The 109,075-nt window shown below is 47.3% G+C and overlaps 4 protein-coding genes across 6 annotated transcripts; 2 read left to right on the top strand and 2 right to left on the bottom strand.

Annotated features, from left to right (window-relative positions):
• Nucleotides 1–10,007: 10,007 nt before the first annotated feature.
• On the bottom strand, nt 10,008–43,180 carry TXNDC16 (thioredoxin domain containing 16; the record flags this gene model as incomplete). The annotated part of the gene is made up of 19 exons (XM_080618884.1): nt 10,008–10,291; nt 11,704–11,894; nt 13,456–13,616; nt 14,229–14,367; nt 18,445–18,529; nt 24,491–24,627; nt 25,074–25,242; nt 31,085–31,144; nt 31,608–31,754; nt 32,559–32,697; nt 34,051–34,111; nt 35,293–35,459; nt 37,119–37,275; nt 39,068–39,158; nt 39,648–39,769; nt 40,100–40,174; nt 40,820–40,893; nt 41,994–42,076; nt 43,012–43,180. 19 exons carry the CDS (start codon nt 43,178–43,180, stop codon nt 10,008–10,010), a joined length of 2,511 nt encoding a protein of 836 aa, XP_080475010.1.
• Nucleotides 43,181–50,697: 7,517 nt separating this feature from the next.
• GPR137C (G protein-coupled receptor 137C) lies at nt 50,698–64,428 on the top strand (the record flags this gene model as incomplete). The annotated part of the gene is made up of 7 exons (XM_080618259.1): nt 50,698–51,066; nt 58,499–58,542; nt 59,259–59,487; nt 62,450–62,599; nt 63,162–63,284; nt 63,405–63,520; nt 64,257–64,428. 7 exons carry the CDS (start codon nt 50,698–50,700, stop codon nt 64,426–64,428), a joined length of 1,203 nt encoding a protein of 400 aa, XP_080474385.1.
• A 4,183-nt stretch (nt 64,429–68,611) lies between these two features.
• ERO1A (endoplasmic reticulum oxidoreductase 1 alpha) lies at nt 68,612–92,543 on the bottom strand. 2 transcript variants are annotated; one of them, XM_080618452.1, is made up of 16 exons: nt 92,305–92,543; nt 84,284–84,403; nt 82,689–82,772; nt 79,937–79,975; nt 79,468–79,544; nt 79,303–79,376; nt 78,891–79,011; nt 78,098–78,135; nt 76,538–76,549; nt 75,572–75,598; nt 75,308–75,400; nt 73,155–73,401; nt 71,776–71,845; nt 71,305–71,391; nt 70,639–70,772; nt 68,612–69,050 (listed from the first exon to the last, which is right to left on the bottom strand). In XM_080618452.1, exons 1-16 carry the CDS (start codon nt 92,413–92,415, stop codon nt 68,990–68,992), a joined length of 1,395 nt encoding a protein of 464 aa, XP_080474578.1. In that variant the 5' UTR covers nt 92,416–92,543; the 3' UTR covers nt 68,612–68,989. The 2 variants fall into 2 exon arrangements, with proteins under 2 accessions (XP_080474578.1, XP_080474579.1); XM_080618453.1 differs by lacking the exon at nt 76,538–76,549.
• Nucleotides 92,544–94,410: 1,867 nt separating this feature from the next.
• Nucleotides 94,411–107,604, top strand: PSMC6 (proteasome 26S subunit, ATPase 6). Of its 2 annotated transcripts, none has more exons than XM_080617140.1 (14): nt 94,411–94,546; nt 95,262–95,341; nt 95,689–95,728; nt 96,166–96,218; nt 99,858–99,925; nt 100,290–100,404; nt 101,324–101,411; nt 101,593–101,654; nt 101,744–101,867; nt 102,642–102,703; nt 103,754–103,874; nt 103,965–104,045; nt 105,943–106,014; nt 106,398–107,604. In XM_080617140.1, the coding sequence occupies exons 1-14, from the start codon at nt 94,420–94,422 to the stop codon at nt 106,403–106,405; spliced, it is 1,101 nt and encodes a 366-aa protein (XP_080473266.1). In that variant the 5' UTR covers nt 94,411–94,419; the 3' UTR covers nt 106,406–107,604. The 2 variants fall into 2 exon arrangements, with proteins under 2 accessions (XP_080473266.1, XP_080473265.1); XM_080617139.1 differs by having other exon boundaries at nt 107,122–107,604.
• Nucleotides 107,605–109,075: the final 1,471 nt, after the last annotated feature.

Raw genomic sequence — 109,075 nt, forward strand, 5'->3', positions numbered from 1 at the left:
GCACTGACCCCTAGTGACAAGCTCTTGCCCGGCGCTGCACAGAAGGGCTGCAATGGAAAAAGGATGTAGGGACAAGAAGAGTCAGGATGTGGGAACGCTCCTTGCGCAAACCCTGCTGAAGAAAGGGATCCTTCTGCTGCAGGGATCAGCTGGATGGGGGAGTGTTCCCATAAGGATGCATACACCCCAGCCCATCACACCAGCCCCTCCAGTCACCACCCTGTGCCCAAAACAGATGGAAGTGGATTGCACTTGAGATGGAGTTCATTGAAGACATCAGTAACAAGCCCAAACATCGCACTTCACCTGCACCAAGTGGGAGAGCAATGCTGTAACAGCAGCACCTGGATAGGATGGGAAATGACTGACATACAGCTCATAGAGCTCAGCAGCAGAACAACCTCATACAGCAGAGCAGTGACAGGAACTCACAGAGGATCTGTTCACACCCTGACCTAGTCCTTCCCTTGGAAATACTCAGCTGCATGGCAAGCTCCAATCTGTGTGCTAAAGTTTATTATTTTAAATACATACATTTTGGCTCTAAGCCTGTGATTAGATCCAAAAATGGTCTGTTTCAATTAAGGGCTTCAAGGAGTGCGCAGGACTAATGCTCTATTTCTGGGCATTTCAAAATACTCCCAGACATGAGGCCTTCAAGGAAACTCTGCAAGGAAAGGAAGAACCTCGTGCAGTGGACCTCTGCCAAGAGCGGCAGCATTCTTTTCTTGATGGTTTCAAGATAGCAGCCGTTGACGACTACAGCAGCAACAAAGATGACTTTCCCCCTGCTTTCTCCTCTCACTGGCTGTGGCCAGAATGGCATTTCACATGGCCAGACTCTGGCTGTGCAGGGACCAAGCGAGAGGCACCACTGATGTGCCCCCATGTGTTCACTGGGGTCTGGACAGAGAATCTACGCATGCTGGACCCTCCCCGGGGAGCTGGTGCCCCAGAACTGAGCATGCTGGGCACAGAGAACACGCTGCTCTATCGGCAGTGGGAATTCCTGCCTCGCCTTTCCTCCACAGCAAGAGCACGCTCTGCGGAGTGGGACCCAGGTGCAGCTGAAGAGCCCACTGGAAAGGAGCCTGGCAACAGAGACTCCTGTTACTACCTGGACAGTGAGCACCCTTCCTCTTTGAGAGGGTCCATTCCCTCTGGGAGCTTGCTCTTGTGCAAAGATGCCAATAAATCTCTCATGTTACACCCAAAGACACACAGCTTCTGTGAAACTGTGAGCTATGGAAAGGGCTCTGCTTGATGGTTGGGCTGATGGGGGTTGTGCTTGATGGTCAGCTCCACAGAATCATAGATTCATAGAACAGTAACAGTTGGGAAGGACCTTAACATAATTTAGTTCCAAGCCCTTCGCCATGGGCAGGAACGCCTCAGGCCAGACCATGTCGCCCAGAGCTCTGTCCAACCAGGCCTTGAACACTGCCAGGGATGGAGCATTTACCACTTCTTTGAGCAACCTGTTCCAGTGCCTCACCACTCCCAAAGCAAAGAACTTATATCTAACCTGAACTTCCCCTGTTTCAGTTTGAGCGCATTACCCCTTGTCCTATCACTACAGTCCTTGATGAGGTGTCACTCTCCAGCATCCCTGTATGCCCCCCTCAGATACCGGAAGAGTGCTGTGAGGTCTCCACGCAGCCTTCTCTTCTCCAGGCTGAACAGCCTCAACTGTCTCTGACTGTCTTCATACTGGAGGTGCTCCGTCTTTTCCTCACTTCATCTAGTTGCTTTGAGAAGTAAGCTACAGCCCTTTTATAGGGTCCTATATCTTGAGCTAGGACCCCTAGGGTTATGCGTTGTCTCTCATGTGAAAATAATCGAAAGGGTTTGGTGACGTCTGGCAGTCCAAAGGCTGAGGCCCTCATTAATTCCTTCTTTAATTCATTAAATGCTTGTTCTGCTTCCCCAATCCACTGCAATTTCCTCATTTCTGTTTGCAGCAACTGCTATAGGGGTTTGACTAATATACCATAATTATAGATCCAGAGCCGACACCAACCTCTCATCCCAACTAATGTCCCAAGTTCCTTGGGTGTCCCGGGGTGGAGGGGTTTAGCAGATCATTTCTTTGCGTTCTTGTCCTAATTTCCGCTGCTCCCCTGAGACCTCATACCCCCGGTAGGTGACTTCTTGCTTCATTGTTTGTGCCTTTTGCTGAGATACCTTATGTCCTTCAAGTCCATGAGAATTTAACAGGCTTACCGTCCATTCCCCACAGCTGTTTAAGGTTTCGGTGGCTATCAACAGGTCATCCACGCACTGGAGCAAAACTGCTTCCCCAGGGGGTGCTGTCCAGTCCTCAAGGTCTTTTGCCAGTTGGTTTCCAAACAATGCTGGGCTATTTTGTGAAGCCTTGGGGTAACGCGGTCCAGGTGAGTTGGGATTTCTGAACTGACTCTGGATTTTTCCATTCAAAAACAAACAATTTTTGGGTCTCTGGCTCCAAGGGCAGGCAGAAGAAGGCGTCTTACAAGTCTGAAACAGTAAACCACACAAGATTCTCTCTGAATTTTGTTAATCAAGTATAAGGGTTGGCCACTACAGGATAAAGTTCTAAATTAATAAAGCTCTATTTTATTGATAGCTCTTACGTCTTGTATTAATCGATCACTTTTCTCAGCCTCTTTCCGGATTGGCAAAATGGGGGTGTTATGTTTTCTTACCGGTTGCACCCTGCGCTTCAGTCTTCCTTGGAGTGGTTTGGCACGCTTTGCCTTACCCGGTATTCTGCTGGCCCACACTCCTGAATAGACTTGATCCAAGATGTCCAAGGGGACCTGCCTTGTTACCTATGGCTGGATGAGAGCTGAACTTAATATTTCTATTAATTCATTGTCTCTGACTTTAATTTGTATTTCACCATTTTTAAACTTGATCTCTGCTTCCGAATTTTCTAATAGATCCCTTCCTAAGAATGATTTTGGGGTATTTGGCATATATAAAAATTTATGCATTCCTATCATTTTACCCATTTTGTATCGGAGAGGTTGCATGCATGGTACCTTCTGTTGCCAACCTGTCACCCCAATCACATTTAAAGATTCATTATCGATCAAAGCTAACTGTTGATTTAACTCAGCAAACGTAGCTCCGGTGTCTACTGGAATTTCTACATTTGTGTCTTCCTTCCCCAGCTTCATTATAACCGGGCGATTGGCCGAGGTTCAACCCTCCGGTCCCCCCTATTCCATTTCTAATTCAGCAAGGCATGGGAGGTGTGTCCCTCCTCCCTTTTCAGTCTGGGACACTGCCTTTTTCAGTGCTCTGCCTGTTTACAAAAAGCATAATGATTAGCCCCTATTCTATTATCAGGGGCCCTCAATTTACAACCCTGAAAGCAATCTTTTCACGTACCTTGAGTTTTTCCATTGGAAACTATCAGGAAACTATTCCTGATAGTTTCCTTTCCCTAAGGCTGAAATGGTCGTATGAGTAATTGTTTGACTTAATTTTTTCCTTTCATTACTGTCTCGGTTTTGGTACACCCTCCATGTTTCCTCAAAAAGCTTTTCAATATCTCTTTGCCAGTGGCTTGAATACCAAAGGGGTCTTGGGGGGAAAAAAAGAAACATCATGCTCAGATCTCATATTTAAAATATAGCATACCTTTTGTCTCATATATATATATACACACATATATATATACACACACAGACACACATACACAGAGATATATCATTCCTTAGTGCATGAACCAATCCCTATAAAGCTGCTGAGCTCATCCAGTCCATGATGTTGGGCTCCATCTCTTGTAACAGCCTTTCAGAGCAGGGGAGACGGTGTGCAGTGTTGGATTGTGGCCTGCTGAAGACACTGCGGAACTCATCTGGTCCCTGCTGAGCTGGTCTGGTTTTGTCAAAGTTCATTCTTTGTTGGAATGATGGTCGGAGGGAAGTCAGGGCCAGTTGCTGGTGACCTGAAGACATCTAGTTGGTGGGCTATAAAAGCGCTACATAGCAGGCAGCAGCATACAATTGAGTTCATTGGCTGTTTTCTCCCAAAATCAAATCCCCTTGAGGTATACGTCGGACTTCCCCATCTTCCCGCATTACCCACCAAGTATATCCGGGTCCTTGAGCAAAAGCAATCCCACGAGTGGGTTTGCCTTTGCCTGAAGCAGGAATAACCCAGACTGTCTTCCCCAGCAAATTCTTCATGTGCACCACAGGAACTTTATCTCCTTCTACAATATGTAAAAGTTCTGACTGGGCTGCGCCAGCCCTGTTGGCAGATCCTCTGGTGTTGACCAACCAGGTGGCCTTTGGCAAACATTTATCCCAATGTTTGAACGTCCCACCACTTATTGCTCTCAGTGTAGTTTTTAACAGCCCATTGTACCGTTCGATTTTCCCAGAGGCTGGTGCATGGTAGGGGATGTGATATACCCACTCAATGCCATGCTCTTTGGCCCAAGTGTCTATAAGGTTATTCCGGAAATGAGTCCCATTGTCTGACTCAGTTCTCTCTGGGGTGCCGTGTCGCCACAAAATCTGGTTCTCAAGGCCCAGGATAGTGTTCCGGGCAGTGGCGTGGGGCACAGTGTATGTTTCCAGCCATCCGGTGGTTGCTTCCACCATGGTAAGCACATGGCGCTTGCCTTGGCGGGTTGGTGGGAGTGTGATATAATCAATCTGCCAGGCCTCCCCATATTTATACTTCAGCCATCGTCCTCCATACCAAAGAGGCTTTAACCGTTTGGCTTGTTTAATTGCAGCACATGTTTCACACTCATGAATAACCTGGGCAATAGTGTCCATTGTTAAGTCCACCCTTCGATCACGGGCCCATCTGTATGTTGCATCTCTGCCCTGATGGCCTGAAGCATCATGGGCCCACTGGGCCAAAAATAATTCACCTTTATGTTGCCAATCTAAGTCCATCTGAGCCACTTCAATCTCAGCAGCCTTATCCACTTGTTGGTTGTTCTGGTGTTCCTCAGTGGCCCGACTCTTGGGTACATGGGCATCTACATGGCATACCTTCACCACCAGGTTCTGCACCCGGGCAGCGATATCTTGCCACAGTGCAGCAGCCCAGATGGGTTTACCTCTGCGTTGCCAGTTGCTCTGCTTCCATTGCTGCAACCACCCCCACAGGGCATTTGCCACCATCCATGCATCAGTACAGAGATAGAGTAATGGCAGGAAGATGCAGAAATGAGGCCTACAGTACTCTTACCAGTTTTCCATCTATTACAGATTCTCCTCCAGTGAAAAAATCTCAAAGATTTTTGCACTTGTTGCCCCCCAACACACATACACACACACGACTTTTTCCACACCAGGAACACCACAGCTGGCCCAACAGGACCAGAAACCCTTCACACGCAGGGTTTTATACCTTGTCTCAGGCAATGACTCATTCAGATTGGTGCTGCAGCAGGTGCAAAGCATTCGTGGTGGGCAGGGACAGGTGAGAAGAGACTAAAAATGAGGAAATAGTTGGGGTGGAGAGATTTGGGGAGGGGGTTGCTAGGATGGGATAGAGGAATGGGAGAGGAGAGTCAAAACCTTGATTTTGCCATGAGTGTGCTTTGCTACACAAGGTAAATCAGTGAATCCTTCTGTGCTTCCAGTTATAACAGCAATCTATAAAATGAAGCTCCCTTTTTTATTTTACCCAGACAAAGTGAGGATTAACCTGCAGGTGGATGTCAAACACCCTGTTCTACTCTGCATAACCTGCCCAAATCAAGGGCTTCTACGTTATCAACACAAAGACATCTGCAGACTGAAAGAAGGAGGCATCAGAGACTGATGAGAGAGGCAGAAATCAAAAATCAGCAGAGAGCATTGTTTTGTTATTCATTTCTATAATTTATTATTTGGAAATACTATTTTTTAACTCAGTCAGTATGCCACAGAGCACATACACAACCAAGCAAAACCAGCCCCACTTCCACAGCAAGTTAAGGAACAGCCATCCCTTTCCCTTTTTACCAATGCTCTGTTTCAAAATGGTTCAGTGCAATCCTCAGTTGGTGTCATCCTTCAGAGATTTCTCACCCCTCAGATGAAATTCAGAGAGTAAATTCAGGTGTAAACCGGTTTATTCTTCCATGCTGGTAGCATAGCTGGTAAAGAGCATGAGATTCATGTCCCGTTCCCAGATCTGACTTGTTAAATGACTTTCAAAACCAAACTTCACCTCTCTCTGCCTTCATTTCCCCTTCTGTAAAATGGCAATAACAATAGCTAATTGTTGAAAGAGTCCCTTATAAGATCTGTGTGTTACTGTAACAGCAAAATGTTGAATAAACTAATAATGTAATACAGTGTATTTCTTTAAAAGGTGATATTCCTTTTGCAGCCTTATTGCACAAACCAAAAAGTACAAATAATAGGTCCTAATTAAGACTGGGTGTCATGGTTTAAGCCCAGGCCGTACACCAGAACCACGCAGTCCACTTCCCCCCCCACGTTCCTTCCACCCGCTCCTGGAGGGATGGGGAGGAGAATCGAAAGAATGAAACTCCCACGGCCTGAGATAAGAACAGTTTAATAACTAAGGTATAACACAAATCACTACTGCTACCACTAATAGTAATAATGATAAAGGAAATAACAAGGGAAGAGAATATAACACCTCACCGACCAATACCTCACCCCCACCCCGCCGTGATCCAGCCCTTCCGGGTACTTTCAGTTACATCCTGGGCATGACGTGCTGTGGTATGGAATACCTCTTTGGCTAGTTTGGGTCAGGTGTCCTGTCCCTGCTTCCTCCCGGCTTCCCCTCCTCCCTGGCAGAGCATGAGGCTCACAAAGTCCTTGGTCAGGGTAAACATTCTGACCCACAACTGAAAACATCGGCTTTATCAGTACTGTCCCAGGCCAAAAGTCAAAAAGACAGCGCTGCACCAGCTACTAAGAAGGAGTAAAAATGCTGCTGCTGAACCAGGACACTGGGTTACTTAATAATTTACATGAAGACACATTTTGGACATATAAAATCACCTAAAATAGTCACAGAGCGCTGCTCTGTGACCACAATGCATCTGCATGCGATTCAAAGAAATTTTTTGCTGCCAGTGGCTTGAATACCAAATGGGCCTTGCAGGGGGGGAAAGGAAAACTTGATCTCTGCTTCCGAGTTTTCTAATAGATCCCTTCCTAATAATGATTTTGAGGTATTTGGCATATATAAAAATTTATGCATTCCTATCATTTTACCCATTTTGTATTGGAGAAGCTGCATGTATGGTACCTTCTGTTGCCAACCTGTCTCCCCAATCACATTTAAAGATTATTATCGATCAAAGCTAACTGTTGATTTAACTCAGCAAACGTAGCCCCAGTGTCTACCAGAAATTCTACATTTGTGCCTTCCTTCCCCAGCTTCATTAGAACTGGGGGATTGGCCGGGGTTCAACCCTCCGGTCCCCCCTGTTCCATTCCTAATTCAGCAAGGCATGGGAGGTGTGTCCCAGCAGAGGTACCACCACTGCCAAGAGTTGCAGGGACTGGCTGCATTCAGGGAATAATTTTGATTGTGTTATGGAGATCCTGCTTTCCACTCCCCTCCAAATTCTGCTTACTAGCTGGCCCGCGGTTGGGCGGGTGGGACTGTGATGAGCCCCAGCGCCTGTGACAGTGGACGAGTCACAGTGGGGGATGGATATGAGGGTGCCAGCAGGCAGCACTGCCCCAGTACGGCCTGGGGCAGCAGTGAGTGCGCACGCAGGGGGGAGGCTGGGCTGGACAAGGGCCGGGGCAGAAACGTGGGTCCCCGGGGGTGGATGCTCAGCCTGCATCGAAACCCTGGCTGCGAGCTCCTTGGGCAGGGCACGCTGCTGCTGCCACCGGGCCTGGGTGCAGGCCTTGCTGCCTCACAGCTGCCTCGTTTCCTCTCCTGCCTATCCCCAGCTCTCTGCGGTTCCCATCCCGGCTTCCCCCGCCAATTGCTCCCTTCCTCCTTCCCTCCCTCCCAGCCCCACTGAACTCCTTCTTTCTCCTTCAGGCCATGGCTCTCACAAAGCTCTTACTCTGGGTTCTGCAAGGCGTATTCTCGAATGTGCTCATGGTCCATGATGAGCTGGATGAAGCCACACGTGACTGCATGCAGCAGCGTTCAGAGATGCTTATCAAGGAGATGGCTCGGATGGTGCAGGAGCTGCAGCAGCAGCAGTTCGAGGAGCTGAAGAGAACAGAGCAAAATTGTGTCACCTGGAGTGGCCTGCTCTCTGCTGCTTTGTGGAACCGGAAATTCTGGGCGACCGCTGGCTTCCTGCTCCCCCTGACTGTCGGGCTCTGCTGCTGCTTTAGCAAAAGAAGCCCTGAGGTGGACGGCAGCATCAGCAGTGAAGAGGAGGAAGACAGTGAAGAAGACAGTGAAGAAGATGCTGCTGCTGCGGCAGATTTGGACACGCACATTGCAATGCGCAACGAGTGGTCAGCGAATGAACTGTGGAACCAGAGCGAGTGGGTGGATGAGGTGGTGGAAAACCTCCTCGTTGGTTGCCAATGGTCCAATTTCTTGTCAAAGGGTTTCTTCCCAGAGCTGGAACCAGCCATCGGGGTGGGCAGCGCCTTTGATTGCTGGAGTCCCCAGGAAGACGAGCCTGTCTACCGTATGCTCGTGCAATGTGGGCTGCTTGCAGGATGAGAAATACAGATGTTACAGTGGTCTCAGAAGTTCCTTATAATGAATTTTCCCCCTCCCCAGTAACTTCAGAACCATAAGGAGGAGAAGGAGGATCTGACCCTCCTGGCACATCTCAGTAGTGCTGTGGAAGGGAGCCGATGTTTATTGAAGGAGGTGGGAAGACTGTCATGACATGGGTGGGATCAGACAAAGCTTCCCCCAAAACATGTCTCCCCAGCCCACATCCAATGCTGGCCTGCACGCTCAGGTACTCCAGCAAGGAATGACAGAACTTTTGCTGTCCCCAGGAGATGGGCAGAAGCTGGAAAGCCACTCTCCACCTAGATATGGACATGAAGCAGCTCCATCCCACCTCGGAAGGGTCTGTTCCCAGCACTGCCAGCCCGGCCCTTCATCTCCCTCCTTGTTTCCAAAGTGTTGGGCTTTCTGCAGACCTCACTCCCTGCACGTCTCCAGCTCAGTAGGCACCAACCTTGCTGCTGTTACCAAGAGCAAAGAAAAATCAAGGCTGCAAATAACCCCCTGGGCTTGTAACCAAGAAAATGCCAGCATTGAGCAAAGCCATCTTCCAACCTTCCTGCCCTTGGGATTTGCTGGCGGATTTTTGTCCCAGCTATTCACGGCTGTTGTGATGATCTGAGCCCCGGCCTTCGTAATAACACTGCTTTAATCAGGTACTTCTCTAACCCCTGAGGATGAACATGCTCACAAATGTGGCTCGCAAGTCAGGTGTAAACACAAATGGGTGCCAGTTTAAGCAGCCCTGCAGAGCAGTGGGCATGCTTTCCCTCTCAGCTGCACATTGCTATTTGAGAGCAGGACTTGCCAACACAGCAGTAGAGCTGCTGCTGCAACTGGAAGGACAGAAATGTGCTTTTTATCCTGGAATCACTCACCCTTCCTGCGTGGGGGCAACCAAAGCACCTATGTGTGAGACAGAAACTGCAGAGCAGAGCTCCACTGATTCGACTTTTCCAGTGTAGTTTGCTATGCAGAAGAGCCTCCAGCATGCGGTCAGCTCACCCCATCTCTCCCCCAGCTACAGGGAGGGCCAAGCTTCCTCACAGCAACCTTCCTTGCAGATCTGCTCCCACTGCTTGCTGTGAAATGCAATTCCAATAGCAGGCCGAGGAGGGCCAGAGTGTGGGGTGTATGGACACATTCCTGACATCAGAAATCACAGACACTGCACAGTGATCAGCACACTGCAGCTGGGAGCTCACACTGAGACTTAGGGGCTGTTTTATCCCTTCACCATTAATTTACAGCTAAAAGCACTTCTCTCCTTGATGTAAAGGCTCATACAGGGCTGGGAAAGTGAGAGGGTTTTCTGGGCATCATCCCACATCTTTCACTGCGCCGGGTAGAGTTATGCCCAGCTCTCAGAGCTCGCTGTGTCTCTTGCCCTGCTTCTCCCTTGCTGCCAGCCTCGGGGCTGTCCCACGCAGGTGCCTCCCAGGGGACCCCACTTTCTCTGCCTTGGTCTCCTGGGATGGCTTGTCCCGGGTGACTGTGTCCCCCCCTGGGCTTTCAGGAGGGTGCTGTTTCAGTGTGTCCCTGTGGTGGTGGGACATGTGGAGTGGGAGCTCAGGCATGGCGGTCTCCATCATCTGAAGGAAGTTGTAAGCAGGAAGAGGTGGTTTCCAGTCTTCCTCAGACAAGGTACCTGAAAGCAAATACAGTCCCATATTAGTAAGTTAAGAGCTAAGCAGCTCCATTCCACAGATATTTCCCTTTCAAAGGAATTACAGCTTTTTTTTTTCCCTTCAAGTGAATGCAAAATTAAAGATTGTTTCTCAAAGATCACCCTCTTTCCTCCAAAACTCATATCACCACCCAAATTAAACCAGCCTGAGGTGCATTAATATTTACTGGAGCTGGTCAAGGCTCTGTTCCCGAAGGCTGTGGGGGTCTCTATGTCCCCAGACACCCCCACTGCAAAGGTCACACTGGGTGTCTGTTCACCAGTGGTGGATGTTTCATTCAGGCCCCAGATAGTGTTTCAGTGACTGTGCATTACTGGGACATCATCAGGAGTGAGGGGACTGCTGTCTACACGAGGAGGAAGTGGTCCCATTACGTGAGGATACTCTTTAATTTGTGCTTTTAAGATTGATCACACAGTTCATAGCACTTAAAAGCCTGAGGAAGGAGGCTGTGATGGCTGGAAGTGCCCTTGGCCATGCAGTAAGCTGCTCAGCCATTAGCTCACCCCACTGATGCTCTCCAAAATTAAGGTCCCTACCTACAGACCTACATGACAGCCAGGTGCTTTCAGCAGTGGCAATGGGGAGGATGGCTGGCTCGTGGGGTTCTCCCAGCAACTACTGGGTCAGAAATGGCACTTTCATCTCCAGTAAGAGCCTATACACATTCTACACCCACCAGGTTGATGCCAGCTTTTGGAAACACTTGCTTTGAAAGGCTTGTTTTAAAATCCACAAAAATCAAATGGAGTCACCCCATTGCCTTTCCAGAGCCTGGAGCAGGCTGGCAGCTGGCAATTCCCAAGATCCCTGTAGCATCCCATGGCTACACACTACACAAGGAAGGCATATCTGTGCTGCCTTCCTCCAAAGCTTCAGCAGGCTGATCAAAGCAGGAGCGTTGCAGGAAAATGCTACACGGTACAAGCCAACCCTTCATGTCCCAATGAACATAGCAAAGCACCAGCTTCCTTATCCTTTCCCATCCAAAAAAAATGTTGAAAAGGGCCTGAAGAGCAGCTATCTTTTACACTGACAACTGGGAGCTGAGAGACTTTTTATTAGCAAGCAGTATTTCGGGTCTGTTCACAGCAACTGGAGAGCATAGCCAGGTTTGGGGATTATCACAGAGATGTCAATTCAGAACTATTCACGCTTGGCTCTGAACATTAAACAGTCCCCAAGCAAACTTGTGAGTGTGGGTATCCTCTTCTGGCCGGACTATTTGTACTTCTCCAGCTCAAACTAGCACAGCTAGTTTTTCCATCATTAAATTCCAGGGAAGACAATTTATTGCACGTAGCGTCTTCTCATAAACAGACCGGAGCTAACAGTGCATGCTTAGGAACATTACAAACGCGTGCCTACTTACTGCTGGGAATCTCCAGTCCTGCTTTTAGCTTCTCCAGCCAAGACAAGATGTTCATTTCAGCAATGGACTGCTCTGATGGGAACTTGAATACCTGACCCCCCACATGAAGGTTCACCCAGATGAGAACAGGCAGTGAAGGCATGGTGGCAAAGTATGCCTTAAGGACACCGCGTCCCACTGGAGTCTTTTTCCTGTTGAGAAGAGGAGATTCAACTTGCTCACCAGTGGTTTGGCAGCACAACAGGACTGAGAGCCAAGCAAGCACCAAAGCCCTGGGGCCACATCCAGCAAAGCACACAATTTTGCCTGTGGGATAGCTCTAGAAGCTCACCACACTATTTATAATCACAATGCCTCAAGCAAGCTATTAGGGTCCAATGGAGAGGGAGCGGACAGCAGATTGGGAGTTTAAAGAAAACCTCAAGCAGCAGGAGCTGGGGCAAACTCTGTAAGAGGGTGTGAAATATTCTCCACCTTCAGTTTTAAAGAACAGGTGAGGCAGGAGTGGGACAGGTCCTGCAGCCCACCATGGTTAGCCCCTGTTTGCAGGCAGAGCTACCAGCTTCCTCCAGCCCAGCTGTGCCACTGCAGTGAGACTGCAGGAGGTGGAAAAGCAGGAGCTGATGCAGAGGGCTGTGCTCAGGTGGTCAGCCCTTGGGCAGCTGATGGGTGCTTCCCCAAACACAAGGAGCTGGGACAGCAGCTTCCCCAGGTGACACAGAGAGCCAAAGAGGATATTGAGATGGAGGGACAGCAAGCCCACAGAGGCACTGAGTCCTTCTGGAGTTATTTTCAGGCTGACAGTGATGCTTGAGGTCTGAGCTGGCTCTCACCATAGGAACATGGCCCTCTGTCTAGGACCATTCTGTTCTTCCCAAGCCAATGGCCATATTCTGCCCTCTTTTGTGGCAATGGCCCTTTGCTCTGACAGAGAACAGCTCTTTCTTTCTCAGGAAGGGAGATAAAAGGCAGATGTGTAGGTGGGGAAGTTCCAGAGGCTCTCGTTTCTTGTGCATTACTGGCAAACAAATTGTCTTCTCTTTGAAAACATGTGGATTCCCCGTTAGCTAAACTTCAGCCCACGCTGCGAGGCGCTTCCCAGACTTCAAAGCACGGTATGATTAAGACAGTGAGGTGTCTCTGGGCTTGGGCAAAACAAACAGAGGCTAAAAATTGGAAACACAACTAGGGAGTGGAGGATTAAAAAAAATCTCCTCTCCTACAACTTTCTATTTCTTAGCTCCTGGATTCATTTTGTTTCTTGAATATTTTAAAGTTTGCTTTATGGAGCTTCTTCTGGTTGTCCCTTCTTCTGAAAACTTCCTTTCCCCCAGTAAACAATCACTACTTGCCCTGTTGTGCTTCCTTCTATTTGCCAGTGGAAAATCACCATAACACACTCCAGGAAGGCAAATTTACTTTTTTCTCCAACATGCAACAAGAATATAAACAAGACCAGAGCTAGGGTCAAGCTACTATGTGATATCTTAGAGATCATTTTACTCTATTGAAAATGACTTCTGCAATCAATTAAACATTTATTAATTTTACTTTGTCATGCAATTTTGCAGCTGCCCAGAACACATATTGAATTGCTGCTAAATGATTTGACCTCCCAACTCGTGATGATTTCAGACCAAATAATCACATTACCAGCTAGTGCTTTCAGTAATTGCAGACTCATTTTTTTCTTGCCCTGAAAGGCTGAAAGTGAGCTAATGGAAAGAGGAAAAGAGAGTTTTAAACACTCACAAGTTCAACCAGCAAGCCACAAACGCTTGCTGAGGTCTTCCTTTTGTCAGCTTCAGCATTTCCTCACTTTCCATTTGACCGATGTCACCATCACTGAACAAAATGAGGAAGGGCTTTCTGAGTTGCAAGTAGTGGGGCAGATTTTGCACGGTGATTTCTGGCTGCAAGACATCAAAACAAGAAGTTGGGGTTTATGGGGACGATAGTACAGGTCAAAATCAGACTTTCTGTCCTTACGCGAGGGGTGCAGGGGTAAGCAAGGATGCAGTGCTCATGTTGACCGTAAGTAGCTTAAAGTCAAATGTGAGTGCTGGGATATTGGTGCATGCTGGAGATGACTACCCCCAACCATGCCCGTTGCAAGTGAAGTCTGTATGAGCAAGCTGTGCACTCCAAGATGAAGGGGTGTGAGCAGAGAAGGCAGCAAGGCCAGCTCAGCCCAGCTCCATGTCTTATGGCTATAACTAGCCTCTGAAAGGCATGTGTAAGAGGCAGGGAGCAGACCCTGCGAGAGGCCAACCCATCACAGCAACGGGTATGTGACTATGAGCACAAGCCAGTCAACTGACTCCCAGGGTCTCCTCACATGAGACCACACAGCAAACAGATTTCTGTCCAGACTGTCTGATCCTAGCCATAAAACTTAAAACCAAATGTAACTCAGCACGACAGAAATAAGCAACCATATTTATTTTGCCCAGCTCCACGCTATAATCAGTTCTACTGCAAATGACCGCAACAGAAAAAGGAGACTTTCTTTTTATTTTACTTACAAAAATGTCCAGCAATTCATATCTGATCATCTGCACCATGTCCTGTGCGCTCTGTTTGGACAAAGTGATGCTTTCCACGCTCTGACCTCCACCCCTGGCAAGGAGGAGGGCTGGGGGAGACACTCCATATTTACGGGATCTGAAAAAGAGGAACAGGGAGAGATAAGGCCAGTGTGCTCCCTTGTCCCCTTCTGAAACAAGCAGTTACCCTAAGACACTAAATATACACACACACACAACCAGGATTTTCTTCTGCAAAAAGACATCAGCAGCTAAATAATTGGGAACATCCAAAACATCGCCAACAAAACTATTCCTTGGTGCTTCTCTTTTGTTTTCACACCTGAAGTTAGGTGGTCTAAATACCCATCCAGTGCTTTACCTCCCAAGCCAAAGCAAACAGCAGGTCTTTGACTCCATCCAAGGGGCACCAACCTACTTAAAATAAGCTCCAGAAGATCTGATTCTTGGCTTGGGGAACACGGGTAATTTTGCTGAAGTCCAGCCCTGCATTAGAGCAACACGCATATACTCTTGGAGAACTCAACTCATCCTTTGTTCCCCAATGTTCTTCTGGTACAAGGGTTCAAGGGTATTTAAAGAAAAGCTGAGAAGGTGGAAAGAGCAAAAAAAGGAGAAGTCTGAGCAATGAAAGGGCAGGGGGTACACCAAGACGGGAGAGCGATTTTCTGGAAGTCTGAGGAACTTCAGTCCTGAAGACTCCAGATGTCAGTGCCCAGAGGAAGGGCACAATGGAGGAAATCAGCTGCCTCAACGTTTTCTTGGGGGGCATCTGCAGTTTGTTTGTCAAAGGCCGCTGGTAACTTTTCAAAAGCTGTGGTACCAGAATTGCTGAGGAAGTGAGTGAGAGGAAAGGACATTTTAGGTTGGGGAGGTGGGGAGGTGGAAAGCTTTTGATTTCCTGTTCAAAAGTAATCCACTTCATCTCTCTTCTTTTTTCTCCATACATGAAAAATGCAATGCAGACTCAGCCTACTGCAAAGGCAGCTCTTAGAAAAGTCACATTACAACCAATTGCTCTTCCCACCACGGTTTGCCCAGGCAAATTCATTTCAGACACTTATTTTAGCAGTTCTGAATGGGATGGAGATTCCTTCAAATATGCTTTAAAAACCTCAGTGTGGCTTAGGTCATCAATGCCAAAGCAAGTGAAGGGAACTGCAGATGGTCCATTTTTCAGCTCATACACAGGCTTTTCAGTTCCTCCATCACAGCATTTATCTGTCTGGAGATAAGAACACTTACTAGAATTTCTAAGGGGCACCTCAGATCTGCACTGATGCCTTGGAAAAGAGCAGTAATGAATGAATGACCATGAACTTTCCTGAGGCCTTCAAATGTTGTGAATCCATTGCTGAACTGTTCTTGGATTTATCTGAGCCATTTCAGCTTTTTGAGCTTATCTTTGTAAATTCAGCCCTGAGCTAAGCTTTCCCCTTTCTGTTTGGACTCCCAGGTTCTGCTGCTCAAAGAAGTTGTCTCATAACTCTTGTCATGTGTGGGGATCCTCTGAGCTATTAGGAAGATCCTTAATTTCCCTCTCTGTTGTTTTTCTAATTAAACTGTATTTGCCATTGATAAAGAATGGTAAAACCCTTGGAAAAAAACCCAACAAACCACAAAAAAACAACAGGGATTTTGAATTTCTCAAACTTCCACATGCTTCAAAGAGACTCTTTGGCTTGACCATGTCTCAGAGGAGGTAACGACTCTCGCTCCCTATGTCTAATACATCAGCTTGTTCAGCAGCCTTGGACAAGGAAGTTTTTTATATACCACCAGAAAAACAACAAATTCTCTACCTCATAGCTAGAGTCTACCCTGAAATCACTTCTCGTCTTACTGGTACCGGTTGCTTGTATTGTTGCTTATGATAGCTTTCTATTTATATAGCAGAGGCATTTGATGGGTAATACGAGACTCGCATTTAAATCAAAAACATCTGCAAACAAATACTTGGCAGGAATCTATGGCATCTGAGTATGTGAGAAATAAATAATGACTTCATTCAAACCATTTCTTCCTTAACACTTCTTTTTCCACTGGTTACCAACCAAGCAGGTGTTTGCTGAGCAAACAGTTTTGCTAACAACATGCTTTGTATATTTTGTATACCTTTTTCTCTGGGAAGAGAGGACTCAGCTCTCCATGACCAGGGAGCCACAAATATTTCCTCCTTGAGCGTTTAGCAGAAGAATAGTTTTTCTTTGCTTAAGAAGGGAAGTGAGCCTGGCTCTTGCATAAGTAATTCCTGTAAGTGTTTACTTTCTACTTACAGTTGAGAAGATGACCAGCAACAGTAGCTTCACCTACAAATCACAGCCAAAATCCAAACTTGGCAGAATGAGTATCAATAGAAACTGTATTAAATATTCCAGCTAAACAGAAGCATGCTGCAGACTGTGGCTGGAGCATGAGGATGGAGGTATATTCTTGCATCTGTCGTTGCTGAGAGCACACCCTGCCCTCCTTTGCTTGTTTAACTTCTATCTGCTGGGCTGAGATCCTTAAGGGACAAAAGTCTTTTAGCTTGAAGGGGGTCATGTTTTTCACCCTGATGCTGCTGGTTGTGACTTCTTGACCTGACGTTGCCCAGTGGTCTCCCACCCCAACACTGAACAAGCTTTCTGAGACCCAGCCATTGGTGCTTCGAGCACTGTTTGGTTGATAGAGTGTACTACCAAGATATTTGCATTTTTATTCCCTGGGCATACCACAAAATGCCCATATCTCATCAGATATGCAGGAGATGTATCACATCTGTAAGAAACTAATGAAAACAATTCACTCTTGCATTCCTGGCTGCTAAACCCACACCTGGAAAACAGGCCAAGAACCTTTTGGGGTTTTTAATTCTGCTTTGATATCTAATTCCTGATGGAAATGAGATGCCAGAACAAGCTGAAGATTCCCCCTAGATCTAACTGATAAATAGGCACTGAAGCATCTCTCATAGTCTGCTCCAAAGCATTTTGCCCCTTCTGGTGTGAGTCTGAATGACACAGTTAAGTGCACAGACTGATACCTGTTTAGATCCTATTAGCTCAAATTTTGCTTAAAGTTAGGGTTGCAATTGATGCTCTTGTTCTATCAGGAGCTGACCAAGAAAGTCTTGACTTTTCTGTTACCATACGTACAGGAGGAAGAATGCTGTATTTATCCAGCACTCTTCCTCCAGAAAGCGGATGCACCTCTCCAAAGCTCTGTCTGGAAATGGTGGTAACGTCTTGCTCTTGTCAAGGGAAAGGAAATTGTTGGGCACATGTTTCAAGGAAAAAAGTTCCATGGTAAAATTAACTATTGAAATGATAGAGGTCTGTCCCCATCTTTGGCAGCTGCAAACATCTCACAGCCAGATTTGAGTGCCCACTGGGAAGCTGGATAAGACTGAAGGGGTTTAACGCCTTTCACAGTGCTGCAGAAAGGCTGCCTGCTCCACACCAAGGCAACTCCATGGGAAGACAGCTTTTATTGCAGGGCTTCCAAACCATTTTCCAGCACTCAGGCACAACATCCACCCCACTGCTAGCCAAGAAAGCCTGCAAGTAGTCACCAGCCTCTCTTTTGGCTGCTTTTAGCAACTTCAGGCAGCCATCAGAACAAGGCTCACATTTACACCTCTGGCTTTGGCAGCAATCCCCTTACACTCCTCTTCCCCATCCCCACCTCAGCAGGCACTTTTGCAGCATCAGGACAAGGAAGAGGAGACAAGAAGGTGATGGGACTGAAGAGGAAAACCAGCAATAACTTATCACTTCTTCCTGATGGAAAGAGAAAGGCAGAACTGTTTTTTCTTCATCACACACTAATCCTAGCTAGTCTTATCATATTTTCAGCCTGTTTTTAACTCCATAAAAGTTTGGTCCTGTTTGTATGAGGAACCTGAGATGCATGGGAGCTGGCAGGTTTGGAGGACTGAAAATACCCAGAGGGAACTGAACAGCAGAAAGGGAGATGACCATTCATTTCAACAGGGCTAAATGAACTGATCATGGACAGGCTGCAATCAGTGGCAGCACTGGGGTTACATCTCCCTTTGGCTGACTCTTGACCAGTCTTCTTATAGGACTAAGTCAATCGTGGCTATTTGGGGCTGCTGTTAATTCAGCATGACCAGTGACACTTGCTTAGGCATTGGCTTTCACTAAATGAAGACAGGTTTGGTTTGAATTCTCCCCAAAGAAAAACAACTTACAGAGCCAAGGCATCATCTTCAAAATACATTCCCATCGTTACATGGCCACTTAAGATGTTTCCTGCCTCTTCGAAAGCTTCCCTGGCTGTAAAACAGACAAAGATATAAAAACACATAATAGAAAGACAAGTGTCAGCTTTCTCCTGGAAACCAAATTGCTGTCTGCATACGTTAACACCCTCCCACAGGAAACCAGCAGTTGGGAACACAACTATGACTAGAGGTTCATGAGAAATGGATGCATATCATGGCCACAGGCTATGGGAGGAGTTGGCAGAGGCCAAAAGGATCATAAGGAAAGTTCCTATTATGAGAACAGTATCTGCTCTTTAGCCACCAGCACTGAACTTCCAGGATCTGCACGACAGGGGCACTGTTGGAAAATGAAATGCCTTTAAGGACTTGAAGTCCCTAAGTGTTCTTAGGAACAGGACATCAATTATATGTCTAATCTTATAAATCCCAGTGACCTTTTGGAAATGACTGGTGATGACTTAACTGGAGTAGTCCTAAAAGCCCAGCAGATAAACCAGCTTCCCCACAAGTATCTTTTGGTTTTATTCAGTTCCTTAGAGCAGGCAGTGTCTGTTACAGGCATCCCCATAGGCCAGAAGGATCAAAAAGCTAAATGCCTTGCACACACAGTCTGCTCCACTGCTTTGTGCTGCTACTGCAGCAGGTATGAGGGTCCACCACTCACATTACGGAGATAGCGAGGTCAAACAGAGGATGGGGAGGAAAGAATCGGGTTGAGGCTGTCTTGGTCTATCACAGCTGACTCTATCTGTGCTGAGAGACTGAGCACAAAGCCCCAGCCCAGTCCTTTCCTCTCCATCCTCTACTTGACTGACTCCTGGGGCTGAGTTCAGGGGTCCTGAGGGAAATGGCCAATGAAGTGGCTAAGCCACATATTTGAGAGGCTGTAGCAGTCCAGTGAAGTTCCTACTGACTGGAAAAGGGGAAAAATAACTTCATTTTTAAAAAGGAAAAAAAGAAGACCTAGGGAACTACAGGCCAGTAAGTCTCACCTCTGTGCCCAACATCATGGAGCAGATCCTCCTGGAAACTACGCTAAGGCACATGGAAAATGTGGTGACTGATGACAGCCAACATGCCTTCACTAAGGGAAAATCGTGCCTGACAAATTTGGTGGCCTTCAACAATAGGGTTACAGCACTGGTGGATAAAGGAAGAGTGACAGATGTTATCGACCTGGACTTGTGCAAAGCGTTTGAAGCCATCCTGCACAACATCCTAGCCTCTAAACTGGAGGGACATGGATTTGACAGATGGACCACTCAGATAAGGAATTTGCTGGATGGTCACACTCAGAGTTGCGGTCAATGGCTCGATGTTGAAGTGGAGATAGGTGACAACTGGTGCTCCTCAGGGGTCAGTGTTGGGACCAGCACTGTTCAACGTCTTGTTGGCAACATGGACAGTCAGATCGAGTGCTCCCTCAGCAAGTTTGCCTATGACACCAAGCTGTGTGGTGCAGTTGACACGCTGGACAGAAGGGATGGCATCCAGAGGGACCTGGACAAGCTGGAGAGGTGAGACAGTGCCAACCTCATGAAATTCAACAAGGCCAAGTACAAGGTCCTGCACCTGGGTTGGAACAATCCCCAGCACAAATACAGGCTGAGCAGAGACTGGATTGAGAGCAGCCCTGAGGAGAAGGACTTGGAGTGTTGGTTGATGAGAAGCGTAACATGAGCCAGCAGTGTGTGCTCAAAGCCCAGAAAGACAACCGTATCCTGGGCTGCATCGAATGGAGCATGGCCAGCAGATTGAGGGAGGTGATTTTCACCCTCTGCTCTGGTGTCACCCCACTTGGAGTACTATGTTTAGCTTTTGGGGCCGCCAACATAAGCAGGACATGGACCTGTTGGAACAAGTCCAGAGGAGGCCACAAAAATGCTCTGAGGGCTGGAGCTCCTCTGCTTTGGAGACAGGCTGAGAGAGCTGGGCTTGTTCAGCCTGGAGCAGAGAAGGCTCTGGGGAGACCTTAGAGCAGCTTCCATGCCTAAAGGGGTCAACAAGAAACTTGGAGAGGGGCTTTTGACAAAGTGTGTAGGGATAGAACAAGGGGGAATGGCTTTAAACTGACAGAGGGGAGATTTAGATTAGATATTAGGAAATTCTTTGCTGTAAGGCTGGTGAGGCACTGGCACAGGGTGCCCAGAGAAGCTGTGGCTGCCCCATCCCTGGCAGTGTTCAAGGCCAGGTTGGATGGGGCTTTGAGCAATCTGGTCTACTGGAAGGTGTCCCTGCCCATGGCTGGGAGTTGGAACTGGATGATCCTTAAGGTCCCTTCCAACCCAAACCATTCCATGATTCTATGACTCCAGATCTGGTTTATGCCCTTGTAAAACAGCCTCAGTTTTCAGCAGCTGGAACTAAGGGAGGGACAAGCTTTGTGAGAACATGCAAGCCATAGTGTGTGAGCTTGTAAAATACAGTTACAGATCAGAGATCAAAACTGGTGATGCCAAAGGTGCAGTAAAAACAGGGTGGATTTCAGCACCACCACCCTTCCTCCTTCATATTGAGCAACTGAAAACAATAAAAAAGGCTCTTTGGGCTTAAGGATAGTGAGAAACCACACTCTTTGAAGAAGTCAGATGTAACCCAAGAATTAAGGTTAGATCTCAGATACAGCCATGATGTATGTTGCTTTATAACTTAAGTAAGATGTCATTCAGATACTATTTTGTGTTTCCCGTAATGTTTACTGTCGTATCACAATTGTCCAGCCCAAGCTCTTGGGACCGGTGACTCAGACCTCAGTAGACTGAGGCTGGCTCACAACTGGTCACTTTTTGGTTCTTTGCCTTCTGCTTCCAGCTACACTCAAAGCCATATTTTCCATTGCGTATCCCTTCCCAAATGGAAGCTTATTCCATAGAGGGTTCAGACACTGTAGAAAACAACACACATATGACACAGCTTGGCTGGTTCATCTTGATATGGAGGAACCACTGTTGGGTAGGTCTGATGCTGGTTTCGAGCTCTCTGGGTTTTGGATATTTGACTTTTCAGTGCTGAAAGAAAAGCAACCCGAAGGACTGGCTGCTAAGGTTCACCAAGAACTTCATCAACAAACCCCCAACTACTGGTGAAAGGGCCATGGGAGACCATCAGCCCACCCTGTGCCACAAGGCACTGAAGGACACCGAAAGAGCAGGCTCACATCCAAACTTCCTGAGAAGAGCCCGTCTCCAGGTATTTAACTTAAACCCTCATTTGAGGCACAACCTTGCATTGAAGTGATGCCCTGGAACAGCACTGGCACCAGGAATTCTCCCCTAAATCAAGACAACCTTCAGCAGACTCCAGACATATTACTTTCATTGGGGTCATTCCTGATGAGATCTTCCCCCAGTCACACTTCCAGTTTTTTCTGTATTCTGGGGACTGTGCCAGACCCGGAGCCACGTACCGGCCTTCATTTCTCAACAGCTCACAGCAATGCAGGAAACACCCCCCTCAATGCACACAGCTCCACTTAGAGACACAAAGCAGTTCTAAAGAAGCTATTTAAATATTTCTTAGAAAATCAGTCCTCTGAGACCACTCTTAATTTCCCACGGGACTTGATCACATGCTGCACCACACGCCGCGAGCTGGAATCCCAGCTGCCTTCCATGACATTGAATTGCACAAGCCCAGCCTCACTGCAGGATTTGGGAACAAGAATGAATAAAACTGCCAGATGTCGAAGGGTCTACAGCTTCTACACAGTTTCTGGAGACAGGATCTGAGCATCACCCCTTATCCCTCTAGCAGAACGCACCTCATGATCCCATGCTCTCCAGCAGTACCTGTAGCATCTTTGCATGCCTTCTTCACTTGGTTTACACCGATGCTGGAAAGCCCTACAATGGTACCAGAGTTTTGCAGACCACAGGTGTATTTTTAAGCATTTGCTGCATGGTTTAGGACAGTCTTATTTCCGAGTACGCTTCCACATTTTGCATAGCAAACAACTTGATCTCCTATAAATTCTTCAAGTTTCCAGTAAAGCGCGCGTTCGTTGCCCTGATAATACCATCCACCTCTGTCATAAATTTTCATTATGATTTTTCCAACAAGCCTCTTTTAGCTCAGACCTACTGAAGGGCTTCCCAACATAGTTAGCTGATACTAAGCGTTGGAAAAAACCCAGGGCTTTATTTAACTGGACATCTTATTGCTCTGTTTCAGTTAACTAGAAATGGCAATGACATGGCTGGTTGCTGGTTCAGGTTAGAGCAGGAATTCTTGCTGTGACAAAATCACTGGAAATTCCAGATAAGTCTGCAGGCTGATAAGAGCAGCAATGTGGTTTCCCAGACTCTGGCCTGTGTTTGTTGCCAGAACAGCTGGCTCCAGTTTTCTGCTCCCTCAGGTTGCTCTACATGATGCTTGAACACCCCAAGGGTTACAGGCAGGGAAAGCATCACAGATTTCATCTCCCTTGGCATCTGCGGCTGTTACCTCAGACTGCGGATGCCATTCCAGATTGTAGACTGAGTGCACCCTGAGGGAAGAGGCAATCTTGTGGGCTCCACACAGAGGCGTCTGGAAACCTCCAAGATTCTGGTTTGCATGGAAGGAAATGAACAACCTATATAGAAGAAAGAGCCTCAACTCACACATCCAGCCAGATCCAGACAGGTTGCTTCCATGAACCCATTTCACCATCCAAGGTTCTACCATGGAGCTAATCCAGGCTCCACTCCTGCAGAGTGGAATATGTGGAATAGAGGGAAGATTTTGGAGCTCAGCTGATGAAACCCAGGGAGAAATGGACTAAAGATTTTTCTGAGATCAGTATGATTTTCTGCTATATTTAACAGATTTAGACCCTCCAGAAGCAGGCAGGCGTATCAGTTGTCAGCTGGTTCTGTGAACACAGCTCCAGTGTTTTCTGGTTGGTTCTAGACATTTTATTTTGTGCATTTAACCAAAGCTTACAGACACAGTAGAAATTCAAATGAAAAATAGTCTGAAATTTTGATCTTGAGAAAGATTGGGAAATTCTCCTTTTTTTAATGCAGCAATTGCCAGGGGTAGCTGGTAACTGAGAGACCACGGGGTTGGAAGCTCCTAGCTCTCCACTGTGGATTTCACTGAAGCATGACATGATGTTCCCTTTCCTCTTCCTTGTTAAGATATACAATTGTCACATGAAAAATCACCGTAGCCCTTGGGTCTATTTCCTCGATTTTCAGAAAGGTTATGGAGATCCACCAGATGCTGGACCACAGCTATGGCATGCAACAAATGACAGTGGAACAGCATCTGAGTGACTAGCGGCACCCTGTGTAGCAGGCAGGCCTGGGAGAGCATGACTGCTCCAAGTTTCAGCCACTAGGCAGGACAGTACTGACTGAGACTACAAAGTGAGACAAATTCAAACACGTTCAGAACACTCCTTCCAGCAACTTTGCTTATCATTTCTAGCTGATGTCCACCACTCTGGGGGCTGTGCCCACCTCTTTCAAAGTCCACAAGTGTATTGCATTGAGTTATTCACATTACATTCTTTCTGATGCAAGAAATTTGCATTTTAACTTATTGCTCCTTAGTTTGGTTGGGGTTCTTTTAAGAAAGAGTTTTGGATTGTGTGTTGGTTGCAAGGACTGGGACTACCACATTTGCAGAAGGAGGAGTCAGCCAGATAACTATCAATCCTATACTGAAAAGGGCTTTCTTTAAGAAGGAATATGCTGTGACATGTTGCACATGGATGGCAAGAAGAAGCTGATGGATATGGGCCTGTTCAGTCAGAGGCTGAAAGGAGGTTTAATGGCAGCCTACAACTACTTTCAAGGGGGCTCATAACGAGGACTGATCCAAAATCCTAACAGTAAGGCGCAGGAGATACAACAGGAACAACAAATACAAATTGTGGCTTGGTTAAGTTCAGATGGGACATCTGTAAATACTCTTTCAGAGAAAGGTCAGAAAATGAAACCCAGAGGAACTTCCAAGGACCTGGAACCACCCCTCTCCCATCAGGAATGAAGCTGAGTGCTTAATCCACAAATACCACACTAACCTTCACTCGTGGCTTTCCTAAATACTCCTAGAAGTGAAGTGTGGCGATAGGATGACAGCTCAGATGGAAACTCGCCTCTTAAATATCCTTCTGCTTCATTAATCGTCACAAGCTTCAGAGGGCAGGAAACTCGGCTCCTGCAGAAAGGCAGAGAAACAACATGGGCTGCTGCCTTCTTCCTTTTTGGGATGAAGAGACAAAAGGGCAATCTCAATCCAACAATGTCCCAACGCAACATGATTACTGTTATGCCTCATTAGAGACAAAAATCAGTCGCCTGAGAAGGAAATCAATGCTTAGTCGCAGAAAGGCACTGGAGCTTGTTATGGGGAAGAGAGAAAGAGCCCTGCATCAAACTGGTTGCCCTCAGATCTTTGGGATTCCCATTCTGTCCAAGAACAGCTATTCCCTGACACTGAAAAGCACAAAAAGTTATGAAGCTCATTTCCAAAGCAGGTCTACAATCAGATCTGACATCATTTTTCCAAAAAAGATTTCCATTACACAGGCTGTGAAGTATGCAGAACATCATCTAGCAGATGTGCCAGTCTTACTATGTTGAGACTCATTAACAGACACTTACAGCATGATGAAACTGGTCAGTTCTTTGGTTCCCCACATGCCATCGTATATCACTGATCTCTCGCCCTTCTCATAAATCTTAATAGTAGGAAATTGAGTGACATTCTCTTCTGTGCAAATGCCAGGCCAGTCCCAGCAGTTTACCCGAGAAAGCAAAACCTCCTGAGCTCCTAGAATGGAAAACAAGTAAGTTTAAATAATATTAAAAAAATAATAATTTAAAAAAGGAAAAGAAAAAGAAATGGTTGAAAAAAATGCTTTTTGTTAGCTTCTTTGAATATTATCACATATATTTGTATTAACACTGCTAGAACTCCTATTTGCTTTGGCATGCATCCTGCCGAGCTGGATCCTAGCACACAGAGCGAGTGCAGGTGGGCTATCATTGAGAATTTGCTGCACCATTCCTGGAGTCAAACACTGCTTTGTGTGGGCAGAATGTCAAAAATCCAGCCCAGAATACACAACCTCTTTGAGTACAGGCTTTCTACCTCTTGAAACCACTCATGGATATGCCTTACACTTTTGAGCATAAAAGTAGCTATTTCCAGCCTGTGAATGTATTTAATACCCCAGTTTGGTTGATTCAAACAACAGATCAGGGAAAGAATAAACTCAGGGAAATGGCAGGTTGCACTTTTCAGAAACAAATTTCCAGAGACATTCCCATCTGGCTGGTTATTCAAACGAATACTGTGAAACCCTAAGGCAATTGTCCAGGAGCGTAAAAGGCAGGAAGAAAAGGCACTGGAAATATTTAGGAATAAGGCCAAGACAAAGAAACCATGCAGGCACTCACTTACAGGAAAAAGGGAAGATAAAGCTGGCATGGAGGAGGCTGATGCATTCAAGGCTTTTCACTTATTAAGGTGCCCAGTATTGAAAAGCATCTGTTCTACTTAAAGCATAAAGTGAAATACACAAGGAACCATTAAAGGTGATGTAAGCAAGCTAGATGTAGTACAGGCTGGCAGTCTGATGGCATTCACCCTATCCTACCCACGCCAGCTCCTCATCTCCAAAACACTAACATGCACCTTTAAGACCATAAGGGGCCTCACAAGTAAGGGAAAGGAAGAGCACTTGGGAATTAATAGAGCAGCCAGTCCAACTTTAGTTCCTGGGAAAAGTACAAAATAAGCTTTTTATGGGTCTCATCAAAGTGACTATCTCAATGGATTTGCAAGCAGTGAAACAAATGAAGGGTGATTCTCAGCGTGCTCTCCATGAGCCCAAGACACACCAGCACGTCCTTATCAGCCTTTCTTTTATCTGCAGGCTGGACAAAGACCAGCACACACTGCTGCTGCTCCATGGCTGAGCCTGTGCTAAGCTGACAGGTGAACCATCACCGGCTTCACCAGCTACCTTGGTGGCCGCCCTCGCCTAACCTGCCTCCTACCTATTTGCTTGACCAAGGACAGCAGGGCTGCGTACAGTCCTCAGGCCATATCATCCATACCCACTGCAGGAATGCTGTATCTCAGAAATCTTCACGCCTTCCCTAAATTTGTTTGAACAGGATTCAACAGTTACATGGGAAAGATGGGATGAAACCTAGAGACAAGTACATACATGGAGGTAGACCATTGCGGAGTGTCCTTCAGAAACAAGGTAAGGGCAGGTGATGAAGATTTCTCAAGAGTACAGCAGAACAAAACAGCCAAGCTTTGTTCTCTGTCTGTTTTAGGTTTGATTCTGATCACTATTTTCATTACAGGCCTGGCTGATGGAATAAAACACACACACTGCAAACGATCCCAAGCCCAGAGGGGCAGAAAGTAATTTCAAGGGCAAAATGTAACAGCAGTGTTCTGTAATGAGAAGCAGGATGCACAGATATCATCAGTGCTGCAGAAGAGGGCAAAGCTCATTCTGGGATGAACTCTCAAGAACATCTACAAGACATGGGAGGAAGACAATGCTCTTCTGTGCCAGTGAGACCTCTGTAGAGCCCAGCAAGTCAGGCTGGGAAACATGTTTTTAGAAAGGCTTAAGCAGATGTGAGAGACCCTGAAGAAGTTTGGAAGACCTGCCTCCTGAGGAAAAACCCAAAGAACTGTGCTTCTTTTGATTGGAAAGAAAGAAACAATAAAATCTATCAATATGTAAAGTCTGCTCTGGAAGTGACACTGAGATGACTCACTGTTGCCAGCTGGGCAAGGACAAGCAACAATCCATTCCCAGGCAGGGAGTTTTGCCCTGATACTGAAACAAGCTTCTGAGAACTAAGCACAGCTGAGGCTTTTTGGCAGAGAAGCTGTGGGTTTAAATCACAGGTTAGAAATATGCCTGCCAGGGATGGGCAAAGCATCTCCACAGACAAGAATGAAGGCAGAGATGACCTTAGCATGTGTTCCTATCCCCTATCCCTATGTCCTTGTCATCCCACTGGGCCATTTTCTGCAACCCTCATTTTAGGGTCTGCTTTGCAGCTCACGTGAGGAGTTTGCTGCTGTTCTGCCTTGTGTCAAACTCGTGTACAGACAAAGCAAGCAGCAGCACGGAGTTAAGGGTCTGCAATTCCACTCAGTCAGGAGCTGTCAAAACACTCCATAAGAGCAGAAACGGTTTGTGTCATTCCCTAGGCTCTGAAATAACATCTCAAATTAAAAGCCCCTGGATTTATTTCACACCTCTGATCCAGTACAGCTGGTTCTCCTCATTTCTTAACACATAACCTTGTGTGCTGCCCAACTCTGACAAATAATGACATGGAAATAGGGCTTTGATGTCTACTTAAAACTGAGTTGGAAGACTGCTTTAAGGTCCCTCAAATATGAGTTTTAGTATTTGTATACAACCTCAGGGGATTATGTACCAAAAGTGCTCCAAAGGAGCCCCATCTGGCCTGAGCAACAACTTTGTACAAGATGATTGCTCTCCATCCCAATCTGCACCATATTATTAATTACTGAATGAGCAGCAGTTTCAGCAGTTGAGTTACTCAGCAACAGACTGTTCAGCCCTGGGGTCATTACTGGATGGAAAGAAAGGTGAAAGAAGAACACAAGATCCTACTGTTCTGTGCATTCAGGTGCTACCAAAACCAACAACAGTGAGCACCTCTGTCCTAGGGGTCTTATAAAACCAGAACAAGACAAATCATCAGTGCTATAGGGAGCAAGAAAAGACAAGAATCCCTTAAACTTCTAATCCTTTTGAGGGCAGGGCCAACATTAAAAACAGCTCTCTTGCAGAGCTGGTCCAAAGGCTACAGCATTAAAGAGAGATAAGTTATGTATGAAATACTGCACTTCAAGAGGAGGAATCCAATATGGAATGGGAAACACCTACTCAGAGAGCATCATACAATGGACTCCTAAATCCTTACTTCAGATTTAGCTTCCATGAATACGCATTGCTAAATCACACATTTTCATGCCTTTGAACTACAACTTCAGACCCCTGTCTTTGGAAGCCATTGGTCAGAAAGACTCCACAAGCACAGGAGAGGGAAGCAGAACTGGTTTTCATCACTATTGCTTTTCTCAGATACTGGTTTCCTCTCTTCTTTGCAATAAAAAAATGCTAAGAAATGCCAGCACTGTCTCACCTTCACATCCTGTTTTCTTGTCGCAGGGTTGCTGCTTCCAAAAATTCACATCTTGTAAGAGAAAACAATAGCTGCAGCAGTTAGCCCCAGCAGCAGTGAGGATGGCATGCTCTCACAGCAAGAGCAGAAAACATGCTCAGTTCAGCAAGACAGAGATGTTTTTTCTCTTGCTACATTGGATCTCTCAACAAAAGGAAAACACTTGGGCTATAAACTTGATTTTGTGATGATCCGTTGAACATCTGTTCCTGGATGAGTCATGGGGTCATTCCAGTCTTCAACCTCGTCTGTTCTATTGCGCTTGATCTCGTATGGCCTATCCTCAGTGCCATTTTGCATACAGAATTGGCATCAAAAGTGGCACCTGGTTCTGCAACTCAAAACGTGCCTCTAGAATGGGTGATTCATGCCTCAGACAGCTGGTCTTGGGATCTCAGCCCTTAGGAAGAATGCTCCACCCCAGAGAGCAGACAGGAATACAAGCACTGCTAGGGGAGTTGAGATTCCAAAGCCAGACCCCATGTTTTATTCTCAGTCCTGCATAGCTCAAGATCTTCCTTCTGGACCTTGCAGTGCCATATCTTCCCTCATCCTGACCATAACTGAGAGCCCAGGGACCCCCAGCCTTTTAGTTCTTCTAGTTTCCCTGGTAACCGGCCTGTGATTCAGGCTCCCTCAGCAGCAGAGACTAACCCACTAACGCAGCCGTTCTCCATCCTGTCCAAGGCCACAGTCCAGAAAGCAGACTGGAGTCATTCTACAGGTCACATCTGGCCTGGGATTCTTTCATGGGTACTGATCACAGAGGGAAAGCCCTGACCTCAATCAGTTCATAATCGCTGTTGAGAATCTGCCCGTGGCTGCTTCCATGCACCAAGACTGTTATCAAATGATTAAAAAAACACACGGTGAAAGACTGGCTGTGCAGAATTAGCCAAGGTTTGACCACTGGCTCAGGAAGAAACGGTTTCATTCGCTAACTTTCCCAGGTTGCTCCTCTAGCTGGTCTGATTGCTGGAGAGTCTAAAAGAAACCTCAAACTATCAACAACTGTTAACATCTCTAACGACAATAACCCTCCCCAAGCTTTCCTGTTTATTCCTTGGATTTCAGTCCAGATCAAAGCTGCTGGTGACCTTCCCTTCATGCAAACTATGAATGCAGAACCACTTTCATCCAAACCACAGCATTGTCTGCATGTTTCCAGGATGGATTCTTGCAAGCAACTCCTATTGCATCTGCTTCCCAGAAAGCTATCTGGGTCCTCTGCAGGCTCTATACATGTCCCCACTGCCGAGAGCTCAGCCCCAGTCCTGCTTGCACCCTGCAGAACGTAGTGCCAGGTTCCCAGGGAGTGCCATCACTAGGAGAAATGAGCCCTAATGAAGATAAACAAATAGAAGGCATCAGTCACCTACAGGGGTGCCAAAACAGCTCTCACCCAGATCCATATGACTTCCCCACTGTGCTGCAATGAGTTTGGGATGAAGCCACCTCAATGTCCCCTGCAGCCAGGGGAAAAAAGAGGCACCTCTGGAAGAGATTTTAGCCCATGTAAGGATGATGAATGTGCAGAAGAACCTACCTCTTCCCATTAACCATAGAGAGGGATGGGGCTGAAGACTTGAATGAAGCTGAACTGAGGCTTACACTGCTCAGAAACTGCTCAGAGGCTCCTGAAGGATCACTCCCTCCTGGCTTTACTACCAGGCTACTTGACATGTGATGTCTTTAAGTGTTGCTGATTCTTGCCGTTACATGTTATTTATGGAGTTCTGTGGCTGCCTATGAGAATTCCCATGTAAATAAGGCAGTCTGCATGACCTGAAGGCACCATCATTGTAAATTCTTCCTCTGACACCATCCTGCCCCAACGGATCTGGGCCTGCGCACACCAGTCTGTCACACTTTCCACCAAAACTGGGGCCGGTTACTGCTCCTTTTCAGATCAAGTACTTCTAAGGACAGAAGATCTGATCTGTCACCCAGCACACTGATTTGCTGTGCACCATGTAGTCCCTTCCCTTTTACAGGCCACAGGTGCTCTGCCCTGGTCCTCCCCATGCTCGGGCATTCGTCACACAGGTGACACACCAGCATTACCATCATCCATCACACTGTCACTGTGCCCACCAAGATCACCATCTCAGCTGCAAGGCAGTTGGGCAGCTAGTGTGTACCAGTTCACACCAACAATATAAGGTGACTGCAGAAGGCCGCATTCCCAGTCTCATGACTTTATAGAGGCAGAACGAACCACAGAGATTCCTAAATAAGAAACAAAGGACTCTTCCTAAGAAACCTGATGTGGATATGCCTTGTTCAAGAGTCTGAGAGGAAAAAATTAGTATATTCTGGGTGAGGGAGGGAGGTATCATCAACATCCTTCCAGTCTTCTGGTTCCTACTACTAGGGCAGTAGGCTGTAAAGCACTCAGACCTGTGGCACCACCTTACCTTCCAGATGATCAGCCACCTCTGTGTAAGACCTCAGCACTGCCAGAGACACTGCCTCCCCTGAAACACAGGAGAGACACAGCTCTGAAGGACATACAGGTGACAGACCAGCTCTCTGACAATATCACATTACAATTCTCTGCATCCTAAGGTGCTTCAAACTCTGAAAGACTTCAAAGAAATAAGGAAAATTGGATTTTATGCTTCTTCACAGCACACAGCAAGCAGGTTATTTAGGCTATCCCATGATACCGCAATATCCCCTGTTGTCCTACATTTGGTCCCTGTAAAAGGAAGGTTAAAAACCTATGAATATTGGTAACTTCTATACTGAGGGATACTGTCTTCACACATTATCAGTCAGTGAGAAGAACTGATTTAATCTGATTGCTCAGTGGGGAGGCCTATGGGGCTGGATGCAGCACTTATCATTTGAACTTGCCTACAGGATTACCATAGTATGGAAAGCACAGTGAGCAGTGCAAGCTCAGAGAAAGGACACCAGACCACACCTCATACTCACAGCTGGCATAAAACAGCACCACTGTCCGGGCAGTCTCCAAGAGAGCAGAGCGGAAGGTCTCCTCTGTCAGAACACGGATCTGCTCCAGGGGCAGCTCTCGCTTCTTGTCCCTGGAAACTGCTTCCACCACCTCATCATCCTGAATGTCTGCAAGGGACCCACAGCTGTGTCTGAACACAGGTACACGTGCAGGGCAGAGGGAACTGCAGCCCCCCGTGCCACCCAAGCCCTGTGTTTTCCTAAGCCAGCCCTTTTCAGCAGGGACATGGTGACTGTCAGCAGGGGGTAAGCAACTGTCTCATACGGGGGAGTGGAGGCACAACGCAAGTACAAACTCATCAAAAGGCACTCATGCCATCTCACACCAGTTGTGCCCTGTGATTTTAACACTATTCTTCCAGCATGTTGGCTCCTCCAGCATCCTGTGCCACTTTTTTTTCTAAAACAAAACTATTTTTCTATGGAAAACAATGCATTTTCAAGGATGTTCTGCGGGAGCCAGTGTTTTCTCCCTGGGGAAGGCAAGCCTGGAACAGCTTACAAACAAACATGTCCCAAACCTTTCTAAAGGGACTGATAATTCTGAGGCTCTTCTGATGCTTGAAAAGAAGACAGTGCTGGGTACACTTTAAACCCCTCACGCCTCTAAAGCTGAATGCATTCAAGTAGAAGCACCCCTGTCCCTCATGCAGCACTTCTGCAACTGTTCCTCTAACAACTGCTGATTTTCCTCCCTGGTGTTTCCTCAAAAATTATGCCTGTCTGTCATGAAACTCCAGTGAGCTGCAGAGAATGAAAGAGCCACTTGTACAACCATGATGTGACTGTGATGGTTTGTCTTGGATTTGCAAGAGTGTTCTCTATGCTTTAACGTATGCCCGCATGTCTCTAGCAGATGCTGATGAATGTCCTATCTGATGACAATCAGCTTTTCATTGTTTAGGTGCACACCTTGATTGTTATTCTCTTTTTCATCCTCATCTTCCTCTTCCTCCTCATCCTCCTGGATTTGTTTGACCTTGTTCTTATCTTTCACCAGGGTTATAACTTCATCAGTGTCTTCCAAGAGCAAGTATTTGATTGGCACTCCCTAAGGAAAACAGAATAAATCAGTGGGAACAAAACATCACCCTCTGCCTATTTTGTCCACATACCAAACTCAAGGCTGATGGGCACCATCAACCAACTCCTTTTTTGGGGCTATTTACATATTCCTAAAGCTGACAAACAGGGGAGGACCTGGAGTGTGATTCTTTTGCCCAATTTCACCTGTGCATGAGTTTTTCTCACTCCAGACTGATGTTTCCTTGCAAGGAAGTGCTTGTGGCTATGTAGGATCCTGTGCCTGGAGAGGTGAAAGTAAACATCCACTCCACCTCCAATCTTAGATCCACTTCTGCAAGATAAAGCCCAGTGGCCAAACAGTGAAGGAGAGCAGGGAGGTACAGGGTGCACTCAGCTGTCCCCATCCTAGAGGAGTCAGGCTGGGTCAGAGCAGCCCATCACATCCTGGGAAACTGACACAAAAAATCCTTTATCTGATGGAGCTCAACAAAGAAGAGTGCTCCCAAGTGTACAGGGGCTGACAACCCATGGAAAGAAAACAGCAAAATGTATGTTTCAGAAATGAGACCTTGTCAGCTTAAAATAAGTTCTGGCACTGTCTCAGCAAAAGGCACTTCAGATAAAATGAATTTTGTACTGAACTGAGAGAAATGACAAACTGCTGGCACCTCCCATTGGCTCTAAGAGGAGAAACACAACATGCACATCTCTCACCAGGGCATGGGAAGCCCTCAGGGGATGCTCAGGTTCAGGTCTGATCCTGTATCTTTGCAAGCACAAGTGTGACAGTTCAGGTAATCTGGGGCAACGTGTGCTCCCTGGCATTTGTCAGCACCAAATTCCATCTCGCCTCACAAGCTGGGTCAGATCTCTCCAGAGTTTAGCTCGTCTTGATCAACCTCATTTAGCTTACACCCTGCCCTTTTCCCAGATCACTGCCAGAGGCATTCAGTTACATCAGTTCAGCACAGACCTTTGGTTGTTTGCACTCAGTTTCATGCATTTCCTCTCCATTTTTTGAATGCCTTTGCTAAAGGGGCAAGATCCTTTAGAAGTCTAAAGGAATTTGCACTTAGACTACTATATTAGATAGTCCACAAACTTGTGTTGCCTTAAGGTGTAATGGAGATGTCACCCTATGTTTTGAGACCAAAGTAAACTCAGTATTTTATCCTAACCAGCAGGCACAATTGCTCTGCAGTACCAAACTCAGGCTGTTCCAAGTACATGTGTGCATCTAGGGAAAGACACTTCCCCTTGAGCTTCTGGGAAGGCTGTCAAGTAACAACAGAGCTGAGCAACACCCCAACACCTCCCAGGAGCACCATGCCCAGATAGGGAAATAGGAGCTGCACAATAAAGAAATCCAGCATCTGACCTCATATGGCGTCTTGAGCGCAATGTTTGACCGGCGCAGAACATTCAAACCTACAAGGTCCCTTCCAAAGTACAAAGTGAGTATTAGATGGTGTGACATGCAAGGTCATCCCTCCGCTCAGCCTACCTGGCTGGCAAGCCCACCTTCCTCAGCAGCACCACATCCTCACAGAGTCATGCTTTCAGGCTGCTCCAAGAACTTGCAGGAACCCAGAATTAATGTCAGTGGTGAAGAAACAGGCTCCAAGTGACCTGGTGGGACTGTGCTGTGTAACGTGCCTATTTCACAAGGAGCTTGGATTCCCTTTCTGTGATTTGGGTCTTTGCTCACACACTGGTGACCACATTCCAGTGCAGCTGCTCTGCTGGTGGACATCAGCTCACGCATAAATGCAGCCAAGAAATGCCTCCATACAGGGAGGGTACCACTGTGGCAGAAAGCTGCAATAAGAGAACCCACACCCATCCTTCCTCCATCTCTTCCCATTTGCACAGCTGCCAGGAGACAGATCCAAAGGCTGTGCAACCATGCCTTCAGGGACTGCACACTTCCTTTGGCAAGACACCATGGAAGCATTTGCAAACAAGCCAGTCTCGTGTGTGCAGGCTGCTCCTGAGCCCATGGAGCAGACATAAGTAACTGATGACGAACCACAGAGGAACCCAGCCCCGCACAGCACTGCTGCCCCAAGGCTAGCCACAGCCTTGCTCCCCAGGAGGACAGGAGATACGTGTGCTGGTCCAACTCTGAGAGCCCTCATTGACTGAGGAGGCATCGCTGAGTGGAGACACCCATTGCATCCCAGCACCCAGCACTCACAGTCCACCTTCTTTAGTAGATCTCCTTCTGCCCTTAATCTGAGGGCAAGATACAAGCCTTCCACCAGTGCTGTTTCGTTTCCAAAATCTCTCTTAATCTGCTTGTTCTCCACTTCTAAATCAGCAAGAGACTCAAACGTTTTTACACTTCCAGCCAGTCTGAAACCAAATTAATCTGACCCTGGACCACTCGTTAAACGTGACATCTTCTTGCAGGATATAGCCTAGTGTGGTGGGCTGACCTTGCCAGGAGGCCAGATGCCCACCAAGCCACTCTACCACAAATCATGCAAACTCAGTACACCTAGTTTTACTGCCTCTCATCCCAACGTGAATAACTGATTATCACCCTGGTGGTGGGGTAACCGAGCTCTGAAACACCACAATAAGCAAGGAGATCCCCAAAACACCTGAGAGCAAATACCTGGACAAAAGGGCAACTCCTGCTTTCCCCAGGAGCTGCCAGGCCACAAGCTCTGCTGTCCTCCTGTCAGCCTCGTAGGTCTCTTTCTGGCTGAGAATGAACACAAGTGGTAGGCCAAGCTGTAAGTGAACGGTAGAAACCTTCTCTGGATCCTCAGCAACCTCCATCTGGAGAAGAGACATGGTTTCACTGCAGCACATCTCCACACCAATGAATCATAGAATAGTTAGGGTTGGAAAGGACCTTAAGATCATCTAGTTCCAACCCCCCTGCCATGGGCAGGGACACCTCACACTAAACCATGTCACCCAAGGCCTCATCCAACCTGGCCTTGAACACCGCCAAGGATGGAGCATTCACAACCTCCCTGGGCAACCCATTCCAGTGCCTCTCCACCCTCTCAGTAAAGAATTTCTTCCTTATATCCAATCTAAACTTCCCCTGTTTAAGTTTGAACCCGTTACCCCTTGTCCTGTCACTACAGTCCCTGATGAATAGTCCCTCCCCAGCATCCTTGTAGGCCCCCTTCAGATACTTAGTTCTTCTTCTGCACAGCCCAAGCCACCATATGTTCCCCAACCACAGAAATGAGACTCTTGAGAAAACACCTTCAACCCTGATTCTAGAATATCCATCGCAGCAGAACCCACACGATCCTGGTTAAACTGTTCCAACTTGTCATGATCCTCCCTGTTAAAAACCTGGGGTTTATTACGTATGTTCTTTGTGACTTAGCAATTCCAGATGTCAAATCTCCATTATTTTTTATTTACCTGGCATCCATTTCCTGGGGCAGTCTGAAAACCCCAGTCGCAACATGCAAGAGTTGGCATCCTCTCCCTTCCTGCCTTGGACATGCTGCTTCATGAAGTGCCTTCTCTCCTTGGGCCTAGCCAGGAGGCTGCCTGAAAAAGGCACTTCCCAGCTCACCAACCCTTCCTTTTGGATGGGCAAAGATGTCACAGGGGTAACTGGAGGCCTGCTGAAGTTCACTGCCCAATGGAAACAGGAGATAGGAGGGAGCCTCCTGTCCCTTGTGCTGAGCAAGTCATGAGTGACTGATATAGAACTCCCCAGGGTGCTGAGCATCTTGTAGGGAGCCTAGAGGAGTGGCTAAGGACTTTGGGTTTGTCTAGTTTGGAGAGATGAGGCTGAGGGGTGACCTCATTGCTCTCTACAGCTTCCCGAGAAGGAGATGTGGAGAGGGAGGTGCTGATCTTTCTCGTATCCAGAGATAGAACATGTGGGAATTGTTCAAAGCTGCACCCAGGGTGGTTTAGAGTGCACATTAGAAAGCATTTCTTTACCAAGAGGGTGGTCAAAAACTGGAACAAGCTTCCTAGAGAGGTGGTCGATGCACCAAGCCTGTCAGTGTTTAAGAGGCATCTGCACAATGCCCTAAATAACATGGTTTGGCCAGCCCTGAAGTGGTGAGGCAGTGGTACTAGATCATCATTTTAGGTCCCTTCCAACTGAAATAATCTATTCTATTTTATTCTGTTCTGTTCCATTCAATTCCAGCAAAGTCCAAGGCACCTCCACCCCATTCCTATTCATGGTGCTTACAGACAACTAGAGGAGCATACATTGGTGCCAGGGCTCTCTGGAAAGATCCAAGCAAGCTGAGCAGTATAATGGAGTGTTGGCCCTATCCAGCCCCATGCTCCTTGCTTCGACACAACCTGGGAGCTTTGCAATTAACTTCATTGGAAATGGGCAGATTCTCATGCTCAGCCTTGTTCTCTGCTCACACCTTCCTCATCCCCATGTCCATCCCAGCTTCCCTCATGCCCACAGCCCAAGTGGCTCCTCTTTCCCAGTCATACCACCAGAGGAGCCCCCATGAGCTTGAGGTGCCTGTGGATGTTGAGCATTGTCAGAGCTTGCTCCATGGCTGTCCTTCTGCAGGGCCGTGCCAGGTCTGTTGCCCGCTGGCAGTGGCAGAACACCAGCCAGGCCGATGACACATCAGGCTCATCAGTGCTGTGAGAGAGAAAGCAAAATCCATGCTGAGCTAGGCATCCACCACAGGGTTTTAAAATGCTCTGACAGAATGACCATGTTTGCTGGCATGTTTTATAGGGCAGATGATCCTCAAGTTCAGGGTTTGGCAGGCTTGTAGGACCTCTTCAAGAGCCCTACTACTGACAGGTACAACTGTGCCCAGGTGCTTTTCATAACTGTGATGAACATCTACTAAGACCCTGGCTCACCAGGTATAAATGATCCCAAGCCCAGAACAGTTGGCCCAGCTTGAGATGGACACAAATCAAGCCTTGCTCATGCCACTGCAATGGAGACCCTGGCAGGAGGAGAAGAGCTGAAGTCTACATATTTTTCTCATGTCCTTTTCCTCACATAGGGAATATTCTGGTGTTGGTCTGTGGGTTAACTTTAGGAAGTCACGTTCCTTTTCCTACGGCACACATTCCCCACCACTAAAACTAGGATCAACTTCTTCGTAAAGGGATTTTTCGTCTTCCTATGGAAGAGTAGACTGCAGTATTAAGACCTCAAAGCCTGCTGCCCCGGTTGTCTGAAAGCTATTCACACTGGTGAAGCTACCACCACTTCATCAGCTAAGGAGATAGCCTGCTGGTGTCCTCTTGCTTCAAGAATGAAGTCAACTGCTGTCCAAATGACAAGCGTGCCATCTAGTGGCAGCCACAACACGCTGTCCCTGACGGTCCTGCAAGGACAGGATGGCAGCGCGGGGGAGGACCACTTCGGTGCCTGCCTTGGTGTCACCTATGAGAGCAGGCAAACTGCTATATAAATGCTTTGCTGAAGATATCACATGCTACGTGATATTTCCACCTTCCCCCCTCTCAGTTTTCTGACTGCAGTATGTCACATCAGAAGCACACTGCGTTGAAGGATCTGCCCTTTTAATGCAGGTCCCACACGGGAAGTGGATGGCCTGAGCTGGCTAGATCCAGTGAAGACATCAGGTGGGAATTCCCGAATACATGAGCAGTGTCTCATGCAGCTGCAGAACTCTCTGCTGCCAAAAGTTGCTGAGATAAAAAGTAAAAATGTGTTTAAGAAACTCTGTTGGCTGTTAACACCGTAATATAGGTTCAGCTCCCATCTCTGAGAGTCCTGAAACCTCAGACTGCCAGAAGATGGGAGGCTGTAGGCGACACTCATCCATTTCATCCACAATGAAAGAGGGTAGATTTAGATTAGATATTAGTAAGAAACTCAGGTTGCTCAGAGAAACTGTGGCTGCTCCATCCCTGGCAATGTTCAAGGCCAGGTTGGACGGGGCTTTGAGCAACCTGGTGTAGTGGAAGGTGTCCCTGCCTGTGGCAGTGGGGTTGGAACTGGATGGTCTTTAAGGACACTTCCAACACAATCCATTTATTGATTCTGTGGTTTACTTATACCCCTTGGAAAGCACTCATGGCCACCGCAGAGGCAAAGTATGGAACTAGGGGGGCTTTGCTCCAACCCACTGCATCAGTTTTTACCCTTCTCACCTGGCTAGACTTGATCATCAAAACAGAAGGCTGCATGTATCAGCCCTCCTGAAAAACGTGAGGTTTGACCATGGAAAGGAGAGAGTTGGTTCTTCTATAAAATCCCATTCAATGGACAGTCACAAATGGCATGGCTAGTCCAAATCCAGGAACACAGGCAGCAGCTGGTTTTGGAAAAGCAAACCAGATCTGACTGCACACCCCTGGCATAACATCCCACTACCAGATTTGACATGGGAATCTGAGAAATCAAGAGTAGAGCAGCTCTACCTGAAGGGTGTGTCTGGACATACCTACTGTCTTTCAACAGCGTTGCCTCAGTTGTCAAAACAAACTGGTGGACAGTCCCATAGACAAAAGCCGCCTCCATCACGGCTCTGTGCTCTGGAAAGAGAAAGGCAAGATGATCTCATCTCAGCTCCCTCCAGATCTCCATCTTCATCCTTCCCACTTGTAAGTACCAATGCCCAGGCTTTCAGAAACTCCATAAAAAGCCATTGCTGTCTGAAGACACATTATACAGGTAACTGAGTAACTGGAGCTGGACCCAGTTGCTGATCCCCAGCAAACACAGATGGTGTATGTGAATCTGCCTATGGGTTTATTTATCTTTCAAGACAGCAACCGCTGGCTTCCTTTGCCTCTCAAGCCCATATCTGAAAGTTTATGCTCCCAGCAAAACTTTTCTGGTGCAACTGATCCCTTTGGAAACACAGCAAGACATACAGAGGTGGAGAACCTGTGTCTGGGTGGCCCTTTCAGGTTTCCTTGATGCTCCATTTTCAGGATTTTGGTTCAGAAACCCAGCTTCCTTACACCTTAGTAAAAAATGCTCTGTAAGGAGAGCAAAGGCAAAACAATCAGTGTTAATACCTGCTGTCCCAGTAGCTGGTACATAGGCAAAGACCATGTTCGCCTTCCCTTTCAAGGCATTTTCAATGTTCTGAAGATCTGCCAGCGTTTCAACATATTTAACTTCATTAAAGAGCAGGGCACTGAGGAATCAGAAAAAACTCATTAGCAACTATTTTAAGAGCAAACTTGCAGCCACGTAACTGTGATGGGGAAAACAAGGTAAAATTCCAGTTTCTTGCTGGCAGATTGAAGATTCACAGCCAAATATAGTTGCCCAGATGTGTGCTGGTGAGTCATCTCAAGGGCAAAGTTTTAACAAGGTCAAACCATACCAAAGGGACAAGCAGCTTTCTGCTTGGCTGAGAGCCACCTCTGGAATACGTGGGGCTTGTATTTATGCAAAACTTCGTATCAACAAGTGAAAATGGAAAGTAAAAGATTTCACAGGGATGCATCTGGTTGGTACTTACAACAAAACGTTAGCAACAATGGAGTCCACGTCAAACAAGGCATCTGTGGGGAACTCTCTGATCAGCATGTTACCTCTATGGAGAGGAAAAAAAAGAGTATCACGAAAGCACCTATGAACGATTAGGTACATGTACTAATATGATTTTCACTCTGCTGAATGCTTGCAGGTGTTTGCTGGCAGGTGTGGCTGGAAAGAAAACGTCAGGGTTGAATTTGAGGATTTGGTAGGATTAGGCTGTTTTAGCTGTCACCTCTGTCACTGCTGTTTCACTCAGCTTCTGGGGCCTCTTGATGAGAAGCACAGACTGACAGAAGGTCTCTATATACCAAGCACCACCCCGTAGACCCTCACCAGGAGAGGAAAAGTCCCTGTGGGTCATGCACAACAGTCAATGAGAACTGAGCTGATACGTGGAGAAGAGTCCAGCTGACAACCCATGGAGACCAAGAGCTAACCCTTCACATCGAGGGCAGACGAGCTAACTATACAGACAGAAAGAGCAACAAGGAGTGTTTCTTTCTAAGACTAGACCCAAAACCTAGTGGTTTGAGTGTAACTCTGGAGGACCTGGTGGTTGGAGGCCGACAGAAAGTTGATGTCACTGCTGTCTTCATGGCTCCTCTCCTCCTCTACAGACATCTCTGATAATCAACAGCATTTCCTTCAAACACTTGCACCGGAAAGCAGTCACAGTGTGGTGCCCAGAAAGCCCCCTCACCTGAACAGGTAGGCTTTCCTTAATGCATTTTCTTTTCCACAGTATCTTGAGATATCCTCTTTGGGACAATTAACCTAGACATTGAAAGCATGTAATTAGACATTCAGCTCCACAAATAACTACAAACACACAGCACTACAGTTTTTTTTCCACTCAGGAGTGTAAATACAGCCTTTCCAAACCTACTAGGAGAGAAAATACAATAAAATGGAGTCCAGAGACAGGTATTGGAGTTTGCATTTCAGTTCTCCAGCTCAGCCTGCCTTGATTTGGGTCACACAGGATCAGGAGATATTATGATCGGCCCAACACATTCGAAGTGACAGACTGCTGACAAATATATAAGCACTTATAATCTAATTAAACTTGCCTGAATTTGTAATTCCCTCACCTAAATCTGCACAAAGCTTCAGCTAAAAACCCCTTTATATGAAATATATTGCACTGAATTGAAAAGAAGTGAACTGCCCCCATCCATAGAATCATAGAATAGTTAGGGTTGGAAAAGACCTTAAGATCATCTAGTTCCAACCCCCCTGCCATGCAGTTTGAGCTGGCAGGAGAGAGCTTTGGAAGGAGTTGGGCAAGTCCCACCAGAGTAAGACAAGCAGGCTGATGCCCTCCTGTGCAGCACACTGGGGATCATACTCTTCCTTGTGCCATGCCCATGGGTACACAGCAATGACCAGGAAACTCCATGTGCCCCATGCAGCTGCTGGGAGGCTAGATTAGTCCAGCCAGCTAAGCCTGTTATGTGGGGTGCCCATGAAAAACACCAATCTGCAGGAAAAAGGGCCCCTAAAGCCGGGAATGCAATTCAAAGTGCACAGGTTCATCTACTGAGACTGAATTGGGAGGCCGGGAGCAGCTCAGGGCTGCCCCTGCCTAACTTACAGCACTGCCAGTCCTCTGCTTTGCGGGGTTTAGAGACACAGGCACAACATCAAGCCTCTCTGGAACACAGGAGCCTGCCTCTGGCCCACAGGCAGAAGGTGCGATGCAACTCACAAGCAGCTAACGTAAGACCAAGGCAAGGGATGAAAAGGGATGCCCTGGTCTGCTTTCTTGTGGAGTCTGCCCCGAGGGTGGCTCTGTTCACCCTGTTCTTCTTCACAGGAAGCCCTGCAGAAATCATCTGCAGAAATAGCCTGTCCTGCCCCTCATCTCCGTTTACCTTCACCACTGAAATGCCATAGTCCTGGAGAGCCTCAGCTGAGTTCTCAATCTGCTCCAAGAAGGGCTGGGCACCAGGTGAAACTGAAACACAAAAAACCTCTGTTTTCGATTTCCTCTCCTTACAGGTGAGACAGATGAGAGTACCTTCAGGGCAAGCACTGTCTGTGCTCTGTCATGGTAACAGTATGCCAAGGTCCCCATGCAAAAATCCCTGGGACATCAGAGCAGACCTGAGCAGACCAAACAGGGAGCTGTGGCACACTGCCAGCAGAGATGTCTGCAGGGATATGGCTGGGAGAGACAGAGGGACTGGGAATGGCTCTGTCAGATGAGTGTTGCTGTGCTGGGCTTCAAGTCCTCAGAGTCAAGAGCATCCTCCTGCCATGCACTGAGACACTGTTGACACAATATGGTCCTGCTCTTACTCCAAGAGTAAGGTATTTATTGAAACAAAACTAATTACAGACAACAACATGAATGCCTGCAGTCTCCCCTCCTTCCTTTACAATGCACCCAGCCTCTCAGTGCTGACATAGGAGCTGTGTCAGTGTTTCAGCCCACAATGATGTCTCTGGGAAACCATATCTGGAGGTCATAAAGGAGCAGGAAAAGAAAGGCAAAGCCAAGGATCTTCTAATTCTTGACAGCACTTAGTTTCCCTGCATGCGAGGAATCCTCCTTTCCCTGGGAGGTACCATGGAAGAGAAACCTGGCTCCTTTCAGGGGACAACTCCTTAGAAGGCTGGGTTTCTCTTCCACGGTACCCTAGAAAAGTCATGAAGGGGTTTGAAGGAGTGTGCCTGGGGACATAGCCAGGAAAGATCCCACCCCAAGAGGTCTCTGCCTGTCAGGAGCACTTGGAGCCGTGCAAACACAGGTTTGCCAGCTGAGCTTGACGAGCTCTTTAAAATCACTTCAGGTTTAAAAATCTCAAGAATTGCCTCTTCGCTGTTCCACTTACACACCCTCACACAGTAAACCCAGGCTGATATAAATGCATACTGTTAAATACATACCATTATGGCTGAAATAAGCTAGGGATGCTCTGCCGGCTTGCAAGGCACTGAAATACCGCTGTGGGCTCAGTTCCTGCAGCACCCTCGCACTTCCATGCGTTGGGATGGAGGAAGCACAAAAGAGCAGGAAAGAGAAGGAAGAAACCCATCTGTCCTTTTGGGCTGACATGGCTGTTATCAGCTACAGGCACGGGAGAGTGACAACTGAGAAAAAGAAAGAAAGAAACAAACAAATATCATGTATATACACACACAAAACCATATCTATTATACATATGGACACAAACATACATATGAGCATCTGTCTGTCAAGTGCAGCGTGACTGGAATTTCTAGATGTGACACAATCGTCTCAAGGACATCATGAATTAGTGACTAGAACAGTAGGTGATCCAAACAACTGTAAAGATGACAGCAAAGGCCATTCTCTTTCCTCTGAGTGCTATCTGTAAGTGCACAGACCCTCAGTGATTTCAGTTTAGGGCTGGTTTTCTTCCCTCTTTTTTTCTTCTTTTGAATCAAACAGAAATTACAGGTACAGGCAGAAAACAGTGAGCGCATCATATGAAAGAAAACCCACCCAAACAGTCTCAATTCTTGCTAAAAAGCTTTGAGGATGCCACTAGCATTCTAAATGCCACTGAAAGAGGTGTTCACAAAAGGACAGGCCACGCTGCTCACTTCAGATGATGCCAAATGACATGGGGAGATGCAAGAGCCCTCCCCCAGTGCCTGCCCCAGCTCTCTGCCGCTTGAGGTTTCAGCTACATCAAATGGGAGAGGGATTTGTGCAAACCCCTTCGGCTTGTGTGAAATAATGTGAGAAATTAGAGACCATCCCTCCACCCACAGATCCTCAAAGTTATGTTACAATATTAAGGCAATTTTAGGGTAAAATGCAGCTGCTATTTCCAAGATGGAATGCAGTCGATATGCACAGAATCTACCCGGTGATAGTTGCCCAGGCAACCCTGCGACCTTGGCATATACTGAGATAAACTTAACGGAGAGTGGAGCAGAGGGAAGGCCCTGTGGCCAGGCTCTGCTATACTCCCTTGCAGGTGTGGGAACTGAAGACACCATGTACACCATGATAAACCACCTTGCAGCTGACCAACAAGGAAGCTATACTTCTATTGTAAAGCAAGAGAATTTCATAGCAGTCATTAACAAAGTATGTATAACTAGAGCCACTCCAGCTCCATAGACACATACTCAAACTCCATAGTGATGTAAGGTTAAAACGCCATAGCCATATTTAGTTAAAGCTCCATAGATATACAGTTGAGAAATTGAAACTTGTATTACTATGAAAAAGCCTGGACAGATAAAAGGGTCTCTTAAAGGGTCAGGAGACCTGAGAAATAAGAATAGTTTATGATGAGAACTGATAGCCAGGGAAGCTTTGGCCTTGTGTAGGTGGGCTAAGAAAAACAGAACTGAGGATAACAGGACTGAGAAAAACAAGACTAACAAACCTCTAATCAGGAAAGACTGTCATTGAAGCCTGCTACATTCTGGACAATTGTCAAAATGCGGTTTCAAGGGTTAGCAAAACATGATTAGGGTGTCCTTTTGAGGAACTATCCTCATTATACTCTCATTATAATACTAAAAATCACACCCACAGGTCAAAAGATCCTTGACACTTCCCTGAGCGTGTACAGTGAGGCAATTAGTTATGTAGCCTTATACAAACTAGCTCATCAATTGGTAAATGGTGGAAGGATTACAGGAAGTTACTAATTTGAATTAAATCATACAAATATACAAAATGAAGAGGGCAAAAATTAAGGAATTGTAACTGGTGGGATCGGTCAGTGGGCTGAACCTGTCTTCTCCCCCCACAGGGTCACCTACTGGGTAAGAGCTATACTTGTGCATTTAATGACTGCTTTTTAACTGGCTTTATATACATTATTTTCATGCTCATTCTCACAGTTAGTATGTTATATTGTGAATGCAATCTTCAAACCTTAAGCCCTCATAAAATTATAACAAAAATTCTCATCTATTTTCTGTGCATTTCCAGAAACTTAAAAATGGTCTTAAAAATTGACTTAAAAGTTTTAACTCAGTGGGTGAATCTGTTCCTGTAAATCCCCACTAGGAGAGCTGAATTACCCTCCAATGTAGTGTGCTGCCCAGTGGAGCACCTGCAGAGGGCTCTAACGGGTTAACCCAGCGCCAGGCTCTCATCTTTTCTGGGACAGTAACAAACCTGCCGAACGTACAGATGAGGGTGTGAAATTCTCCCCCTTACTGGAGTAAAGATCTCCTTAACATGACAGCTTGTCACACCTTGCTCTGTCCAGCCTTGTGTTATTCTGACATCAGTGGCATGGGAGTGAACCCCATAACCCACACAGGGCTGCAGGGCAATCCCTTCCATACTGGGTTTCCACCTGGAGCTGGCTAGGAAAGAAGCCAAGGAAATTTGTGAGCCAAGGAAAGACCAAGTGTGTAAGTCTGCTGCTGGGGTTCACCAGCAGCCCTCCCTGCCATGACTGTTTAACTCTTCTTGCTCAGATTAAGGAACACAGGAGAGCTTCATGTGGACAACCACTACGGGATGCGTAGTGCATCTTCTTCCCACTTCATTTCCCTTGTTTCTTTGCAGCCTGCTCTTCAGCTATTGGTCTTTGCTGCTGGGTGTGCTGCGGCATGGCTGGTCCCTGGTCAACAAAGGCACAAAGGCGGAATTGAAGCCATGTAGGAGTGGTTTGCTTTGCATCATGAGCTGCAGCTCTTTTCGTTAACAAACATCCCTGTGTCCATGGACTGTCATTCCCTCCAACACCCTGTCAGATGCTGTCAGCTTACTACTGCTGCTCTGTGATGAGCCCAAACTCAAATGCTCAAAAACAAGCAGGCAAAGTCCCTCTTGCCTTGCTGCGAGAATGAGTTAATGACAACCAGGCATGCTCAGCCTTCACAGGCTCCCCCTCATGTAGGTGAGGTGTTTGGATCAGGCCTGAACAGCACAAAGGAGCAAAGACAGAGCTGAGAAAGCCATGATTTATTTTTTTCTTTTCATCTTCTCTTCATTCTCTCCTTTCCAGCTTTGGGAAATGCCAGGCATTTCTGGTCCTTTGCCCTCCCATCTTTTCCTCTGGCTTACAGTGGGCACAGAGACTGGGGTTTGGGGGTGCTGTTTATTAAATGACTAATAAATGACTAATAATTTATTAAACTTGGCTAAAGCAGGATAGAAAAATAAATTCAATGCTGGTATGTGGGAACCAGCCCAAGTCAAATGGGAAAGCTTACTGTCAAGGAAACAAGAGGAGTAGCCTCCAATGCCTCAAAGACTTCATGGAATTATACCTGGAATTTTACCTGATCTGGGTGGGGAGAGGCTGGAGAAGCAGAAGCCCCACTTTCTGCTGTCTCCACATGCTGTGACATTGCTACTCCTCTCCTTTCACCTCTCCCAAAGTCAGCCCTGTCTGCCCCACCATGACTTCTCACTCTGCTCCACCACCCTCAGGCCCACTCCTCCCCATGCTTTGTTCACCCTTCACACAAAAATGTCTGCTCATCCCTTCCCTGCTCATGTTCTCTCACCTCTTATTACTTCATCCTGCCCAGCAGCTTCCTGCTGTGCCCCAAAAATCCATGCTCAAATTTTCAGCTTTTAGGTCACTTCCTCTGTCACCTCATTTCCATAAAGGGAAAATTAACACCATAGGACTGGAAACAGCCAGAATCCTTTACTGCAGCCACTTGCAGGATTACCAGAGATATGTGAAAATACCAAAGAAGTGTGAACCAGTCCTGTGTCACTGCTGGGAAACCCTAAATCCATGGATCATGGGGCAACCCAGCACAGCACAGATGGTATGTAAGACCTGGTTCATGTTTTCACTGTCATACCTCCAAAACAGCCAGGCAAGGTGGTTGAAGCTAGTGCAGATGATCTAAAACGAAACCAAATACATCAGAGACACCCAGCACGAAATCTTGTGTTGTCATAAATTCCTTATGCCACATCAGTTCTTCTGTATCGGTAACCAAGGGCTGGGATCCTTCCATCACCACTGTGATCCCAGCTGCTTTCCCTGACACCTTGACTCAAAAGCCCCCAGATGCCAATATTTATCACCAAGGAAGCTGCAGCCACATTTCATTCAATGGAGGGTGATGTGGGGTGGGTTTTAAGTCTCTCAAGGCAAGGAAGAACCACTGTCCCACTGGAATCACAGACTGCACAGCCAGTCAGGTGCCATCTCCATCATCCATGGGCCTCCCTGAACTCAGCAGAAACACCTGGAAACCAACCTGGACTTGGCATTTGCCAGTGACATAAAATTCCATACACCCCTCAGAAGGGTATTTTGCTCCCAGTGACCTATTACCTTCTTGTGAAAAACTGTCACTTTATCAGCAAATACATTACCCAGCTGCTTCCCCTTCATTTTATCTCATTATATCAGTATCTCCCAGCCTGCCAAGCCCTGAGTTGTCAAGTTTTAACTCCCTAGGTAGATGCTCCTAAAGCATTTAGAATGTTCCTAGATGGAGTCACTTCTACCTCTCCTGTGATGACTGACACAGATCAGGCCTTTTGTTGCAGCAGGACAGTTTTCTGTCAACGTGCTCATGTGTTTTTCATGCCCTTCCAGCAGCAGTTAATCAGTGTGCTGCCCTCCCAGACTTGCTGGCACAGAGGAAACATAACAGACCCCAAATCAACTTGGGGCTGATGCAAGCGCTTAGCTACAGCAGGCTACACTGGCTGATGCACTCTTCTCAGCATGGCTGCATGCCCCAGCACAAATATCCTTCCTGTTGCTGCTGAAAAATGCAAAAAAACCAGAACACTGACAGAACTTCTTGCACTTTGGATCCTGCACACAGGTTTCCTTTAGGGGATCCAGATAAACTCGCTGAAAAGCTCTGTGTTCCAGCCCTCTACTCTCAGATCCACATGAAATCTCACCAACTCCTTGTCACAGTCTGACCAGCAAATCTTTCCCAAACACACCCAACTTGCTTGCAGCCAGCTCGTCCGAAGATGGAAGCTGTCCCAACAGCTGTATTGTCTGCAGATCTCTTTTCTCCTGAACTAGATGATAAATTGGCTCTTCAGGGACAAAGAAAGCATCCTTGGGATTCCACTGAAGCATATGTGGATGACAGCGACTCTCCAGTGTAAACCCACTACATGAAACTGTCACCTGTGGCCATTTGACTGCCTGAGGTTTATCCTGCAGGTTTTTAATTCATCAGAAGATCAGCCCCATGTCCCATGCCTAACAATTGTTGACATATTCTGCTGACAACTGTTGAAATATTGCTTAAGTCAAGCAATATTTAAGTCTTTTTTTTTTTTCCCCTGTGTGAGCGTATGTGTTAGTTTCAGGGAATACTATGGCTGCCCAGGAATAGCCTCACTTCCTTACCACATACTGCATTAGTTTGTGTATTTTTCACTACACGCTCCCCTTCCCTGCTCATCTTCAGAAAAGTGGCCAGAACCAGCCTTTTCTTAATCAGCAGACAAGCCAGGTTCATTATCACTACCCAGTTTTGCTGGAACAGAACTCAGCCCAGCTCCTTTCCAATTTTCCAAAGGCAAATTATTTGACCCAGCTGACTTGAATAAGGTCAAAAAAAGCTGCAGTTACCCAGTGTTTGGAGCTGGAACAGCACCAAGATGGTTCTCTGCTGCTTCAGGATGGGTTTGCAATCATGAGATTGAAATACCTGCTGGCCCTTCCCATCCGCCCCTTTGACCCAGCAGCCTGCGGAGAAGACAGGGGTTGCAGCCTGCAACTGCGAGGCCCCTACGGCCATATCCCTGCACCATGTCCTGTGGTGGCCATTACCCTGCAGCTGCAGGAAGATGTTTCCACCCGCACAGGACACCCCGACATGCCTCCCAACCAGCCAGGACCCACAGCAGGAGCATGCACTGCTTTCAGCCAAAAAACACTGTGGCAAAGGCATCTATCCTGCATATATCCACACTGTTTCAAGCTGAAGCACTGCTAGGCCTTTTGTGCACAGGCAGGCACACTTTCCAACTAGCAGCATTTTAAGTACATTGCAGATTGCTGCGTAATCAGCCTGCAGCGGAGATCCGCTCCGGGGCAGCTCTGACACTGGAGGCACATCTGGCACACCATATCAGATGATAACGGAGCTCTTCTTTGCGCCACGGCCTCACCCCAGCCTCTGACCCACTGCACCAGACGTGCCAGATTTTCAGTGCAAATCCAAGACACGGGCCTGCAGCCAGGGGATGAGGGTGCCTACAAGGACGGCTGTGGCGAGCTGCCGGAGTGGCATCCTGCAGTGCAGGGATGCTTCTTAAGGATCAGAGGTGGGAAACACACTGACATCAAAGAGTGTCCCAGCCTCTTGCCCAAACCTCACTGTTTAGGTTTTTTGGCAGTGATGCTCTCACACTGCCCCATCTCCTGCCACTTCCCGGGGAGTTTCACTTTCATTTTCACTTCCAGGTACCACTTTCCAGCATCCGGAAGCCCTACCGTGCCTCACCTCCTAGCCAAGGCTGCAGGAGGGACATGCTGCAGCCCTTCTCTGCCCGCACCAGGAGAGAAGTGCATTGATGCCTATGAGCAGCAGACAGCCCACAGCATCATCCACTGCCACTGCTCCAGTTTAGCATGTCCCTGGGGACGAGGGACTAGCCCCATAACGTCCCTGGAAAGCAGCTGGCACTGGATGGACACTGCTGATCTCCCTCCAAGATGGCTTAGGGATGTCACCTACCTGGGTGTCCTGAGCACTCAGTCTGACGTCCTTGTCCCTCCACCACAGCTGCTAGCAGAGCATCCCGCACCGAGATCTCAGAGCCCTCTGGATGATGGCCCAGTTGTACGGCTGGAGAATCTGGGACGTCAAAAATAAAGCCGATGCGTGTGTGCCAGTTCGGTGGTGGGATGTCCGAGACCTGGGCCCAGATAGCGAGGTCTTATAGCGAGGGTCTCCAACCCGCCTGCCTTGCTGTTACGACTTCCGATCTCCTACAGCCACAGGGATGGCTGCCTCCAGGAAACGGCGGTCTCTGAGCTACACGCGCACGTCCCCCGCACCCCCAGAGGCCCAGCCTGCACACACCGCGGCGGGGATGCCCTGACTCCCCCAGCAGCTGCAGGAACAACCTTTGGGAAACCCCTCCGCTTCCTCCGGGCCCCCCGGAGCTTCCCCCCCCCAGGGCTGCAGCAACGCGCTGCCCTCCGCCGGGAGGGCAAAAGGGGCGGGAGGCCGTGGCTCTGCCCGCCCGCCGCTCCCGGGGTAGGCGGGGCGGGAAAGCGGGTAAGGGGGAGGCGGGCGACGGCGGCAACCCAAAGAAAGAAGAGGCGAGGCGCGGGGGAGGCCGCGAATGACGGACGGGCTGCGGCGACCACTCAGCGCGGCGGATGGGCGCGGCGGGGGCGGGCCGGCGGGCAGCCAATGGGGAGCGCGCGCTGTCAGGAGCGAGCGCCTCAAATAATCGGGCTCAGCTGATTGTCCCCGGCTGAGAGTTGTTTGGCGGCGGGCGGGCGCGCGGCGCAGCCGGGAGGGCGGGCGAGAGAGGAGGAGGAGTTGGGGTAGTGAGGGGGGGGCGCGCTCCCCTTTGTTGCATGGGGGTGTCCAGCCGGGGCTGAGGGGCGGGGCGGGCTCGCGCGGCGACCGTTGGCGGGCCGTTGCTTCGCCGCTGCCTCCCGCTGCCCCATGAGCGCGACGGCGGCGGCGGCCCTCGCCGAGGAGGCGGCCCTCGCTGAGGGGGCTGCCGTGCCCTACGCCGTGGAGCTGGGGCTGACCGTGCTCCACACGGCGCTCTACGCCGCCCTCTTCCTCTTCGCCTACCTGCAGCTCTGGCTGCTCCTCTACTACCGGGAGCGGCGGCTGAGCTACCACACGCTCTGCCTCTTCCTCTGCCTGCTCTGGGCAGCCCTCAGGACCACCCTCTTCTCATTCTACCTGCAGAACTCCCTGCAGGCCCTCCGCCTCCAGCAGCCTTTCGCCCACTGGCTTCTTTACTGCCTGCCCGGCTGCCTGCTCTTCTCCAGCCTCTGCCTCCTCAACCTCTATTTCGCTGAGGTAAGTTTTTCCCGTGGTGGGGGGCAGGGACACACCGAACTCCCACCGTGCAGGACGCTGGGGCTAAATCCCCCTCTTCAGCCACCCCTGTAAACTTGGAGGTGCACGGAAGTGTGCCCTGAAGCCGAGGGGTGGGATGTGTGGGGGGGGTGGAGGTGTGCCTTGACCAGGCTCAGTGGGAGAGGTGTGCCCTCAGTGTAAGCTTTGGGGCAGGATGGGGAGATGCAGGGCTGTGCCCTGGATCCAGACTTGTCGGTAGGCACAGAGATTATGTCCTGAATTCAGGCTTGGGGGTGGGGTGGGATGGGGGGGCTGAGCGAAAAGTGTGCCCTGAATCCTGGCGTCAGGGTGGTGTGGAGTGCAGGGTTGCTCTTTGAATGCAGGCCCTGTGGGGTGGCATGGAGGGAGCAGGTATGTGCCCTCACTCTGGGGTTGGGGGGTGCAGAGATGTGCCCTGCTCCCGGGTGGGGCTTTCCCCTTTGCACCCCTACAAGGAGTGGCAGCGCCATGGGAGTCTCTTGAGGGATTGTTTTGCATCTTCCTTTAATTGATTCCCCTTCTCTAAAGAGGACCAGAAAGTGGCAGCAGCAGGGGCTGCTCTGGCCTGGAGTGATGCCAACCATTACGTCACCAGCTAGAGCCTCTTCTGCTATTGTTGCTGTGCTCCCTCCTTCTCTCAATCTCTCCGTTCCGCTGTGAACTGGGCTTGTTGCTCTGCAGCTTGTTGTCAGACAAAAACCCTGAGATCCCTCTGCCTCCCCAGACAACAGCCTGGGGCTGGAGAGGTGGGCCCCTTCCTAGTGCAGTGATCGCTACTGGGACGGTGCAGAGCTGCTTGTTATTGTTGCTGAGCTGTATTCCTCTGTTTCTGGATTTCCCATCACTTGTTTTTCTGATTTTAAATTTTTTTCATTCTCTGTTCTCTAGTCCTTTCACTTGTCTTTATCTTTTTAAAGCCTTGGCTCTTCCTTCCCATTCTTCCTCTGAATATTTTGTTTCTGCTCCAGTTTCTCGTGAGCAGCCCTTTGCTTGCCTGTCTTCCAGTTTGGTGGCATGTTTCATAAATAGGCTGTACTTTCCTTCCAGCTTTGTTGTTGTTGTTGTTCAGATTCTTTGCTCTGCAGCTCTCAGCTGTTTGCCAGCCTGACAAAGGAATTGCTAGCACTCACTGAAATCACCCCATCGCTCCAATGTGTCACTGATGGGTGTTATGGTTTCATTTTCCCAGGGACATCAACATTCACATGATAATGTGAGACTTGAAGTGGCTGGGTTGTTGGGCTGTTTTTGTTCTTTCCCCTCTGACACAAACACCTGGAAGCTGGGGTAAACTGCCTGTTGCAAAAGCTTTGGTGCTAGATATGCTGCTGATCAAGTGGCAGCAAAATAACAAATGGTGCATAGTGTGCATAATCCATCTTGGCTGTTAAAGGCAGCCTGACCTACCAACCAGCAGGTGTTTGTTTTTCCCTTGAAAGAAGCTGAGGGAGGGATCCCATGTTCTGGTACCACAAAGTGGCTGGATTTCAGTTTTCCTCAAAGTCACTGGACTTGACAACAGATTTACCTCTTTGCATGCTTGTTAAAAGGCTTCTTTAAAGAATGGCAAAGTAAATTCAAATAGGTTCTCAGCTTCCCTTCTTTTCGTGGTATCTGTTTTTCAGTGGTCTCTGGCTAAATATACCCATTTCTTTCTCCTCGAAAACCCAGAGCCAAGGGAAATCTTGTCTGAGGAAATAAGAGCTCAGAATCTAGAGTGGGGAAGGATAAAAATGACTTAAGATGGGTCTGCATGCTTAATCACAGAGTGTCTGACCCTTGGCTGTCACAAGCAGAGTGGGTGTCCAGTCCTGTGTGGTTGGGTGATCTCCCAGTGGTGGCAGGTAGAGAAGCCTGCAGCTCCAGAGGTTTGGAGAAGGAGTGCATCTAGATGGACTGAAAGCCTTTGGTGCTTTTCTGGTTTCCGTTTTAACAAAAGAAATGATGCTGAGTGATATTTAGGCTCTGTTTGGGCAACAGGCTGATAAAACTAGCCTGTCCTTTTCTAGACAGATGGGTGCTGGTAGCTGAGATGTGCCTTGCATGACTGTGTTCTTGCTCTTGGAGCACAGGAGGAGTTGTGGTAAGAAGGCTTAGGGTGTAATTAAACAAGATTCCTTACTACCTGGAGGAGAGAAACTACAGTGGAACCGCAGTAGTTTAGCTGAAGTGGCTGAAGAGCTAGAGATGACTGGTGTGTTTACTAGTGTGACCTCAAGCAAAACCTGCTGTGAAGGGCCTGACCATTCCCAGTGCTTAAGGGCTAGTTGGTAGCAACCTCTAGAAGGGCACTAGGCTTCTGCTGTTCTGGGGGTGGTGTCCTGCTCTGAGATGTCCTCAGATAAAAGCATAGGCTGCTTCTGTGCTAAAGGCCTGGCTGATTGTCTTTGTACACAGTGCCTCCTTTGTGGAGATGCTGGATAAATGGCATCTGTATAAGCAGTGGAAGAAAATGTGGCCTGTGCTATGGTATTTGAACTAATCTTGCTTGACTTAGAGAACTCCTCAGGCTGTGTACAAGCTGGGGATGAAATGGTGCTGGATAAGGGAAGATCTCCAGGGAACAACAAATACCCATGGAGAGTTAGCATTATTTCGTGTTCTGGGGCTGAAGTTCAAACTGAAGAAACTGTGTGGTGTACCCCTTTCTGTGGGGAGAGGCTATGGTCTTCCTGTCCCCTCTTAGCCCTGGAGGTGCCTGGGGAAATGCAGAGGCCTGACAAAATGTGTGTAGGATGCTTATTTGGAGGTTGCAGGGCTTTTTTGTCACTGCCTGGAATTTCCTCTGGAAAAGGTAGAATGCCTTTTGCTTGCGGTGTCTCCCTTTCTGCTTCAGCTGTTAGAGTCCATTTCCAGGAAATCTGGAGTTTCATGGTACATCAGGTCAGAATTACTCAGATCTGCTCCCCATCTTGCCTAAAACTGGCAGAACAATGGCTTAGACATCCAACCCAGGGTGTCTTCCTTGCTTCTGGAATAGCTCCTCTACTGCCAGCTAGTCATCTTCTTGAGTAATGCCACCTTTCCCAAGAGTCTGCCAATTTGTGCTTTGCCCTAGGTCATCATCAGGAGCACAGTACATAGAAATGTAGCCAAAACAACCTCCATCTTGACCCTTCCAAAGACCTTCATGAGCACTTGGCATCCTTGTCTCACTTGGGAGTCAGCAACTGCGTGCAACAATGAGTAAGGCCTTCTGCGGGAGTGGTGAGGCTCTGCCAGACTGGTGCGGCCATGACCCTTAACCTGTATGGATTTCCTTAAGTGCTCCATCTGATTAGATGACATCAACCTCTTTCATCTGTTGCTGCTGTAGTTGCACTGAAGCAGACATGCATGGAAAGAGCATCCATCCTGGGAGCTGTTTGTCCTTGCTGTCCTGTATCTTCCTGCTTTCTCAGATGGAACACTGGAAAAGCAGTCACTCATTCTTGTGCTCTTCCACCTTCCTTGTCTTGCGTACGGAAGTGCACCTAGCACGTGCACTCTGCCTCAGAGGGGTCACTTAAACTCAAAACTGTTCTATCCCATAGCTGATGATTCCCATGGGCCCTGCAGTTCCTGAATGAACAGGTGGCCATGCCAGCATCCAGCTATTCCAGGAAATCATGGTACATGCAAGTTGTACCCTTGTTGTGTTTGTGATGGAATAGGATGAACTCTGTATTGGTGGGGATGGTGAGAGATCCTCCTTACACATAGTTCCAGCTTTGTGTCTGAGCAGTGGGTGGGGGCTTGAACACTTGTTACGGGATGCAGTCCCGAAATAGTCTGTGCTGTGCTCTGATGCTTGCTGCTGAGTAAGTGTGGGGCAAGAAGGAATCTGTGGATGTTCTTGCAACTGAGTGAGGGCTGTGGTCATGCCAAGGCAGGACACGGTTATGTTGCGCATTTGGAGCCGAACTTGTATCAAGTGATACAACCTGTTGTATCACCGAACTCATTTCTTTATGGAGCAAAGGAGACTTGGATTTCATCAGGCAGGAATGCCAACGTTTTGGCTCTCTTGGACCTCTTGGATCTGTTGTGAATGGCTGTACCAAAACCAAGTTGAAGTGCTATCTAGGGCTCAGTGTTAGGCCTGAGGTTCTGGCTTGTACAAGCACTGAAAGTGGCCCTTAGAGCCATCTGTGGGATATGTCTGTCACTTGTCATCTTCTCTTAGCAGCCGACACCTCCAGTACACCTAAGGATGAGTGTTTCTTAAACAATGCTCTGAGAACATACCCTTAGCAAGTTCACTTTCTGGGCTCAGTGAAGTGAGCAAGGCATTCAGTTTTGTGAAATATATCCACTCATCACAAAAACCTCCAGCATCAAGGGGGACTTTGAGGTCTAGCTCTTCCCAGCCTTGCCTTCTTATCAAGCCTGTGGCTGATGTGAAGTGCTCAAAGTATTTGTGGCTCTGGAAAGACAACAGTATTGCCTAAGTGTTATAAAAGGCTGGCTTAGGAGTAAATGTTCTCAGCTCTGCTGCTCTCTGCTAGCAGAGACCTCTCTGTTCCTTATTTTCAGCAGGCAACTGCATGACTTGTGGGGCTGGTCTCAGCTACAAACTGCAGGAACTGTTCATTTTGCAAGGGTTGCTACTAGCAACTTGCCATGATGCACCTGTTTGAGGGCAGGGGTCTGTATTTCCTATTTTTATGAAGAATGGGACTACTCCTGAGCTCTCTGCACTGGCTTCTTCACAGCAGAACCCTCAACATCAGCTGTCCTTGAGTTTTGAAAGCAGCAGAGCTAGTCCAATGCTGAAAGGCTTCCAAGATTGTCTCTAGAGTAAGAACCCAAAGATGTGCTGAGCGCTACTGGTGTCACCTACTGACCCAGCTCCTATGAAGACAAAGCAACCATCAGATGAGTATCATGTCTTAATAACTAAAAACAATGTAAACAGAGATGCCTGTTCTCTTCCTTAAGTTATAGGACTAAGAAGCTGGGGGCTAATAAAAATATAAAGCTGGTGCAGTGGTCTCCCTCTGCTCTTCATGGCAGCAGTCCAAGCGTGAGTCTCAGGTTGCCATTGCACTCTTAACCCTCAGACAGCTTTGTGTGCCTTAGTCCCCAGGGCTGTAGGGGAGGGTCCTGGGAGATATGGCTGCTGCAGAAGCCAGCATCTTCCTTCTGCTAGCCAGCGCCGTTTCCCTGCTCAGCTGAGGGGCTGTTCTCACCCAGGCTGATGAGCAGGAATACAAGGCATTGCCTGTCTGCACCGCTGCTTAGAGGCTGCAGTTAGGTTGCTGTTCTGGGAGTCAGAGCAGAAGTGCAGATATCTTAGATGGATTTCTGTGCTGTGTGAACGGGTGCTGAGCCATGAGGCTTTCCAGCTGGATGTCCTTGATGTCTGATGCTCCCTAAGTACCTGAATATAGCCTACATGCAAACTGAGGACAGAGAAGGAGTCAGGGATTTTTCTGTTTTGAAGTCACCATGTGGTCCTTCAAGGCCCAGGTTTCCTGAAACTCAGATGAACTTTGGGGCTCAGTGAATTACAGCACACTTCTGTACTTCTCTGAGCTGGTGTAAGGTGGGGCAACAGCAAAGAGGACTTCAGTGATTGCCTGTAGTACTGAGCCTCTCAGCTATGGGGGCTGGATGCCTCCCTCTGCTGAGGTGCTGTCTTATTCCCCACGAAGCACTTCTTGAGATGGTCCACCCTCAGACTGGGGAGGATGATGCAGACAGTGAAACTGGCTCTCCACAGGCTTGCCGAAGGTGTCTGATACCCTGTAGGAGGGCTTTCAAATGCTTGAAACTACCACAGTGGATCAGACAACCCTTGAATCCTTAAATGTCTCTGGAAATCCTCTTGGCAGGAGCCTGATTTCTAAAGCTTCAGAGTGCCATTTCTAACTTGGTGCTGACTGGAAGGCAGGAGCCAAGAAATCCCATCAGAAAAACAGGCTGGCTAAGGGTGCTTTATGATATGAGTGATCCCTCACTGCAGCCAGGGCAGGGAGGGCTTCTTGCAGAAACAATGAAACTAAACCCTTACAGCATGCTGTGATCCCACAGTGGTTTTGTGCTGGCCACAGTATGGGGCTGCTGGAGCCAGCTAGATGGCTGTCTACCTCTTCTCGAGTTCCTGCAGTCCCTAGTCAGGACATGGGCGTTGTCTGATACTGAATGTGACCTCAGCTCTAGGATTCTTCCTCGTGGGGTCTGTATAAGGATCTGCACTTTTCACAGGACAAAAGTCAGTTCTGTCATGGCTGTGCTGTTACCAGCATGTGACAGGCAAGCTCTATGCAGCCCTGCCAGCACGCTGCTTTCCTGCTGCTTGTCCTGGCCATGTGTGAGCACTGGTTACCTGTCCCCTTGCAGTAGGACCATGGTGCTCACATCTCAGCTGTGACTTTGTAGTGTCTGCTCCTTGCTAAACTGGCCATTCTTCCTTAGGCTAGAAGTCTGCCCCTGTGTGCTTCAGCAGGAGGCCTCCTCCAGCCCAAAGGGGCATGGAGGTTTGCATAGTGGGAAGAGTGCTGTAGGGCTGCCTGAATATGATCTGATCGGTCTCTTCCAGCCTTCTACACACAAATGGCTGAGGGTGCAGACATGAGTTCAGGCCCCTGCAGCCCCTGCAGCCTGAAGAGAGGACAGAGAACCTTTGCTTTGAATCACTGGTCCTTCTTGTGCAACTTTCAGCTTGAGTCTCCTAATCCCTTGTGTGGTGAGAAGATTCACAGAACCCAGATCCACTCTTGGACAGAGTGTTGCTTTGGAGAGTGAGAGAGTCTGCAAATAGCTATCATCTAAAACACTTGTCTGCCAAGTGTGCTGTGCAACTTGGCAGGCTGGGCCTTCCACCTCTGGAGGACTTTCCACCATCTAAGAGTTACTTTTTCAGCTGTATTTGGCCTACAGACCTCTTAAGGGTGGAGAAGCTGTGAGCTTCAAATGCTTGTTAGAGCCTGCAAGTCATAATCCAATACCAAAGGGCTATTTTAGATGAGCTATTTGTCTTGTTAAAGTGCAGCAGCTGAATAGGCCATCTCTAACATGGGAATCAGGCATGATTGAGGTCCTAAAATATGCAGCACAGAACACTGGACAAAGTAGATGTATTTTTGAATTATCTTGGTGACTACTGAGTCCGAAATGCCCTGCTTTTCTTGAAGTCCTTAGGAGTGGTGTTAAAAGTCCTTGTCACGTATGGGGTATTTAAACATTTATGCCTGTTGGACACCTACATCTGGGTTTAGCTCTTCCAAGAAGATGGCTACCAATCTTTTGTGCAGGTGGGTCCAGTGCAAGACTTGGTGCTAGCAGATAATCTATAGAGTCCTTGGAAATGTCCAAGTGGATACTGGCTCCCCTGTTGTATGTGTCTTTACCAAGTTTAAAGGAGAACTGTAGGTCACATGGAGTAATGCTGTGCACATCTTTCCCCTAGGTCATATTCAAAGTGAAATGTGCAGCTGAATTCAACAAGTACAAGTAAGTGATACTTTTCTAATGTTACCTTAGACTGAAGAAAGCTGATGTCACACCTTGGTGTGCTCTGTCAAAGGATTAGTGGTAGTGGTGTGCCTTAGAGCAGGGCTGGGAGCTTCAAGGGTACCACAGAAGCTAAAGCATATGCTGCGTGCCTCCATGTATGTCATCAGTCTTCAAGTACTGGTGCTGCTAGTAAACTAGATGCACTCTTTAGGTCCTTCTGAGCTGTCCCACCCCAGAAAAGATCAGCAGGATGAGGCCTGAGCAGTAGGTGACACCTGTGCTTGTGCAGCTTAAGTGTTTACTGGCCATTTCCAGGGAAACCCACAATGGAAAATGTGAGCTCCAATGGCTTTCAATAAAGAAATTGCAGTGGTTGTGATGACTCACAGCTTATTGACTGGAGTTAATGCAGAGCTAGAGCTACACTTAAAATCTGCAAGATAAGAACCTGACTGTCAGAAGATGAGTCTTGTAACTCATGACTACTTACAGTGCTCATGCATTATGAGAGCAGCTCAAATACTCTGCAGACTTGCTGTCAGTACAACCACTGAAACTTGCTGGAATGTCTGATCTTCATAGTGAGTAGAGCACTGGGCATGCTGGGAGGCTCTCTTGCCTGATGAGACAGGAGGGTGGTGCAGAATGAGTCCAGAATTATCTGACTCAAGCTCCCTTTTTTTTTTTTTTTTCTGCCCCCACCATCTCTCCAGGGTCCTGTTGTATCTGGGCTCCATATTTACCAGCCTCCTCTTCTTAGTTGTGAACTTAACTTGTGCAATGTTAATCCATGGTGAGGTCCCAGAGAACCAGCTGAGGTGGATAGTCCTTGCCCGTGCCCTAGTCAATGACAGCCTCTTCATCTTCTGTGCCATCTCGCTGGCTTGCTGCATGTGCAAATTAGGGAAGATGTCTTCAGCAAATGTCTACCTCGAGTCTAAGGTAGGTAAATGCCTTGTAAACTACACTTGAAATGCATAGTCATCAGCTGGATCCTCAACTGTATCTGTGTGTGCTTACTCAGAGCAATGCTGGCCTTGTGACACCTGAGCTACTCTTGCTCAAATTCTCCTTCCAGCTTGGAGGTTGTGGCTCTTAAACTCCTCCTTCCCACAGAAAGTGCATGCTCCTGCTGTAGGAATGAAGTACCCTGCATGCCTTAGAGGGATACACTGTCCACAGCTTTGCTGGTGTAACAGAAGACCTAGCTGCTTATGCTTTTCAGGTTTAGAAGTCTTAATTTAGGGTTTGACTAGAAGAGAGGGTTCTCTAAGAATGGCAGATGTAGTTTCTGCAGTATATTTGCACCAGGGCCAGGAAGGTCTGCAGCAGGTTGTTGTATCTGGCAGATGCATGACAATTCTCTGAAAAGGGGATCCCCCAGCAGTCCAGCTTTAGCTGCCTGATTACTTGAGCCAGGGGCAGTGCTACCCTGTCCTGGTGAGATGAGCATCTTAGAAGGGGAGGAGAAGTTGCTGTAGGTTCTGCCCCAAGGCAGGTGAGGGTCTGAACATGCACAGCTCTTCTCAAGCAGATAGGAAAGTGAGTAAGCCACCAGCAGTCTTATTGTGGCAGTAGGCTGCAATTAAGTGTGAAGTTGAGCTGCCTCCTCTTCCTCTGGGAAGCCATATTGCTCCTGTCAAAGGCAGTTGTTCTGGTATAGGGACCTGGCCTGTTGAGAAGAGCAGACAGGAGTCTCCTGATGATCCTGGAAATGTCTGTAGGAAGAACTTGAGCAGCTGAGCATAGTCAGGCTCAGGGAAGCTGGCTGCCTGCCTCTAGTGCTTCTGAGTGATTGTCTTTCCCCAGTAGTGCAGTTGATCAGTCTTTGTGCTGTGAATCCCTTCTCTCCAGGTGTCAGAAGGTGGGGCTGTGACTGCCTGCAGAGACCTTATTTCCAGTGTGCCCTCAGTCAGGAATGAATAAGACTGTCATGCCTATTGGATAGCTGTGTTCTGCTTCAGGAAGAATTGGGTACAAGCTGCCTTGCAGCAGACACTGCTGCAAAGACATTCTGGATCCAGACACCTGCCTTGCATTGGCTGGAGACATCTCCTTGCTCCTTAGCAAGCCATCTGCATGGCCGCTCAAAGCGCTGCAGTCCACTGCCTTCCTCTTCATGAAAGGGCAGCCAGAGTTGTGCTCTCAGGGTTGAACGAGGCTTTTTGTAGAAGTCTGGGCCTCTTAAGCAGCAAAGAGTACTGGTGGTTGCCCAGACAGTAGGTGGCTGAGATGGGCTTCCTAAATGGCTCTCCTGACAGCTGCCTGCAGAGTCTTCAGATTGCAGCCAGGTGACCTGAAGTGAGACAGGAACCATGACTAAGCTGAGAACCTGCACATATCCCTGCTTGTATGGGCCAGGTGTCCAGCTCTGGACACTTACCAAGTTCACCCAGCAGTAGTTTATGAATGCAGCAACTTTATTTATGTGCCTAAGGCTGCCTGCAGGCTGTGCTCTTGTACAACATGCTCTAGAGAAGCTTGCTCTCCTGTTGAATACCCAACCTGACTGTTTGGTAAAGTTCTCTTACATTTAAATGCTGTATTCCTCCCCTGCCTTGGAGGCATCTCCTGACTTTTGTTGTGGAGCTGCAAAAATAGGGTGGGAATGAGCAGAAGGGTTACACAAATGCCTGAAAAGGTTGTCCTTCCTCCTGAACTCCAGCTGTGAATGTGTTGACTCAAAGCAATACACCAAGGCTGGAGGGGCCTGGTGAGGCTGCTTCTTCCACCACTAAAGGTAGAAGGTTGAAGCTGTTTCTCACTTGAGTAGGAGCAGCCAGCTTCTATACTGTGGTCCTTGTCAGCTGGGAACTTGCATCCCTAACCTTTTGCCTCTTATTCTGCTGGCCTGAACACCAAGGGCCCCAGCTAACAGTGCCAGAGCAGGCTGTGTTCTTGTGCTTCAGTGGTGTCATAGGGACTTGTCTGTTAGCAGCACTTTCATGCTGACTTTTCCAAGATCCTACCTTGAGTGAATGCTCTAAAGCTAGGAAAATAGGGCTGTCATACCCAGAGCTTGGCTGTGGAGCAGGTCAATGAGATGAGCTTCCTGAGCAAACTGCTTAAATACAAAGGTGAGCCAGCTGTTGCAATGTGTTTGCCTGCCTGCTTACTAACTTGGTGGCTGCCAGCAGGCTATTAGAAGACTTCAAGGATGTATTTAGCAAAGAAATTTGAGATACTTGCAGATCAATTGGCTTCCTCTCCTATGGCTAGCTGTTGAGGAAAGATAGGTACTGTGACAATCAGGTTGCTCTTCAGCTGTCCTCTGAGAACACTGCATCTGAAATGCTGTGAAGGAAAACTTTCAGTGGCACAGGACAGCTAGTTACCCTTTACACATTGTTCTGTGTGCAGCAAAGCCTGGCTTGTCCCACAGCAGTGCTGGAGTTCAGGTGCTAGGTCCTTTGCTTGTTCTCAGAATTGTCTACCCCAAACATTTGGGCAGCTTTGAATGCTGTGTTTGTCTAGGAATGTCAGGGGTACTGAACTGCTGGAGAGTGAATGAGACAGGTAGACATTGCTGCTGTAGAATCTGACCAGGGTCTAGAAGCAGCAGCTTGATTTTCTTAATGGTTGTTGGTTGGCCTTCTGGAGACTACCATAGTGTGTGGGATAGCATCTCTCTGGACCACCAGTTTGAAGCTGATGGTGACACTCCTGTGCCTCAAGTCTTCCCTGCTCCCAGGTGACATTGGCTGTGGAGCTCTGCTACTGCCATGAACTTATAGCACAAGATAGATTAACCAGCTCTGAATATTTTAGCAGCAACTTACAAATATTCTAGGTCATTCTTGTCTGCACAGCCCCTTGTACTTTTAAGGAGAAGAGGGAGGAAACTGCAGCTCTGTAGGAAGGTGTGTATTAAAACTGTTTTGGTTTTTTTTCCTTCCTGTTCTAGGGAACATCTGTCTGCCAGGCTATTCTTGTGGGATCTGTAGTCGCTCTTCTATATTCCTCAAGGGCTTGCTATAACCTGGTAGCTGTGGCCATATCACCAGACAATGTTCCTGGTCCTTTTAACTATGGCTGGGACAACCTTTCAGACAAGGTAAGTGTGACCCCCTATCCAGTGGTATCCAGAGTAAAGTGAAAGGCAGTTACTCCACCATCCTGTAAGGGCATGTGTAGGTGAAAATGGAGCTCTGGGGGTGTCTGTTTAGCTGCATCCCCAGATGGGCTGGCTTTCTGCATTCAGAAGCCCTGCTTGCTCTCTCCACCAGAGCAAACCTCAGTCTTTCTCTATCTGGCTGCTACTTCAGGATGGATTCTCTATTGAGCTCTTCAATTTTAGCCTGCCAACACTTCTGGGGAGAGGAGGAACAAATGAACTAGAGCAGAAGAGTAATGCTTAATCAGGCATGGCTCTATGCATGGGAGTCACTGGTCTGAGGAGAGAGCTAACAGTGCCATGGTAGCATACTGGAGAGAGCTCTCTCACTAAAACCAGGAGCAGCAGTCAAGTAAGAATCACTATTCTGGTTTAGGGACTCCTGCCCTCATAAGAGTTTCTCTGTATCCCTAGTTCTGAGCTGTGTGCTGTGTCCAGCTTTGGGAGCTGTGTAGCTCTGCTAATGGCTATGGTTAGAGAGACCTCTAACTTCTATTCACAGGTGCATGTGGAAGTGAGCAGTGAAGAGTATGTGGTGTTTGGAGTGGTCCTCTTCCTCTGGGAGCTGGTGCCAACAACTTTTGTGGTGCTGTTCTTCCGGGCTCAGAGACTCAGTCAGAACTTGGTAAGCCTGAACATGCTGCTGCATTTTGAGGAGCCCTAGCGTGCCTGGGCTGTGGGGGTGGCCTTTAGGTAAACTGTCAGAAACATCTCTATTCTGGCGTAACTCCTTTGTCTTCAACAGACTCCAGCGGGGATGGTCAATAGTCATAGTTACAGCTCCAGAGCCTACTTCTTTGATAATCCGAGGCGCTACGACAGCGATGATGACTTGTCGCGGCTTGGGGCCAGAGAAGGAGGGTAAGCGTTGTGCTGTTTGCTGCCCCTGTGTGGAAGCAACAGAGGGATTGGCTTCTGCTCTTGGGAGAAAAAAGACTTGGTAAAACAGACAGCCTGGGCAAGGTGGACAGAGCAAGAGGTCTTTCAACTGAGCTTTTGTTCCCTTCTGCAGCTCACAAGGAGCCAGCTTTAATAGAAGTGACCAGCTCTGAGAGGTGGATATTGCAGTGGGTGCTCACAGGTAGAAATATGCAGTAGCAACAGACAGGAGAGCTGGTCTTGCTTAGGATCCTTCCTCAGCTGTGGGGGCAGAGGACTCTTGAAGGACCTCCAGAGGAGTTTCTCCACTGGGAAGTAAAAGGTAGTGAAGTCCTGGGAGGGACATGGTCTCTGGAAGCCAAATGGGACAAGACTCCTCCTGGTGTGGAGGAGAATGGTCAGGTATCCACAGCAAAACCCTTGGGGGAAAGCTGACATCCCTGTCCTCCACTTGCTGCTCAGGGCCCTGAACTCCACCTGTGCAGGGGTGTAGTGAGGGGTTCAGAGGTTCTGGCTCCTCTTGACCAGTGTTGTAGGGCTGGTATTGCTTTTGGAACTGGCTTTCATGCAACAGATACCTGACCTGCATGGCATAGCCTGTTTCTGCAGACTTGGATACCCTGATCTGTGCAGCAGTTTTTCCTAGCAGTGGAGGCTACCACAGCCAAATAATTCACCTCTAAGAGTCTATATCTGGTTTTTCTGTCTCTCCTCCCAGCTTGGCCACCCCTCAGTGCTCGGGCTGCTATGGGTCTCTGGCTGGGAATGACAGCTACATGGTGGGTCCCCAGATCAGTGGGACTGCTACAGACAGTGCCCCCTTGCTCGTTGCTGCAGGCGGCTCGGAGATGAATAATCACCATAGCCCATACTCTGCACCACAGAAGTGAAGAGGCTGCGAGGTCCCTCTCTTCCCAGAAGTGGCATTCATGTATAGGATTGTAACCTGGTTTTCTCTTTCCTTCTTCCTGAAGCATCTAATTCATTGACACAAACATTCCACTACCTGCTGCAGCTGTGAGCAGGACTGAGCCTATGGCTGCAGGCAGTAAGCAAGAGAACTGTGACTTTAAGGTACCATGTAGCAAAGTGAAGCTGAACTTTCTGGAAGCTTTTTCTTGGTCTGGTCTTCAAGATGTTGGCAGCTAAATGCACCAGAGCTTCCTCACTAGAAAAGAAACATCAAATGCATATTTGCACTTTTACCTGCACACTTGGAAGGAACGAATCTTGCTCAGACTGCTTGGTCTGAGACTGTTCTAGTTACTCTTTTAATTGCACATCCATAGCTGGGAGAGGCACTGTCTTCCTGCAAAGACGTGTTCTGTGAAGTACTCTGCATCCTGACTCACTTGGGAGCATGAAGCTCTGTTTACTGAGCGTGTTGTGGGCGAAGCCTCCTGCAGTGAGTGTTGAAGCGTACTGTGCCATATTCACACCTGGCAGGGCTGGTGTGACCAGGCTCAGTGGGGTCTTGCCTGCCACTGCTGGTCCTAGTTTCACCTGATTGCTGAACTGTCCTACCTAGGACTGTGGATTGAAAGCTGAGCTCAAAGCACATCCTAGCGGAGGCCTGTGAGAATGAGGTCTAGTGTTCCTAGTGGCATTATGATCACCATGTTGTTAATCAACCCACTAGCTTATGGCAAAGGAAGAGGGCTGGCTCGGATGGTAGCTGCTGTCAAGTGGGGGGGCAAAACCTTATAGGCTGCTGACTTCACAGGGAAAGCTTAGAGCTGGCTCGACAAGAGTACGTGGCCCGAAGCACATGGAAAACCAAGGCTGCTTGAACTCCTGGATGGTGGGAGCAGTTCTGCTCCCCCTCTTCTCCACCCACAGTGGGGCTCCCCTTTTCCTCCCCCTCAGTATTAAATTGCATTTCACTGATAACCAGGAGTTTTAACCTGAGGTGAATGTGAACCGGTGAGGTCCCCATGAGGTGCAGGAGGTGTCTGTCTATAGGCTTGCAGAGGGAGGTGGCAGATGCTGCAGAGCTCTGATCCCAGGGCTCTTTGCTCTCTCCTCTATGAGGCCTTGAGTCTTCTCACTGTTGGAGTAGCTGTGTCAGCAACGCTTAGTGGTGTGCACAGGGTTGGAGTGTGCTGGGTCAGTCTGTGTGGAGGATTCAGTCTCTCTAACCAAAATAGCCAAAGTTTGACCTGGGTTGTAGCTCCATCAGGCTCTTGGAGATGAGGGCACCAGGGCAGCCCCTGCCTCCCCTCACTTCTCGCCTTGATGTTATTGATGTTATTCCTCGCCTGTCCCTGAGCGTGGTGTAGGGATGAGCAAAAGAGCTTTGGTTGCATCCAAATGGAGGCACTGGCCCAGGAAGGGCAGTTGCTCTGCCCTGTAGTGACAACTCAAACTGGAACTGCTTTTAATCTAAAAGCTGTTAAGCTGCTCCTGCTCTTCAAACCCTAGTCTGACACTGAGGGGCTGGCTGAGTGAAGGACTTGGCTAGGTGTGGAGCGGTGCTGGCTCTGAGGCACTGGGGTATGCCGCTGGAGGGACTCCAAGGCAGCCTCTGTGTCTGCAGCTGTGTGTGAGAGAAACCCCAAGCACCAGGGCAGCCCTGGCCTCCCCTCACTTCTCACCTGCCCTGTGCTCACTAGCAGGGCACGGTCACTGATCACCCACCTTGCTTGTACCCAGGTAGATGTCACTTGTCCCACTGAGAACACCTTGTCCCTCTGTGTGGTTTGTGCTGGCGGGCCTCTCCCTGCTGACCTGCCTCACTCCTGCTGGCCCACATAAAGGGGCAGCCCCTGCTGCTTTCTGAAGAAGGCTCTGACGTGACAACTTCCAGCACCTCCCTCTTGCTCTAGTATTTGAACCAGCCGTGGCTCCCCTGGCTGCTCCACTCTGTGTGGCTTGAGGGACCTGTCCCCTTGCCTCCAACCAGGCTGCTCCCTCTTGATCACTAGTGGCTTGACTTATGGCAGAGCTGATGAAGGACCTGGACTTGGTGCATTGCCCTTCTTTCTTCTCCCGTAAGTCACCAAAGACAGTAAGTGACGCTAGTGGCCCCAGTTCTTGCTTAAATTCCAAAGCACTAGGAGCACTTTAAGTTTTTCCTTGGAGGGAAAGGAGTGTAGTGCAAAAAAAAAAAAAAAGAATTAAACAATTAAAGGGCTACAGGCTCATTGTTCATATTGCACTGAAGCACACAACAACACTACGATCTTCCTGGCGTTAGGAGGGCAGTGAGTCGCGTTGCCAATGTATTCATGAGTGACTGGCAAAGTGATTTGGTTTTACTGATTTGTACGGATGGCCGTTAATTTCGAAACTCTGACTGCTCCTCCTGGGGCCAGTCCTGTGTTTTACTGAAGTAATTTATAGCTGAGAAGTACAATGACTTTTTTAATGCATAGTTGCCTTTCATTAAACTTTTTTTTTGGTATGGTTTAACAGTGTTTTGGCTTTGCAGTCAGGCAGCAGCTGGCTGCAAGAGGAAGCTGTGGCCAATGAATGTACCTATTTGTTCTTCACTAAACTGTAACCAAGCACTACTATGTTGAAATAAAAAAAAAAAAAGACTCTGTACTGGGTTGCCAGAGCCCTGCCTGCATTTAGTGCTCCCTGTGGCCCTACTGTCCCCCTTGGCCTGGATGAGGCCTTGTTGGCCATGCCAGCACAGGCCACCAGCCCACTGCTTGTGCTGCTGAGACACAGGCCAAAAAGGACAGGGGCAAGACTTGGTAAAGCTGCTGCTTGATGGGCTCAGTGGGATGCAGCATAGCTTGGTCCTGGCCAGCCCATGCTTTGCTCTGGTGTGACTACAGCATCCCCACAAGCACTTTTCTGGGTGTGAATCTGGTTGGGTGCAGAGCACCCAGAGGTGGTTTTCTGGGGGGGCTGCAGCTTCCCTTTGTGGCTTTATTTTTCTGGGGCTGCTAAGAGCAGAACTGCTCTTCTTCCCCCCTACCCTTATAGAGTGCTTCATCTTATGATGGTTCTCTGGGCTGGTCCTTGGCTGCCCTGAGCTGTAAACCCCACACCTTGCTGCTTCCCTGATTTCTTTGCACAGGTTTATGTGTGTGGCCTTGAGCTCACCACAAATAGCAGTGGCTCAGCTGGAAAACATGCTGCCTCTCCCTGCATGCTCCCACAGTGTGTTTTGGGGTGCAAAGTAGCAGTGCGGCTGCTGCCCCCCCCTTGCTGGATGGGGCCAGGCTGGGGGTATCTGGTCTCTGGCTGTGTGAATCAGCCTTTGCCCCTGTCGTGCAGACGGATGGTGTAATCAAGGCTGTGCTCTCCCTGTGGGACCTGCTGGCAGCAAGGCCAGGCAGCCAGGCTGTCCCATCCTGCAGCTCTCTGTCCTACTGCCCCAGCTGCTTGTCCTTGGAGTGGCAAAACTCAGCTTCACCTCAGCCATGGAGCAACTCTGTGCTACCTTGGAGGAGCAGAGCCCCTTGTGGGATGTCCTTTCCCTTTTTAGCCTTGCCCGGCTACTATCACCAGAGGAGCAGAGCCAGAAAGAGGACAAATGTGCTGTAACAGGCCTGGAAGAGCAGGAAGTTGGATGGATCCCAGCCCTTGCTGCAGGACTGAGGCTGTAACACAGCTCCTGGATGCAGCGCCACAGACAGATGGTGAGGCAGAGCTGTCTCCCCTTGACCTAAGTGAGGAGAGGGCTGCCCTTGGGCACTGGCTGGCAGCAGACCAGCTTTGTGGGGCTCATAATGAAACCCTGTTTTCTGCCACTGCTCTTGTTCCCAGCAGCAGGGTAGACATTTGCCTCATCCCATCGTACTGCTCCTTCCCACAAGAGTTCAAAACCTCTTACAAGGTGCATGGCCCCAGTACTGCTGCTCCCATGGGGTTCTAGCCACGATGGAAGCACATGGTGGGGCTAATGGTGAGTAGCAGGGCTCCTCCAGCATGCCGTGGCTTGGTTCATTTGCTTGCCCACAGGAAATGCTTGTCACCACAAGGAAGTTTCAGCAGGAACAGGAAGGCACTGTTGTATAGCAACCGATCCGAAGCACCGTGAGCTCTTACAATCCCTTGCAGTGTTTTTTATGCAGCAAAAAGTGTTGAGGTCATGGCTGGAATTATGGAGCAGACAAGGAATTTTACCCAAATTTATTCAGTGTCATGGTTCTTGCCCTGCCTCCAGCTTCTGAAGGCAATGAGATAAGTCAAGTCTAATCCATCCAAATAGTACAGCAGTATTTAAAGACTTTTTCAGCATAATCTTCCAATATATAAAATAAAGTTTTACATATAGTCCCTGCTTTTATAAAACAAAAATAGCTTTTTTTTTCCCCTTGTACAAAATATTTGGCATCAGCAGGTTCCAGACAATTGGCTGGGAAGAGGAGATCCAGCAAGTGGTCTTCACCACATTGTGGGTGGGAGTGTGATGGAACAGTGGCATTTGTCCTTTCTCAGAGAACCTACAACAGCGGAGCAGTAAGGTGTTAAGTCTCTCTTTCTCCAAGGAATTCACTGCATATTTTGTAAGATGTTCCTGAAGTTTTCCAGTTCTCTAACGCTTGTTGAAATCCTGTGTGAGGAAATCAAAGGAAACAGAGCCACATCCACATCACGCTTTATTTAAAATTCAAGAGAAACTTGACAGGAGTCCCTAAAGCTCCAAGCAGCTCTTAGGAAGAGAGAATTTAGGATTTCAACTAAATTAGGTTATGATTGGTTAGGTTATTTGCTAATTTCACAGACTCTTTTTAAAAGAAACACTGAGAAACACAGAGGATGTTACAGAGCTCACACAAACCCATTAACTAGAGGTCAAGAAACAGACTGTAATATTACAAGCAGTGCAGGCACATGTCCTTGCACTGTAAACTTGTTTCTTCTGAAGGGTTATTTTAATCACACACCTCATTTTTCCTGCTGAATGTGTTTTGCCCCTGGAGCATCAGTGAAGGGGCCAAGTCAGATCCTGAGAATATGGCCCATGTGTACCCTCTCGTGTACAGGAGGGTTCTGCCCTTCCACACACAGGACAAACTGCTGTTCTAAGGTTTGGAATAACCCAAACAAGAAGTGAGAGATGGAGGTTTCAAAGGATCCAAGGCGGATTTTCAGTTGGGCATGAGAGAGGAAAAGGGAAGAAAGAACAAGGCCTGTTCCTGAGCAGCTCAATTTCCTCTGAACACAGCCATGCAGAGATTCCCTAAGTCTCCTGCATGCTGCTTCCAGAGGCTGTGGTGACCTGGCAAGAGAAGGGCCAAAGGAAGCTGAGCTCCCCTGGTGTAAGGGGAGGGCAGCTGCTGTGCTTGGGAGGGAAGCACCACAGCACCCCCAGGGAGGAGCGCTTAGGGGTTTTCCAGGTCTGATGCATGTTACGGGCTCCCTACTGCTTACAAGTTATGCTGCAGGTTTGGTTTGAAGCAAGATATAGCAGGACCCCTGAGCTTGAGCACTGGCAGCAATGTTGCCCAAAGAATCTTTTGAAAAGCTGTTTGCCAGAACCTCCAGCTCTGTCAGCACCACTAAGCAGTAACGTATAACCAAGTGTCTTGCAGCATCCTCTCCCTCCTAAGGCCTTGTTACCCTTCTTCTCTGCCAAAAACTCCTCATCCAGCTCTCCACAAGGGATGGACTGATAGAGTCCTGTTAAATGCAACCACTCTAAACAGATGTGGGAATGTTGTGTGTGTCCCCGAAGCGTTCAAGGCCAGGCTGGACGGGGCTTGGAGCAACCTGGTCTAGTGGAAGGTATTCCTGCCCATGGCAGTTGGAGCCAACCATTCTATGAGTCTGTGATACTATGAGGTGAGCAGCTTGAAGGATAGCTCAAAAGGGAGCATAGAATGACCACAATCCCTATCTGGGGACAACATGCTCTGAGGACAGTCACACAGTCCTTAGAAACTACCAAAATTCTTTGTATCTTGATACAAATGCTTCCTTGAATTTCTTAGAGAAATCTAGAGTATGACAGAGTTGTTTTAAATTGTTCCACTCCATGTCAACATCATCTGATGTTTGAGAGCTTCTTCATGAGACAGAATGATCAGAGCAGGAGCCAACACCAACATTGCTGGTAAGAAATGGCTGTTTAACTTTAAAAGCAATTTAACCCTACAGCTTGTGTGAAAGTAGAGGAGAAAAAAAAGTCTCACACTAACCTTCCAAAAGCATTAAATAAGGCAACAATTTCTTGTCTGGTCAGCCGGAATCCATAGGAAGGGCCACTTTCAGGCATCCTTTCTATTAGGTTTTCAGAAAAGAGGATCTTCAGCGCTGTTCCCAAGCCCTGCGTCTGTAACAAACAAGATCATTTAATAGCGGGGAGATCCCCAGAGCCTGACTCACAAGTTTAACTTTCCCTCCCTCGTCCCTCTTTGCAAGGATTCCTGCTGACATCATCTGACAGAGCAAGACCTGGATTCCACCTAGCACAGATCAGAGAAGGGGCAGAGCACAGCCAGGATGCTTTATTCATTAGTGTTGCTGTGACAGCAGAGTTGCCCCACAGCAGCTTTCTGCCTAGGTTTGACCACCTGCAAAATCCAGTGCAGATCACACTGAGCAGCACCCTCTGCATCACTTGTCAGAGGCCCTGCACTCCCTCCCCTCTTCTGGGGAGCTGCTGTAGCAGGGTAACCCAGTTTCCAACTGCAATGGCCACAGGCAGCTGCTGCCAAGCCTGGAATGGGCACACTGCTTCCCACTGACCACACAAGGTAACACCCGAGCAGCCTGATAATGTGCCTGGGAGCTTACCCATACCCAAGAACCGAGTCCTGCCAGATGAGCCTCCAAACACATCCCCTGCCACTGAGCAAGCTCACCTGCAGCTTCCCCCACAGACGACATTTGAAGCAGCCAACACAGTCCATTATCCTTGAAATATTCTTAAAGTGTAGCCTAAATTCCTCCTAGGGGAAAAAGACATCCAAGTTGATTGTGGTTATGCACTAATTGGGACTTCTTCCATCTATTAATCCAAATCCAATAATGTATTAATCCTGGACTTCAGGCTAAATTCAGTGGGACTGAGCTAGGGAAATGCATCCTGAAGTGGGGTCCCCAGCAGCAATTCCCCACTCTCCTGAAGGTGCAGACTGTGGTTACCCAGCAAGTATCCAAACCATTTGGAAAGGAAAATGGAATTTAGAAAATTAGAAATTGGAAGATTTGAAATATCTCACCTGGTCCCTGGAGCATACTGAGGCCCTTTTAGAGCCAACAGTATCCCAGCCACACACCTGGAAATACCCTTTCACCAGCAAGAGTCCCAAAGGGAAGGGCCGGCCAATTACCTTTAATTTAGTAGCTTCCTTTTTATTTCCTGCAAAGAATGAGTTTTCATCAAAATGCAGTGGGAAAGATCTGAAATAGAATAAAAAGAGATTTATGATTGATGAGAAGCTCAACATGGCCTGGCAGTGTGTGCTCACAGTGCAGAAAGTCAACTGTGTCCTGGGCTGCATCATAAGAAGCGTGGCCAGCAGGTTGAGGGAGATGATTTTCTTCCTCCACTTTCACTAGAGCCCACCTGCGGTACTGCGTCCAGCTCTGGGGCCCCCAACATAAATAGTACATGGAGCTGGAGCGAGTCCAGAGGCCACAAAGATGCTCAGAAGGCTGGAGCATCTCTGCTATGGAGACAGGCTGAGAGAACAGGGGTTGTTCAGCCTGGACAGGAGAAGCCTCTGAGGAGACCTTAGAGCAGCTTCCATTGCCTAAAGGGGCTGACAAGAAATCTGGAGTGGGGCTTTTGACAAGGGTCTGTAGGGATAGGACAAGGGGGAATGGCTTTAAACTGAAAAGCTTCCCCATCCCTGAAAGCGTTCAAGGCCAGGTTGGATGGGGCTTTGAGCAACCTGGCCTAGTGGAAGGTGTCCCTGCCTGTGGCAGGGGGGCTGGAACTAAGTGAGATTTAAGGTCCCTTCCCACCCAAACCATTCTAGGATTCTGTAATTATCTCTCCACAGCTTGTTTACGTGGCTGAAGTCCGGCTCCAGGAAATACCTGGTGAGGTGGGTGAATGAAACCAATTGTTGAGAAACATTGGACATCTGTAGATGTATTTTAAGTGTAATCTGCTTGTTTCTTAGATTTCTTGGAGGCTTTCCATTTTAGCTTGCGTCTCACCTTGGAAACATTTTCAGCAATTGCCCTATGGTTTCTAAGAAATTTTAGTCTGTTTTCTAGCAAGTGTAAGCGTTGAAGGAGCAGGAGTGTGACAAGATAAATTCAAACATTGATCACATTGAGACACCTTTTTTCATCTGCTTCTATTTCTCTTAGTCCAGACTGTCCAACAGCCCAAATCTCTGTTACCAACATGTTCAAGATTTCTTTTCCTAGTCAAAACCATGAAATCAGGACTGACACTCCACAGATGAGTCAAACAGGAAGCCGGTTTCAGGCCTGACACGTAGACAGCTATTAAATTCAATTCTGCTAAATCAAAAAGGCAGTCTAGACTGCTACACTTACACTCTGGGTCTAACCACCCTGTTTGGCAAACTTAGTACAGATAGAATACTCTTACCAATACTGCACAAATCATACTATCCCACTAAGAGAAAGACCCCAGAACCCACTTTCCTAGGTGCTTCAAGTGAAAGGTTAAGCATGCTCAGAGATGCTGGAGCTGGAAGAGCCATTCATCCCAGGCACTGAGTGTAATTACTTGGCCAGGTGGAGAATTTCCAGCAGTAGGTTTTTCATTTCTGCATCACGACTCTTATTCCCTGTGTACAGCTGGAAACCTGGGCGCTCAAAGAACGGCAGCACTTTGGACAGGGCTCGCAGCTCTATCAGGTAGAGAAAATAGAGGTTCTTGAGTCTTCTGGGACCTTCCCCTCTGGTGATGACTTCATCAAATCTCCGCTGGAACTCTGTAACATTGGGGCCCCATTTCTTCTCTGACCATGTATCTGAGAGAGGAAAAAAAAAAAACAGACAAAGACGTGATGGGTTTAGTTCAGGTTCAGCTCCTCCCACCATCCCAAGTTAAATGATGAAATACAACTCTAACCAGGGAGATGCAAGTTTTCCAACAGTCACAGACCCTTCACCAACCAGAGATTGTTTCGGAGTCAAGATAGGTGGGCTTTTAGCCACACTGAAACCTCAGCAAGCACATAACCCCCACAAGACCTTCGTTAGCTGGTTTAAAACACAACCAAGGTTTACAAGCAAAAGCTAAAATTGGAGGCTGCCCATTTTAACCAGTTAAATCAGTTGGAGAGTTTCTCATCAGGTGAGCTGAGTGTTTCTGGGAGCAGTTCTGCATAAGCTGGTGATAGCTCAACATTTGCAAGTGAAGAGGACCAGATGGATGTACCAGGCAGGCTGTGAAGGTCCCTTTGTTTCTTCACTCCTGCCTACAAAAGCCATTGACTTAACTGCAGAACTTTGAAGAGGTCTCTGCTTTGGCAGGAGAATCTGCAGAGGCAAACAGGCCTCCTGCTCCCATTGCTCTGGCAAGCAGCACAGAGGCCAGAGGTTGGGAGGTTTCCTCACGAGCAGGGACACCTTCAGAGAATTCCTGCTGTTAGGGAAATGCAAGAGAACAAAAGCAGCCAAGGGTGGGAGAAGACTGGCCTCTATTTTCTATTCTCAAGCCCACAGGTTTCACAATGGATATTTCATTTTGCTCATCCTGTCATATACTTAAGACTATATTAAAGGACACAGTGGAATGTGGAACACAGCGAGAGCAAGCTAATGTATAAAAACAAAGAATAAAAAATAGGAAGAAGCTTTATTTTGTAAATCGCCCAGCAGGAAAGGGCTCCTTCCCAGCTCTGAGCTGAGGTAGGCCCTCTGCAAGGTGACCACAGCACCTGCTGATGGAAATCACTGCACGGATCAAAGCTGCGCCAAGGAGCACCACCTCAGAGCAGAAATCATCTTCCACAGCCTTCCAATGGATGCTCTCCCTTTCTATACACACCAGACAAAGACACTCACACTTGCCTGTGTGGAAACACCCTTATTTTCCTAATCCTCTCTGAGTCCCAACTCATCTCTTGCCTTTGATCTTATCATTCCATCTCCCAGCTCTAACATAGTCTAACATCAAGGCAAGGCCTATGTGGGCTGTAGAGACTTAAATATAATTACTTAGTTAAATCTAAATTGCTTATCCAAATTTCAACAGCTGTCTCTAAATCTGTGCTTGATTTTCGTAAGCTTTAGCAGAATAAAGGTGTTAGGCTTGGCCCACAGGCACCTCTCTGGACTACCATGACTAAATCCTTCAGGAAGCCTGTCATAACCTTTATCCCTATGCTGCAGGAGCAGCATGCCATAGCCACTGGCCTCGCAAGACACACTTACCATGTTTTCACATTACCCTTGTTTTTATCCCCTGGGTTGAAACTTGATTCTTCAGACAGCTAGTTAGGGACAAAGGCATGCAAAGGAAATGGAAATGGCATATGGAAATGGATCAAGGAATGCTGGGAAAGCCTAGCCAAGAATTTCACAGTCTAGGTGAGGTTATTGCTAAACTGACCATCATAAAGACAAGGCTGTCCCTTCCTAGCCTGATACTCAGTTAGAAACCCACTCCAAGATAACCTTGGAGGAAGAATAGAAGGAATACATGCTGGGAGTCTTGGGACAGAGCACAGAGCAGCCATTTTCAGACCTGAAGGCATGTGGTAATTGCATTCCTAATTCTGTTACACAACTGGTGTGCTGAGGGAGGGAAGGGAAGGGCGCAGACAGAGGCCTGAGCCCTGCAGGAAAGGGCTCCAGCAAGCACTTAGTGGAGCCATACAAGTCTCAATTTAGGAGTGATGCAGAAGAGCTATGGCAGAAAGTAGCATTTACCTTGTAAAAGGTACCTGGCACTCAAATGGATGTTGATGCTTGCATGGAGACCAGAAATGAGTCTGTAGAAAGCTCGTTTCTCTACACAGACACCTGAAAAAAAAATGGGCAGCTTAAGATACTGAAAGCTTACATTGAACTTTCTTCTCCCGGCTGTCAGACAGAAATCTAACCCCACCTGAGTGTGGCCAGTAACTCCCACCCATGCTCTGACCACTTTGTGTTCATCCCAGGAACAGCAACCAAGTTTAGACAAAGGATTACCTTTCAGCCACTTGTAAAACGCGTGCCCTGGAAACAAAAGAGGAAAACAAGCACATCAGTTTGAGGGTACTGCCCAAGCCTGATACCTTGAACCACCTCCGAGGCCAGCCCCAGAGTTGCTCTTTTTGCTCCAGTTTGCAGAAGCCAGGAGAGGAGCATTAGAAGAGCATGAAAAGTTTTTCTCCCCATCCTGACCAATGCTTCTATAACACAACATGGCAGCAGCTAAACACAGCACATGGTCCTTCCCACCCATCTTGGCAAGTGCTGCAGAACAGCACAGCATAGGAGGACACAAGGAACATGGATTGCTTTTCTCTTCTGGCGAAGCTGGGAACAAGGGCATTTTGTTTGGCTGTCTATAAAACAAACAGCACAACCCAACCAGGCAAAAAAACCCCACACAGTGCAACCAAGTGTACACAATCACACAAGGTAGTGTTTTACACTACCCCTGATACTTCCTTGTAAGTAATGTGGAGAACACAAAATGATTGGGAGATAATTTGGAGACAAAAAGACACAGCATATACACAGGCCCAGTGCTGCAGATGGCAAAGACCTCCAGAGAATGTGCTGTCCCAGATGTGAACCCTGCAGGGCTGAGGGCTGGGTACCCAGCCTATGAGTCTTCTCAAAGCTCCAGCCTGAGAGCTGCTCTCTCAGTAATAACAAGTGCTGAAATAACCACAACACAAGTCCTGTCCCTGAAGACTTACAACACTTCAGTGACTATCTTCAAGCAGCCTTAAAAACCTGCTGGTGCTTTTTAAGCCCGTGGAAGCACGGGCTGAGCTCAGGGAGATCTCTACACAGGGTCCTGAACATAACAGTATTTCAAGACAACTTCTGATTTGCCTGGAAAAAGATTTTGCTAACCAGGTGCATAATGGTACAGCTCAACAGCACGGGAGAGATACCATGTTTGTTTCTGTTCTTAGTAAAAACAGATAGAGTGCCACTCACCTCCATCGTCTCCTGATAAGAAAGAGCATGAATGGTGGAGAAAGAGAAAAAAGGAGATAAAAATTACACACAACCAAAATTAAACCCCAAAGCACAAGCATTAATATTGCTCTGTTAATCTGCTCTAACAAAAGAATGAGCCTCCTCAGGGAGGCTTAGGAATGTTCTGAACATGGAAAATGTTCCGAACATCTCAAGCTGCAGCAGTGAACATACCAGATGAACAATGCTACTGAATAACCTTGACCAACTCTGGGGGAACTGATATTTGCAAAGGAAGTAAAACCACCACACAGCTGAACCAGAGGCCAGAAAACAAGGGACATAAGTCACAGAATTATAGAATGGTTTGGAAGACACCTTAAAGCTCATCCAGTTCCAACCCTCTTTCACAGGCGGAGACACCTTCCACTAGACCTGTTTTCTCCAAGCCCCATCCAACCTGGCCTTGAACACTGCCAGGGATGGGGCAGCCACAGCTTCTCTGGGCACCCTGTGCCAGTGCCTCAGCACCCTCACAGGGAAGAGCTTCCTAATATCTAATCTAAATCTGCCCTCTGTCAGTTTAAAGTCATTCCCCCTTGTCCTTGTAAAAAGACCCTGTGCATCTTTCTTGTAGGCCCCTTTAGGCATTGCCTACCTCTGACAGGGATCCCTTGTATGACCTCTGACAGGATACTCAAAGACCCCATCCCTGCTTCCTGCAGTTTATTTGTCACTTGCAACAACTCTAGCAGGTGTCAGCCTCTATATTCATGTCCTCCTGCTTCCTGATCTGTGAAAGGTATCCCTCTCCCCTCAGCATACCTGTGGTATTTCATTCATATCTTCCCCTAAACAACTGAGGCGGTCCAGGGAAGCACTGGTATTTTCAAGGACATTGTGCATTTCCTTTGCCAGTGCTGCTCCTGAAGTGCCACTCCTCTGCACAAGGGTCAAGGGAGAGGGGAAGCACCTACACAGTTTAGTGAAGAATCAGAGGATCCCCCCAGAGGGCACTGCTGGGGCAGTGTTCAGGTCCAATGAACAGGGAATGAGGTTAAGGATATTCTACTCATCTGGGCACGATGGGGCATCAGGAGATGTGCGGTCTCCTAGCCGCCTTGAGCAAGAAGCTCTCATGCTTCCAAAACCCTTCCCTACTTTCATTTACACTGCATAGGCTTTGCCTTTGGGGCAGATTTTCTCTTTCTAGATGGTGTCCACAGATGATCCCAGACAGGTTCTCATTTCAGTTCTCATCTCACAAATGGTTTGGTGTTGATGAGTAGAGAAACCAGGGACCCAGGGGGAGTTCAGAGTTCAGCCCTGCTCCCAGTCCCTCCAAAGTTCACATTTCTTCCAGGAGTGGAAGATCAGACTTTCCTTCTCCATGATGAATGCTAGAAAGCCACAATTCCAGGTGCTCTTGTGTTAGCCATAGAATTCTACACGTGATCAAGAGCTACAACACATTTCTCACTCAGTAGAAGTAGCTCAAGAGAACATTTACTGTTCCTGGGGCTAGTACTTAGATCAGTACGCTGCTAAACCACTTAGTGAAGTAAATAAATGACTCACCTCTATCAGATTCCAAAGGCCTTTTTACATTCTGAGGCCTAAAAGGAAAAAAACAATCATTTAAATAAGATATGTAAATAAGTTAGTGTCTCCTTGCTGTGCAGAAACACAGTACAGCAGAAATAGTTACTTCTCTGCAGTCAAATGGCCTAAGGAGATCTAAGAACCCTTCTGTGCTTTAGCTTTGCTTAGAGAGGAAAAGGATAGAGCAAAATGAGGCTTTCTCTGGGTTTTTTTGTGTTGTTTTTGGTTTGGTTCTTTTTCTTCTTTCTTTATTAAAAACAGCTAGGAAAACTTGAGTGTCGACAGAAGTGCTGGTGGGCATTATCGCACAGTGCAGCGCGATACACTCGTATGAATGGAGAGGAGAGCCCTAGAGATGACAGCAGCCAAGACTGCAGACCAGGGCCCACCAATACTGTGCATCAGCCCCAATCAGGCTCAAACTGGCGCACAGCCTGGGGAGAGAGCTCACTTCACCTGGGTGGTGGCCAGGGAGGACAGGATCATATCGCACCAGAGCTGTGCACCCCCTGCCAGGCTGCTGCCTCGCCACACTGTGGGGCCTGCATCAGGAGCCTGCATCAGGGCAAGCCATGGTACAAACAACAGCCAACGGAGGCTCATGGAACAGCCACATGCCTCATCCCCTCCCCTGACAGCCCACACTGCACAAGTGTTGTGGCAAAGACAGGAGAATGGGGATTAATGGGACAGTTAAAGCACATGCAGCCCCTCTGCAAAAACAATCAGCACCTGCAAGCTTGTGGAGTCTGTCTCCCAAAGCACCTACTTGAAGCAGTTTTCTTCGTAAATACTGTTCCAAATTTTCCAGGCATCTGGTCCTTTGTAGCCAGTATAGCGCTCAGGATTCAGGAGTAAATCCACGTACTCCGCGTCAGGAGAAAGGATGTCTGCAAAGCAGAGTGCTGGGTCAGTGACAAAAATCTTGTGAAGGAAAATGTCATCTCCATTTAAGCTGCTAAATTCCTGAACAGGGCAAGACCCTGAGCAGTGATGAAGCTTTGTCAGCAACCTTTGCATCACATTGTTTTCCAGCTACAGAGGGGAGGGGAGGTGGAAGAGAGAAGAAATGCTGTATATGCTCCAGGCTTGCTGAAGGATATCACACACTGTCCTGAAAGTTCTGCAGAGGTACTTAAAATCACACTACAACACTTGTCAGAGCTAAGAGGTCCCTGTACCATCAGCTTCGCAGAAGCTGTCTGAAGAGTCATCGTGCCGGGTCCATTGGAGCATTGCCTGCTGTGTTTCCTCACTGCAAAAGAAGTGGAAAGAGACAATGAGAAAGAGCACTGATACTGGGTTTCCTCCGAGATGAGTAAGGGTTGTGGAAAAAGAAGTCCAACCTCAAAGAGCCATCAACAGCTCCAAGTCTCTCGGCTTCTTCACATTCTTCAGCAAGATTGTTGGCTTCTTCCGAGTACTGGGTTGAAAAACAAAGGGGTGGGGAGAGAAAAGGATTAAAAACCAGGTTTTTTGCTATTATAAGCCTGCCTTTAATGCCTTAACCTAGGTTAAGCATCAGAAACATTTTCATGATTCATCCCACCCTGTGTTTCCACAGGATGTCTGCAGATATCCAGAGGTTTGTGCAATTGCCATGACTTGCAGGGCCTCATAGCAGCCTCCGGCACTGCCCTAGGAGCATTTTGGCCCTGACGCCACCCCGAAGGCTCTACAGCATGCCAAACACTTGAAGAGGGTAAAAATTTAGGCACAAATACTGCCCATCTGATTAAGGCAGCTTTTATCAGCTGCAGAGACATGGAACTGGCCTTAAAAGCTGTGTCATTTTGTGTACACAGACACACCTACCTTGTAACTTCCAGATATGATTCCATCAGGGACTTTGTCCTGAAAGACAAAATGGAGCAAGTGCTTGGTGTGGAGCTGATGAGTCTTTTCAGCCTAATCTTTGAGAAAGATTAGGTAGGTTACCGCAGTTTCCAGTAGTTAGAAGGTAATCAAAGCGCTCAGCTCGGCTTACAACACATCCAGTTTCAGGCTCCTCCACAGACTAAGGTTATGCAATATTCTTGGGTGGTTTATTTGGATTTTTCGCAAGACTCCTCAGAAGGTCAGCAGCTTTCCATGCTGCTACGTCACGTTATGTTTTGCTTACATAAGCATGAGGTTGGAGAAGCCAATACAAACCCCAGAGGAGCTGGAGCTGCCTCTGGTCAGCTGGTGACATCCTGTCTACCAGTGGTGCCGGCACTCCTCAGATACTGCACGACTGATGCACGTCATTCCAAAACTTCCCCTTTGCCACTCCATCACCAAGTGTCAGCCCCACACAACCTGAGCAGTAGGCACAAGACAACTGGGCCCTAAATTCTCCTCAACTTCCATTTCCTCCATCAGTGGGAAGGCAGTAAACCCACTTTTACATTGCAGAAGGAAATACTATGATGGCAAGTAGCACAGGAAGAGAAAAAATAAGCAATGAATAAGAGTTATTTTGATTGCTTTTGGTGTAAAATGGACCCAAATTAAAATAATTAAGAACAGCAGTGACACAGCCAGTTCTTAAAATAAGAACAACTTCTTCCCTGCAGGATGACCTGGGCAGGCTGGAAAAGTGGGCTAACAAGAACCTTACAAAGTTCAACAAGGACAAGTGTAAGGTCTTGCACCTGGATAAACACAGTTGAAAAGTGCAGCACAGGCTGGGATCTACCCAGCTGGGGAGCAGCTCTGTGGAAAAGGACCTGGGGGTCCTAGTAAACCAAGCTCAATAGGAGTGAACAGAGTGCAGCTGCAGCAAAGACATCCAGCAGGATGCTGGGTTACATCACCAAGGACATCACCAGCAGAGATAAAGATGTCATTGTCCTGTCTACTCAGTACTTGTCAGACCACACCTGGAATATTGTATGCAGTTTTGGTCTCCACTTATACCAAAAAGATGTGGACAGGCTGGAGAGGGTCCAGAGAAGGGCCACAAAGATAATCCAAGGACCAGGAAGATGTGTGAGGAAAGGCTGAGAGAGCTGGGCTTGTTCAGCCTAGAGAAAAGAAGGCTCAGGGGAGACCTGATCACCATGTTCCAGTATTTAAAGGGTGGCTACAAAGAAGACAGAGACTCCCTTTTGACAAGGAGTCACATGGAAAAGACAAGGGGTAATGGACAAGTTATTCCTGGGGAGATTCTGACTGGACACAAGAAGAAAGTTTTTCCCAACGAGAACAATCAACCATTGGAATAATCTCCCCAGAGAAGCAGTAGATTCCCCAACACTGGACACTGTTAACATTCATCTGGGCAGGGTGCTAGGCCATCTAGTCTAGGTCGTGCTGTGCCTAGAAAGGTTGGATCAGATCATCCTTGAGTTCCCTTCCAACCTGGTTTTCTACGATTCTAGCTAATACCAATGTAATTGTAACATTACTCCGTCACATCGGTTGGAATCATTACTGAAGACATTCTTTTTAAGGAAAACAGTATTTAAGCAAAATCTATGATTATTTTGAGGGGAAAAAGAAAAAAATCATTCCCAACCCAACATTTTGGGTCCATAATAAGTACTTTTTGAAGACTAGGGAAGCAAACAACATGTGTTTGAGGGGTAGAGTAGAAGACAAATTTAACATACATATCAGAATTTATATAACATAAGTAATATCCACACACACCCCAGACCAGAATCTCTCAAGGTGTTGTATCAGACGCTGCATTTTTTCCATCCAACAGCTACACTACACTACAGTAGTTACCAGGTGAAGGGGACAGACACCTGTTTCACTGCAGCAGACATTAAGTTGTACATGAAAATAAACTACTGCATTGGGAAGACACATGCAAGTCGGGCCACAAGGCCTCTGCCATTGAGAACACTAATCACACTGTTGGCATGGCATTCCCCTATGCACCATCAGCACACAACCAGCTCCAGAGACCAGGGAAAAAAGGGATGAGACAGCCTGTTGCTGGCTGCAACCCACAAAGCCAGACTGGGTGGTATCTTCAGCACCTCTAGCAAACCAGCACCCAAGTTGTGATTCATCCGCTGTCTCGTCCCCTTCTTTTCAGGCAGACACCTGCAGTCAAGGTGTTTTCTTTTAGCTCAGCAAAAAAACCCTTTTGTCCACCAGACAGGGTCAAGAGTGTTTGCTTTCATACTGGGAAAATAACACTGGTCTCTGGAAGAGCCATTGCATGTAAAGAGAATGGGCTGGGAAGGTTGAATTCATCAGGCAAAACTGCAAATCACAGTGTGGCTCATTGGCCAACTATGAACATCCTGTCAGTTAACACAAGAGGCACTTCTTGTAACAACAGTGGATTTGCCCAAACCCCCTCCATCAATGCCAAAAATAATAGGGTCCAGGACAAAGTTCTACCCATTCATGGAGGGTGCAGCTATTAAAAGCCCAGCTTTCCTTTGAACTGTCACAATTTAGCATTTTGGCCTTTCTCCTGGATACCAGTATTACTGCACCTAAGAAAGCTTCATCAGAGCCACAGTTTTACTGCAGCTACAATAATGAGTAAGTCATTTGCCTGCTTCTTCCTCTTGGTCTGCAAAAAGCCAAATAAAGGTAAAAGAAAGGATTTGGTACTTACAGATGGGCAGGGCCTTACAGCACAGTCTCTTATTCCACAATGACTGTTGTCATTCCAGAAAGGACAAGGTTTCTTTAGGTTTACCTACAAATAACATAGTATGCTATTACACATTTTTTCCATGCAACCATGCCAACCTTCCACACCAGATTTACCAACACACATCTTCAGCACCTTAGTGCAAGACTTCAGGTTCAGTGCAAGGTGGAGTGCAGTGACAGTGGAAACAGCTGGTGTTACTTAATATAAAAAGCTGATTACACTCATTGACTTGTCTCTCACACAAAATGCGTGCACCCACGCAACACGGTCAGCACTGTTTATGGTAACACAGAATGCAGGGGGCACACATCTTGTGTGATGTCAAGGTGGCTTGTACCCTTTAGGAGCCAACAGTCACTACAGGGCACTTGCTGGCCTTAGAATATTGCTGACTTTGTTCTCTGTGAATCTTGAGGGATGTTTGCTTCCCATTGATTTTGTTTCCTTGTTTTGAGCATCTTCGGACCTCAGCCTGCCTCCCTGTCAGAGGAACAGGGAGAGGATGTGCTAGAGCCCTGCTGCTGTTGTGCCCAGAGCACAGGTCTGTTGCTGTCAAGTCACTGTGTTCTGGACGTGTTGGTGTGTGAGCTTTCCAAGCCTGATGGGAACAAATAACTCCTTGGTGTTCACAAGACTGATTGTTATCACTCATGTCCTTGCTATCAATAGAGATTATTCTTTTAATCCTTGCTTTGCTGGTTCTTCAGGTGCTTTCACACACAGACATTTCCATTCATGCTTCATTCAGACCAATCTTAGTATTTCTGCTACAAATCCCAACACTGGAAGGGGAAAGGACAGGCACTTCTTTAATAAGCCCTAGTCTTCCTTTTCTGCGAGTTGGTATCAAGTGTCATTCTTTCCAAACAATTACCAAGATTTTGTGGGTTTGGTAGAGAGGGCGAGCAGGGAAAAGCAGCTTCACCCCCGTGATTTTATATACAGGCCCATGCAGCGAAGTTGGGAACTTTGTAAATTGTTCCTACAGAAAATGTTTATTTTGCCTGTGGAAACAACCAGGCAACAATTTCTGTTCAGTATCTGTACACAGCAGGTAAAAATACCACCCCATAAGCCAAGCACGCTCAGACAAGCCCCACATTTAGTGACATACATGTGGTCTCATGCCAATGTCTGGCAGTAACAGCCATCACGTCACCCAAATGCCTGGTAACTAAACCTGGCTCTCCACCTCAATGAGGAGACACTATGGAGACTCTCATTATGCAACATGGGTCTCTGGTCATCAACATTTTTGAGCCACAGCTCAACAGAAGGAGTTATTTCATCGGTTTACTGCTTGAGTTCTTAAGGGGGAAAAATGCATACGGAAATACCTTTAAAAGCATGCAACTTATAAGCATATTGTATGACATTAAGATTCTCCTAATAATAGAAGAGTCCACCTACTGACTGTATCCTTAAAAGATCAGGATTCAAATGTAGGCATCTGATTTTAAGAAGATCATCAGTAACTTCAAGGGAGAGTTGGAAAAAGAAAAGCAAAGCAGTAGCACACAAAAATAAATAGAATTCTTCTATGAGAAAATTACCTTGTAGTATCTGAAATAGTCACTTTCCAGAAGTTCATTCAGTCTAGGAAAAATCTTGTCATTGTTGAAAGCATCAATGGTTTCTACATCACAGGTGCAGTCATCTAAATGGCCAGTAACCTGTCAGATAAAAGAAAAACAACAACCAAATATGAACAACTTCACCAGTGCTTTTTAACACTGCAGATAATAAAACAATTCAGAATTGTCTTTCCTTTTACCAGCAACTCAACTGGTTAAGTTTAAACAACCTTAGAAGAGACCGTGCCAATTGGCAGAGAACTTCTTTTGATGCCTCCTTTAGGAGGTGTCCCATATTTGTTGCTTGGGACAGGCAGTTTTCTCTGGCACTTTTCTTCTGACACAGAGAGATATATTAGAATTCACTGATGGCAGAGTAATAGGCATCAGATGGACACTTCTGTCTCTAAAAAGCAGAGATAACAGGACACATCTGTGTGTCACACACATACATGAAATCCACACAGCGCTTGTCCACACACATCACACAGTTACAAAGATCCCAGATGTTTCAGTTGAGGCCAAATCCAGCAAGATCCTGATATTGGCTGCTGTAAGAGCTGGGAGCCATAGGCACTGCCAGCTGAGGCTCTTGACTACGATCGCTTCAGTCTGTCACTCCTGTAGCATGGCACACAGAGGACAGCTGGCATTTGCATAAGGGACCAGTCAGGCAACAATAATGCCACCGAAGATTATGGCACTCAAGAAAGTCCCTGTGGTTAATCAACTATGCCTCAGCCATTTGTTTGACTTAATCAGAACCACAGCAACTGCAACAGGCTGTCTCCTCACCTCACCTCAGAGAACCATATGGCAATAAAACATTTGTTTTAAATGTGATGTAGAAAGCCAATACTTCTTGCATCACCCTGAATGACTCAAGCTCTGAAGAGGCAAAAAAATAAGAAGTAGCACAAATCCTACTATGGGTTTGCGAGACGTGGATTACAGTCCTGATGACAAAGCTGCACAACAAAAGTAGTTTTAAACAGATCTGAGCTCTGGGAACACCACTTGTGATCAGCCATCAACTGGATTTAACTCCACTCCCCACCACACTTCAGGCCTGGCCATCCAGCCAGTTTTTACCCAGCAAACAGCACACTCCTCCAAGCCAGTTTCTCCAGGAGAATGCTGTGGGAAATGGTGTTAAAGGCCTTACTAAAGTCCAGGTAGACAACATCCACAGCCTTTCCCATACCTACTACGCAGGTCACCTTGCTGTAAAAGGAGATCAGATTAGTCAAGCAGGACCTGCCTTTCATAAAGCCATGCTGACTGGGCCTGATCACCTGGTCCTGTACATGCTATAGGACAGCACTCAAGATGATCTGCTCCATAAAATCCCCCAGCACCGAGGTCAGGCTGACAGGTCTGTAGTTCTCCACATCCTTCTTTCAGCCCTTCCTGTAAGGCAGGTGTCACATTTGCTAACCTTCAGTCAGCTGGGAGCTCTCCAGTGAGTCAGGACTGCTGATATATGATGGAAAGTAGCTTGGTGAGCACTTCCACCAGCTCCCTCAGCACCCCTGGGTGGATCCCATCCAGTCACCCTGGCCAGAAATCAAGTATTACTACTCATTCACTCCAAAAGCACACCAGGGATTTTTCCTGGATGTAGCAATACAACACGGGGCAAGCTGCCATTCTCCTGTATCAGATAAATTCAGAGTTTTAAGACCAGATAGCTGTTTTAAATTGATCTTGTTGATTTATGAAGCAAAGAATGGGATGTTTGCCACAGTTTGTGATAAGAAACCGCCTTGTCTTATGTCCCTGAAAGCCTACAAAATCCTGGTAGGAGACAGCACAGAAATGATGCACCCCATGCTAGTGTTCTAGGGCATAATGTCCAGCCTCTGCCTTCTCTCTGTGTACAGGACAGCTGAAAGCAGAGACAAGCAGAATAAGCCTGGAAACACTGGCAGCTCCTGTGCAGTGTGACAGAGTGCACTGATGGGTGGTGGCACAAAAGCTCTAGGAGAGGCCAGGAACAAACACACAGATGGGAGATGCACAAGAACTAAGAATTTGCTGGATTATACTTAAGGGGCTCCCCCTCTTCTTACTTTTAACGCACTCTACCAGCCTAAGGGTCACTGAACACTGTGGAACAGCAAACAGAAGCAGGTACCATCCCCCTTGCAGGAAAGGCAGCAGATGAGCAAAGTCATAGGCATCTGTGGGAGGGAGTAGAACCCTACAAGCCTCAAGAAAAGGCATCCCTGAATCCAAAGCAAAGGGGCTGCTCCAGCCTTCACAATTAGGGCAAAATACATTCTGTGCAGTGCCACGTGTAAAACACGAGCTACCTGCCTTGACACATTTCTGGAGAGCTCTCAGATCATTCAGCAACAGCTACGCATCAACTTAAACCCATTGTAATCACTACTGTGGCAATGGAACTCCCTGTCCTCCTTCCAATAGGGCAGGCAGAAATGGAGCACTTGCCCTCAGAGCACACATGAAATGGGGTGGTGGCACAGGAAGAATAGCCTGGATTAAACACAAAGCACCTTAAAGGCAAGTGCAAGTTCCTTCCCGCCACCCCAGACATGGAATGAAGGAATCCAAGCTCTAGACCCAGACTGCTCCATAGCAGGAATTAGTATTTTGGGAACAGCTTTTTTTCCAGAGGGCTTTGATATTCTGGACTCATCAATACTGATCTAAGGAGGAGTGAGGGGAAATCAGAACATGCCAGAATGAGCACTCCACTTAAACAAATGGTTTGTGTTAAGGCACCATGATTTGGAGGTTCACTTGTAGTTGCACAGCTTACATTGAAGCCCCCCATGTTATCCTCACACAGGTGCTGGATGCCGTCATGCATTTTACACAGTAACAAAAATTAACAGCATAGCAATTAAGCTTTCCACTAGCCTGAATCACCCCTATAAAAACCAGCACTTTGCTAATCCAGTTACCCAATTTAATGCTGTTTCAAGATTAAAAAACAAACAAAACCTCCCAAAAACCAGCAAGAAATGAACCACAACAAAATGCCAGCCAACCACAACTATTATTGCCTGGAAACTTGGCATCCTTTAGGCAGGAAGGTTATAGATGGGGTCTAAAAGTGGCCTACACATGGGTTTGCGGATAATCTTCAGCTGCTCTCTGTACCCATGCTAGTCAAACATGTTGCTCCAAGGGAATGACACTGGAGCGCTCAGCAAGCTCTCAATGGGAACATCCTGCACTACGGGCACCAGGCCTGTCTTCACCGTGTCTAGCAATCAATTCAAGCCAGAACCAAGCTGGCAAAACACCATCCTGAAAATAACCCAGGGTGAAGTGCTGCAGCACAAAACTAACACAAAACTGAGGAGGAGATGAGTTCACGCTTTGGAGATCTCCACATATCCACTGCTCTGTTTAGAAAAGCACTGGTGGGAAGATGAGCTGCAATTGCCATCAAAGGGCAAAGGGGAAGCACTGGGGAAATCTCAAGCTCTGCTCAACTCTGAGGGAAAACTCCTTCTTTCCCCGAGGATCTCAGTAACTCTATGCAGAAATGGGCAATTTCGCCAATCTGTGCATAAGGTATTGCTGGCCTGCTTACCTTCCAGCTCTGCCTGCTGAGCCAGGCCTGGTGATGCTACCTGCTCATGCCCAACCTACCAAAGCTCACAAAGGAGCACAGAAGACACGAGCCAAGTCTCTCAGAGACCGAGATGAAAGTCCCAGTGATGCTACCACCAAATAGCACTGACCCACATGAAGATGCAGGGATGCAGGCAGCATCAGATCACTTGGCAGGGCATTGTCTTCACCCCAGAAGTTCCCTCTTGCTCCATGACTGCTTGCCACCCCAGAGCATGTAAGCAGCCAGAGGCTGGTGTGTTTTGGACTTCAGTTAAGATACAGCACGTGTCAAACATGCCCTGGAATGAGTGGTGCCTTAAAACACTTTCCCCCCACCTCTGTAAAGTATTTATCTACATCTTCAGCCTGTATTAATTATAACAGCTGTTTAAGATGAAATTTAAATTGACCCAGTCCCAAACATGTGCCCTGTGCTTGCCAGCACCTGTGAATTACTGAGCTGAGCAGCAGCAATGGGTTTCGCTCCACCCAGTAAGGGTGTGAGAGCCTGGCACGAAGCTGACAAGCAGGGCTGGGTTTCCCAGTGGGAAGAGATGCAACGGAGCCGCTGGGACAGATGTGACACAAGCAGCTCTGGCTGCTGAGCAAGCATCAAGGAAGGCGTTTGGCTGGCCCTCTGCAATAGCTGCTCTCAATCCCTTAACACAGGTTGAACCACAACCACACGTGGACTCCACATCATCTTTGAGTTTGGCCTTCCTTCCACCCCAGCCTCTTGCCAGTCTGCTCTCCCTGTGCTGCTGGTCCTCTTTCTGCCTCCCCTAGTGTCACAGAAGCATTCCCTGGGCAGTGGATTTAGGGCTTTTTTTGCTATGGGCCCCATCCCAGACCCATACACCACCACCTATTGCACAGCTGGGCAGGGAAGAAGACAAACTCTTTTCTGCATCTCCCACTTGCAGCTACAACAGGGCACAGGGAAGGGAATGTTACAGTGGCTGAGGAGTTGCTTTTAGCCTGTACTGACTTCTCTGGCAGCTGCCTCTTCTCCTAGACAAGCCACACCAGTCCCAGGCTGATGGCAAGCAGATGCTTTCCCTGCTGCCTCACGGAAGCTTCCTTGCAGTCTCCCTGCACAAGTGATCTGTGGCTGTGCTGAAGCACTCAGTCCAGCTAGGGCTCCCTTTCACCCTTGCCAGCACACTTGAAGCAAGGACAATCATGCCCAGCATCTGGCTTCCAAGCAGTATATGCTAGCCAAGGTGCTTTCTTCCCCATCTTCTGCCTAGAAAACAAGGCTGGGGCCTCCAGAGTTCACACAGAAGCAAACCTCACTTGGGAGCCTCAGGATGCGGTTAAACGTGAGAGGCCAGATGCCACCTCTGAGCATCTGCTAGCAAAGAAGGATCTGCAGCTGCTCTGCACTTGGAGCTACCCAGCAGAAATCAGGAACTGTGCTAGGGATGAATTCCTGCCCTGAAGGCTGCTGGGTGAACATCAATTCAACAGGAATGCAAGAGTGGCTTGGAAGTCTGTTCAGGTAACAGGGAGGTAACGCTCACTGCCCAGACTCACCCCTAATGACAGTGTACTGACCACAGGAACACCCCGGAAGGAAAGTGGCCCTTTGCCAGACCGGAAACCTAGTCAAAATCCCAGTCTGCCAAGCACCTGCAGCACATCCTTAATGCAGCTTCATCAGTCTGTAAACAGCAAATGAGCAATAATTGCTAGGAACATGGAGAACTGATTCATGTCTTACTAAAGCATTAGCACCAAGAGGAATATCAGGGCTGGGGACGAGCTGTCTGTAAAGTTTGAGGGAACTCCGATACTGAAATGTTATTCAGCACTAATGAGAGGGGTTAGAAAGCAGGAACAGTATGTGAAAAAACAGCACTTTTAGTAATAGTTCCAAATACAAGTTTCAGGACTGGTTAGCAACCTCTTTAACGAACTGAAGAGCTAAAATAACAATCAGGAAAAGCAGCTGAGGCACTGCTCTTACTAACACAGAAAGAGAGCAACACCCATTCCAGAAGTATGGCCCACATAGGTCAGCATTTGAAGTACTGCTAGAGCAGTCCTTGTCACCTGTCACAACACAGGCTGACAGACAAGTTGAAGCTCTTCCACTCGCCCTACATCAAGGTTTCTTGATCTGACAAGCTTGTGAGACAGCAGGAGATGGTTCACAGGAGGAAACCAAAAGTTATACCCAGCCCTTGGTGTATATAAACAAAGGAGGATAAACTATACCATTTAAGGCTTGCCCTGTATTTTATTTGGTGGTAAATTAAAACCACCAGACCAGTTCTGCACAAGGTGATCAGCAAATCATTTTACAAAATGCCTCGGGTGTGTTTTTAGCAGGTTAAGTGGTTTGTAAGGCTGAGAAATGCCGCCCTACACAACATGCTTTCCCAAAGGCAATAAAGTCTGGAAAAATCTTGACCCTGAACACTTGTATTGAAAACTAAACCAAAGTACACACTACATGAACAAAAAGTGTGCTGCAACAAAACAACAGGGCAGAGAGTACAATGCCAGTTCCTCCTCCCCAAGGGAAAAAGCCTGCAAGCCATTACTATGCCAGGATGCCAGTTCATTGAAGGTTAGGGCTTCTTATCCCACATCACGCTGCCCACTCAGGCTTTAGTCCTTAGGAGAAAAACTTCACTGCAAAGTGGGAAACATACAAGCAAAAACCCTACAGATATATGGGCTGTTGGTTGATGAGAAGCTCAACATGAACCTGCAATGTGCTCTGGCAGCCTAGAAAGCCAATTGTGCCCTTAGCTGCATCAAAAGAAGAGCAAACAGCAGGTCGAGGGAGGTGACTCTCCCCCTCTGCTCTGCTCTTGTGAGACTCCAGCTGCAGTACTGCATCTAGCTCTGGGGACCCCAGCATAAGAAGGATGCTGACCTGCTGGAGCAAGTCCAGGGGAGGCCACAAAGATGCTCCAAAGGCTGGAGCACCCCTCCTGTGGAGACAGGCTGAGAGAACTGGGTGTGTTCAGCCTGGAAAAGAGAAGGCTCTTGTAAGACCTTAGCCTCTTTAGGCTTCTAATGCTTAAAGAGGGCTGACAATAAATGTGGAGAGGGACTTTTTTGCAAGGACAAGAGACAGAAAAGGGGGAATGGCTTTAACCTGACAGAGGGGGGATTTAGGTTAGATATTAGGAAGAAGTTTTTCACTGAGAGGGTGATGAGGTCCTGGTACAGGCTGTTCAGAGAAGCTGTGGCTGCCCCATCCCTGGCAGTGTTCAAGGTTAGGTTGGATGGACCTTGGGGCAACCTGATCTACTGGAAGGTGTCCCTGTCTGTGGGAGGGGGTTGGAACTGGATGGTCTTTAAGGTTCCTTCCAACCCAAACCATTCTATCATTCTATCTATGTATCTATCAATCACAGATACAGAATCAAAATGCATGTTTTTCAGTTCTTGATCAGCACAGTTTATATTTACCATTTCCACATGAAACTGAAGTGTCAAGACCCACCAGAAGGCAAAGCCAAACACACAGCTGCAGGTTTTCTTCACTTCTCCATTCTGAGTTTCTGACCCACATTTAAGCACTATGATTTTAGTACAGCAGAAGCAGCCTTTACAATAGCTTTTTTAATAAAAAAGGAACAAAAATAAAGCACTAAATAGACTGTGCTGTCTTCACTTTTTCATCTTGCAAACATGCTTATGCTAAGTTAAGTCAAAAGGAACCTGTGGAGGCACCATTCCCTCAAATCCAGCTGCCTGGTCTCATCTCTTGGTTAACTATATCCAGTTCTCTTGTTACTGTACACCAACAGAAGGTGCACCAGACGGATGGTAACAAGCCTGGCACATCAGCAAGGGGAAAAACACTGAAAGAGCTGGCACGGCAGGGTAGGGTAGCGGGTGCCTGCTGCAGCCACACTCTGTCCTGGACAGTGGAGCTGGGAAGAACAGCAAGGCAGACCCACAGGAGAGCCTGGAGAAGAGGAAACTCCAGGGTGACCTTAGAGCAGCCTTCCAGTACCTAGAGGCCGACAAGCTGGAGAGCGACTTCCGACAGGCGCCTGTAAGCACAGGACAAGAGGTATGGCTTTAAGCTAACAGCGGGGAGATTTAGATTATATATTAGTATAGTAATACACATCCGTGAAAAACCCGACGAGAGAGTGGCTAGGGAAGAACACCTCCCCTAGCTGAAACACTCGCATTTCCTGCTGGCGCAAGGAGAGAATACAGTTAAGAAGGCAAGGCAGAGTGCATGGGACTGCTCAGTGGGCTGAAGTCGCCCTCCGAGTCCCTTTGCTTTGGGCACCTCGCAGCAGGTTTTCCCATGCTCACAGCACTGGCGCACCTGCACCCAGGGTCTGCTCCCGCCCCGACGGCTGAACCCGAGCCCCAACCCCACGCCGTACTGCTGCCGCCCCGTCCCCCTCCCGCCCCCCGGCACAACTCACCTGGCAGAAGCAGCGCCGCTCCGCCGCGCCGGGCTGCCCACGACACAGCACGGCCCCCGGCAGCAACAGCGCGGCGAACCCCAGCAGCCGCAACCCTCCGCCCGCCACCATCTCGCTGCGCCAGCGCAGCCGCAGCCCCCTGAAAAACCCGCGCCGCGCACCGCCCCTCCTCGAGGGCGCGGCCGCCGCCGGCTACGGACAGCGCCGCGCGGAGCACGGCCCGCGGCGCTGCCCAGGCGCGTCCGGGCCCTCGGCGGGAAGGGGAGGCGGTCCCGGGGAGCTGCCTATGTTCCCGGCAGCGGTGACTCACCTGGGCCGGGCCGGCCCCGCCGGGAGGCGGGCGAATGGCGGCTCTGGGCCGGGGCTTACGTCCACAACGGTGCCGTGACCGGCGGCAGGAGCCACGGGCTCCAGGCAGTGAGTAACGAGAACTGAGTGGGTACTTCCCGGAATTATGATGAGTATGTATATGATGAAGATATATAAGCTGCAAAGTGCCTCTTCTCAGTGCGTGTGGTAGGCGGAGCAGTCCCCCATGCCCCCGATACCATGACAAAGTAACGCCGGGTTTCTTACCTGGCATGCTGGTTGGAGAGTTGATTTTCCTGGATTTCGGTGGCATCCCCAGCGGCCTGGCACAGCATGTGGGCACCAGCTCGTGTTCGGCCAGCAAAGGAAGCAGCCCAGTGGCCCAAAGGAGAGATGGAGCTGCTCCCAGCGGCAGCCCGGGTGTCCCCAGCTAGCAGGGAGCAAGGGGTGGCTGGGGGCCCTGCTCCAGGGGAGTACCCATACTGAGGCACTCTCATTCCCTGTGAGAAGGAGCTGGAGGGCACGAGCTGCCACTATCCTCACATGGACCCGCTGGCCTTGTGTCCTGGCCCTGGCTGCACAGCAGTGTGTCCAGGTTCTCCAGTACCCACAGGCCATGGCTGCTCCATAACCTGTAAACTAGCTAATGCTGAAAATAAATCCGTGCTAATTCAGATAATGGAATTCATAGCTCGGCTGCAATCCTGTGACTTGTCTTTTCCATTGACATCTCCAAAAGCTCCAGAACGGCCCAAACCTCAGGGCAGCCACCTTGGGTGGGCAGCCCCAAGGGCATGGAGCTGAGAGGCTTCTCAGGAGTCCAGACCCAGCTGCTGCTTGTGCCAGACACTGTGGTGTGCAGGTGTGTACATACATGGAACCACGGAATCAACTAGGTTGGAAAAGACCTTTAAGATAATTAAGTCCATCCATTACCCTAGGATTGCCAAGGCCACCACTAACCCATGTCACTGAAGGCCTCATCTACACAGTTTATGAACACTTCCAGGGACACTGATTCCACCACTGCACTGGGTAACCTGTTCCAACACTCAAGAAACCTCTTGGTGAAGACATTTTTCCTAATATCCAAGCTAAACCTCCCCTGGTGCAGCTTGAAGCCATTTTCTCTTGTCCTATTGCCTGTTCCCTGGGAGAAGAGACTGACCCACACCTCACTACAGCCTCCTTTAGGGCAGTTGTAGAGAGCAATACGGTTCTCCCTGAGCTTTCTCTTCTCCAGACTAAACCCCTCAGTTCCCTCAGCCATTCCTCATCCCACTTGTGCTCCAGGCCCTTCACCAGCCCCTCAATGTCTCTCTTGTAGCGAGGGGCCCAGAACTGAAGACAGCACTCAAGGTGCAGCCTCACCAGCGCCCAGCACAAGGGAAAGATCACTGCCCTGGCCCTGCTGCCACACTGGTGCTGATACAGGCCAGGAACCCGCTGGCCTTGGCTGCCCGGGCACAAGCTGCTCATGTTCAGCTCTGTCAATGAGCGTGCCCAGGCCCTTTTCCAGCCGCCCCTGCCATCCTGTAGCGGTGCATGTGGTGCTTCAGCACAGCGCAGAACGCAGCCCTCGCCGCACCTCATCCCGCGCGCGCACACCTGCACCTCGCGTTAACGCACACGTACAAATACCGGCACGCACCCCGCGCGCGGCCGTCCTAGACCCCCGCGCCTCCCACACCACGCATGCGCTCGGTCAGGCGCGCGCCCCCTCCGCGGCGGCAGGGGGTGCTGCAGCGCGCGGCAGGGCGGTGGGTCGGTCGCGCGCGGGGGGCGGGGCGGGGCGGTCGCGCGGCCATGGCCCTTCCCGGCATTCCCTATGAGCGGCGGCTGCTCATCATGGCGGACCCGAGAGACAAGGCGCTGCAGGACTACCGCAAGAAGCTGCTGGAGCACAAGGAGATTGACGGCCGCCTCAAGGAGTGTGAGTGAGCGCCGCCACCACGGCGCTGCCCACACTGCTATCGCCGCCGCTCCGCGCCCAGGGAGACCTGAGGGAGCCTGGGGGCCGCCGTGCTGCTGCCCGCGCTTCGTCATGGGCCTGGCTGGGCCCCATGGGGCAACGCCGGTGGAAGGGAGCGGAGGGGTGGGCCCTGGCGCTGCTGGTGGCGGCGCGGGGCCTTGCGGCGCGGCTCCCCTTGCCAACGCCGTGCTGTTTTCCTCTCCCTTTGGAGAGCCCCGTGGGACTGCCTGGGCCCCGGGGACTCACTTGCTTCGGGGCGAGTGGGAGGGTCGGGCCTGGCCGAGCCGAGCGAGGAAAGGCGGTTTCCTCAGCCCTTCCCCCCCCCGCCTTGAGGTTGTTCTGTTGGCTTTTTATTTTCCTTTTCGAAATGCTGTGTGCTGCATCGGTCAGACAGTATAAGTACTAGTGCTGTACAGAGGAGCTGGTGCCTTTGGATCTGAGCTTTTTTAATTGGGGGTTGGGCTTGTAGATGCCTTCTGCAGTGTTTGTGCTCATCAGCACCCTGTCGAGGGTGTGTGGTTCTCGGTGTTGATGAGCAGGAGCTCTGCTCTGCTTGCAGGAGGGTGACTTGTGGAGTGTGGGGTTCTCCCAAAGCTCTGGCTCTGGAAAAGGGCCTGGTCCCAAGTTCCTGTTGGATTGAACAAGATTGAATCCTTGTGTTTCTGTCCTCTTCTAGTAAGGGAGCAGCTGAAGGAGCTCACCAAGCAATATGAAAAATCAGAAAATGATCTCAAGGCCTTGCAGAGTGTTGGGCAGGTAAGTAAGAAAAAAGAGGTCATGGCATCCTGTAGTAGTGGTTGGCGGTGAACCTGCCTGGATGTAGCGTTTTGGTCTGTTTATGGCATCAAGAAAAAGTGGGAACAACCTTGCTGAGAGAATCGGGGGGGTCTTGCTGTCAAGAACACATGTGCTGAGTGTGTGGGTTAGGGAGGTTTCCTGCATGTGTCCTGCTTAACGGAGAGGTGTTAAAAGTATTGATGAGCAGAATGAAGCAGAGGGGATTTCAAAGTTGGCAGTCATCTTCAGTGCCCTGAAACAAATGTTAGAGGTGGGTTTGGATGGTAGTTTGTCTATAAGTTAATACTGCATTTATTATTTTGCAGATCGTTGGTGAGGTTCTTAAACAGCTAACAGAAGAGAAATGTAAGTACATTGGACTGTTACGTTTTTTGAGATCTTGAGAACCAGCTTTTGTAGTTAAAATCTGGCTAAAGATTTGTAAGAGTAAAGAATTAAAGAGTATAAAAATCTTTGTCCGCAACATGGACAGTGGGATTGAGCATGCCCTCAGCAAGTTTGCTGATGACACCAAGCTGTGTGGTGTGGTTGACACGCTGGAGGGAAGGGATGCCATCCAGAGGGACCTGGGCATGCTGGAGAGGTGGGACAGTGCCAACCTTGTGAAGTTGAGCAAGGCCAAATGCATGGTCATATACCTGGGTTGGGGCAATCCCAAGCACAGGCTGGATAGAGACTAGATTGAGATTCTGTGGTGTTCTGGATATTGGCAGAAAAGCAGCATAACAGCAATGAATGAAGTAAATGTGATCTTTTTTTTTTCTTTGCTGTTTTCTCTCCAGTTATTGTGAAGGCCACAAATGGACCAAGATACGTGGTTGGCTGTCGTCGTCAGGTACCTGATCTGTGTGAATATTCATGAAAGTTTGCTTTTCATTAACTGGGTGCTTAGTAGGATTAAGTGTCTGGCATCTGCTTGCCCTCTCCCTTTGTAGCTGGTAGTAGTAACTTCCAACACAAAGAGGTCCGCAACATTCCTGGAACCTTGCATGTGCTGTGTTCTTTTCATGGAGTTGAAGCTGTTTCTGCCTAATCTTGAATTCCCTGAAATTAATCATTGCTACAAAAATTAATCAGCTATGTATGGTCTCCATTGCTGTGCTGTGAGTACAGGATGTGACTTCTGCTGTCACAGTGCTGAGCTTCAGATTTTAAACTTTTTTTTTTTTTCCTGATGGTTTTACACTCCAGCAAATAATTATGGTAGGCAAGGTCCCTGCTTTGAACACTGCAAGGGACTTTTATTTGTCGCTGATGATCTTAAAAAAAGCCTTGGCAGTCGCAGTCCACAGGACACCATCTTTCTTGCCTATATCAAATTCTGTAGAAGCCAGACACTTCAATACCTAATCTTGTGTACAGCATAATCCATCTGCTGTAGTTGGCAACAACCATTTAGAGGTGCTCTTTGCTTTTTATTTTCATACAAAGAGTAAAGCATTCTATTGCAGGTGTGGTTCAAATACTTGTTGGTTAACTGAGTGCTGAATGTAACCCCTTTAGAGTAATTAAATCCCTAGTATGTAGGACCCAGAATATGCAGTGGAAGTGTTCTACAACTCCAGAGCCATTGGGGGAGCAAAGGCAAATCTCTAGTTAGATTTTATTACACCCATCCCTGACTTTGAGAAATGGAAGCAAAGAAGAGAATGTATGAAATGTGAGACCATAAGGTATCTCTGAACAGAGAGCAGTGACCCCAGGGGGAAGGATCATGTATCCCAAAAAGGCAGAAGGCAGCAACATTTAACTTAATAATTCTAATGCACAAACAATGTAAGATCTTCTAACAGCTGTGACTTAAGCAGATTCCTTTATGGTGGGGAAAGGTGAACTTTTAACACATTGTGATTGTAGCGTGTTCTCCTGTATTTATGAAGTTGTGAAAACCAGAATTCCTTCTGTGAGAGGAGCAGACATGTAGTAGTGGTGTATTAGAGGTGGCTTTTTTTTCTGCAGAGAAACTGATGTTCAGTGCAGAATTTTAACTCTTAGTGATTCTATGTAAAGGAATAAAATGTGTTTGCAAGACAAACATGCAAATGTTTTTCAGTACCCAGAATATCTGGATTAGCTTAAGGTTTGTATGTGGAAGTTAAATTGAAGATCAGTGTGATAGAGCTCCAACATAGCTGACCCATCCCTGGCAGGGTTCAAGGTCAGGCTGGACGGGGCTTTGAGCAACCTGGTCTCGTGGAAGGTGTTCCTGCCCGTGGCAGGGGGTTGGAACTGGATGGACTTGAAGGTCCCTTCCAACCCAAACCAGTCTATAATTCTAGCATACAAAAGTTCACCAGTGCTGTTTAGATGATTCATCCATCATGGTGTTGGGATGGCTGTAGGAGCTGAGAGGCAGAGCAGGGAACTGGCTGTGCAGTTTGAAAAGCAGGACTGCTGGGGAATTCCCAATGCAGGCCCACAGTTAACAGTGCTTGGCAGTAAACAGCGAGCAAAACTCATGCAGTAAGTTTTAGTGCATAGTGTTCTCCTATGATGTCGACTCTGCTGATGGATTATATATTTTTCAGTAAGGGTGGACCTTTTCTCATTCCAGAGACAAACAATTGGAGAAATATGGGTGCCAGTAGGTGTGTTAGTTCAGGTAGTGTATGTATAAAGGAACTCTTGACTTCCCTTGAGCATACTGCCATAGTACTTGTTTGTGTTTTTGCTTGTGTCATCTGCAAGAACTGCTAGTATTGAAATGCTCTTCAAATGAGTAATTTTAAGCTTCATCCCTTTCAAGGCATTATGGTGCAAACTCAATATTTTCTTTCACTGGAATGAACAAACTATTTTTCTGGAGCATAAGTATCCTTAATTCCACTTCCGGGCATGTGAGGTAGTCTTGACTTTGTGTGTTGAAACAGATAAATGCAAAGGAATAGGTTGTGCTTGGATTAGCCTGGCATTGCAACACATACTTTCAAATTTATTCTTCAGTAAAAACATTTTCTGATCTTGAAAGATCCTTGATTTGATACCAGAGGCTAAAAAGCCATATCCGTGATTGGTTTCAAAGTGTCAAAATACCAAGACATATGAATGCCTGGGGAGTGTTCACAAACCACTTGAAGGACTAGTTTGATGAAAGTCACTGTGAGTGTGCTGCATTGCTGAGGAAGAAGAGCGACACTGCTTAAATTGAAACAAAATTGCTTTGTATCTGAAGTGCTTTTCCTAAAGAATTCAAGGTCAAGTAGCTTCTAGCTTCTCTTTGTTTTCTTCTCACTGTGGAATAATTTAAATCTATTGGGCAGTGTTGAATCTGGTAGAAGCTAGCAAGAGGCCTTACTAGTGACTGCAGTATAGGAGGAGTGACAGCATGATTCTGAACACCACTAGAGACTTAAAAGAACCTGCGTGGGCAAGGGACCTCGTAAATCCCCCCAGTGGGGGGTGATGGGAAGCTTCAGGCTGTGCTTGCAAACAGTTGTCAAAATCGTCGTCGTTCCGATGCCATGTCAGTAAAACTTGGAATAAATAGTGTTTGTGTTCTTCAAATGTGGACGTGGAAGTAGTCTCTGATCATTGTTCAAGGTTGTGTTGTATGAGAGATGACACTGCTCTCCTAGACGAAGTTTCTTAAAAATAAGGTGAGAAATGTGAGTTAGTTGTTTTAACTCCATCTGCATGTATCAGGGTGTACTGGAATAGGACTGCTATTGTGTTTAAAAATCTCATCAAAATGGAGTAAGCAGACAAAAACTGCCAGGGCAGATGAGTGAGTAGGGCAGCTGAAGTAAATGAGAGCAAAAGAAGAACACCTGGAACATCCAGCTTTAAAGATGGGTTATAACTGAATTATGTGAAATGATGGAGGGCTTGGAGAATATAGGTTAGGAACATCTACTCGCCCTTTCTGTCAGGCCGGAAATTGGAAAGCCATTGGGGAGAAGGGTGGCAGGCTGGGACTTGAGCAGGCAGACTGTCCCCTGTGCTCTCAAAGGAGGATTCTTGTTCTGAGACAGCTGGTTCTGCCTGATGTTGAGCAGAAAGGAGGATTCAGTCTCTCACTAATCCAGTCAGATTGACAGCAGTAAAAACACAAAGCAAACCATCCTATTACAGTATAGCAAATAGTATTTATTTTCAAAAGTGGTGGAATGGTTAATGACTTGCTGCTAAAGATCTGTTTCAGTGCAAACAAAAGTTATTCCTGTGGTGTGGCTTTGCAGGTGTTCAGTTGTGACAACAAACAGGTTTGTTGGTCTAGGCTGGTGCCTGGATTGCTTCTCTGAGAGATCATGTCCCCATGACACCATGAGCCAGCTTTTTCCCAGTTTAAACATTCCTGGAAATGGTGGTGGTGGGAACACGGTGTTTACTAAATGAGCTGCTTGGCATGTAGTTTGGCAGCTTTGTTTTCCTCTTGCGTGTGGTTGAGTGAAGGGTGTAAGCTGCAGTAAACATGGCTAAAACCAGATGTTATTCTGGAGTATGGTTCTAATAGAAATACTTTTTCTGTGACTAGCTTGACAAAAGTAAGCTGAAGCCGGGGACGAGAGTTGCTCTGGATATGACCACTCTAACTATCATGAGGTAGGTTTCTGCTCTACAGCTGCTCTTCTGCTCATTATATAAACAGGGAAAATAGTGATCCATGTAGGTTATGCAAAGGTTTGAATGATCAGTTTTGTAGTATTTGTAGCTAGATCTGGAGTGCTTTGCTTGTTTTTTTGTGTTTTGTTTTTTTTTGTTTTGTTTTGTTTTGTTTTGGTTTTTGGGTTTTTTTGTGGGTTTTTTTTTTGTGGGTTTTTTTTTTCTTTTGTATCATCAAATATACTTGTCTTATCAAGGGGGAAGGAAAAGAAATAATTTTCATAGCTTTTTTATAATTTATTGCAATAACTTTGTAAGTGTGTGGGCACAGTGACAAATGTCTGCTTTTTACTCTTTTCCCTAGATATTTGCCAAGGGAAGTAGATCCTTTGGTTTATAATATGTCGCATGAAGATCCAGGGGATGTTTCATATTCTGAGATTGGAGGCTTGTCAGAACAAATCAGAGAACTGCGAGAGGTATCCAGTATCTCAGAAATAGTTATCAAATAGTGGTACATGTTCTGAGGGAAGTTTTTCAGCACAAAAATGTTATACTGATGTTTGTCCCAAATATCATGAGACAGGTTGTTAAAAGGTCCTATCAGATGGGCGCTTTCCATGTCTCATTAACTTAGACCACATTTTCCTATACTAGAAGCTAACTTCTAAAGGATTGTTTCAGTGTGTTCCAGCTCTGTCACTGGCTTTGTGGCAAACAGCAGTATGATGGCAGAGCACTGGTGTGTTGTACTAAAGTAATCTTTAGTTTGAGCATCAGTGCTGCAGGCTGTGTGGGCCTGCCCAAGAATGGGGGTGTTTGAAGATGAGCTTGTCCCACTGTGATCTAGCTGACTGTAACAGAGATTGCTTGTGTGCTGGGCACACACCTCATGATAGCAGAGAAAGATTATTCTAAACACCACGGCCCAGTTTGCAAACTGATAAATCTTATCTCTACCATTAGAGCAGTTTGCATTGAGATTAAATTGAAGACAATTCTCTAAAGAAGAGATTTGAAGGAACTGAGGCTCTAGCTAAGAGCATGCCATAAAGTCATTGGAGAGCATAGTTAGGATTGACAGCCAGCAAACCAAGCTTGAATTTTGCACAAAACCTATTAGAATCAATCTGGGTAGCAGAATTATGACAGTAGCAAAGAGCATTGTGAGAGACAAGCCATTGCTGAGCTGAAGTCTGAACAATGAGGGCAGGATTGTGGATCTTTCCCTTAGATCAATCTGACATTTCCTTAGCTGCTGCTCATACAAAATATGCACTGATAAATCCGAATACACATATGTGGAAAGCAGGCTGGCAAATATACCCTTAGCTTCCTGGGATTGTTGAGCTGAAACTCAGACATTGAGTCTCAGTATGTTGACCTGTCTCTTCACAGGTAATAGAGCTGCCTCTTACAAACCCAGAACTATTCCAGCGTGTGGGAATTATACCTCCAAAAGGCTGCTTACTCTACGGCCCCCCTGGTGAGTTTCATGAAGGGGTAATGAATGCTTAGTTGTCACTCTCAAACTGTGGCAATAGGCTTGTTTTGCTTTTTGTTTTGGGGTTTTTTTTTATTAATTTTTCTCCCTTGCTACTGTTTTATTATTTTATGTTGAAGGTTTTTTTTAACATTTAAAATCCTTCAATCTCCTGTCTCTCCAGGTACAGGGAAAACACTTTTGGCCAGAGCTGTTGCTAGCCAGCTTGACTGCAATTTCCTGAAGGTAGTATGATTGTATTTTTGCACTCACGCACATGGTAAATTTGTTTACACTCCAGTGTCTTCATCCATGTGCCTTTTGCCTTTCAAAAGGTGGTGTCGAGTTCAATAGTGGACAAGTACATTGGTGAAAGTGCTCGACTGATCAGAGAGATGTTCAACTATGCCAGAGATCATCAGCCGTGTATCATTTTCATGGATGAGATAGATGCTATTGGTAAGGCTGATGGCCTGGGGGGTGGCTAAATTATGATTTTAACACTGTAATTAGCTATAAAGTCACAGTCTGTTCTCTCAAAAGAAAGTGTTCAAGTGTGCTAGTTCAGAAGAAGCATAAAGGGACAAGTGGTTCAGCTTCCTTCTGGAGCTGTTGCAGCTAGCTGGGAACCATATGTAAGAAAGATTCCCAGCATAAGAAGGATGTGGACCTGTTTAGAGCAAGTCCAGATGAGGCCACAAAGATGATCTGTTCTGGAGACAGGCTGAGAGAGCTGGCTTGTTCAGCCTGGAGAAGGCTCTGGGGAGACCTTGGAGCAGCTTCCAGTGCCTAAAGGGGCTGACAAGCTTCCAGTGCCTAAAGGGGCTGTCAGCTGGACAGGGACTTTTGACAAGGGCCTGTAGGGATAGGACAACGGGGAATGGCTTTAAACTGAAAAGCTTCCCTATCCCTGGCAGTGTTCAAGGCCAGGTTGGATGGGGCTTTGAGCAACCTGGTCTAGTGGGAGGTGTCCCTGCCCGCGGCTGGGGGGCTAGAACTGGATGAGCTTTAAGGTTTCTTCCAACCCAAACTATTCTGTCATTCTATGATACCTGCTCTTATCTGGCTTGAATATTTTTGACTATGTGAAAAAGCATTTTATGGTGTGTGCATTTGACTCTCTTAAGTACCACCTCTCCTACCCCCAGTTTAAGAGGGATACTTAATTGTCATCTTAGTATTACATGGAGGCAAAAGTAAAGCACTGTCACTTATGAGTTTGGGATGCTGCAGGTGGTCGCCGTTTTTCTGAAGGCACCTCAGCTGATAGAGAAATTCAGAGGACTCTGATGGAGGTGAGTGTTTAATCCCTGACTCCATAATGTGCAGCCCATGTTAAGTAATGATACAAATGTGAATTGTTACAATGATCTGCCTCAGTTCTCAGTAAAACTTTTTCAGAGTTAATAATCTGATGCTAAAAGTGAACTAGATGATGCTTTTACAAAAGGCAGCTGCACGTCCTGATAACTCAGCCATGAGTTCAAGTTGGGGAGTAATCAGAATCTTTAAAAATGCTAAAATTATTTAGGATATTTTCTCCTTTACTGTGACTTGACTTCGTGGCTGCTTACCACATTTTCTTTGAAGATTTGGAGGGCCCCTCTTAAGAAGAAAAAGCTGAGCTTGTCTCTTCTAGTCCCAATGACACTATAAATAAAACTTTACTACTGTTATAGTTTAATTTTTCCCAAACTAGAAGAAGTAGTTGCATTTCTTTGTTTCTGTATGGATTGCTCTGGTAAACTGGGTTGTGTGGAGATAATTTCAAACTGCTGGTGACAATTAAGATTTCTGAAGCTACTGGGAAACTTCTTTGGCCTGTTTGCAAACAGTTCTGCCCAGTTTAAAAGAATGTGTCTGCCTTACTTGAAGAATTAAATCACTGCAATCAAAGAACAAGTGCTTTGAATCTTCACAATGAAATCTTAATGTATGTGTGTATTAGTATTCTAGAGGTGGCTCTCTCAAGTCTCATTTGAATGTCCTGGACATGCAGACACAATCAAAATGTGCCAGCCAGGCACTGGCTCCTTCAGCACTTGCGCTGTTTTCACTGCGTTATTGTTTCAGCCAAGTCTTTCACTTTGAGCTCTGCCTTGCTAGGTATTTTTTTCCCTGGGCAAAATATTTTCAGTGTCTCTCTTAAGCTTCTCTTTATTGCTTATAGAATATGCAGGAAGCATGCTGCCTTTCATTAGGCAGCTTGTAGGATTTTTTTTTTTTTCTGATTTATCTTTACCACTTCTATATGTTGGTGAAAATACTCTTGCAGAAAGTAAGTACAATAGATCACAGTAGGAAACTTTTGGATTGTTTAAAAACAAACTTCTGCTTTCTATTAGTTATTGAATCAGATGGATGGATTTGATACTCTGCACAGAGTTAAAATGATCATGGCTACTAACAGACCAGACACGCTGGATCCTGCGCTTCTGCGGCCTGGAAGACTGGATAGAAAAATCCGTGAGTTACTACTTCACAGTGGTTGTAAGGAGGATATTACCAGTATTAATTGTGGGTTTCTGCTTTTATTAAAGCTGTAATTCTCTCTAGATATTGACCTACCAAATGAACAAGCCAGATTAGATATTTTGAAGATTCATGCAGGTCCTATCACTAAACATGGTGAAATAGGTAAGTAGGAAGCTACCTGGATATCCTTTCTACTTGTGTTTGTAAAACTGTGAAGAGTTGTTGTGATAGGGACTCTGCCCTTCTAATTCGTGTCCTTACACTGGCCACACACCTTCCCTTCTCTCAGAATTCTACTTTTGTTTTATTACGTCCTGGTTGAACAGTTGGTAAGGCTTCCTTTGCGAAGGAAAACTGAATATAAACCCTTGAAGCATGATTGTAAACTGGAAAATCAACATTATTCTCAGCAGGTAGTTTCCTGTCTCTAAAGGAAAAGCTTAAAGCAAGTAAACAGCATTTTGATTATTAACATCCCCCCACCCCCCCAGAAAGAAAAATTGTTACTGCAGAAGTCTGAACACAATAAAGAACCTTTAAAAGTCGTGGAAAAACTTTGGAGTTTGGAGACAGCATAATGAAAACTTTGTTGTCTGAAACAAAGCTTGTCTTTGGTTAGTGGTGTAGACTGCTCTCCAGAATGTACGAAGTGTGTGTCAGATAGAAAGGTTTATATTATATAATTACTGTGTTACTCTGTGCTGACCAAAGCTGTAGTGTCACAGTGACACTTCAGAGCTTTCCTCAATAAAACTGTTTGCCTTTAAAATGACGCTGGCAGCGATTTATTGCAGTAAGGCCCACCAACTGCATGCAACCTGCCTCTGCCTCTTTGCTGACATGAGCTATTCATGCAGCGTGATCTGAGCAGTGGAACTGATTTCCTTCACCATCTGGCTGCAAAAACAGCTGCAGATCAACAGAGCGGGTGGTATGTGAGTGGGAATGAGCTGGGGGGAGGGCAGGAAGGATGAGGATTGCATTTCTTAGCAGTGGTGGCTTGAACATGTATGCATGCCACTGCAGTCTGAGAAGCTCTAAAGCAAATGCTGAACCTGAGGTAAAGTGCTTCATCCTTTTTCTCTTCGGACACTGAAGGGAAGCTGGGTAGGGTAACTCCTTTACACTGTTTAGCCGGATGAGATGACAGATGGGTATCAGCTAGGTTTCTGACCCTGATGTGGGAGGGCCGTGATGCTCCACTTTGATTTCCTGAGAGGACAGCCAGAACTGACCAGCAAGGTGGGGTGTGAATTGCATTGCAATCTGAAGATAATGACCTGTTCCAAGGTCCAGCATGAGATTCTCCTACTTCCAGTACTGGTGTCTGCTGAAGGCCTTAAACTTGCAAACCTTGTGATATTCAGTATTGCTTAGTCCCCTTGCTTTTTTCACTTTCCAGTTACGGGACGACATGTTTATAGGACATTGTGTTACATGGAATTAAAATAGTTGAATTTCTGATCTCTAGGGGGCTTTGGATTCTTGGAGTAAAAAAAGCTTTGCAGGAAGTCGAGATTATTTAATTTTTAATACCTAGTTTTGCAAAAATCGGAACTTTCTGGAGTCTCAGCAGACACTGTGTTTTTAAAGTTGATTCTAGAAGCTATAACCATAGCCACTTTTTTAGTAAATATATGTGCATAAAATACTAGGTTTAATATATCAAGACATTAAATGCTTTTAGTAAGCACAGTTGTTATAATGGGAAAGGAACTGAGTTATGATCACTTGGAGATAATTTTTCTGATCTTTTACATCATTTAAATGATGACAGCATGCCTTGATGTAGCTTTTCTTGCATTTCATGTTGATGCTTGTAATCACCAGTTAGTAACTTTGGGATTTAGTTGTATGAGCTTTTGGCAGCAATTAATTCTTTTTAATGAAAGGGGTGATACAGCTGATGTCAGTTAATTCGATTTATCAGTCTAGTGGACAGCTATCTACTTGCACTGAAATCAAAGTGAAGTGTTTGTTAGCTGAGTATATGCATTGTTGGCATCTGTAATGGGAAATGTGAATTTATTTCTAATTGATATTTGTGTCTTATGACTAGATTATGAAGCAATTGTGAAGCTTTCAGATGGCTTTAACGGAGCAGACTTGAGAAATGTCTGTACTGAAGCAGGTATTTTCTTAATTTTTTAAGTCTTCTTAGTTAATGCTAAACATTCAAGATCTTTCTCTGATACTTCTCTCAGTGGAGGTCAAAAATCTGCTGCTGGAACAAGACGTTTGTTCGCTGATGCTCACTTCTTCTGTTCCTTTCTTAAGAGCAGATAGCATTTACTTAGTGGTAATGTTAGCATCTGGACAGTATCAAAATGCCCAAAGAGTTGCATATTTCACAGCATGTCTCACGTGTCTGGACTGTTAAGGTTATGCAGCAGCAGGTGATATGCCCTGAAGCTTTGATGAAACAACTTGAACAAAATCTCTCCTTTTTCTCCCAAGTTTGCTTACGACCTGTACAGTTACACAGAACCTGATTTTTTACATCCTCCCTTTAAGGTTCCTGACAGGTCTCTTACCAGGTCTGCAGATAATGTGGCTGGGTGTAGCAACAGACCACCTGATAGGTGCTCAATGGGAGCAGTAGCCTTGCATTCACGTGATGTTCCACCTGCCAATATCCTTCGCCATACATAAGCTGGGTCCACACGGAGTTATGTGGATTTGGGAACCATCCTGTGACGTGTGTGGTGTGAAAGATCTCTGTAGGTCTGTTTCAGCATGATGGGAGGAAAAAACAGCTGTACCATTTCTGAGCTGGAGCTGGCCTCTAACCACTTGTTGGCTGAGTATCATGACATACGCCACACTTTCATAAAAGCTAGATACATTCCAGTGATGGTACCCATATTCATCCTTTTTGCAGAGAATCCATGTCTCTTAGTACCTGGGTGCCTAGAGAATTAATACTATTTAATGCTTTTTCCACATTACAAACTCACTGTACATGTAGGGTTTGCCTACATGGGAAGGGCAAGTAGCACAGTAAATACTCATAGTTTAAAACAAGTTACACATTTCTTCTTGGTGATCACCTAGTTCAGAAAGGTGACCTCATTGAAGGCTACTCCTCTTCCCAACGCTAAAGATGTGTGTGAAAGTCTACATGCAAGACAGTTTAACTTGGATGCATTTTCACTTTGAGTGAATCTCTATGTACTGTCTTCGTACTGTTGCTGCAAGGACCACCAACTTACTCTTGCTGTTAAATTACTCTTCCCAGGTATGTTTGCAATCCGTGCTGATCATGACTTTGTAGTTCAGGAAGACTTCATGAAAGCTGTTAGAAAAGTGGCTGATTCTAAGAAGTTGGAGTCCAAGCTTGATTACAAGCCTGTTTAAATTAACCATATAATTTGTGACTGACTGCACGTGTCATACATACACACATAATGTATAAAAAGAGAAATATTGTACTTCTTTATTATTGTGTTTGTGTAACATGTAGCTAGTAATTTGGTAACACTAGTTGCAGGTTGGCTACGGAAGTGTTTTCTGTACAGTTCTGAAATACAATATTAATTACAGCCCAGGTTAGGTAAAATGTGTGGAGATGTGTTCTCTCAGCAATTATAGTAGGAATTTATAAATGTGCCTGAATGGGCTAGCAGACTGAAGAAAGTCAATTCATTTCTTGACTTTTTTTATATTGGTAAATTTCCTTTTCCCAAACAGTTTATGAATAAAACTTGTTTAAATCTGCTTATCCTCATGTGTGTTCTCTGTAACTCTTGAGTTGAATTATGTCTTGTCACAATTTGAAGAGCAGCTTTTCTCTGGCATAGGTGTTCCACTGGAGTCCTGTGCCTTTGCCTCTATGTGAGAAGTACATTTCCCTTGGACAGAGGAGGGTCAAGTGCTGGTTACTCCACTTGTTGTCTGGGAAGAGGATCTGGCTGAGCATTTAATTATTGCAAGAAGTAAATAAGTCCTCTAATATGTTTGCTGTCTTCCCTCAGGTCGGGATAACTGCTGTCCTGAATGCTAGTTATTGACAAAAGCATCTAAGTGGGAGTGTGGAAACTGATAGCAGTTTGATACATCAATTTTTGATTATGACTTTAGGGGTGGTAGGTGAGAGGCACAAGATGGATTTCCTTCCCAAATTCCCATTTCAGTTGCTCTGTGGAGGCAGGAAACGCCCACTATCATTTGAACCTGTGCCACTTCAGATGTGAAGTGGTGGACTATGTACTTCTGGAGCTTTGAAGAGGGCTTTGCCATGCACCTGATGAGGTTGGAATTTGGCCATATAGAGGTTGTCTTTGTATTCCCTGGGAGTTGACTGCTGCAGCTGATTATCCTAATTGGATTATGTCAGGCATGCTCAGTTGACAGATAAGTACATTAGATGAACTCTAGACTTACCAGGAAACACACTGCTTAACAGCACCTCCGCAGCAGTTCTAATAGCGATGATTTAATTTCTCCATCACCATGAGACAAAGCAGGTAGCATAAGGTGTAGAACAGTTACAACAAAACAGCAACGGATATTTTTGTGTTTATGTGGCTAATGGTTGTTACAGACCTTTTTTTCTGCTTAGTATGAAAACTTCCTATTGTGATTGTGTTGTGGTTTAAGCCCAGTCAGTACCTCAGCACCACCCAGCTGCTTGCTCACTCCCCATTTATTCCTCTCTCATGGGTAGGAGAATTGAAAGAATATAAGCCCCAAGGTTGAGATAAGAACAGTCCAATAACTAAAGTATAATACAAAACTACTACTAAGGGAAATAATAAGGGGACAATATAAAACTAGAAAGGGAAGGGGAAAAAAAACCAGTAAGCACAAGTGATACACAATACAATTGCTCACCACCTGCTAACTGATATGCAGCCTGACCCAAGCAGTGATCTGGGCCTTCTGGGTAACTCTCCCCAGTTTCTATACTGGGCGTGACGTGCTGTGGTATGGAATACCCCTTTGGCTAGTTTGGGTCAGGTGTCCTGTCTGCTTCCCCCCAGCTTCTTGTGCCCTCCTCACTAGCAGAGCATGAGAGACTGAAAAGTCTTTGATCAGGGTAAGTGCTATTGAGCAATCGGTGTGTTATTCAGCATTGTTCTTAAACTAAACCTGAAACACAGCACTGCACCATCTACTAGGAAAGAGAAAAATAACTGTTACAGCTGAACCCTGGACATTGTGTCAGGAGTGCAAAGATGCAAATCTTGGGT

The sequence above is a fragment of the Psittacula echo genome (genome assembly GCF_963264785.1).
Source record: "Psittacula echo genome assembly, chromosome: 5".
Taxonomy (NCBI): domain Eukaryota; kingdom Metazoa; phylum Chordata; class Aves; order Psittaciformes; family Psittacidae; genus Psittacula; species Psittacula echo.

Coding starts and splice junctions, on each gene's coding strand:
- ERO1A (XM_080618452.1), bottom strand. CDS start 92,415: ATGGTGGCGGGCGGAGGGTTGCGGCTGCTGGGGTTCGCCGCGCTGTTG. Junction 82,773..84,283: donor ACTATTTCAGATACTACAAG/GTAATTTTCTCA, acceptor TGTTATTTGTAG/GTAAACCTAAAGAAACCTTG. Junction 71,846..73,154: donor GAAATTCTCCACCTGGCCAA/GTAATTACACTC, acceptor ATTCTATTTCAG/ATCTTTCCCACTGCATTTTG.
- PSMC6 (XM_080617139.1), top strand. CDS start 94,420: ATGGCCCTTCCCGGCATTCCCTATGAGCGGCGGCTGCTCATCATGGCG. Junction 96,219..99,857: donor TGGTTGGCTGTCGTCGTCAG/GTACCTGATCTG, acceptor TTCTGTGACTAG/CTTGACAAAAGTAAGCTGAA. Junction 101,412..101,592: donor CTTACTCTACGGCCCCCCTG/GTGAGTTTCATG, acceptor CTGTCTCTCCAG/GTACAGGGAAAACACTTTTG.